This window comes from Pinus tabuliformis, chromosome 1_1 (genome assembly GCF_031772625.1).
Source record: "Pinus tabuliformis cultivar Carrire ecotype Pingquan chromosome 1_1, CPIR1, whole genome shotgun sequence".
NCBI classification, from domain to species: Eukaryota; Viridiplantae; Streptophyta; class Pinopsida; order Pinales; family Pinaceae; genus Pinus; species Pinus tabuliformis.
The window spans coordinates 362,084,306-362,228,484 of NC_142297.1; the positions used below are offsets into that span (position 1 = coordinate 362,084,306).

At 38.2% G+C, this 144,179-nt stretch overlaps 4 protein-coding genes across 5 annotated transcripts; all 4 read left to right on the plus strand.

Annotated features, from left to right (window-relative positions):
- The first annotated feature begins 32,368 nt into the window (after positions 1-32,368).
- On the plus strand, positions 32,369-34,673 carry LOC149213095 (cypmaclein-like). Of its 2 annotated transcripts, none has more exons than XM_089390708.1 (4): positions 32,369-32,461; positions 33,375-33,419; positions 33,539-33,581; positions 34,208-34,673. In XM_089390708.1, the coding sequence occupies exons 1-4, from the start codon at positions 32,402-32,404 to the stop codon at positions 34,387-34,389; spliced, it is 330 nt and encodes a 109-aa protein (XP_089246834.1). In that variant the 5' UTR covers positions 32,369-32,401; the 3' UTR covers positions 34,390-34,673. The 2 variants fall into 2 exon arrangements, with proteins under 2 accessions (XP_089246834.1, XP_089246835.1); XM_089390709.1 differs by having other exon boundaries at positions 33,375-33,413.
- A 17,205-nt stretch (positions 34,674-51,878) lies between these two features.
- On the plus strand, positions 51,879-53,471 carry LOC149213096 (cypmaclein-like). The gene is made up of 4 exons (XM_089390710.1): positions 51,879-52,065; positions 52,231-52,275; positions 52,394-52,436; positions 53,060-53,471. The coding sequence occupies exons 1-4, from the start codon at positions 52,006-52,008 to the stop codon at positions 53,239-53,241; spliced, it is 330 nt and encodes a 109-aa protein (XP_089246836.1). The 5' UTR covers positions 51,879-52,005; the 3' UTR covers positions 53,242-53,471.
- A 13,902-nt stretch (positions 53,472-67,373) lies between these two features.
- LOC149213097 (uncharacterized) lies at positions 67,374-68,135 on the plus strand. Its single transcript, XM_089388921.1, has one exon. The coding sequence runs from the start codon at positions 67,374-67,376 to the stop codon at positions 68,133-68,135; it is 762 nt and encodes a 253-aa protein (XP_089245047.1).
- A 7,007-nt stretch (positions 68,136-75,142) lies between these two features.
- LOC149213098 (U-box domain-containing protein 43-like) lies at positions 75,143-75,595 on the plus strand. Its single transcript, XM_089388922.1, has one exon. The coding sequence runs from the start codon at positions 75,143-75,145 to the stop codon at positions 75,593-75,595; it is 453 nt and encodes a 150-aa protein (XP_089245048.1).
- Positions 75,596-144,179: the final 68,584 nt, after the last annotated feature.

Sequence of the window (144,179 nt, forward strand, 5' to 3'; positions counted from 1 at the left end):
TATCAAGCTATCCATGGGAGAATATGTATTGACTAGCCCAATGCTTTCCATTCCAATGGGAGGTGCTGATGTTGTACTAGGAGTCCAATGGCTACAATCCTTGGGTACAATAGCTTTTAATTTTCAAGAACTTTTCATCAAATTTTCTACGGAAGGAAAGGAAGTTGAATTAAGGGGTATTGCAGGGAAACCAGGAAAGATAATCAGCTCTAATGGCATGACAAAGCTTCTAAAAAAGGAGCAAAGAGGTGTAATTGCACAATTATGTTCGCTAGATGTTTCCACATTGGAATCATCTATTTCTCCAGATCTCCAAAAAGTCCTGGACAATCATTCCAAGGTATTTGAGACTCCCAAAGGTCTCCCACCTATGCGTGATCATGATCATGCTATTCATCTGATTCCAGGAAGTGTTCCTCCAAACATCAGGCCGTACAGATATCCCTATGTCCAAAAAAGTGAAATTGAACGTATGGTTGCAGAAATGCTAGAGGCTGGTATAATTCAACCGAGTCAAAGTTCTTTCTCAGCTCCAGTAGTATTGGTGCACAAGAAGGATGGATCATGGCGCATGTGTCCGGATTATAGGGAGCTCAACAAGCTCACTATTAAAGATAAGTTCCCCATTCCTGTTATTGATGAATTACTGGATGAATTGCATGGATCAATTTACTTCACCAAGTTGGATCTTCGTTCGGATATCATCAAATCAGAATGAAGATTGAAGACATTCCGAAAACAACATTTAGAACTCATGAGGGTCATTATGAATTTTTGGTCATGCCTTTTGGCCTTACCAATGCACCTTCAACATTTCAAGGTTTGATGAATTCAATTTTCAAACCATTCCTTAGAAAATTTGTGTTAGTATTTTTTGATGATATACTAATCTACAGCAAGTCTTGGAAGGATCATGTTGAACATGTTGACAGGGTGCTACAACTATTGGAGGAGAAACAATTATATGCAAAAAGATCCAAATGTTTCTTTGGAGTCCAGGAGGTGGAATATTTGGGTCATATTGTATCTCATGAAGGAGTTAAGGTAGACCCTAGCAAAATTAAAGCCATTAAGGAATGGAAAATCCCCACATCCATAAAGCATCTGCGAGGATTTCTTGGGTTGACAGGGTATTATCGCAAGTTTGTTAAGAATTATGGGAGAATAGCAGCACCTCTAACAACATTATTGAAGAAAGATTCATTTTCATGGACTCCGGAAGCAACAAAGGCCTTTGAACATCTTAAAGAGGCAATGTGCCAAGCACCGGTCTTAGCTACACCGGACTTCACAAAAACCTTTATTGTGGAATGTGATGCTTCAGGAAATGGAATTGGTGCTGTTCTAATGCAAGATGAAAGACCCATTGCTTTTGAAAGTCGTCCAATCAAGGGAAAGTTTTTAAGCAAAGCTATTTATGAGAAGGAAATGTTGGCAATACTCCATGCACTTAAGAAATGGCGACCCTACCTAATGGGAAGACACTTCAAGGTAAAAACGGATCATGATAGCCTTAAATACTTTTTAGAACAAAGATTATCCTCTGAAGAGCAACAAAAGTGGGTCACAAAGATGTTGGGTTATGACTTTGAAATCATCTACAAAAAAGGGAAGCAAAATGTGGTGGCAGATGCACTCTCAAGAAAGGATGAGGATGTGGAAGCATTGTTGTGTGCCATTTCTATTATCCAACCAGATTGGATAAACGAAGCAAGGGAGGAATGGAAGAATGACGAAGAAGTGTGGGCACTTATTCGAAAGCTACAACAAGATTCCAGTACTTCTGATACATTTAGCTGGCAAAATGATTCGTTATGGTACAAAGATCGCTTATACCTCTGTAAGAATTCCCAGCTAAAACAAAAGATTCTTATGGAATTGCACACTTCTCCCTTAGGAGGGCACTCAGGATTTTTAAAAACTTACCACAGGGTTAAGAAGGAATTTTTTTGGGATGGCCTTAAATCAGATATTCAAAAGTTTGTGGCGGAATGTTTGGTTTGCCAGCAAAATAAAGTTGAAACAATTAAGACACCGGGTCTATTACAACCTTTATCCATTCCAAGCCAACGTTGGGAGGAGGTTTCAATGGATTTTATCACAGGTTTACCCAAGTCTGAGGGAAAGAGTGTCATCATGGTGGTAGTTGACAGACTTACCAAGTATGCACACTTTTGTGCATTATCACATCCATTTAAAGCCAGTACAGTTTCTACTGCATTTATGGAAACAGTTCAAAAGCTACATGGAAACCCAAAGATTATTGTAAGTGACAGAGATCCCATTTTCACTGGAAATTTTTGGACAGAATTATTTTCTTGTCTTGGTACTCAGTTAGCTCATAGCTCATCTTATCATCCTCAATCTGATGGGAAAACTGAGATAGTAAACAAATGTTTGGAAGGATATCTTCGTTGCTTTGTATCTGATAAACAGACACAATGGGTCAAATGGTTGCCTCTGGCTGAATGGTGGTATAACACTTCCTTCCATACAGCAACAAAAATGACCCCATTTATGGCACTTTATGGGTATCAACCACCATCCATCACATCATATTTAAGAGAAAATTCTAAGGTTCAGGCAGTGGAACATCACATCGAACATCAACAACAAGTCCTCCAACTCTTAAAGGATAACCTCGTGTTGGCACAAAATAGAATGAAACAACAGGCAGATCAACATCGCAGTGAAAGAAGTTTTGATGTAGGTGATTGGGTATTCCTACGGCTACAACCATATAAGCAAATGTCCCTAAAGCAAGCTAAGAAGGATAATAAATTATCACCAAAGTATTATGGTCCATACAAGGTGTTGCAAAAGATTGGTACTATGGCATACAAATTGGAGCTTCCTGCAGCTTCTCGATTGCACCCAGTTTTCCATGTTTCATGTTTAAAGAAGGTTATAGGTGACAAGCTCCCAATTCAAACAATATTGCCAGAACTTGACGAGGAAGGAAAAATTATATTGGAACCAGAAGCAGTCACAGAAACAAGAACTCGACAGCTACGAAATCGATCAATTTCAGAGTATCTTATCAAGTGGAAGAACTTATCCGCTGAAGATTCCACATGGGAGGATGAGAATTTTATGCAAAAGTATCCAGAACTACTCAAGCGTTGAGGACAACACTTTTTGAAGGAGAGGGGCATGTTGGGTCCCTATAATACTAGTGATTACCCCATTACTATTGTAGTTATACCCCTTATTTATATTGTTGTGCCCCTATTACCCCCATATTGTTATTTCTATGCCCCATAGAATTCCTCTATTGTTATTTTTGTGGCTTTATATTATTATTGTTAGGTCGGCTAGATTATATTGTGACTCCTTAGACTCCTATATATAGAAAGGAGGTTTTGTCATTTGTATCATCCAAGAATTGTTCATTTATGTAATGTAAAGGAGGTTGCCCCCTTGAAGAGGCTGAATTCTAAGGCGTTGATCTATCTTTTCTTGAGCTGGTTTCATAACACTGAGATAGCACAAGCTCCATGCGAAGCTTAGAAAATATAATTTATTCCAATAATAAGTTTAGTACTTGGGGCATATTGTTTCCACTGAAGGAGTGGAAGTGGATCTTGAGAAGATAATGGGCATCATGGAGTTGTCTACTCCCTGAAATGTTATAGAAAGATATTTCATGGGATTGGCAGGATATTACTAGAGGCCCATCTGATATTTTTCAAATATTGGGCATCCAATCACAACACTTCATGTGAAAATACTTAAATTCAAATAGACATTAGAATGCACAACCAATTTTGAATAAATCAAACATCTAATCATGCATGCACCTATATTGAGAATAGATGATTCGAAAAAATATTGCATGGTCAACCCAAATGCTTGTAAGGGAGGGTTTTTTGGAGTCCTAATGCAATATGAACAAGCATTTTTTTATGAATAAAGACAATTAAATCATCATGAGTGAATTATGTCACTCATGAATTGGAGCTTAGAGAAATTGTATATGCATTGAAAGAGTGGAGACATTACTTTCTTCAATTTTTTATTTATTTTTAATGTTAGACCATGGAGGGTTGAGATACCTATTCTAGCAACCGAAGTTAAATGAAATATAGGCTAGATGGCCATCATTTACTCGTGGGTTTGAATATTAAATAAATTACGTTAAGGGAAAAAAGAACAAATTAGTAGATGCACTTAATAGAGGTGTTCAAGTGGCACAGTATGGAAGCCATAAACGCTTGTGAAGTTGATATCAAAGAAATGACAAAATATGCATTACATTAGGATGAGCATTACCAACATGTGAAGGAATGCTTGTAGTAGGATACAGAAGGATCATTAAGAAATAACTACTTACTCACTAATGACAGTATGTTTAAGTATAGGGATAAATGGTATGTACTTTACATGGGTTACTTGAAGAAGCTTATCATAGATGAATTTCACGAAATACCTTATTCAATTCACCCTAGTTATCAAAAAATCATAACAACTATGAATAAAATGTACTGTTTTTTAGGCATGAAAAAGGATTAATTTATTTATAAAATTTCCAAGTGTGTGGAATTACAACATGTTAAACTGTAATGTAGACACCCAAATAGATTATTCTAGTCGATTCCAATTTCCAAGAGGAAGTGGGAAGAAATATCTATATAATTCATCACATGATTTGCAAAACCATCTAGGAAAAAAGATGTGATAATGGTGTTATTGGACAAATTGAGCAAGCTAGCTCACATTATAACTGTCAAGTTCACACACTAGGAAATTGACATCTCTCATGTTTTCATGAATGGGATACTCAACTTGCATGGAATACTCTAGAATATCATTTTGGATTGGGACTTAAGGTTTACTTTAAAGAAAATGAAAGTATTTTTTGTTGATTTTGGAACTCAACAAGCATTTAGCAAAACATATCATCCTCAAACTAATAAACAATATGAGAAAATGAATAGAGTTTTACAAGAGATGTTGATGATGTATCTCATGCATAAGCCAAATAGGTGGAAAGAACTCATATACTTAATTGATTTTTCCTACCAAAATGGGTAGCAATAGTCACTAAACATAACCTCTTTCAAGGCTTTATAGCTAAAATGTAACACTTGCGGATAATCTAGTGAACAGGGTGGTTCTTGGACCTCATATGCTAAAGGAAATGGAGAAGGAGATTTAATGTCAGGAACAAAATGAAGGAAAATAAAGATTTACAAAAGAGTTATGTTAATCAATAGAGAATGCACAAGGAATTTCAAGTGGGAGATCCTATATATCCCCATAGCATACCAAGAAAGAGTTCACTAAGAAAAGGTTCTTATGTTAAGTTGGCACTAAGATCTTTTGGACCATTTTAGATTTTAGAACGAGTGGGGAAAATGGCTTACAGATTGGTGAAAGCGTGTGATAGTTTTAACATTTATTTTCTTAAGAAGTATGTACATGATTCTAATCATATTGTTTATTGGTTTACGATATATATGTAATTCACGAGAGAATTCCAACTAGAAACATAGTCAATTATATACTTGAGGTAGATCACACTACAAAATCAAGTAATAGAGAAGGTGAAGGTGAAAACTTTTAGACCATATGAAGGCACTTTGGAAATTGAAAGTAAAATGAGGGTACAATACCCATTTTTATTTATTTTGTGAGTAAATGTAAGAGTTGTAACTATAAATCTCAGTGGTTGTTTTGTGTTTTATTATAGAACACTAATGATAGTGTTTCTTTAATCGGGTAGGAATTTAACAACCCTTTTTCATGCACCCCATGTAAACGTCAATATGTGAAACTATTATGTAATTTAAGTGAAAACTCAATTAATGATCGATCTTAAGGAGATGACATAGATTTAGAGATATGAGGGGGAGATGTTGCTTGTGATATTAAAAAATCATCCATAACCAACTCATTTTGTCCATTTACCTATAACCCTGAAGAATTAAATGACTGTCACAAATATGTAGTAAAGTTTGTCATGGGAAGCCTAAGTGGAGGAAAATTCCCATACTATCCCCCTCCTTGTGGGATGTGATGGAGAGTGGATGATTGTCAAAATGGGAGGATGTCAACACATAAGAAAATAAAAATATATAGAACACAAAAAAGGAAGGGAAGAAAAAGGACATGAAGAGAATAGACAGAGCTGGGGAGAAATATGAAGAAGGAAAAAATTCAAACAACTGTAGAGGAAGAAGAATAATCCTTGAGATGGTGCTATGTGATTGGGGAAAGTATCCCTTGTAATGTATTTAGGAATAGATTTTGTCACTATGTTTTCTTTTCTAGTGGAAGGCTCCATGTAGGTTTGGATTACCTAGTGCTTGCTAGTTAAGTTGATAAATTACTAAGTGATTGTTTGATAAGCTGATAAATGACTTAGTGTTTCTTGAATGGGCTAATAAACCACTTGGGTGTTTATTGGAAGATTGATAAACAACTAGGAAGGTTATTTAAACCACTATGATACTTACTGAAAAGAGATGATAAACCACTAATTACTTTGTGTGGAAATTTATAAAGCACTTACTTCTTGCTAAGATGATCAACCGCTTGGACAGTGGGTTGTAGAATCTTGTAGTTCTTTCCTTGGAAATATAGATGATTAACCACCTATATATTGTATTTAATCTCTTGGAACTAAGAATTACATCAAATGAGCTTTGGTTGAATCTCTATGATTGATCTCATAGTGACAGAGAGTCATTGGGATGCTTACTTCCAAAGAGTAGTTTCTAAACCACTTGAACAATGAATTCATTATATGGGTTGTTTGACTAAATATTAGTGTAAAATTCCATTGATAATGTAACTGAGGTCATTCATCCAACTCTAGCATGCCTAGCTGCAATAAATATTGAAGTTTAGCTGATATATGGCTAGGGGGAGAGTTGAAATAAATTATTTAGTTTCCATCCATCTCAAGTTGCATTACTAGCTACAAGAAATATTGGAGTTTAGCTACATTATGGTTGGGTGGAGAGTTGAAATCCATTCTTTAGTTTCCATCCATCTCAAGCTAAATCAACAATTATAATTACTTGTTTCCATTGTTACTATGGATGATGAAAATGTATGATATGTGATAGTTAAATGTATGGATGAAAGCTATGTATGGAGGGTTTCTAAGATTACTATAGGTTCATAATCAATGATTTTCTTTATCTACCTTCATGGTTCCGTTGAACTTTCTGATCTATGTGGTTGTTATTAACTTGATGAATTGTGGAATATTTAACATGAATATGTTGGGTTTCCTAAATCCCATAAGTTATCCTATTAATGATTTTTTTTTTATGTATATGATATGTTCTAGAATTTGATGGTTCAATGCCCTATTTAAGAGTGTAATTACCTCACTTGATAGGAAAACAATCCATGTACTATATGTTGAATAAAGATTCACTTCAACACTAATAGTTATTGATTTTCAGATAAATGTTTGAATGTTATGGTTATGCACACTTGTAGGTCATGGTAAAGTCTTTAGCTCACACAATAAGCATGGTTGGTGGTTTTCCTGTTAAATCTAGCATTTAGAGCTATTGCCTCCTTTTCTTGGGATCTTATGTAAGTTAGGTTTGTTAGTACGACTAAGTATTTTATGATCATAGAAAAATCCATTGAAGGTGGATTTTTATAACTTTCATATTATCCCTATAATTTCACATTCTCAACAAATGTTTTTCCTTAAATAATTCTAATAAAATTCATTAAATTTGTTGACAAATTTTTTATATTAGAAATTTGGTCTTTTTATCCATCACTTGATGGTTGCTTGGTAGATTTTTGTTCGAGTTGAATACCTTTTTTATCTCCCAAAGTAGTTTTCATCTGGATATGTCAAGGGGGAGGATTCCAATATAACCTATTGGATGAATTCACTAGTCTGGGTGTCTGGCAAAATAGGCCATGCACCACTTCGAAAAGAACTAGATCACAATCGAACTATATTTCCATAGAAAGTGTAGTTTATATGGGGTCGGCCCCACTTCAGTGAAAATTTTCACAAGGCCATATTTCCCTATAAGTGTGTGTCATAAGTGGAATTTGGTATGTGCAATAGTGTTTGAGCTATGCATATATGCAAAATTGTGGATGGGATCATGACCAAATCTTCTATGGAGGTAGTGTGTTATTTAGAGCTTTGAGGGTTTAGGGATTGTGTCAGTAATTGATAAGGTGTGCACTTAATATTTCCCTCAGAATTGGATATGACAACAATTAGTTGGATAAGAGGAAGGGGACAACTGTAGTGGGACCTACAAGATTTGGACAAGGTGGCAAGTGACATGGAGGCTTGTTAATGGCCATGTGCATGCCACGTTGGGATCATGAGTGAAGTGGGACTACTCGGGGTCACGTGGAAGGGCCAGCTGGGTCACATAAGGATGCTATATGGTGGTCCCTTGCTGATATGGTTAATTTTCCAAGTTTCAAATGGACACAACTTTCAATATCAGAGTCAAATTGAGATAGAATTCATATCGTTAGAAAAATCTTATGAGTTAAATAGGATGGTAGTATTAGCTTTGAATTTTGATGAATTTGGAAGAAGAGTATTTTTATAACCCCTCCTTCATCATAGACCTTGTAGGTTAGATTAAATTTTTAAGTAACACACCACATAACCTAATGGAGTTCAATGAGTTGGTAGAGAGTGTGACCCTCACGAGATGGCCAAGGTTGGAGGAGAGGAGAGACTTTTTTTATATGGGAGTTTAATGATTTTATGTCACTATGAATATTCCATATCGATTTTTACTTATCTATCATTCAAGAAATGGATTCATTTGCTATTTGGTTAAAAGAGACGTTGTCATTGCAAGTGTACCTAGTGAGGGGATCATTAAGACCATAGGAGATTTAGATATTCACCTAAAGTGCAACGTATGATTGTTCATCTTAATGTATCGAATAACGTGTGGACTTGAATGAGTCTGACATGTGAGATTCTCTCTTCCGAGGCTGCAACTACCAACATTGGCTTGTAATCATGGACTCTTCATTGACACAACTGTCAAATGAGGAAAATATTGACACATTTATCAAGACAATCGAGATCATTGTCGGAGGAAAAATTTACGTTGATGAGGAAAATAAATTGTTTGATGCTATGGAGGACTTCATTTTAGCTTACATAATTTTTGTCCTAGAATGATATGCCCAAGAAAACGAGTAGAACCAAGATTGAGTGAGAGGGTACAAGACATAAGTTTGCTTCCCAAGATATATAGAAACCATGTGAATGGAGCTATGTTTGAGCCATGTTATATTTCATAGTGGTTAAGTGTAGAGGTGAAAACATTTTCATCTAGTCGAACAAACATGACCTTATTTTACTTGCTCAAATTATAAATTTGTATGGAATAATTCATTGAAGAAATCAAATATTGTGTATGATGTTGGCTCCAGTCCCTTGACTTGTCCCATTCACAATGTTGTTTTCGATGCAGAAATTGTAGCCCCATTGCATATTGTTACCCCTGTGAGAGATGGATCTTGTAATTTTTCCCATGCAATTCATGTTTCTCATTAAAATTAGTTTTTAAAATTGATTTTGAATCACATTTTAGTGTCGGAGTTTCCTTTAAATTTTGTGAGAAAAGGAATTATGTGTGACAAGAAGCATGTATTAGTGGTTCGGGAGGGATTGTTGAGTGGGATTAAGTTTCTAGGATTAGGAGATAGAGTGTGAGGAGAGGTACGATGATCAAGACATGGAACCCATTACCAAAGATAAGTTTTGTTGCGGCAAGTGAATATTGAGAGTTAATACATTCAACCTACAGGAGAAGAAAATAGTTATGCAATGAGTTATTATGGACACTAATAATAAGTAGTGAAGGTACTTTTGAAGAGTGGATCACTTTAAGGTTTCATATTGATGTAAATTTTTTTATATATACTATTATGGACATCAAAATGTGTTATATTATTGTTAACTAGTTTTTACAATTTTGATCAGTCTTCAATCATCTAACTAAAGATGTAATTGATGAATCCTCCCGTGGGAATAAATGGATAAAATTGATGCTCTAGTAATGTGAAAGTTCATTTTTATGTATTGGAATCATGAGTAAAATCATTGAGCCCATGTAAGTCAATATAGGTATAGCTTTTTTTCCTTATATTTTGCACATCTAAAAAATGACAAGCAAAACTTGGAGATCCAAGACATTCATTGAATGATTATTTCAAAGATGAGGATAAAAATAGTCTTGTTATAAGATACTAAAAGATTAATAGTGTGTTCATGTGATTATGTTAGTATTTATTGTTGATGTATGCAGTAGCGCTACAACGTTTTGTTATGTGGTATCATTCCTAAGTTTTGAAAGTAAGATGTGTTGTAGGTAGAATGGTTTTTTAGCTATGATTTTTTGCTCCATGAACTATTTGGGCAATGGTACATTGTTAGGAGTGATTGGCAGGTGCAAGTAATGTAAGACTGAGATGGATAAATACTGTATCTAGAATACTTACCTTGATAACTGTCAAGTACAGTGGATGTAACCAATGCATCTCAATAGATGAGAATAGGTCCATAAGGTGCCAACTTGATAAGTTTTCAAGGTCGGATTGATGCTAGGACCTAGAGTGCAATAGGTTCTCATTCATCTTGAGGTATCAATGATACTTTAGTTTTCTATTGTTATATGATAGTTTTTCAAGTGACAACAGGAGCATGGACACTTTTTTTATGGAACCAAGTTCCATTGTTCTCACTTAAAGAAACCAAGTTTTGGTTGCAGGTTGAATTTTTCAGAGTGAAATGATGAGTTTATGGTAATGAGGATAGAGAGATCCTCAATGTAGTAAAGAGTTATTTTTTAATTAGTCCAGGGAATGTAGGTCATAGTTCATATGGAAGCACTATTCCAGGAAATGTTATTGGTTGTAATAGTGGCAAAGGTTGAGTGATGATGGACAACAATAAAGGTAAACGTTCTATTTATTTGTTGATTAAAATGAACTGATGACCATGTTGTCATATAAGTCGCACATATTGTGGCAAGTATATGTCATGTTTGGTTTGATGTAATGGTCCTTGAGAATGTATGTATCCAATATGTCCATAAATGGATATTTTCATTGAATGCACTTGAGTCAGACATGATATCATCCTGATGAGCCATGCGTACCCGTATGTAGTAGGTGGTAATCTAAAAACCACTATATAAGTGTAGGTTTGTGCTAAGCCAAAGCCAATTGTGATGTGATGAAGTTTGTGAGATATGTAACTTATAAACAAGGACTCTTGTAGAGTGTTGTATTTTGTTGGAAGTGCAATGCAAGAGCATTGAGAGCATAGTTGAGAATAAACCTACTAAACCAAAAGCTTAGTTTAGAGTAAGATGAAAAAACCCAAAACATGGTTGAACATAAGTTGACAAAACCCAAAGCATGGTTAGGGGTGAGCCAAGGAAGCCTAGGTGATGATGATGAGCTGTATGGGGAATTAGTGGTCCAATTATAGGTACAAGTATGAAGATATGATGGTTGAATGAACCATGTACCTCAAGAGCATTGTAGTAAATCAAAGGTTGTAGTGGTTATCTACCCATGTATTTTGATAGATGGCTGTCTCTTAATATGAAATGACAATATTTTTTGTAATGATTGTTAATGCTAGATTTAACCACAAATAGAGTTTATTAATCAAGATTAACACAAGTAGTATTTAAGGAAGAGTGTTAGAGTGATATATCCTACTTGTTTTAGGTGTGATGCATTAAAAGTAATGGAGTTTGTTTGGACTCTTTAGGAGGTTGTTAGGTATAGTTAGGTTGAGAGATCAACATTGTTTCTCTATATTGAGAAAGAATTCATGTATTTTTATTGTATCATCATTTGATTAATACAAGTGGGCTTATGAAATATTAATTGAAAGCACATTATTAATTCTAAGGTAAATCTCAACCTTTCATCTATGATTACTACTAATAATAATTTAGCATATTTAGTGCAGGTTAAATCCCCACCATCCACCAAAGAAATTTATTAGGTGGATGGAACAAATTTAACCTCTATGAAATATGATAGAAAATTCTTAGTACTAGTCATAGATAAGAGGTTGAGATTTATCTACAAATTACTAAATCCCTTTCTCCCCTTTTAATTAAATTGATTAATTAGATAAAGAAAAAGAAAAATTGGCATACTAACATGTCTCATATGAACATGAGTTATGGTTTGATGGGAATGCATATGAGTAATCCATATTGAGCCATACTTTACAAAACTAGGCCTATTTCCAAGTTAAGGATCACCATGATACAGTGGGGTTGAATATTCATGGTTAAATGTTGATAATATATATATACAACTCCTATAATATTTTTTTATACTTTTTTTTTAAACAAGAGTGAGTATATTATTGATAAAATATGCACCCGTTTGCAACAAACACCCAAGAGTTACACCATAAATTCCACTTCTGGCCAAAGAGAAAGAGCAATACCATCCTTGGACAAATTAAGACTTAGGAGACTAACAATGGGCTATATTATTGTGTACATCAAAAGAGACACCAAGAAACTAGTTGAGGACTCCATTATAGTGAATTACAAAAAGTGAGACTCCAGAACAAGCAGATACAAAAAGAAGCAAGGGACCCCTATGACCATATATTAATCCTTCTCAGTTGGTAGGCAAGTTAGATCAATATCCTTTTTTCCAATATCATCCTGAATCTGGCCAATGCCTGAAGTAGGCACGTTGTTAATTTTCAAATCCATGATTACGTTTTCAAGAGTTCCAAGCTCATCAATAAGTCGAGTAATTTGGTTATGAAGGAATAATATTTTTTTTGTTTAATCCACCTGGTGATGATACATATGACATAATCTCACTTGAAAACCATAATCGACCTTGTGTAGGGCTTCATGAGTTGACAAACAGTGAGAGAAAAGGATATCTGCATAGGATTCATCGGAGGAAGAAAGGGAGTTCATGGGGAAATATAAACCAAAATTTCGATGTAATTTTAAAGTAGAGGGAGATATTATAACTTAACAAGACCAATTCCATTTTACCACGAAGATAATAAGCCAACTTATTTAGTGAGGGGACTAGTATTAACTAAGAGGAATCATACATGAATAAGAAGCATCTAAGTTGATCCAAACATGAGAACGAACAACTGAGGAACCACTGAAATACCAAGAAATCATCCAATGAAACATTAAAAATTCTTAATTGGAGAGAATTTCTATTTAGAGATATGAGAGACCAACGTAGGTTTTTTGGATTTCTAGCCAAATCAAGAGGGTTTCAAAAATTTGAAATGCATACACTAAAAAATATGGTACCTTTGTGAGTAAGAAGTCGAGCTCAACTGTTGTCTCCTAAGAAGAAGCTTCTTGGCACTGGTCAGATGGCTTCCAAACTAGAAATCTTTGTTCTCTAGACTTCCCACGAGTAGAAGTGGCAAATACACCAACATAACCCATTGAGAGTGGGAATAAAAAATCTAGGATGATCTATTCACAGAGCTACTAGGGAGATGACGCCCTTAACGCCAACCTTGAGACAAAAAATTTCTCCAGAGCCAAATTTACAATTTCTACGTTAATGGACTTCACATAGACACACACAAAAGAGTAATTAAAATTTCATCAGTGCTCATCTCAAATTTAGCCTTAATTCGCTTGTCTACTCACATGAATCCTACAAGATTGGCAATAAATTCCTCAATACTTCCTTTATGCAAATCCATCACAATCCTGAGTGCTAAATGGTTCGAGGTATGAGATAGAAGGATTAAATTATCCCAAGCATGTGAAATGAAATACAATAATGATTCAAATATTTTCACTTCAAAGATGCATACAGAATTTCATATAAATGGGCATGTAACCATGAAATCATATCACATAAAAGGAGTGGAAATAAAATTCAACCATGAGAAAAAAAGGAACAAAATAACTTGATAATGGAGCTAAGCCAGTGTGGGTTACACCTCAGGGCCCTTCTCAAAGTGGGGAGGCCTCGTTCATTAATCTTCACCAAAATAAAATTGCATGCATGTACAAAAGATACCTTATACCTCCACTTCTGAGGATGGTCTAAAAATACACATTTCTGTTGAAGAAATGGGATGCACAATTGAATTCCTACCGAAATGTCATGAAAAATGACTTTGAACTCGACTCCCTTTTGACATCGTCAAAATCTAGACCCTCAGGAATGTCAAAGGTTACTGAAAGATTCCTTCTTGTTGGTTGACTAGAATTATTATTCGCAGATGACAGATATGAATTCCCCACTATGCTCCTTGCGAAAAACTGACTAAAAGGAGTATAAAGTCAGTCTGGTTCTGAAACTATCAAAATTTGGCCATTAGGGAATCTTTTAGATTCCTCATGATTCCATAGATATTCTATTCTACAGGTTCACTGAAAATATACTAATCAAATGAGATATATTTCAACTCCATCAAAATCCTAGTGAAATTATGTTTAATTTGAGTATAAACTTGGCATGTTTCTCACATAATGAAAAATTAGCTCCAAGGTAATCTCGAGATTCCCCATAGATTCCTTCAGCTCAAGGTTCCATCCTCCTCGATTTCGTGTCTCTCATTCTATGTCCCCAATCGAATGACAAAAAAAGGGTTTTATATTCATTTTTGGGTGGGCATGTCAAAGTGGTACGCATTGGGCAGAAGGTTGGCAATAAGAGGTTAAGTTGTTGATGACCCGACAGTTATGGGTTCAAATCCCGACCATGGCAACATTTTGTTGGCGTGGTTTTTTTTGGTTTAGAAGTAAGTTTTATAGTTGTCAGTTGTTATGGGGCCCCTCATGGGTAGGCCGACTAGTAGAGACGGCATTTTCGAATCCCGTTAGCCCCCAAATTTATTACATTATATGTATAGTTGTAGGCATGTCATTTTGGCATGATTTGATGTTGGGTGGCAGTTTCATATGGCCGTTGGGGGGCTGCCAACGGACCGGCTGGGTGGGTTCGACTCCTGCCGAACCAAATTTTCTATATATATATATATATATATATATATATATATATATATATATATATATATATATATATATATATATATATATATATATATATATATATATATATCTATATATATATATATATATATATATATATATATATATATATATATATATATATATATATATATATATATAGTGGGGGCTCGGTTGGCCAGGATTTACCGCCGGCCAATCAGCCGAAAAAAATGATTTTATCGATTTAAAAAAATAATAATAATTAAAAAACATTCCGCCAATTTTTAAGAGTCACTGATAATTTTAAGGAGGTGGAAAATTCGCCTATTCTAGCAACCAGAATCTATCACCTATAAGTTTCAAATTGTTTCCTCATTAATTGCTGCTAAATTTAGCAGCTTTTGCCAAATTTATTAAGACCTCCAATTTTAGCAGACCTTCGAATTTATTTAGCGCTCCTACCAAATTTTGGCCAATCGGCCTAGTTTGACCAAAACTTTGACTAGTCATAACTTTTTAATACTAGCTCGAATTGAGGTGTTCTTCGCTCCATTGAAAATTTTCAAGTTACGAGTTATTCGATCTAACCCTAGTTTCATGACAATCCAAGAACTTTTATTTTTTATCCTTTCTTGAGCCCTCTTTGATTTCTTAGCCTCTCTAGAGCCACCTGGATCATTCCTCCCCACTAACGAGCTTTTGGTCCTCCAAAAGCATGAACATAGTATGCAATCTATTTTGTTCCATTGTCTACACAACAAGTGTCCTGACAGACAACACTTCATTCTCCTTTAACCTTGTTCTACGGATCCATAAGTGTTGAACCGACACCTGTATTCTCTACAAATTGTAGTACAATATTTTCAAACTACATGTTCAATTACAAGACCCAAGCATCTCCATGTACTTTCCAAGAGTTTATAGCAAACACTCTTTGGTCATGTGTACATCATAATGGAAACCAATACCTCAGCTATCAACAAAAGGTCAAAAACATCATCGTTACTTTAATAAGCGATGGAAAACACATCATCACTTTTACAATTATATCGAAGCACATGATTTACAAAATTTGGCCATGTCAAGCTACTATAGCTAGCAAAACCATTTCTTACTTAATAAAGTGAATGTGTCATCTTCCTGTGGCAGATTCGGTTGTTGAACATCTTCACCAACTGGTTCCTTCATATTTGTTGTTTGGGCATGGATTATTTCACATGTGGCTCTGGAGTGTCCATCTTTGTTGTGGTGACTTGAAGGGTTCTTCCTCCTCCAAACTCTTTGGTCCTTATTTGAATACTTGTCCTTGATGAGTTCCCGATGAGGATAACTTCCTGTGTAATTATCACTGTCACTGGAATGTGATGAGGTGCTCCCATCATTCATTGTTGGTTGGTCACTGGTTGTCTTTGAGCATTCTTCAACCTCTTTTCTGACATACCCAAGTCCTGCATAACGATGCAATTCCTCCACTTTTATGGGACTCACAATGCATTTATCATTAGTGTCAAGGCTCTTTCTTTGATATCCCATCTTCTTCAACAATTTTTACCCAATTCCTATAGTATGTTTCTCAAAATCAACGAAAACATCATCATAAAAAGAGCATGAAATTGAAGAATCACTTTTTACATTAGGCTTTTTATACTACAACTTTTCCAAGGCCTCCTCCTTGGCTTGTAATCGACGCTACAACCTTTTTTCTCCTCCTCTTATTTTTGTAGAAGTCTCCTTCGTTCCATATTCTACGCCTGAATTATTTGGTTAATCTCTTCAATTTATTGGAGTCATGCGACATTTGGTTTCCTCCTCATTTTTGGCACAACATCCGTTCAAATATTTGTCTCATCGCCCAAATTATAACCTATGTCAATAGGTCCATCTTATACAATCCCAAGTGCTCCAATATTCATATCATTACCTGAGTCTAATCCCAGGTCAATTTGTCCAACACCTGTAAATATTGCAGTTGTGATCTTCTCGTCATCCTCTCATTCAGACTCTTGGTCTTGTTGCACAGTTGAAACTGTCATTTTCTTCTTCTTTTTGTAGTTCCTCTTAGGCTTCAATTCTAGATTCAATTTCCACCAATGATCCTCATCATACCCTTATTTCTCACAATGGGTACAAGAGGGATTTTCTTCTCTTCTCTTAGTTGTTGCTTTCCTCTTTCGGTGGTCATCTTTCTCATGCTCCCCCATGCATTCAAGATGTACAACCTTCACACTAGCTTCATCAAGAGATTTAGGTTCAAAATGATAGCAATGAATGACACAAATAACCATGCAAAAAGCCAATATATTTCATCAACATCTTAGGAGTGTCTAATGGAACATTCAATGCTAATGCTTGTTTCTTAAACTCCTCTATAAAATTATAAACATTTTGACCTTTACTTTGTTTGAAATGTTACCAATCCATCATGGTCTTCTGTCTGTAGCCGAATAGGTAACATTGTCCTATAAAAGCATAAATGAACTCAGATGAAGATGAAATAAGTTTATGACTATTCTTACCACCTTTTTGGAGCTTTCCTTCCTGTTAGCTCTGCTACATATTGCTAATACTCGAGGAGCGGAAGTAAGCTTGGTCCTTGGTTTTGCTCAAAGGAGGCCTATACCGGTCATTCCCACCCTCCCCTTCACCTCCCTCATCCTCCTTTCGCCTCCATTTTCCAGGCTTGTTGTTAAAAATCATATAAAAAAAAAAAATTCTCTCAAGCCTGAGTGCTAAAACCTAAACCCCCATACAATCATGTTCACATGACCTCGCGCTCCGTAACCCATTGTCGCCTTTTATTGTGGTCGTCGATCGCCACACCCTAATCTAGCGGTTCCCCGTCACATTTGACGAAAAACCTGCTCGATTGATTCCCTACTGTCCGATCACCCCCCATCACGATCGGACGGCATCCGCTCTCCCCGTGACCACAAAGTGTTGGGGCGTTAACACACGATGGAAGGGTGGTTTTCCCTCTCCTCCGTCGCCACGCGTCACGCATCGAGTGGGATCGCCCTCCATTGTAGCTTTACCGCCCAACGATCAACGGTGGTGTGGACAATACCACTTACCACTCGTCCTTCGTCCCCGCCCATTAACTTCCATGTGTCTCCTCTGCCACACTGCAGGAAAAGGTCACATTCATCCACCACAGCAAGCAAATGAACTTAGAAGCTCCATCTGGTAGTTAAAGCGGTTGGTGGTCAATTATGACCCCTCCATACTTAGAATGGCCGAGTGCCTTTGTATTCGAACTCTATATATACCCACAAACAAGATGTAATCAGGGTTGATGGTTGATGTTTTGATGTAAGGTTCAACTTCTAGAGACTATAACTGCTTTGATACTTGCAGCGTCTCGTCTTCATTTTCAGTTAATACAAGCTTCTTTTGTTGTTAATTGCTCACTTTCCATTTCTAGTCTATTACAGGCTATGCATGATATGTTGTTTTCCTGAACTCTTGATGTTTGGCATTAGAGGAGCTGTCATCCTATCTCTATGTTAAAGTCTTGCATGTATAAGTGAATGAGTTATTCGGGTTTCTTTTCACCTAGTGACTGAGAGCTATCATCCTGTCTGTACATTAGGGAATTAGATTTGCAGACCTCTTTACTGGTTGCAGCTGACCATCACAAGGTCTTGTGCATCTGCTGGTGTGGGTAGTATTCTCCATATTCACCCAATTCTTAAACTGTGAGTAATTGGTGGTCTAAAGCCTTGTAGTCTAGGAGTGTTCACGCATGTCTGGGGGTAAGCAAGGTAGAAGTGGTTATCTGGCTTGAACAAGCATCATTCCTTCCATTCATCCGTTTACAACATTAAGTTGAATTTTTATGTTCCCGAGCATCTCCGAGCTACAACCTAGGAGACTTTCTTGGGGTGATAACATTAATTGGCACCGTTGCAGGGAGAGGAGATTGAAGCTCAGCTTCCTTAGAAGAACGAAACAGTTCCAGCTTTGATGATAGACAAAGTCTGGACACATTTTTGGTTGTAATCATCTATCTGGTGACTCTACTGGAAGACCAACCTTTGGAGACTCCACATTACAGTCCTCGCTCAGTTTGTGAGGCATACTCAAAGAAATCCATAGAAATCACCAACTGATCCAGTGCCTGACCCTGAGAAGATTGTTAAGTAGAGGAAAACATCACAAAAAGGAGCATCAGAATCAGGTAAGCCCAAAAAATCTGATGTGTCTCTGCAAGAGAAGATTATAGCTGAGAATTTACAGTTTGAAGATCTAGAGCCTAGCATTGTTAGTGAAGAAATACCTATAGACATTCATAAAGCTCCTTGTGCATTTAGTTCCCCTTTGGATCTCAGTCCAAGGAAAGCCTCCCATATAGTCCATCATTTTCCTTCATTTCTGTCGTCTATTTCATTGCTTCCTACCATTCAATCTGCCAGTATCCTTCCACCTACCCCAGCCATGGCAGGCCAACAAGCACCCACAAAGATGGAAAGAATTATGGTTGCTAGGTATGACCCCTGGTCTTGCCTGTTACATTGAATGCCATGCCCGCAGGAGAGTATCAGAAATATATGCCTAAGTTTACTGGTACAGAGGGAGTAACAGTTGAAGAACGTTTACTGGTATAGAGGGAGTAACAGTTGAATAACACCTTGAGTCTTTTTATAGTTATGCTGATAACCTAGATATCAGTAAAGATGATGTGTGGATGAGAATATTTGTCCAGAGAAGCTAGAAAGTGGTTCAGAGAATTGACCCCAAGGTCTACAGCAGACATTGAAGCCTTAGATGATGTATTTTTGAAGCATTGGGGAAATAAAAAAGACCTGATGTATTACCATACCGAGTTTGGAAACCTCAAGAGGGAGAATGGGGAATCATTGCTTGAGTTTAATAAAAGATTTAATCATATGTATAGTAAGATACCAGCTGAGGTAAAGCCTACCCCCACCTCTGCCAAACTCACCCATGCCAATGCTTTTGACTCTAATTTTTGCCTGCTATTGAGAGAAAGAAGATGTGCCACTCTAGCTGAAATGCAAGATGCAACCCTAGAGGTGGAATCTAATATCATGGCTGCAGAAAAGCTCAAAAGTCATGCTAATAGAAGAAGATAGAGAGGTGAGGCTTCTTCTTCCTTTGTTTCATCTTCAGAGCCTAAGTTAGACAAAATGACTAAAATGATAGAGTCATTGGCTGCTGAGATATATAAGCTGAAGGTCGAGTAGAGCTTTGGGAAGACAAGGCTTCAAAACACATTTTCTCCAAGAAATCCAAATCCGTTCAGAAGAGCAAATGATCAATTGCAAATCATTCAGAGGGGCAAAGAAGCAAATGAAGAACAAAAGGTTAAATCCCCTTTCCAAAACGTAGTCATGGAGGAGGAGCAGTTTGAAGAAGAGGATGAAATTCATTGCATGGAAGATAAAGGCAGTCCTACCTTTTTGACATTGGTTACCTATGAAGAATCATTACTACAGGACCAAACTAGTCAAAAGTGGGACAGAGAAGCTGTTCTACAGACTGATTAACAGCAAAGATATAATATGAGGTCAAGAGAAAACAATATCAAGGAGAATCCTTCCCCAAGAGCTGTTGTCACGACAGAGCAATAGAACCTCAGACAGAAAATACCAACAACTGATCCAGTCATCCTCAAAGCACCAGATCAAGAGGTAAGAGGTCCTGACAAGTCCCCTTCCCCTTTCAGCTTTGAGTCAGAAGTCCAGAAGTTAAAAATATTTGTACCTCTGATAGAACTTGTAAAGAGTGAAGTGTTTAGAAAGCTTATCCTTGATGCTCTTGAGCTAAAAGCCAGATAAACCGCCACCAACTATGTCAATTTGGAAGATGATAAGCCTACAGTTGTGCTTAGCCCAATGAATAAACCTGCTGATGATAATTCCCCATCATTTTATGTCTCCTTGACCATTCATGAAAAAATCCTCCACAACTGCGTACTAGACACAAGGGACAGCCACAATTTAATTCCCAAAGCTATCATGGAAAAGTGGGCCTTGATATTACCAGACCGTATCATGATCTATTTTCCTTCGATTCAAGAAAGTTCAAATGTTTGGGATTGATCAAAGATTTAGCCATTTCCCTAACTCAATTGCCCATGAAAAGCATGATGATGGACATTGTGGTGGCAGATGTCCCCCCTAAGTTTGGCATGCTGCTGTCGAGAGGGTGGATTAAGAGACTAGGTGGGACATTACAGAATGATTTATCTTATGCCATTGTCCCAGTTTTTGGAGGGGAAAGCAGGAGATTGTACAGAGAAGCACAGCTAGCATACATCATCAGCGATGAAAAGAATCCTTCCAATCATCCTATGTGCGTTGTGGACACTGACTTTGGAGCATGTATACTCCAAATAAAAGAATCTCAGGAGGCCTCAATGCAGATCAAGAAATCAATGAATTAGGCCGAGGGAGAGCAAGGAAGTCAGGTTTGGGAAATGTTATTTGATGGAGCATGTTCAAGAGAGACTGCAGGAGAAGGGGTGGTGTTGATATCTCCAAAACAAGAAAGCACAAATCTGTCTTTTAAGCTGGCTTTCCAAGTCACCAACAATATAGCAGAGTATGAGGCTCTGATATTGGGCCTTAACACAGCTAAAGATAGAGAAATCAAAAGCATAAAGGTGTTTGGAGATGCTGATCTTATCATTCAGCAAGTGAACAAAAATTTTCAAGCAAAGCACCCAAGGATGAAAGCATATAGACATGAGGTATGGAGACTTAAGGATTCTTTTCACAATTTTTGCATCTCATACATCCCTAGAGTGAAAAATCAGCTTGTTGATTCCCTTGCTGTGACTGCTAGCATGTTCACCCCTCCCACGCCTCCCAGACTAGTTTATGAAGTTCAAATGAAATATAGACCATCCTTGCCCGATAATGTCCAGCATTGGAAAGTTTTTGAAGATGATGATGAAGTGAATAGGTTTCTGCAAGTCATTGATGAATTCTCTGAAATGCAAATTGATCAAGAAAATGAAGCCTTAGAAGAAAATCCCTAGTCCCAACTTAGAAACAAAATTGGTAAAAATAGCATTTTCCAACTACCCAGTAACCATATACCTAAAGGCCTAGTTCCTTTAGAAAAGTTGTTTGACCAAAATTATGTGCCTTATAAGGCTGCCCAAAAAGAGGATCAATCTGCAGTCTATAAGCATAATATGGGGAGTCCAGAGCATGCAAGACATATAAATCTATCCACCCATCTATCTATTGCCCAAAGTTCTGAGTACTGCAATTTAATGAGGTAATTTGCTGATGTTTTTTCCTGGGAATATAGCGACCTGAAAACATATGGTAAAAAGATCATCCAGCATAAAATCCGTTTAGAGAAAGACACCATTCCTTTTAAGTAGAAGCTGAGACCAATAAATCCTTTGGTCCTCCCACTGATTGAAAAGGAAATCAAGAAGTTGTTGGCTGCCAAAATCATAGTCCCTCTCAGATATCCAAAATTGGTAGCCAATTTGGTAGTGGTAAGGAAGAAAAGTGGAGAAATCAGGCTCTGTGTCAATTTCAGAAACTTAAACAAATGCTCTAAGAAAGACAATTATCCCTTGCCCAAGATGGAGCATTTGCTGCAGAAGGTCTCAGGAGCCAAAGTGATGTCTTTCCTGGATGGATTTTCAGGGTATAACCAGGTTTTTGTACATCCAGATGACCAAGAGAAGACTGCATTCACCACTCCTTGGAGCACTTTTATGTATTCCAAGATGCCTTTTGGACTGATGAATGCTGGAGCCACCTTTCAGAGAGCTATGGATATAGCATTTGTAGGAGAGAAGGATAAGTTTGTCCTTATCTACCTAGATGATATAACAGTGTACTCCAACAACCATCAAGACCATTTGCAGCATTTGAAGAAAGTGTTCCTGAAGTGCAGAAGGTTTGGGATTTCAGTCAATCCTAAAAAATCATAGTTTGCTTTACAAGAAGGCAAGTTGTTAGGACATGTTATTTCTACTGCAGGTGTTAGAATCGACACAAAAAGAGTGAGAGCAATACAGACCTTGTTTGTCTCGAGATCAAAGAAGGATATCTAGTCCTTTCTGGGCAAGATAAATTTTTTAAGGAGGTTTATCCCAAATTTCACAGAAATTGTAAAACACATTACCTCCATGTTGAAAAAGGGGTCAAAAATCAAATGGGCCAATGCAGCAAGAAGATCCTTTGAATCCATTAAGAAAGCTATTGTGGAAGCTCCTACTTTAATCAACCCAGATTACAGCAAGGAGTCCCATATATTTTTCCTCTAATGACACCCTTGTAGCAGTTTTGATGCAAGCAGATGAGGAAGGCTCAAAGCATCCAGTGGCATTTTTCAGCAAAATTTTAAGGGATGTTGAGATGAGGTATGATATCATTGAGAAACAAGCATATGCTCTTATCAAGTCTTTGAAATCTTTCCGAGTTTACATCCTGCACTCCAAGATTACTGCATATGTACCCTCTGCTTCAATAAAAGATGTCCTAACGCAGCCTGATGCTGATGGAAGAAGGGCTAAATGTATTTCAAAGCTTATTGAATTTAACATAGAATTGAAGACCACTAAGCTTGTTAGAGGTCAAGGCCTTGCCAGATTAATGGCTGAAGAAAATTGTAGAATGCTGGACATAAATCTCATAAACACAATTTCAGAGAATGGTCAGACAGGAGAAGAAACAAATGAACCAGGGAAAACGCAGTCATTGGCAGAGAAGCTAGCTTATTGTGATTGGTACTTTGCAATAGCTCAATTCTTGCTGAAGCTGAAAATTCCTCCAGGCCTTAGTTCAAGCCAAGCCAGAACTACTAAGCTCAGGGCAGCCAAATTTTGCATTCATGAAAATCTGCTCTACTGGAGGGACCCCTCTGGAATTTTGTTGAGATGTATGGATAAAGAACAATCCATGGAGGTTATATAGCAGTTTCATTCCAGCATGTGTGGAGGACATCATTATTGGAAAAGTACAGCTCATAAAATCCTCAGAGCTGGGTACTATTGGCCCACCTTATTTTCTGATGTCTTTTCATTTGTTAAATCTTGTGATAGGTGCCAAAGATTTGAAGGAAAGCAGCAATTGAAATCCCTACCCTTAAAACCCATACATGCTAGTGGCCCTTTCTGGCAGTGGGGCTTGGATTTTATTGGAGAAATCAATCCACATTCTAGTTGCCAGCATAGATGGATCTTAGTAGCCATAGACTACTTCACTAAGTGGATTGAAGCAATCCCTACCAGGTAGGCTGATCATCATGTGGTCATGAGGTTCTTGACAGAGAATATCTTCACCAGATTTTGTTGTCCACATAAATTGGTTACAGACAATTCAGTAGCCTTCAGGGCAAAAGAGTTGGTGGATATGTGTGACTTAATGGGCATTAAGCTAGTTCATTCCACCTCATACTATCCCTAAGGCAATGGTCTAGCAGAATCTTCCAACAAGAGCCTGATAAGGATAATTAAAAAACTGTTGGAAGAAAAAAAAAAGAATTGGGATTCTAAGCTCAAGTATGCACTATGGGCTGACAGAGTGACCACCAAAAGGTCTATAGGGAATTCTCCATTCAAGCTAGTGTATGGCATGAAGCTGTATTCCCAATACAGTTGACCCTCCCTGTGGCAAAGTTCTTGCAGATAGAGCAAAATGATGAGGAAGACATGGCAAAGAGGATCATTGATTTAGTAGAGGTACATCAAATCAGAGAACAGCTGGTTGAAAGGTTTGCAGCACATCAGAAGAAGATCAAGGAAGCTTTTGACTGGAGGACAAAAATAGGTAATTTTCAGATTGGGGACTTGGTTCTTAAGTGGGATGCACTGAAAGAGAAGAAAGGCAACCATGGGAAGTTTGATGCCTTATGGATAGGGCCCTTTATCATTTCTCAGATCCAAGGAAACAATACTTTCATGCTGCAAAGCATGAAGGGAGAGGTAGTTTTTGATGGCCCAGTTAATGGGCGTTTTCTAAAAATTTATGTTATTTAAGGTCTTTTGGCCTTAAAGTTGTAAATATGTTGTTTTATTAGTTTATGTGTAAGTTTAATTAGACTCCATGCCCAATGGAACACTAGGAAATTTTGCTCATTTGGTTTTGACGGGCAAGGCATTGGTCTGCAGTTCTTGAGACCTCACAGGGAGGATCTCATCCCCAAAAGGAGTCAGTGTTAGCTCTGCTACATATTACTAATACTCGAGGAGCGGAAGTAAGCTCGGTTCTTGGTTTTGCTCAAAGGAGGCCTATATCGGTCATTCTCACCCTCCCCTTCACCTCACTCATCCTCCTTTCACCTCCATTTCCCGGGCTTCTTGTTAAAAGTCATATAAAAAAACATTTTGCTCTCAAGCCTGAGCGCTAAAACCTAAACCCCCATACAATCATGTTCACATGACCTTGTGCTCCATAACCCATCGTCGCCTTTTATTGTGGCCGTCGATCACTACACCCCAATCCATCGGTTCCCCATCACATCCGACAAAAAACCTGCTCGATTGATTCCCTACCTTCTAATCACCCCCCATCACGATTGGACAGTGTCCGCTCTCCCTGCGACCACAAAGTGTTGGGGTGTTAACACGCGATGGAAGGGTGGTTTTCCCTCTCCTCTGCCGCCACGCATCACGCACCGAGTGGGATCGCCCTCCATTATACCTTTACCACCCAACGATCAATGGTGGTGCAGGCAATACCACTTACCGTCCATCCTCCGTCCCCGCCCGTTAACTCCAGCGCATCTCTTCCGTCTGATAGCCATTGGATCTGTCCGCCTAAGATCCAATGGCCCACGCTCGCGCCGCTTCCATATCTCCTGATGCCCTCAGCCAAGTAATCCCCGTCGTCTATCCCCTTAATCCGAAGACCAGTCTCGCTCTACCATCCGACTATTCCACCCACTGTGCAGTCCACGTACCTTAACCATTCCATGCTCCCGAAAGGACGAAGGTGACCAGTTTTCAGTACCAGGTGCATTTCTTCCTCAACAACTGCCTTCAACAGACAGTATGGCTGAGAAAGAAAAGGACAGAGCTTGAATAGGTGAATGCATTAAATAGTTATGGAATTTCATTTTGCACGACACTCCACCCACCCGAGAGGACAGTAGAGCGCAGGATGTTGTAGATCTGATCCGGAATATTATAGATCTGATATGAAAATATACGATAATGCAATTAAACCTAGAAATAATATGAAATGATTCTTTATTGATATCAAACCCTTAAGGTAGGGGAACACCATACATTCACTCCTTAAGGAAGGAGAACACTCCACAAGCCATATGCCTGTTCATACAAGAATATTTCTCTTCATATCTCTCCATGTGGAGTCTCTAGCCTCTATATAGGCCTCATACATACAATACCATGCATCATTACCATGGTTTCCTCATACCATCAACTAATACCATGGGCCCATTACATTATTATTAACTACTTGTGGTCCCTTACATGACATGGGTTAACCACCTTATTTATTACTATGGCCCATACCATTATTACATTATTACCTTGGGTACCTCCCTTGGTACCCCCTATTATCCCCCCTAGGTATATAACATTCCACCCCCCTAAGCATGTTTCGTCCTCGAAACATGGGAAGAACATAAATAATAAGATCTACTCAAAAGAGTAGTCCACTGATACCATGCACGTGCATCTAGCTATCCAAGAGAAAGGTGAACCCTCGATCTCGCTGGTGCCTCGCTCGCTTGAGATGGAAGTTGACTGTGGTAGTTCTTCTGTGTGGATGTGTAGTAGGTGGATCTTCGCTCCTCTCGATCTGTTATGCAGGGGTTGTTGCCCATGTGGCTAATTGGTTGCCATCTTGATGGTTGTCTTGCGGGGTGATGTGGGTGATGATATGTTGAAGTTTTAACCCACTACGGCTTTTTCTTTACTTCACCCTGCTGTGGTGCCTGTTGTGGTGTCTTCTTTTTCAATATGACTTCAACCACTGAGCCCTCCTCTGATGTATCATCACGTGTAACCTTTTCTTCTGCAGCCTCTGTTTGTGTTTGATTGTCGATCATCAAAGGCTCATCATCTGATATGTCAGTCCCTTGAACATCTTCTGCTTCAGCCTCCATGTGCTCTACCTGTTTATGGATGGAAATATCCTGTAATGTAATTTTCTTCTTTTTATACCATAGCTTCAGGAATTTCTTCTGCACATTAATATTGATAGTACCCACGGATTCCATCCAAGGATATCCCAAAACAACATCCATATTATCCATCTTTGAAGCATAAAAATCACCATGCAACGCATATTTATCCATAAAAATCTTCAAATCCTTGTACACTTGAACATCCTTATCATCAACCTGTGTATGTTCAATTTGTTTTGCTGGGAGTTGCAATTTTTTTGCCAAATTAACACTGATAAAATTATGTTTACAACTAGGATTGATAGAAACAATGATCTTCTCTTTCTGAATCAATCCATGAATCTGCAATAAGGATATACCAGTAGGAATTAACCCTTTATGTGTCTCATTCTCCTTTTTCCTAGCCCGAGACCATTTGTCCAAAAGGACTTTTTCAAATTCTTCATCTGAAATTTTGTTCAACCACTCGTTGCTAAGTAATAAATTCCATTTTTGAGCCTCACCTCTCATATTAAACAGCATTTGAAACTTCCAAAATATCCCATATGTGGACTTGGATCTTTGTATGCATTCTTCAATAGTAGGACCATCATCTTTTCCTGTAAAATATAGAGTCGCCATGAAGAAAAAATTCACTTACTTGGAGAAAATTTGTAATTGTCACAGTTTCGTCAATATTGCTCAGAATCTCTATTATAACCTGTTTTTGGAAATGGAACAAGCATTCTGCATCTGCCCATGTGATAGAAATCCTGATTCAGACACTGGAATTTCCGATCTGCGCTGCTACTCTCCCGCCGTCACCCAAAATTTCTGAAAAAAGAGCTGATTTTAAATCAGCGATATCTCCCTCATCCAGACACCAATTCGACTGATTTTTTTTTTGAAATCAGGTGTTTTCTCTCAAAGATTCCATATCTACAATTGGATTTTGCAGATCTGGTGCCAAGATGTCTAGATCTGCGCCGCAAATTCGCTGCCCCGAAAAATTGTCTGCAACCCTACTGATTTTTAAATTAGCGATATCTTCTTCATCCGGACTCCGATTCAACCGATTTCTTTTTTGAAATAAGCTATTTTTGCACCAGGAATACAGATCTGCAATTAGATTTTGCAGATCTTGCACCAAAACGTACATATCTGATCTGCAATTTCGCCACCCAAAAATCCCTGCAAAAATAAAAAAAAAATTCTCCACGGTTTGCCCAAGAAAGTGCTTTGATACCAATTGTTGTAGATGTGATCTGGAATATTATAGATCTGATATGAAAATATAAGATAATGCAATTAAACTTAGAAATAATATGAAATGATTCTTTATTGATATCAAACCCTTAAGGTAGGGCAACACCATACATTCACTCCTTAAGGAAGGAGAACACTCCACAAGCCATATGCCTGTTCATACAAGAATACTTCTCTTCATATCTCTCCATGTGCAGTCTCTAGCCTCTATATAGGCCTCATACATACAATACCATGCATCATTACCATGGTTTCCTCATACCATCAACTAATACCATGGGCCCATTACATTATTATTAACTACTTGTGGTCCCTTACATGACATGGGTTAACCACCTTATTTATTACTATGGCCCATAACATTATTACATTATTACCTTGGGTACCTCCCTTGGTACCCCCTATTATCCCCCCTAGGTATATAACACAGGAAAAGATCACATTCATCCACCACAACAAGCAAACGCACTCAGAAGCTCCATCTGGTAGTTAAAGCGGTTGGCGGTCAATTATGACCCCTCCATACTTAAAATGGCTGAGTGCCTTTGTATTCGAACTCTATATATACCCACAAACAAGATGTAATCAAGGTTGATGGTTGATGTAAGGTTCAACTTTTGGAGACTGTAACTGCTTTGATACTTGCAGCGTCTTGTTTTTATTTTTAGCTAATACAAGTTTCTTTTGCTGTTAATTGCTCACTTTCGATTTCTAGTCTGTTCCAGGCTATGCCTGATATGCTGTTTTCCTGAACTCTTGATATTTGGCATTAGAGGAGTTGTTGTCATCCTCTCTCTATGTTAAAGTCTTGTATGTATCAGTGAATGAGCTATTCAGGTTTCTTTTCACCTAGTGACAAAGAGTTGTCATCCTATCTGTACATTAGGTAATTAGATTTGCAGATCTCTTTACTGGTTGCAGCCGGCCATCACAAGGTCTTATGCATCTGCTGGTGTGGGCAGTATTCTCCATATTCACCCAATCCTTAAACTGTGAGTAATTGGTGGTCTAAAGCCTTGTAGTCTGGGGGTGTTCATGCATGTCTGGCGGTAAGCAAGCTAGAAGTGGTTATCTGGCTTGAACAAGCATCATTCCTTCCATTCATCCATTTGCAACTTTAAGTTGAATTTTTATGTTCCCGAGCATCTCCGAGCTACAACCTAGGAGAGTTTCTTGGGGTGATAACACTTCCCACCAAACAAGAGAAGTGCCACTCGATCGAAGGGTTGCTAGTTGGATCTTGGCTTCATCCTCTTTGATTCGTTGTATGCCCAATATACTTCAACCTCCCTAATCCAGTTATCTATCTTTTTTGCATTAGATCCTCTACCAAACATAGGAAAATCAAACTCGACATCCAACTTAAAAAATGGGATTTTAGATGCATTCCTATGATGCCTGTTAGAATTATGAGAAGAGGAAGAAGAAGAACTTTCACTGTTGGAAGGAGAGGGAGGGGGCTCTTCTCATACACCTTCATGATTTACCAAGGCATGATCATCTGGTTGTTTCTTCTCTTGCTTCATTTTCCTCATATTTTGCAAATGATTTGTCCACTTTTTCTACCATGGCATAGAAGGCTTTGTGATAATTTCTCTCTTCCTCTAACTGATCATCTTCATCTCTTGTTTTCCTTTTTCATGTTGTGTGCCTCACTTTTAGATCAAATGACTTAAGTTTTCCGTCACCTCTTTAGAGATTTCCCATGGTTATCGTACACTTGTAATTCACATCAATAGAAGACCTTCTCAGATACCAAACTTGATCTAGATCTTTTGACTTCAAAGATGCATACATAATTGTATGTAAAAGAACATGTAACCATGAAAGCATATCACATAAAAGGAGCAGAAATAAAATGCAACCATGAGAAAACAAAGGAACAAAACAATTTGATAATGGAGTTCACCCAATGTGGGTTACATTTCCGGGCCATGCTTAAAGTGGGGAGGTCTCGTTCATTAATCTTCAACAAAATAAAATTACATGCATTTACAAAAGACACCTTATACCTCCACATCTGCTGAAGAAATAGTTTGCACCATTAAAATCTGGATCCTTAGGAATCTCAAAGATTCTCCAAATATTCCTTCTCACTCGTTGACTAAAATTTTACTAATCAAATGAAAAATCAACCTAGTTTTGAAATTGTCAAAATTTGGCCATTTGAAAATCTTTTAGATTCCTCATGATCCCATAAAAATTTTTTTTATACAGATTGACAAAAAAATCCCATAATTATATAAGAAATCCATTGCCATTAATTTCTGATTAACTTGAGTATAAACTAGAAATGTTTATGGCACAATGAAAAATCAACTTCAAAAAAATCTCAAGATTCCCCATAAATTTCTTGAGCGGAAGGTTCCATCCTCCTCGATCTGTGTTCCACTCTTTCTTTGTCCCCCAGTCGAATGGAAAAACTTAGGTTTTATATTCATTTTTTGGCGGAAATGTAAATAATTCCATTAAAAACCATGAATACTGTTATTTTATTATACAATGTTTATAACACGTTATATGAGTTGGGAGCTAGTCCGATAATATTGCGGTGGTATAATATAACATAATCAGCGACATCATTGATCTTGTCAGTAATTTTATGATGAATTTTATGAAAAATAAAAATAAATTTATTAAAATTAGTAAATATAACTTTTTATTAAAATGTGTCACTAATTTTTTTTATTATAAAACGTTTAAAATACGTTATTTAAGTTGTAAGCTTCCTCGACAGTATTGCAGCAAATGTAATTTACTGTGAGGATAGCTGGCATGTGGAAAGCTCCAACATGTAAACCAATTTTTTAAATCATAGCATATCATATCAAGAACAACTTTCAAAAAATCTGATCAATTGTCACAGGTTCATTTGAGAGATTAGAAAAATGTATGTAATTTATTTATTTAAAAAAAATCCTGTTATTTGGAGTCATATCATTTTTAATAAGTTATACAATTTTAGTTTTATAATTTTTAATTGTTTTAAATGTATTTTTAATGAATTGAAAGAATAAAATAATTACATCAAACTTGTAACATTAACTAATTTTCCTCAATATATATTATATAAAACAAAAAAATAAAATGAAATAAAAATACTCTAGAAAGAGTGAGAACAGTAATCTATTACTAGCTACCAATCTAGTACAAAAATAACATCGGGTAACAACATTTACCTGCTATTCTGAAGTCACTCGAGATAATCAAATTGCATAATTTTCACTGATACATTCGATTGGTATAAAAGTTTGACTATTATAAAAGCATTGTAATATTGGAAATTTCCGGCACAAGTTTCTTCATAAAATACATTAACTTTTGGTGCAGTAAGAGAACGCTAAAACATTCTGTTATCAAAAAACATTATGCTACTGGATATTTCCGGCTGAAGTTTCTTGGATGACTTCATAGGCTAAATTTATATTTTGGTGCAGTCAAAGCACCCTCATGCATTCAGTTATTAAAAAAACCATTAGTCTGCTGGATATTTCCGGCTGAAGTTTCTTCATTAACTTCATAAACCACATTAATATTTTGGTGCGTTCAGAGAAGATGCCCAAGGTTGGAGTGCCTGGTAGACAGCCCAGATGGCAATTGTCTAAATCCAAGTTACAGCGAATAACATAGGCCCAGTTCGCAATGGCCTAGATTCATCTTACAGTGCAGAGCGCAACTTACAATACCTAACAGATAGCAAACTCGAGATTGGTGAATAGAAACGATGCAAGCTGTATTCAGGTTGGCCCAAACGTGTCGGATTCGTATACACAACTAAACTAGCGAATTTAAAAATGTATTAAAATTATGATAGAGTTCCAGTTTACTGTTCCCTAATCTTGCTTTTCTCCACTTTAGGGAATTGATTATGGTCAATCAACCAATAGTACGCAGCACACAATGGGATCAAGTGATGACAAGGATGACACTCACAGCCACCTTGATATTTTAAGGAAAGCGCCCAGAAGGAGGAAGATGGTAGGAAGACAGATTTGCCGATCTCTTCTGCTCCCTATAAATTGAGAGCATCCTGCACCTCATTGTATCATAGAGTGAGAAGAAGATAAGTAATTGATATCTGAGTTTCAATTATACCTGCTCTCATGGCTTCTACACGCTGTTTGTCTGTTATGTATCTTCTGATGATAGTACTGGCTGTTCCGGTAAGAAGCTACTTGCATCTACCTGCTTATCAATACAACTCTTTCTTCTCTGAAGGGATGTTGTCCTGTGATACTTATTTTCAGTTCTGTTACCTGGAAATTTTGTTAAAAATATCTGATTGGCCTTGAAGACTATGTTACCAGAAACGAGAAACGAAACGAGAAACGAAAACGGTACGAGAAACGGAGTTTGGAGGTTTCACACTCAAGAAACGAGGGGAGAGAAAATGAAAATAAAAATAAAAAATACAGCATTAGTTTCAATTTTCAATATAGTTTCAACTAAATTTCCAGCCCAAATTTTATTAAAAACCTAAATAATTTAAATAAGAAACTGATGCTTAGCAAATTGACTATTAAATATATACATTCTTATGCCTCCTAATCAATTAAGTGTATACATTTTTATGCATTTTGCGCCTTCAGCTAATTATTGTTTCCTTAAAAAAAAATTCAAATAATTATATATATATATATATATATATATATAAAAACAATAAATAGAATTTGCAATTAAATGTGAATTTCTTGAGCTACATATAAAATAGTGTTTAAACTATGAATTTTAACAATATATATGTTAAAGGAAAACAAATCAACTAAAAAAGGGACAATAGTACAGAAATAATCAACTTTCTATATACTTTGCATAAGCCTCTAGGTTATTGAATGAATACATGAATGAAATCTACAATAAAGAGTGAAAACACAGAGTTGAGAATGACATGCAAAAGAGCGAACTACCACCTTCCCATAAAACATATGCACCCGTTAGCTAAAATAACCGTAGAAAACAGCGTTTAGGTCTGGTTTCAGTTTCTTACACGTTTTTTACGGTCAACGGTGGCAACCGTCCCGTTTCTGGTAACATAGCTTGAAGATAACTCATAGCTGATAATTATTGTGTCTGCAGATGTATGCCGAAGCTATTGATATTGGAGCTTTAACAGAAGTTGGGGTGATTATATCTCAACCTCTATTTGAGTTTTATTACATCCGTATAATTCATTCATAGATGTACTTAGGAGGCCCGGCTTTTACACATATATAACAATCTCCTTTTTTTCCCGATTCCAGCTGCAAACACATGCAATGAATAGGAGGCTTCTGCAGACCATAGGTAGATGCTCCGAAAGGCACACATGATATTATATTTTCTATAATTGTTGAATCAACTGCTAGAACTGTTTCTTGTGAATTCGAAGCTTAGCTTAGGCATCAATTTATTGTTATCGCGGCTAATGCTGCTTCAACATTTTCTACCTATATTGCTGATGATTTAAGTTTTCTTGTGGATTCACGACTTGTCTTTTAGGTTATTTATTGTTTCTATTGCTTCTGTTACTAAGGTGGTTTTTGAAATTCAATGCTCATAGCCATTGCTTATCTCTGATATCCTCTGTACTGGTTACTTCGGTTGTTTTCAACTCCTCTGGTGAACTCGAAAGCTCGTTTTAGGCCTTTGTTATTTGTTGTTGATGCTGTTATTGCTCTGTACATTCTCTAGTGAAGTCAAGGCTCATCTTAGGCGTTTGTTGTCGTTACTTTTACTTGTGAATCACAAGTCCATCTTCAGTGTTTAATCTCGCTGTTATTGTTCTGGATGTTTTAGCTATTTGGTGTGAATTCCACGCACATCTTTAGTTTATGGGTGGTGTTATGGTTTGTTTCTTGTTTTAGATTTTTCTTATGAATTTAACGTTCATCCTTCGCATCACTAACTGTTTCCTGGATCGGTCAACCCAGATTGTAATGCCGCCTGCGGAGAAAGATGCAAAGAAGCATCCCGCCAGAATGTATGTTTAAGAGCTTGTGGTACATGCTGTGCCAAATGCAACTGTGTTCCTCCTGGTACATATGGAAACCAGGATCTCTGCGCATGTTATGCCAGCATGAAGACACATGACAACAAACCTAAGTGCCCTTGAGTATGCTATATCCAGTACTGTAATTTTGAGGTTGTCAGGAGTTCAGACATATATAGTTTACCAAGCATGTATATATAGCTAAATAATATGCAGTTGCAATGGATCCTTAGAAAGCTTATTATCAATGTGTCTACAGTTGTATACAGAATATTTCATGAATAACCGCTTAACAATGTTGGTTAGGTTACTACAACTTCAGTCAAGTTCAGCCAAGGCTTGTATCTGGAAAGATATATTTAAGTGTGGTTAACATCATTAATGTCATAACATTATTTGTATTGTGAAAAGCAATGTTGGTTAAATGTTATTGGATGAGAATGCCTTGATATGTATAATCACCTGTAAAATTCCAACACTATTTATGATCTTGTCGGCTGTCTATATATGATCTTGTGGGCAGTTTATATGCTCTATATATGTTCTATGGTTGGGGAGAGTTTAGAGTGTTTAACGTTGCATATGTTTTTCCGTATAATTACCTCACTCGACTACCTTTTCAGCATTAATGTCCCCAATGTAACTTGTACAATTCTTTACATCTTAGCACATGTAATCTTTACATCTTAGCACATCATTTACATGGGATCTTCATAAGAATTTGTTTGCACTAGTATAAAAAATATCATTTTACCTATTTATAATAATAGGTAAAATACATTTGAAATATGAAACATATATTTTGGAGCAAGAGTTTTTAAAAAAATTAATATTTAAAAATAATATTACTGAAAATATATTTTGGATATAAAATTTATGGCATTTAAAAAAGTGTTGAAAGCATGATCAAAGTGTTATGTGGTAGGTAGAAAATCATCCATGTAGTGAGAGTTGTAAAATGATTTCTTAAATAAACTAGAATTCTATTGCTTCTCTAAATTTATTTATATATTCACCTTTATAAACAAATATGTTTATCTTTACAAACAAATTACTTATAAATCTACATACTTTTATAAAATGAGCGTAAATTACTTTATAAATTAAATTAAAATTGCATGAAAAATGGTAACATAAAAAGGGAACATTAAATTTGTTTTACAGTAATTCAAATTTATAACTTGATTGAAATGCATTCCCAATGACATGAAGTTTCCAAACTCTAACTTGAGAAAAAGGGGGACTTGAACTTGAAGCCTTTGATAAATAAAATAACTCTCAACCAAGTTAGGTACTAATAAATTGATAGCAAATTAGCTAGAGTGGGAAGTTTTGAAGTGTTTACTTATAGCCAAAATTATTTCCCCTGCATGTGAAAAGGATGTGACCTGTTTGTATATAAAAACAATTGAAATTTCTAAACCAAAATCCTGAAAACTCAACAACAATGGGGTTAAATTTTTGCCAGGTTACCTAGAAAATGAAAACTTTATCTCTATTTCTAAGTTGTTGAGATTTCATAAAACATACAATGAATACATTACACTAAATAGAGAACAAGTTTTGGTTTTTTGTCCTAATTTTTTAATATTGCGTATCACACATAAAAACAACACATGTATTTTGGTATTGAGTATAACACATAAAAGCAACACATGTAGACAAGAAAAAATAGGAAAATTGGAATGAAATAGAAAATTAAAATGTCAACTCTAAAAAAAAATTAACTTTTATAGTCTATAACTCTAGATATAACAAATAATGTTCCATTTTGAGAAAAAGAAACATTTTAATGAAAGCATTTCTAATTGAAAATATCATTTCAAATGCAATGGAATAGTATACTTGAACAAAATGTATTTAATTGACAGAGCCAAGAAATGTAGTAGTAGACGTTTTAAGATATAAATCAACAATCCGGACAAATCTTCAAATGAGACTTGATACCATGTTCATAAAAATTGAGTATTTCACAGTGCACAAGCACCTTAAGTGACCACTAAAAAATCCATATCAAGAATCATAGTGCTAGTGCTTGTACTTTATTAAAACCCTCCACCTTAAGTAACCACTAAAAAATCCATATCAAATATCATAGTGCTAGTGCTTATACATGATTAAAACCCTCAACCAGTGAAATAATCCATAGCACAAACCAACATAGCAACATAGTGAAATTTATTAATGCAAAATAAAAGAAATTACATAAAAAAAATTTAATAATTAATTCTAAGAAAATGATCATCCATACTCTTTAACTAAAAATAATGAAGTAATCTAATATTAATCCATAGTAGTGATTATCACTTTTGAGAAAAAAATAAGTCACTGGTTATTCTATGTATAAAACATATTGTGACTATGGACTTTCATAACTACATTTGCATACTAAAAAACAAACTAATAAACACACTTTCGCCTAAACTTGGATTTAATCTGGTTATTCTATGTATAAAACGTATTGTGACTATGGACTTTCATAACTACATTTGCATACTAAAAAACAAACTAATAAACACACTTTCGCCTAAACTTGGATTTAATCGAATTAATTTTAAATAACTCTTAAAGAGCTAAATATCTTAATTTTTGAAATACTGAGTAATTTGTAAATATGTTATTTTGAGCCATAGATGCATTGAGAGATTTGTTGAGAGATTTGTGGAGTGTTTAATGAAATTGTGAAATGATTTTTGTGAAGTGATTTATGAAAATGATTGAGAGACTATATTTTGAGCCATAGATGCATTGAGAGATTTGTGGAGTGTTTAATGAAATTGTGGAATGATTTTTGTGAAGTGATTTATGAAAATGATTGAGAGACTATAAGATATAACAGAGTCAAATTATTTTGCTCTCACATTTGTTTATTGCTGGTGTGTTTTCTTTCATTTGGTATTATAGAAATTGTTCAAAACCAAGCATCAGAACGTTTGTCATCTCTGTGAGAACCTGCGCCTAACGTTGTTCTTGGGGTTGCGTGCACTGATCTTGTAGCCAGTAAGCATTGGACGCCACATTGGAGCTAGAATGAAGTTTTTTTTGGTGGATGCTGTGTGTGGAGCAGGAAACCAAAAGTCATCAGTGTGGAGTAGGAGCAGAGCTTAATGCTTAGAGCTTTCCTACATTGCCTATGAGACCATCATGTGAATGGCTGTGTGTGCAATATTTGACCATGAGAAACATCTTCGTGTGGAGCCTTGCCTCGAGACTTGTGCAATGTCTTTAACAATGTTCAGACCTGCGTTGAAGTAATAATGTTCAGAGTGCTTTGGAGTCTTCAACCTGCATATATGCATTTTTTATTCATTCAGTTGAGCATGCTTGTCCGATTATATTCATTGTATTTGATTTGGCGTACAACATGCAAACACGTGAATTAAGATGTTCCTTATATATTTTTCGTAGATGTGAAAGTTGAAAACAGGAGGCGTAAATGGTATGCATATTGCTTTTTTATGCATTAAATAATACATATGAAAAGGAGAAATAGATTAAAGTTTCACGTGGAGTTCTTAAAGCCATCCTTTACATTAAAGGAAGCTTAGGAGAGAGAATTAGTGGAGAAGAGGCTTCGGAGAGAGAATTAGTGGACTCTTCTCTTTTAGTGGACTCTTCTCTTTAGGCACATTTTAATGAGAGGAATTTTTTAAATGAATTTTAATTTTTAATTTTTTTATTTTGGTAAAATGTGGGAAACATTTTTTAAAGACATTTTATTTATTTTTCTTTACAAGTGGTGTAAAGAAAGTTATATTACTTTTTTTCTAAAAGATATTGTATTTATTGAGAAAATATATTAAGAGAGAGTTTTGAAGGAATTTCGTTTAAGCTTCGATAGAATTGAGCTTCTTAGCTGTGTGTTGTACTCAAACATTAATAAAATACATATTTTGTGGTTTTTAAACATTAATAAAATAAATATTTTGTGCTGGTGGTTTAGTTTCATTTTTTGGGATGCGTTGTGTTTTTTTGTGCATTTTATCTTTCTTTCTCTCTCTTTTACTCTTCTAATAGGGGCAAGCAATATTATATTGCCTAAACGTGTTAGCATAAACTACTTTTATTGGAGCAAACACTTGCAACCTATATTCATCGCTAAAGATTTACGGGAACTTGTAACTTATAGATATACTACGCTTTCACTTGATGAATTCAAAGAAATAAGTGATAATGATAAGACATATCTTAAGAAATAAGTGATAATGATAAGACATATCTTAAGGAAATTGAAGAATCACTTTTTACATTAGGCTTTTTATACTACAACTTTTTCAAGACCTCCTCCTTGGCTTGTAACTGACGCTACAACCTTTTTTTCTCCTCCTCTTATTTTTGTAGGAGTCTTCTTCATTCCATATTCTACACCTGAATTATTTGGTTAATCTCTTCAATCTATTGGAGTCATGTGACATTTGGTTTCCTCCTCATTTTTGGCACAACATTTGTTGAAATATTTGTCTCATCGCCCAAATTAGAACCTATGTCAATAGGTCCATCTTATACAATCCCAAGCGCTTCAATATTCATATCATTATCTAAGTCTAATCCCAGGTGAATTGGTCCAACACCCTGTAAATCTTGTAGCTATGATCTTCTTGTCATCCTCTCATTCAGACTCTTGGTCTTGTTGCATAGTTGAAACTGTCATTTTCTTCTTCCTTTTGTAGTTCCTCTTAGGCTTCAATTTTGGATTCAATTTCCACCAATGATCCTCATCATACCCTTATTTCTCACAATGGATATAAGAGGGATTTTCTTCTCTTCTCTTAGCTGCTTCTTTCCTCTCTCGGTGGTCATCTTTCTCATGCTCCCCCATACATTCAATATGTACAACCTTCACACTAGCTTCATCAAGAGATTTAGGTTCAAAATGATAGCAATGAATGACACAAATAACCATGCAAAAAGCCAATATATTTCATCAACATCTTAGGAGTGTCTAATGGAACACTCAATGCTAATGCTTGTTTCTTAAAATCCTCTATAAAATTATAAACATTTTGACCTTTACTTTGTTTGAAATGTTACCAATCCATCATGGTCTTCTATCTGTAGCCAAATAGGTAACATTGTCCTATAAAAGCATAAACGAACTCAGACGAAGATGAAATAAGTTTATGACTACTCTTACCACCTTTTTGGAGTTTTCCTTCCTGTTAGCTCTGCTACATATTACTAATAATCGAGGAGCGGAAGTAAGCTAGATCCTTGGTTTTGCTCAAAGGAGGCCTATACCGATCATTCTCTCCCTCCCCTTCACCTCACTCATCCTCCTTTCACCTCCATTTCTCGGGCTTGTTGTTAAAAATCATATAAAAAAACTTTTTTCTCTCAAGCCTGAGCACTAAAACCTAAACTCCCATACAATCATGTTCACATGACCTCGCGCTCTGTAACCCATCGTTGCCTTTTATTGTGGTCGTCGATCTCCGCACCTCGATCCAGTGGTTCCCCATCACATCCGATGAAAAACCTACTCGATTGATTCCCTACCGTCTGATCACCCCCCATCCCGATCGGACAGTGTCCACTCTCCCCATGACCACAAAGTGTTGGGGCATTAACACACGATGGAAGGGTGGTTTTTCCTCTCCTCCACTGCCACGGTCACGCGCCAAGTGGGATTGCCCTCCATTGTACCTTTACTGCCCAACAATCAACGGTCGTGTGGGTAATACCACTTACCACCCATCCTTTGTCCCCACTCATTAACTCCAGCGTGTCTCCTCTATCTGATAGCCATGGATTTGTCTGCTCAAGATCTAACGGCCCACGCTCGCCTCGCTCCCATATCTCTTGATGCTCTCAGCCAAGCAATCCCCCCTGTCTATCCCCTTAATCTGACGGCTAGTCTCGCTCCACCATCCGACTATTCCACCCACTGTGTAGTCCACGTACCTTAACCATTCCATGCTCTTGAAAGGACGAAGGTGACCAATTTTCAGTACCAAGTGCATTTCCTCCTCAACAATCGCCTTCAATAGACAGTATGGCTGATAAAGAAAAGGACAGAGCCCGAGCAGGTGAATGCATTAAATAGTTATGGAATTTCATTCTGCACGACACTCCACCTGCCTGAGAGGACAACAGAGCGCAGGAAAAGATCACATTCATCCACCACAGCAAGAAAATGCACTCAAAAGCTCCATCCGGTAGGTAAAGTGGTTGGTGGTCAATTATGACCCCTCCATACTTAGAATGGCTGAGTGCCTTTGTATTCGAACTCTATATATACCCACAAACAAGATGTAATCAGGGTTGATGGTTGATATTTTGATGTAAGGTTCAACTTTTGGAGATTGTAACTGCTTTGATACTTGCAGCGTCTTGTTTTTATTTTTAGCTAATACAAGTTTCTTTTGCTGTTAATTGCTCACTTTCCATTTCTAATCTGTTCCAGGCTGTGCCTGATATGTTGTTTTCCTGAACTCTTGATATTTGGCATTAGAGGAGTTGTTGTCATCCTCTCTCTATGTTAAAGTCTTGTATGTATCAGTGAATGAGCTATTTGGGTTTCTTTTCAGCTAGTGACAGAGAGTTGTCATCCTGTCTGTACATTAGGGAATTAGATTTGCAGACCTCTTTACTGGTTGCAGCCAGCCACCACAAGGTCTTGTGCATCTGCTAGTGTGGGCAGTATTCTCCAAATTCACCCAATTCTTAAACTGTGAGTAATTGGTGGTCTAAAGGCTTGTAATCTGGAGGTGTTCACGCATGTATGGGGTAAGCAAGGTATAAGTGGTTATCTGGCTTGAACAAACATCATTCCTTCCATTCATCCATTTGCAACATTAAGTTGAATTTTTATGTTCCCGAGCATCTCCGAGCTACAACCTAGGAGAGTTTCTTGGGGTGATAACATTAATTGGAGTCGTTGCCGGGGAGAGGAGATTGAAGCTCAGCTTCCCTGGGAGAACGGCACAGTTCCAAATTTGATGATAGACAAAGTCTGGACACATTTCTGGTTGTAATCATTTATTTGGTGACTCTACTAGAAGACCAACTTTTGGCGAATCCACATTACAGTCTTGGCTCAATTTGTGAGGCATACTCGAAGAAGTCCACAGAAATCACCAGCTGATCCAGTGCCTAACCCTGAGAATATTGTTAAGTAGAGGAAAACATCACAAAAAGGAGCATCAGGATCAGGTAAGCCCAAAAAATCTGATGTATCTCTGCAAGAGAAGATTATAGCTGATAATTTACAGTTTGAAGATCTAGAGCTTAGCATTATTAGTGAAGAAATACCTATAGAGATTCATAAAGCTCCTTGTGCTTTTAGTTCCCCTTTGGATCTCAGTCCAAAGAAAGCCTCCCATACAGTCCATCATTTTCCTTCATTTTTGTCACCTATTTCATTGATTCCTACCATTCAATCTACCAGTATCCTTCCACCTACCCCAGCCATGGCAGGCCAACAAGCACCCACAAATATGGAAAGAATTATAGCTGCTAGCCCCTGGTCTTTCCTGTTCCTTTGAATGCCATGCCCGCAGGAGAGTATCACAAATATATGCCTAAGTTTACTGGTACAGAGGAAGTAACGGCTGAAGAACACCTTGAGTCTTTTTATAGTTATGTTGATAACCTAGATAGCAGTGAAGATGATGTGTGGATGAGAGTATTTATCCAGAGCCCTGATGGCGAAGCTAGAAAGTGGTTCAGAGAATTGACCCCAAGGTCTATAGCAAACATTGAAACCTTAGATGATGTATTTTTGAAGCATTGGGGAAATAAAAAAGACATTCTATATTACCGTACCGAGTTTGGAAACCTCAAGAGGGAGAATGGGGAATCATTGCTTGAGTTTAATAAAAGATTTAATCGTATGTATAGTAAGATACCAGCTGAAGTAAAGCCTACCCCCACCTCTGCCAAACTCATCTATGCCAATACTTTTGACTCTGATTTTTGTCTGCTATTGAGAGAAAGAAGATGTGCCACTCTAGCTGAAATGCAAGATGCAACCTGAGACGTGGAATATAATAGCATGGCTACAGAAAAGCTCAAAAGTCATGTTGATAGAAGAAGACAGAAAGGTGAGGCTTCTTCTTCCTCTGTTTTATCTTCAGAGCCTAAGTTATACAAAATGACTAAAGTGATAGAGTAATTGGCTGTTGAGGTATTTAAGTTGAAGGTCGAGGAGAGCTCTGGGAGGACAAGGCTTCAAAACACATTTGCTCCAAGAAATACAAATTCGTTTAGCAGAGAAAATGATCAATTGCAGATCATTCAGAGTGGAAACGAAGCAAATGAAGAAAAAAAGGTTAAAGCCCCTTTCCAAAACGTAGTCATGGAGGAGGAGCACTTTGAAGAAGATGATGAAATCCATTGCATGGAAGATAAAGGCAGTGCTGCCTTTTTGACATTGGTTGCCTATGAAGAATCATTACTACAGGACCAAACCAGTCAAAAGTGGGACAGAGAGGTTGTTCTCTAGACTTATTAACAACAAAGATATAATCTGAGGTCAAGAGCAAACAATATCAAGGAGAATCCAGCCCCAAGAGCTGTTGTCCCGGCAGAGCATCAGAACCTCAGACAGAAAAGACCAGCAGCTGATCCAATCATCCTCAAAGCACCAACTCAAGAGTTAAGAGGTCCTGAAAGGTCCCCTTCCCCTTTCAGCTTTGACTCAGAAGTCCAGAAGTTAAAAATATCTATACCTCTGATAGAACTTCTAAAGAGTGAAGTGGTTAGAAAGCCTATCCTTGATGCTCTTGAGCTAAAAGCCACACGAACCTCCACCGACTATGTAAATTTGGAAGATGATAAGCATATAGTTGTACTTAGCCCAATGACTAAACATGCTGATGATAATTCACCATCATTTTATGTCTCCTTGACCATTCATGACAAAATCCTCCACAACTGCCTGTTAGACACAGGGGCCAGCCACAATTTAATGCCCAAAGATGTCATGGAAGAGTTAGGCCTCGATATTACCAGACCGTATCATGATCTATTTTCCTTCGATTCAAGAAAGGTCAAATGTCTAGGATTGATCAAAGATTTAGTCATTTTCCTGACTCACTTGCCCATGAAAATCATGATGATGGACATTCTGGTAGCAGATGTCCCCCCTAAGTTTGGCATGGTGTTGTCCAGAGGGTGGATTAAGAGACTAGGTGGGACTTTACAGAATGATTTATCTTATGCCACTATCCCAGTTTTTGGAGGGGAAAGCAGGAGATTGTACAGAGAATCATAGCTAGCATATATCACCAGTGATGAAAAGAATCCTTCCAATCATCCTATCTATGCTGTGGACGCTGACTTTGGAGCATGTATACTCCAAATAGAAGAATCTCGGGAGGCCTCAATGCAGATCAAGAAATCAGTGAATCAGGCCGAGGGAGAGCAAGGAAGTCAAGTTTGGGAAATGTTCTTTGATGGAACATGTTTAAGAGAGACTGCAGGAGTAAGGGTGGTGCTGATATCTCCAAAAAAAGAAAGCACAAATCTGTCTTTTAAGCTGGCTTTCCAAGTCACCAACAATATAGCAGAGTATGAGGCTCTGATATTGGGCCTTAATGCAACTAAAGATAGAGAAATCAGAAGCATAAAGGTGTTTGGAGATGTTGGTCGTATCATTCAGCAAGTGAACAAAACTTTTCAAGCAAAGCACCCAAGGCTGAAAGCATATAGAGATGAGGTATGGAGACATAAGGATTCTTTTGATAATTTTTGTATCTCATACACCCTTAGAGTAAAAAAAAAGCTTGTTGATTCCCTTGCTGTGTCTGCTAGCATGTTCACCCCTCCCATGCCTCCCAGACTAGTTTATGAACTTCAAATGAAATATAGACCATCCTTGCCCAATAATGTCCAGCATTGAAAAGTTTTTGAAGATGATGATGAAGTGAATAGGTTTCTGCAAGTCATTGACAAATTTTGTGAAATGCAAATTGATCAAGAAAATGAAGCCTTAGAAGAAAATCCCCAGTCCCAGCTTAGAAACAAAATTGGTAAAAATAGCATTTTCCAACTACCCAGTAACCATATACCTAAAGGCCTAGTTCATTTAGAAAAGTTGTTTGACCAAAATGATGTGCCTTATAAGGCTGCCCAAAAAGAGGATCAATCTGCAGTCTATAAGCATAATATAGGGAGTCTAGAGCATCCAAGACTTATAAATCTGTCCACCCTTCTATCTGTTTCCCAAAGTTCTGAGTACTGCAATTTAATGAGGAAATTTGCTAATGTTTTTTCCTGAGAATATAGTGACCTGAAAACATATGATAAAAAGATCATCCAACATAAAATCCCTTTAGAGAAAGACACCATCCCTTTTAAGCAGAAGCGGAGACCAATAAATCCTTTGCTCCTCCCGCTGATTGAAAAGGAAATCAAGAAGTTGTTGGCTACCAAAATCATAGTCCCTCTCAGATATCCAAAATGGGTAGCCAATTTGGAAGTGGTAAGGAAGAAAATTGGAGAAATCAGGCTCTGTGTCGATTTGAGAAACTTAAACAAATGCTATAAGAAAGACAATTATCCCTTGCCCAAGATGGAGCTTCTGCTGCAGAAGGTCTCAGGAGCCAAAGTGATGTCTTTCCTAGATGGATTTTCAAGGTATAACCAGGTTGTTGTACATCCAGATGACCAAGAGACGACTGCATTCACCACTCCTTGGGGTACTTTTATGTATTCCAAGATGCCTTTTGGACTGATGAATGCTGGAGCCACCTTTTAAGGAGCTATGGATATAGCATTTGTAGGAGAGAAGGATAAGTTTGCCTTTATCTACCTTGATGATATAACAGTGTACTCTAGCAGCCATCAAGACCATTTGCAGCGTTTGAAGAAAGTGTTCCTGAAGTGCAGAAGGTTTGGGATTTCAGTCAATCCTAAAAAGTCACACTTTGTTTTATAAGAAGGCAAGTTGTTAGGACATGTTGTTTCCGCTGTAGGTGTTAGAATCGACCCAGAAAGAGTGAGAGCAATACAGACCTTGTTTTTCCCGAGATCAAAGAAGGATATCCAGTCCTTTCTGGGCAAGATAAATTTTGTAAATAGGTTTATCCCAAATTTTGCATAACTTGAAAAACACATTACCTCCATGTTGAGAAAGGGGTCAGAAATCAAATGGACTAATGCAGCAAGAAGATCCTTTGAATCCATTAAGAAAGCTATTGTGGAAGCTCCTACTTTAATCAGCCCAGATTACAGCAAGGAGTTCCATGTATTTTCATTTGTCTCTAATGACACCCTTGCAGTAGTTTTGATGCAAGCAGATGAGGAAGGCTTAGAGCATCCAATGGCATTTTTCAACAAGACTTTAAGGGATGTTGAGCTGAGGTATGATATCATTGAGAAACAAGCATATGCTCTTATCAAGTCTTTGAAAGCTTTCCGAGTTTACATCCTGAACTCCAAGATAACTGCATATGTACCCTCTGCTTCAATAAAAGATGTCCTAACACAGCCTGATTCTGATGGAAAAAAGGCTAAATGGATTGCAAAGCTTATTGAATTTAACATAGAACTGAAGCCCACCAAGCTTGTCAGAGGTCAGGGCCTTACCAGATTAATGGCTGAAGAAAATTGTAGAACGTTGGACATAAATCTCATAAACACAATTTCAGAGAATGGTTAGACAGGAGAAGAAACAACTGAACTAGGGAAAAAGCAGTCACTGGCAGAGAATCTAGCTTCTTGTGATTGGTACTCTGCAATAGCTCAATTCTTGCTGAAGCTGGAAATTCCTCCAGGCCTTAGTTCAAGCCAACCTAGAACTATTAAGCTTAAGGTAGCCAAATATTGCGTTCATGAAAATCTGCTCTACTTGAGGGACTCCTCTGGAATTTTGTTGAGATGTCTGGACAAAGAACAATCCATGGAGGTTATACAGTAGTTTCATTCCAACATGTGTGGAGGACATCATTATTGGAAAAGTACAGCTCGTAAAATCCTCAGAGTTGGGTACTATTGCCCACCTTATTTTCTGATGTCTTTTCATTTGTTAAATCTTGTAACTGGTGCCAAAGATTTGAAGGAAAGCAGCAATTGAGATCCCTGCCCTTAAAACCCATACGTGCTAGTGGCATTTTTTGACAGTGGGGCTTGGATTTTATTGGAGAAATCAATCCACATTCCAGTGGCCAGCACAGATGGATCTTAGTAGCCACAGACAACTTCGCTATGTGGATTGAAGCATTCCTTACCAGAAAGGCTAATCATCATGTGGTCATGAGGTTCTTGACAGAGAATATCTTCACCAGATTTGGTTGTCCACATAAATTGGTTACAGACAATGCAGTAGCCTTCAGGGCAAAAGAGATGGTGGATATGTGTGACTTAATGGGCATTAAGCTAGTTCTTTCCACCTCATACTACCCCTAAGGCAATGGTCTAGCAGAATCTTCCAATAAGAGCATGATAAGGATAATTGAAAATCTGTTGGAAGACAACAAAAAGAATTGGAATTCTAAGCTCAAGTATGCACTGTGGGCTGACAGAGTGACCACCAAGAGATCCACAGGGAATTCTCCATTCAAGCTAGTGTATGGCACTGAAGCTGTATTCCCATTACAGTTGACCCTACCTGTGGCAAAGTTCTTGCAGATAGAGCAAAATGATGAGGAAGACATGGCAAAGGGGATCACTGATTTAGCAGAGATACATCAAATCAGAAAACAACTGCTTGAAAGGTCTGTAGCACATCAAAAGAAGATCAAGAAAGCTTTTGACAAGAGGACAAAAATAGCTAATTTTCAGATTGGGGACTTGGTTCTTAAGTGGGATGCACTGAAAGAGAAGAAAGGCAACCATGGGAAGTTTGATGCCTTATGGACAAGGTCCTTTCATTTCTCAGATCCAAGGGAACAATACTTTCATGCTACAAAGCATGAAGGAAGAGACAGTTTTTGATGCCCCAGTTAATGGGCATTTTCTAAAAATTTATGTTATTTAAGGTTTTTTGGCCTTAAAGTTGTAAATATGTTGTTTTATTAGTTTAGGTGTAAGCTTAATTAGACTCCATGCCCAATGGAACACTAGGAAATTATGCTCATTTGGTTTTGACAGACAAGGCGTTGGTTTGCAGTTCTTGAGACCTCACAGGGAGGATCTCATCCCCAAAAGGAGCCAATGTTAGCTTTGCTACATATTGCTAATACTCGAGGAGCGGAAGTAAGCTCCGTCCTTGGCTTTTCTCAAAGGAGGTCTATATCGGTCATTCTCACCCTCCCCTTCACCTCACTCATCCTCCTTTCACCTCCATTTTCTGGGCTTCTTGTTAAAAATCATATAAAAAAACTTTTTGCTCTCAAGCCTCAGCGCTAAAACCTAAACCCCCATACAATCATGTTCACATGACCTCACGCTCCGTAACCCATCGTCCCCTTTTATTGTGGTCGTCAATCGCCGCACCTCGATCCAGCGGTTCCCCGTCACATCCAACGAAAAACCTGCTCGATTGATTCCCTACCGTCCGATCACCCCCCATCACGATCAGATGACATCCGCTCTCCCCGCGACCATAAAGTGTTGGGGCATTAACACACAATGGAAGGGTGGTTTTCCCTCTCCTCCATCGCCACACGTCACGCACCGAGTGGGATTGCCCTCCATTGTACCTTTACCGCCTAACGATCAACGATGGTGCGGGCAATACCACTTACCGTCCATCCTCCATCCTCGCCCGTTAGCTCCTGCGCGTCTCGTCCATCCGATAGCCATTGGATCTGTCTGCTCGAGATCCAATGGCCCACACTCGCCCCGCTCCCATATCTCCTGATGCCCTCAGCCAAGTAATCCCTGCCATCCATCCCCTTAATCCGATGACCAGTCGCGCTTCGCCATCCGACTATTCCACCCATTGTGTAGTCCACGTACCTTAACCATTCCATGCTTCCGAAAGGACGAAGGTGACTAGTTTTGAGTACTAGATGCATTTCCTCCTCAACAACCACCATCAATAGACAATATGGCTGAGAAAGAAAGGGATAGAGCCCGAGCAGGTGAATGCATTAAATAGTTATGGAATTTCATTTTGCACGACACTACACCCGCTTGAGAGGACATCAGAGCGCAGGAAAAGATCACATTCATCCACCACAGCAAGCAAACGCACTCAGAAGCTCCATCCGGTAGTTAAAGTGGTTGGTGGTCAATTATGACCCCTCCATACTTAGAATGGCTGAGTGCCTTTGTATTTGAACTCTATATATACCCACAAACAAGATGTAATCAGGGTTGATGGTTGATGTTTTGATGTAAGGTTCAACTTCTGGAGACTGTAACTGCTTTGGTACTTGCAGCGTTTCGTCTTCATTTTCAGCTAATACAAGATTCTTTTGCTGTTAATTGCTCACTTTCCATTTCTAGTCTGTTCCAGGCTATCCCTGATATGTTGTTTTCCTGAACTCTTGATGTTTGGCATTAGAGGAGCTATCATCCTATCTCTATGTTAAAGTCTTGTATGTATCAGTGAATGAGTTATTCGGGTTTTTTTTCACCTAGTGACAGAGAGCTGTCATCCTGTCTGTACATTAGGGAATTAGATTTGCAGACCTCTTTACTGGTTGCAACCGGCCATCACAAGGTCTTATGCATCTACTAATGTGAGCAGTATTCTCCATATTCACCCAATTCTTAAACTGTGAGTAATTGGTGGTCTAAAGCCTTGTAGTCTAGGGGTGTTCACGCATGTCTGGGGGTAAGCAAGATAGAAGTGGTTATCTAACTTGAACAAGCATCATTCTTTCCATTAATTCATCTGCAACATGAATTTGAATTTTATGTTCCCGAGCACCTCCAAGTTACAACCTAGGAGAGTTTCTTGGGGTGATAACACTTCCCACCAAACAAGAGAAGTGCCACTCGATCGAAGGGTTGCTAGTTGGATCTTGGCTTCATCCTCTTTGATTCATTGTATGCCCAATATAATTCAACCTACCTAATCCTGTTATCTATGTTTTTTGCATTAGATCCTCCACTAAACACAAGAAAATCAAACTCGACATCCAACTTAAAAAATGGGATTTTAGATGCATTCCTATGATGCCTGTTAGAATTATGAGAAGAGGAAGAAGAAGAACTTTCACTGTTGGAAGGAAAGGGAGGGGGCTCTTCTCCTCCACCTTCATGATTTACCAAGTCATGATCATCTAGTTGTTTCTTCTCTTGCTTCATTTTCCTCATATTTTGCAAATGATTTATCTACTTTTTCTACCATGGCATAGAAGGCTTTGTGATAATTTCTCTCTTCCTCTAACCGATCATTTTGATCTCTCGTTTTCTTTTTTCATGTTGTGTGCCCCACTTCTAAATCAAACGACTTAAGTTTTCCTTCACCTCTTTAGAGATTTCCCATGGTTATCATACACTTGCAATTCACATCGATAGAAGACCTTCTCAGATACCAAACTTGATCTAGATCTTTTCACTTCAAAGATGCATACATAATTGTATGTAAGAGTGCATGTAACCATGAAAGCATATCACATAAAAAGAGCGGAAATGAAATGCAACCATAAGAAAACAAAGGAACAAAACAACTTGATAATGGAGTTCACCCAATGTGGGTTACATTTCCGGACCATGCTTAAAGTGGGGAGGTGTCGTTCATTAATCTTCAACAAAATAAAATTATATGCATTTACAAAAGACACCTTATACCTCCACATCCGCTGAAGAAATGGTTTGCAACATTAAAATCTGGATCATTGGGAATCTCAAAGATTCCCCAAATATTCTTTCTCACTCGTTGACTGAAATTTTACTAATCAGATGACAAATCAACCTAGTTTTGAAATTGTCAAAATTTGACCATTTGAGAATCTTTTAGATTCCTCATGATCCCATAAAAGTTTTGTTATAATCTGATAATTATATAAGAAATCCATTGCCATTATCAGACTCGCGATAAATTTCTGATTAATTTGAGTATGAACTAGAGAGGTTTATAACACAATGAAAAATCAACTCCAAAAAAATCTCAAGATTCCTCATAAATTTCTTCAACCAAAGGTTCCATCCTCGATCTGTGTTCCACTCATTCTTTGAAATTTAGGTTTTATATTCATTTTTGGGCGGAAATGTAAATAATTCCATTAAAAACCATGAATACTGTTATTTTATTATACAATGTTTATAACACGTTATATGAGTTGGGAGCTAGTCCGATAATATTGCGGTGGTATAATATAACATAATCAGCCACATCACATCAATGGTCTTATTAGTAATTTTATGAAAAATATAAATAAATTTATTAAAATTAGTAAATATAACATTTTATTAAAATTTGTCAATAATTTTTTTTATTATAAAAAGTTTAAAATACGTTATTTAAGTTGTAAGCTTGCTCGACAGTATTACAGCAAATGTAATTTACTGTGAGGATAGCTGGCATGTGAAATGCTCCAACTTTCCAACATGTAAACCAATTTTTTAAATCATAGCATATCATATCAAGAACAACTTTCAAAAAATCTGTTCAATTGTCACAAGTTCATTTGAGAGATTAGAAAAATGTATGTAATTTATTTATTTAAAAAAAATTCCTATTATTTTGAGTGGTTTTCTTATATATTCATGAGTTTAGCTAGGAGTATATAATTGTTCAGTCATATTTGCAGTCATACCATTTTTAATAAGTTATACTATTTTAGTTTTATAATTTTTAATTGTTTTAAATGTATATTTAATGAATTGAAAGAATAAAATAATCACATCAAACTTGTAACATTAACTAATTTTCCTCAATATATATTATATAAAACAAATATATAAAATGAAATAAATATACTCTAGAAAGAGAGAGAACAGTAATCTATTACTAGCTACCAATCTAGTACAAAAATAACATCGGGTAACAACATTTACCTGCTATCCTGAAGTCACTCGAGATAATCAAATTGCATAATTTTCACTGATACATTGAACTGGTATAAAAGTTTGACTATTATAAAAGCATTATAATATTGGAAATTTCCGGCACAAGTTTCTTCATAAAATATGGTGCAGTAAGAGCACGCTAAAACATTCTGTTATTAAAAAACATTATGCTACTGGATATTTCCGGCTGAAGTTTCTTGGATGACTTCATAGGCTAAATTTATATTTTGATGCTGTCAAAGCACGCTCATGGATTCAGTTATTAAAAAAAACAGTAGTCTGCTGGATATTTCCGGCTGAAGTTTCTTCAATAACTTCAAAAACCACATTAATATTTTGGTGCGTTCAGAGAAGGTGCCCCAGGTTAGAGTGCCCGGTAGACACCCCCAGCTGGCAATTGTCTAAATCCAACTTACTGCGAATAAGATAGGCCCAGTTCGCAATGGCCTAGATTCATCTTACAGTGCAGAGCGCAACTTACAATGCATAACAGATAGCATACTCGAGATTGGTGAGCAGAAACGATGCAAGTTGTATTCAGGTTGGCCCAAACGTGTTGGATTCGTATACACAACCAAACTCGCGAATTTAAAAAGTAAAATCTTGCTTTTCTCCACTTTAGGGAATTGATTATGGTCAATCAACCAATAGTACGCAGTACACAATGGGATCAAGTGATGACAAGGATGACAGTCACAGCCACCTTGATATTTTGAGGAAAGCGCCCAGAAGGAGGAAGATGGTAGGAAGACAGATTTGCCGATCTCTTCTGCTCCCTATAAATTGAGAGCATCCTGCACCTCATTGTATCATAGAGTGAGAAGAAGATAAGTAATTGATATCTGAGTTTTCATCTTCATTTATATCTGAGTTTCAATTATACCTGCTCTCATGGCTTCTACACGCTGTTTGTCTGTTATATATCTTCTGATGATAGTACTGGCTGTTCCGGTAAGAAGCTACTTGCATCTACCTGCTTATCAATACAACTCTTTCTTCTCTGAAGGGATGTTGTCCCATGATACTTATTTTCACATCTGTTACTTGGAAATTTTGTTAAAAATATCTGATTGGCCTTGAAGATGAACTCATAGCTGATAATTATTGTGTCTGCAGATGTATACCGAAGCTATTGATATTGGAGCTTTAACAGAAGTTGGGGTGATTATATCTCAACCTCTATTTGAGTTTTATTACATCCGTATAATTCATTCATAGATGTAGTTAGGAGGCCCGGCTTTTACACATATATAACAATCTTCTTTTTTTCCGATTCCAGCTGCAAACACATGCAATGAATAGGAGGCTTCTGCAGACCATAGGTAAATGCTCCGAAAGGCACACATGATATTATATTTTCTATAGTTGTTGAATCAACTGCTAGAACTGTTTCTTGTGAATTCGAAGCGTAGCTTAGGCATCAATTTATTGTTCCCGCTAATGCTGCTTCAAAATTTTCTAACTATATTGCTGATGATTTATGTTTTCTTGTGGATTCACGACTTGTCTTTTAGGTTATTTGTTGTTTCTATTGCTTCTGTTACTAAGATGGTTTTTCAGATTCAATGCTCATAGCCATTGCTTATGTTTGATATCCTCTGTACTTGTTGCCTCGGTTGTTTTCAACTCCTCTGGTGAACTCAAAAGCTCGTTTTAGGCCTTTGTTATTTTTTGTTGATGCTGTTATTGCTTTGTACATTCTCTAGTGAAGTCAAGGCTCATCTTAGGCGTTTGTTGTCGTTACTTTTGCTTGTGAATCACAAGTCCATCTTCAGTGTTTAATCTCGCTGTTATTGTTCTTGATGTTTTAGCTATTTGGTGTGGATTCCAGGCACATCTTTAGTTTATTGTTGGTGTTATGGTTTGTTTCTTGTTTTAGTTTCTTCTTATGAATTCAACGCTCATCCTTCGCATGACTAACTGTTTCCTGAATCGGTCAACCCAGATTGTAATGCCGCCTGCGGAGAAAGATGCAAAGAAGCATCCCGCCAGAATGTATGTTTAAGAGCTTGTGGTACATGCTGTGCCAAATGCAACTGTGTTCCTCCTGGTACATATGGAAACCAGGATCTCTGCGCATGTTATGCCAGCATGAAGACACATGACAACAAACCTAAGTGCCCTTGAGTATGCTATATCCAGTACTGTAATTTTGAGCTTGTCAGGAGTTCAGACATATATAGTTTACCAAGCATGTATATATAGCTAAATAATATGCAGTTGCAATGGATCCTTAGAAAGCTTATTATCAATGTGTCTACAGTTGTATACAGAATATTTCATGAATAACCGCTTAACAATGTTGGTTAGGTTACTACAAGTTCAGCCAAGGCTTGTATCTGGAAAGATATATTTAAGTGTGGTTAACATCATTAATGTTGGTTAAATGTTATTGGAAGACAATGCCTTGATATGTATAATCACCTGTAAAATTCCAACACTATTTATCATCTTGTCGGCCGTCTATATATGATCTTGTGGGCAGTTTATATGCTCTGTATATGTTCTATGGTTCGAGAGAGTTTAGAATGTTTATGGTTGCATGTGTTTTTTTCTATAATTACCTCACTCGACTATCTTTTCAGCATTAATGTCCCCAATGTAACTTGTACGATTCTTTACATCTTAGCCCATGTAATCTTTACATCTTACCATTTACATCTTACCACATCATTTATATGAGATCTTCAAAAGAATTTGTTTGCACTAGTATAAAAAATATCATTTTAAGTATTTATAATGAACTATTTAGGTAAAATACATTTGAAATATAAAAATAATTTTAAGTATTTATAATAAACTATGTAGGTAAAATACATTTGAAATATGAAACATATATTTGGAGAGAGAGTTTTCAAAAAAATTAATACTTAAAAATAATAATACTGAAATAGATTAAAGTTTCACGTGGAGTTTTTAAAGCCATCCTTTACATTAAAGGAAGCTTAGGAGAGAGAATGAGTGGACTCTTCTTTTCAGGCACATTTTAATGAGAGGAATTTTTTAAATGAATTTTAATTTTCTTATGTTGGTAAAATGTGGGAAACATTTCTTCAAGATATTTTACTTATTTTTCTTTACTAGTGCTGTAAAGAAAGTTATATTATTTTTTTTAAAGATATTGTATTCATTGAGAAAATATATTAAGAGAGAGCTTTGAAGGAGTTTTGTTTAAGCTTTGATAGAATTGAGCTTCTTAGTTTTTCGTTGTACTCAAACATTAATAAAACATATATTTTGTGGTACTCAAACATTAATAAAATAAATATTTTGTGGTGGTGGTTGAGTCTCATTTTTTGGCGATGCGTTGTGTTTTTTTGTGCATTTTATCTCTCTTTCTCTCTCTTTTACTCTGCTCATAGCAGCAAGCAATATTGTACTACCTAAACTTGTTAGCATAAACTACTTTTATTGGAGCAAACACATGCAACCTATATTCATCGCTAAAGATTTACGGGAACTTGTAACTTATAGATATACTTACGGGAACTTGTAACTTATAGATATACTATGCCTTCACTTGATGAATTCAAAGAAATAAGTGATAATGATAAGACATCTCTTAAGGAACTTATTAAGAAGGATAATGAAGCACTTTTAATTATAGGAAGTGTTGTTGAAGAATCTATAGTTCCAAGAATCAATGGTGTAGTATCATTCAAGTAAGCATGGCATATTTTAAAGAATACATATGAAGGTGTGGTTGTAGCTAAATTGAAAACATTAAGGAGGAATTTTGAAAATAACCGTATGCAAATTAATGAATCCATTCATGAATACATCACAAAAATGTAAGATATTGTTAATCAAATGAGGTCATTAGGTGAAGGTGTTCTAGACAGATGACTAATTGAGAATATTTTAAGAAGTGTTCTTCCTACGTTTCAGATGGCTATCACCATTATTATGGTATCCAATGAGTTAAATACAATGAAAATTGATGAATGAAGTGGAATTTTGTTAATTATTGAAGGAAATCGACCATCTAAGCAAGCGAAAGATGCCTTTTTTGCAAATCATAGAGGAAAAGGAAGGAGAAGTGGTGAATATCACAATCAAAATCAAAATACGAATCAGTAGAGTTCACAAGGAAATGTGTCTTACTTGAGAGGCAGGGGAAGGAATCCCAGTCAGTTTAGAGGAAGAGGCAGAGATGGATCTCGCGGAAGAGGACAATGAAGAGATGGAGTAGAAATGGAGGAAGAGGTGGAGGACCACTCTATTAATATTGCTAAAAATTTGGTCATCTTGAAAGATATTGTTATGCAAAAATGCGAGATTTGGATCATACGTGTGACAATACAGTCGTTGAAGAAACTAGAAATGAAAAATTATTCATCTCAAGTTTCACGACACATAGTGAAGAAAGTGAAGCATGGTAGTGATTCAGGATGTTTAATCAAAAGCTCAAAATTTGCCAAAAATTCAAAGTTGTCAAAATGGTGTGGAACCTAACTAACCAAGTAGATCTCATTGTCCTGACTCCAGCGCATCTAGTTTCATGGAAAACTGATATCATATGCTCAAGATATTGTGTTCTCACTGTTTTTCCAAACAAGTGAATTCAAAAAAAAGAAAAAAGGACAGCCCATTCAATAGTCCGTACTGTTCATGTGGTACTAACTAGGTAGATGGTGTGGCAGTTGACTTGGGCAAAGTTCCCTTGGTGAATTGGGTGGTTCCAAGTGGCACCTTGTCAGTGGTTCAAGTGGTAAGTTAATAGTGGTCCAAGTGTTTTTGTGGTGGCCAACCATGGGCTGACACGTGGCCCAGCCGTAAGCTCATTGCAGGCCACCACGTGGCAGCTCAGGAGGCCACAAAACGTTTGTTATCAACTGGGAAGAGGCAATGGGGGTCGAACCCACGACCTCCCAAAACACAACAAGATTCATTACCATTGCACCACACAAGCAGTTCTTAACCTTATAGTTTGCGCACTGGATTTAAATTATGGTGGGCACAGAGTTCGGAGAACGGGCTATCCACGTGGGCCAGCCCACAAGCTAACCACCCATGTGAATGTAGGCATGACCGTCATCTTAACCACAGCCGTCGACCAACATTATCTAACCGCCAAACGTCTAACTGTTGATGTCTCTGTCACATGTGAATGCCTCCACACGGTTATGTAACCACCGACAATGTGATCTCTTTAAGCACTATTGTTTTATGTTACCACCGTAGGTAAGGGGCCAATGCTGGTGGCTATCCCCAAGGTGCATGGCCTGCCCATATGACCAATCTTTTGGTTTTTAGGCCTTAGCGGTTAAATTAACTGTCTGACATATCCGCCCGGTTTACGACAGATTTGGTGGCCTATTAGCAAAAAATGCGGCGAAGTTGTAGGATGATGCTGGATTTTTTGCAATTTGTAGATAAAATAGTGGAGAAACTAAGAGAGGTCGTAACTTCTCTAGTTTTCAACCAAATTGGGTGCAAAAAGAGGCTAGGTAGCCATTTTTGGACATTCTGGTCTCATTGGAGCAGATCTTAGAATCAAATCACTTCTAGATATGCTTTTTGCAAATTGAATTCTATGGGTGCCATGGTCACTTAGAGAGTTGAATCAATTTATGGAGGAGTTTGAAGATGGAGATGAAATTGCAGGGTTTTTCTAGCCTCCATGTGCTTTTTACAATAGCTATTACATCAGTGTTGTAGATTTTATTCCTCTTTTCTCTATGTGTTTTGGAGGAGAGAGTTGCTTATGTAATTCAAGTGAATTTTGGTATTGTTGATGCTCTTTGAAGTTGGAGTATGGGGTCTTGGTGCAAGATGCCTCTTTTTGCTAAAAATTTACATGTTTGATTGTGGGTTAACATGTATATGGAGTGATAAATCTTGCAGAAGTTTGTTTCTTTGAAGGAGAAACTAACCATTCCATTGCTCAACAATCTATATACTCTTCTTCTTCTAAACATTGAACATAATGAGAAGGGGTCATGCCATTAGAGCTGATCCAAGGAGATGTAGCCCAGGAGGGGTGAACTCCTTTAATAATGGTTGGTGTATTACTCATTGATGCATGCTTCCATTCAATGTTTTGAATTCATGTTTAAAGTTTTCATGAAATTAACATAATAAAACACACATAAAAAATCATGCTTTTACTTGAGATTTTGGTGTACAAACCTCAAGCACATTTTTATATTCTGATGAGGATCTTTGCATAACAAACTAATATTCCACATTCAGATCAAGTTGGTATCAAAGCACTGGTTTGCTTTGTGCAAGGAGGAAATGAATGTTGTTTGCAAGTGAATGTTTTTTGAAGCTCAAGTGAGGAGAAGGTTTTGGAAGGAAGAGTAAGATTTTTACAATCTCTACCACCAGTTCTACCTCAAGTTACAGTTGAAGCTTCAAGCAAAGCATGTCCCAAGGAGAAGATCTTGCAAGAATGTCAAAGGATGTGAAGGATTTTATAAAGGCTTTCTTAGACATTGAAGAAATGGTGAAATTCCTCTATGAAGAGAGGAATACCAAATTGCAAGGTGAAAGATCTACAGCTCCAAGAGGAGAATGTTCTCTAAGGGAAGAAGTTAATAAGAATGGCTATAAGCCACCATATTCTCCACAATATTCATGTTTTTCTACAACTCTTATGCAAGATGCTAGTGTAGAAAGTCCCTGAGAGAAGGAATATGGACAAGTTTGTACCTTTTGTCCACATGATGTGGAGGATGAGGTTCTATCCGCACCCAAATTTAAGGAGCTGAAAGAAGATAACCAAAGAGTCCAAGAGCACACATCCAGAATCCAAAGAGAGTTTGAAAACATCTTTGTACCTCAATCAAAAGATGAGGCAAATGGTAAGCATTCACATGCTTCTTCTTTACATGAAAGTGTTGATGTAAATTCATTTACAGCCTTTAAAAAACACAGTAAAGGTATTGGATCCAAGATCTTGACCAAGATGGGTTACAAGGAAGGATGCCTTTGAGTGAATCATCAAGGCATTAAAAATCCAATTGAGGCAAAGGAAAGGCATAGAAATGAAGGCTTAGGCTATGTTGCAAAAGAAGAATGGTCTTCTAGTGAAAAATCTATTGATTTGTGGTAGCATCGGATGTGCTCTAGCCATGAAAATTGGTGTAGAGGCTAAGGCACATAAAATATCCAAGACCCAGAAATGGTTTGGGGAAATTCCACCCGATTGAAGAGATATTAAAATAATTAATATTTTTAATGGGGTTCCTAAGTCTAAACTTAGGAAAATTAAAATATTAATGGGTATTAATATAAAATTGGGTGAGAATGTTCTAAATGACACGGATCAAGCCAAATCTAATATTAGCTGTTGATTAGAGACTTAATCTTGGTCATTGAAGACTCAACGAGAAAATTATAAGAGGAGGCGTAAGGGTCAGTTGGAGATACAACAAGATTAATCAGTTAGTTTGATTTTCTAGAGCGGGGCTTTCTGAGAAAATTTGAGCAAGTGATCTGTTATAGTGGGGGGCAGTGAGTATATAGTAGAGAGGCAGGGATAGTGCCTGATGGTCAGCACAGTGTTTGAAGAGGCTGAAGCAGAGGCAACTAGAGCTACGCAGAAGTAGCAGAAGCTACTTAGAGGTAGCTAGAGACTGCGCAAAGGCTTTGGGGCCTACGTGAGTGAACCAGGAGGCCAGAGAGCTGACACAGAGGCCTAGAATGGTGACACAAAGGGTTAGATGACTGATGCAGATGCTTCGGGGGATGATCTGAAGCTAGCAGGGCTGACGCAAAGCCAAGAGGTAGCGCCAAAAGGATTTTCATGGGGCAGACTAGAGCTGAGAAGCTGAATATCTATCTCCGAGAAGAGGTATTACTATCCTGTTACAATATTTGTTGGGTGAGCCATTTTGGTGCACTAGTTGTACTCAAGAAATATGCATAATAATAAAACCCTTACAACTGTTGCACCGGTTTTCCCGCATTGGGTTTTTCTACAGACAATTGTCCAAAAATAATGGTGTCTCTTCGGTGTTTGTTTCAGTATTTCAGTTGATGATATGTATATGATTTAAGGATGAATTTGTGTTTATTTCAGTATTTATATTTATAAATAACTTGTTAATGGAATAAACAAGTAGGAGAAATAAACCAGATAATGCAGTAGGGGTTTTTAACGTGTCAAACTTAGAAATTTCAACAAACTCATGGTATCATGTTCCTTTTGCCATAAGAGAGGACATGAGGAGGAAAGATGTTGGGATTTGCATCCAGAATTGGTACCCTCTTAGTTCCTCAAGTATAAGAAGGACTTGAACTGCAAAACATCTCCAAAGAGAGATGAAAAAGTTGAAGAAGAAATGAATCCAAGTTCTTCTTGCGATGCAAGTTACTCACGTGAGAAGCGTAAGCTAAAGGAAAACAAAAAGAGTTATAATCATCTGGTTAATTCAAATGTTTTTCACAATGGAAAACAACATGCTAATTGGAATAACATGTTGAGGGATGTGTTTCCATGCACCTTTTTCCTTTCATCTAACCATTGTGTAGATAAGTAATATAAAAGGAAAGAAATCGTCAAGAAGATGTTTATGTCTAATGGAATTGAGACTGAAAAGAGAAAATATCATCAAAGGTTAAATACATGTGAGCCAAGAGAAGCTCAAAAAAAAAAATCATCACTGCAATATCAGTGGACATTGGGTCAAGAAGTGTTGGAAATTGTTTCCACAACTTCATCCTGGCAAGAGAAAGAAAATTATGCAAGCACCAGAAGAGGAAGAGACAAAAGAAAAAGTGGCGCAAGATGCGACCATCCCTAAAGCAGCTCCAGAAGGAGAAAAAGTTCAAATAGAGGGTTCATTTACCTGGTTGGGTAAGAAATGGGCAGACTATTTGTCCAACTAAAGTTTGTAAATCTTTGTTTTTCACTAGTTGCATATCCCCATAGTTGGGAAATTTGTAAAAGTGATGTTCATAAACAAACCACTTATATGCAACAGTGTTTTCTTTGGCATTGTTATGCTAGTTTGGCTTGTTGATAGTCAATTTGAATGGAAAATTTGGGAGTCAAGTTTATTCCATCTTGTAAAATGCATTTCTATTTGTAGATTAAGAAAGCATTTTAAAATTGTAGTATGAGTAGTTGCAGCACATTGATTATATTACAAATGTGTTAAGCACTCATTTATACAAGTATTCACTATGTCAAACTTGTTTGGTTGATTTGTCAGAGTCTTTTTGGGATCTTATCCTTGATAAGGATTTTTCAGAAAATCGCCACGGGAATTCTTCTTGGGAAGGATGTTGCTTTGGATGGTCATAGCGACATGGACAAGCCATGAAGAACATTGAACTTGAATTCTTTGGCTGGGTTATATTTCAAGTTCAGTTTGAAAAAGAGCCAAGAAAAGTACAAGTCAAGGCACTACAATCATCAATTGGATCAAGTTTGGAAAAATGAAGTAACTGTACCTTCAAATGTTGAACAATTGAAAGTGAATTTTTGGGGTCGAAAAGTTTCTAGTGGGGAAGAGTGATCAAGAGCTAATAATTTTCCAAAAATTGAAAGTTGTTAGAATGGTGTGGAAATGGAATGACCACGTAGATCTCGTTGTCCTGATTCTAACATAACTCATTTCATGAAAATCCAATATCATATACTCAATATATTGTGTTCTCATCATTTTTCTAGACAGGTGAATTTAAAAAACAAATAAAGGATAGCCCAGTTAGTAGTGTGTATTGTTGACATGGCACTCACTGGGAAGATGATGTGGCAGTTGAATTGTTCAAAGTTCCCTCGGTAAATTGGGTGGTTCCAAGTGGCACCTTGTTAGTGGTTCAAGTGGAAAGTTAATAGTGGTCCACGCGTTTTTGTGGTGGCCAACCATGGGATGACATGTGGCCCAACTGAAGGCTGCCACATGGCATCCCGAGTGGCCACCAAAAGTTTGTTATCGACCAAGCAGAGGCAACAAAGATCAAACACGTGACCTCCCAAAACACAACAAGAGTCGTTAACATTACACCACAAAAGCAGTTCTTACCCCTATAGTTTGTGTGATGTATCTAGAATATGGTTGGCGTGAAGTTCAGAGAACGGGCTAGTCACATGGGGCTAGCCCACAGTCTAGCTGCCCATGTGAACAATGGTGTGGTTGCAAGCTTAGCCGCCTCCAGCGACCGTTGTCATCTGACCACTAACATCTAACCGCCGAGGTCTCTGTCACATGTGAACACCTTCGCACAGTTTATGTGACTGCCAACTTCGACTGCCACCACCAACCATCATCACCTGACCACGAGCTCCTGACCACAAGGTGTGATAAGCCCCAAAAATGGACAATTATTAGGGCTCATTCAACCTCCTAATTTGACTTAATCCACCATTCTCATTGGTTTATTGCATGTTTTTGATTATTTTTATGCTAATAGAGTGAACTTGGTTAGTCATTATGCCAACAAGTCTAATGGGTGCTTTGTGTAGCCTTTTTGGTCAATTTGGAGACAAAATTGAAGGTCTTAATGAGCACTTGGCAGCCAAATTCGTGGGAAGACAAGCTAGAGGATTTGTAGGAAGGTGTCCCCTTCATTTATGGGCCCTTGCCTCGAATTCTCCACCATTAGCTCGAAGTTCAAGGGCCACTGAATCAATCAACACAAGGGCAGCCAAGCAAGTCAAGTAGGACTGTTGTTAACTCCAAGTTTTGGGCAGCCGAGTCCCTAAATTTTAGGAGGACTGTTGGGTCCTAAAATTGTATAAATAAGAAGGCTTAGGGCCTCATTTGGTTAGCCAGTGTAGCCAGTGGATGTTAGCTAGTTAGCCAGTAGATAGTAGCTAGTAGTTAGTCATTTCGTAGCCTTGTTGTGGTCATTTTGTAATTCGATTTGTAGGCAATAGATTAGCTTTGCTTTCAGCTCATTCTCAAGCTCTCCTTGTGGAAAGTTTTGATGTAACTCTTCATTCTTGATTAATAAAGATGAATCCAGCTTTGCACCAGCTCTAAATCCCTCTTGGGAGGCTGTAGCTCTTGGGGTTGGGCCCATCTCAAGCGCCCAGTACCTCCCTTGTTTATCTTTATGTGTGTTCGCTGCATTCTTAAAATAAAATCTGCTCTTTAGATTTAATTCGTGCTTTGTTACTTAGGTTGCTTCTGATGGTTGAAGTAGCTTTTTATGTTTAGGATGGATTGGTAGGAGTTAGTCATGCGTTTATATCTCTTTGATAATGTTTTGTTCACATGCTGTACGTGATTCTTGTCATGAATAAGGTTGCTGTTCACTGATTTCATTAAACTGTTAGATAAATCATCTGATATTTTGCTTGTATGCAAGACGTAGTTGGTTTGATCAGGTAAACACTATGCAAGGCACCTTCATCACCTCCTCGTTCATCTGAGCCTCGTCCAGATCAGCTCCTCCATCACCAAGTCTGTTTCCTCATCTCCCATCTGCTCTTTTGCCAAGTAACCCTACCTTCTTGCTTTTCCATTGCCTAAACCTTCTTTGATGCAAGCTAGACTTCCACACCCTCTCATCACCTCATCCCTCAGTCATTGGGTCATTCCAGGCCCCTACCCTACCTCCCTACCCATTCATGCATTCTCTCCCACTCACCTATCATCCAAAATCCCATTTCGAAACATCCTGTAGAAGAATTACAGAACATCCTGTAGAAACCCCTGCAGACTTCCTGTAGAAGTTCATAAACACGGTTGCGTGGCATCCATACTTTGTGAGAATCTCTGGAAGGGTGTTAGGGACCCCTTAGACCCTCTATGAACCTTCCCAACCTTTCCCAAGCATTTCTCCTCCTTGATCCACCTCTGCATAGTCAAAAATCGTTAGAAGCACATGCATGATAATTCCAACAACTTAAACAAAAATACAAAAAGATGTTTTCTTCAGATAGAGGTAGTCTAGACACATGTATTTTACCTTCATAGAAGTAATGGCATCTCTTTTAGTAGTTTTCATGCTCTCCTTTGCGTCAGTGGGACTAGCTGGTAGAATTAGGGTTTGCTAGGGTTTGGGTTTCTTTTTGGCTTTCAGTTTCTTTTTGCAATTAGATTAGCTTCCTTTGAGTTAGCTTTCATCCATCAATTAAAAAGCTTCTTCTAAGAGCTCATAGAAGTTGGCTTAAGCTCCTAGTGGACTTGTGCTAGCTGACCAAGTGACAGTTGCGGCAAGAGCTAGTACTTGTGCATACAGCACCGTCGCTTCCAAGTTTGTTACGAACTACCGGGTTGATAAAATTAAAGAAGGGAGTTCCAGGAGTTGTAGCATTATTGCTACAATACTGGAGCCCACCATCTTTTTGGCGCCGTTGCCGGGGAAGCGGCAGAGTATTGGTGATTGTTGCTATTCTTCTATTTTCTACTACAACCTTCTGCTAAGTAGTTTATTTCATTTCCATTATGCAATTTCATTTATGCAAAAGTAGATTAGCATTTCTTGCTTTCATAGATTAGCATTTCAATTCCGCAATTTCATTTCTGCAAGCGTAGATTAGCATTTCAATTCCGCAATTTCATTTCTGCAAGCATAGATTAGCATTTCAATTTCGCAAGCGTAGCCTAGCATTTCATTCTTGAAATTTCATTTGAGCAAAATAGATTAGTCCTTTCCTGCTTTCATTTCAATTCCGCATTTTCATTTCAGCAAGATAGTTAGTTGTAGTTCAATCTATTTTAGTTTTGCAGGTACCAGAAAAAAAAAAAAAAACAAAAGCAATCAAAAGTCTTTCCATTTCATGCCTTGTAGGAGTAGAGATGAGTTAGAAAAATGATTGCACAACACCCCCACTGCTTCACACAGCCAACCTTCTCTCTTCTTCGATGGCTGTGAGAGAAGAACCCCTAAGTGGCCAAAAAGACATACTTAAAGAACCTCTAGGGGAGAAGAAGAAGAAACCATTCCTCTGGAGCAAATGGCTACAAGCAGAAATGTTGGGAGCAGTCCCTTGTCCAAAGATGAATTTGAAGATCAGATAGAAGGTTTCAAGAGTGATATGAGGCAGTTTCTTGCGATGCAATTGGATACCCTGTGGATCCAAAAGAAGCAAGAGGAAGCCAAGAGGGCTTTGGTCATCTTTTGTCCCAGGTGCTCTAGAAAGCATCCTTGGAACGAATGTCCAATGCACTCCCCAGAAGTGCGTTTCATCTGTGAAGAATACCATCCTATAGATCAGTGCCCTTCCTTACCCGGAATTAAAGTTGCATATCAGAGAGTTAAAGGAGCCACTGAACCACTCTATTACTAGCAGGAACTGCAAGGGACACCTGAGATCTATTATGACCCCTATCAAGCCACTTTCATGCCTTCTTGGGGCCCCCTGCTCATCCTTCCTGGTTCACACCTCCTCCTTGTTCCTTCACAGATCCATATTATGCCCAACCAACTGCTCATTCGTTTCACTCTTATGCTCAGCCACAGCCTCAGTGGAATGCCCCTTATCAGGGGTGGAGGCCCCAGTACAACTCTCATCCCGCTCATTTTCCTCCACCACCTGCTCATCCACAACCATCGCCTCCTCCTCCAACAAGGCAACCCCAAATGCCTACCCAACCACAATGCCATCCATCTCCATCTCGATTTCACACCTCCACTAACCTACCCGTACCATTTCCAAAGCCACACAATGGAGCAGCTCAACCCCATTGCAAATCTGAGGCACAACATATCCAAACAACTCCTCTTGAGCCCAATGATCTTCACCAAAGCTCAGGAAGAGTGTTGCAAAGCAGATATTATATTGACAACATTGAAGGACCAAAAGAAAAAGAAGATTCCAAAGAGGAGATCAAAGAACCATGGGCTGCACTTGATGAAGAGAAGAGATCAGAATCAGAGATCGAGAGAGTTCCCTCATGGTTACCATCAAATCTTCCACGTATTCAAGAGAAAGATCAACAAAAAGAGGAAGATCAGAAGGTCATGATAGAAGGTGACATGAAGAATGATCCAGATCAGCAAAAGAACCAAGGATATCAAAGCTATATTGAGATATGGTTTCAGAAGGTCACTAAGTTGCAGCAGTACTTTCTTCCTCAGCTTTGTTTGATCCCTTCAACGCCAGATCATTTGGTCTCTGAGATCTGGATACTTGTCCAAGCATGCATTTCGAGCCTTCACATCATTTTTTCTCTAATCTCGATGTGCACATGGCTCCATTGGAAGTATTCTTATACTTGAAAATGATTTTGTTTTTCAAGTAGGGTAGGGTAGAAAAAAAAAAAAAAAAAAAGAGAAAAAATGAAAATAAGAGAAAAATAAAAATCTAAGGTGAAAACCTCCTTGGAGGCGCCTTAGATTGGATCATTGATTGAAAACCTCCATGAGAATGGGTTGGAAAAAAGAGAAAATAAAAATGGAATAAGATCCCTGGGTGAAAACCTTCCTTGGAGGCGCCCAGGGCAGGCAATTAGGGTGAAAACCTCCATGAGGCGCCCTAGTTGTTTAAAAAAAAAAAAAAGAGAAAAAGAAAAGAAAAATAAAACTAATCTCCATTGGCTAATTGCAGGTTGCAAGAAGGACGTTTCAAGACAGGAGGAGCACTCAAATCAAGGTCAAAGGAATTTTCTTGTGCCTTCTACAGGAAGCTCTGTATTTCTACAGGAAACATCCTGTAGAACCTTTGGACGAACCAAATTCAAGTTTAAAATGGAATCTGATGGTGGGAATCTGTTGATTAGGCCTACAAGCACTTGTGTGTCCACCCCTTGCCTTTCTCCATCATTTTTTCCGCCTCATTGTGCTTCTCATTGTGCTTCTACAGGAACTTCCTGTAGAAATTGTGGGAAACTAGACATGGATTTCAAAAAGTGGTTTGGTGAACATGGTAGCTTCCTCGAGGGTTCAGAAGTCCTCATGCAATCTTCCAACTCCTCCTCCATCATCTCCATCCCTGCATCACAGCCCAAGCTCAGTTTTTCCTTCCATGCAACCACTTGCAAAAAGCCTTGAAGCAAAAAGACATAGAACAAAATTTGTTTTTGCCATAACTTGAGAACCATGCATCCATTTGACAAACCGTTTTATGGGGAATTGTACAAGGTTGATGGAAACATTCCTGAGCAGTTCCATGCAATTCCGGTGCACGGTTTCCAAGAAATCAGCCTCCATCACCATCAACCATTTTTGCATTTTCTCCATATCCGTGCATCCGTTTCAAAACCTGTTTCATGGGGATATGCATGTGAGTGATGGTAACCAACCCAAGCAGTTTAAGCCGATTCCGATGCACGGTTTCCGAGAAATCGAGCTTTAAAATCTTCAGCCATTTTCCATTTTTCTCGAAATCCGTGCATCCATTGATCACGATTTTTCAATGGGAGATGCATAATGATGATAGGAACATGTTCACCGAGTTTCAGATCAATCTGGTTTACCGTTTGAGAGCAATGGCGAAAACAAGTTCTAGTTTTGTGACCATGCAGCAGCAGCAGCTTGAAGGTGCAGATCTGAACGTGGAAACAATTGCATGCAGCTCAGATCCGGCCAGAGGACACCCGCAAAAGGAAAAGCAATCAAAGATCATCAACCAAACCCTCATGCAATCAAAGGATCCAAGCATGCAGCAGCAGAATCAGAGCATGCAGCAGCAAAAAGCTTCACAAGCAGCCGTTTGACTTCAGGTACGTGACTAAACCTTGTTCATCTATTGCATGAATCTAGTCTAAGCATTGCATGAACGAATGGAATGGTGAAATTAAGCCATGAATGTAGCAAGACACCCAGTTCTCTAGCACTCACGAGAAAGTCACGCAGCATGCATGGGTCAGTCATGCACGTGAAATTTAAAAAACACGGATAGTGTGGGTAGTCTAAACTCTAGTGCAACTGATGGATGAGATTACAGGCAGAGAACACACAGTTAACCACTGCAGTTCATGATAGCACAACAGTTGCATGGGACAGCACACGTCTTTGCCACCTCACTCCAAAACAATCATGCAGAAATTAATGAGCGCTCAACTGAAATTCATAAACTGTTAGTCAACTTGCACTTGCATCATGTTAAAGTGAAGTATACATCCTTTGCTTCCACAATCAGCTTAACCTATCATCCTTCGCTGATTTTTTTTGGCCTGTTCAAAATTCTTCCGCATACCAAGATCGTGCAGAGGCGCAGAGACATCCTATGGCATCCGGCTAGCTGTCTACAGGAAGACGTTTTACAGGAAAATACAGCAGAGTCTTCCAGAGCAGAGAAGCCTGAGTTTTTCTTCCTCAAGTTTGGAGCTTGAAGAAAGGTGAAAATAGCTGAGGTGGATCATGCTATTGATTTTATTGTTCGTTCACTTGCACGTGATATTGCAGAGGGTATGAAAGCCGTGGAATTGCTTTTAGAGCTTTCAAAGGATATGGCTGTGTGTGAACAGATTGGCAAGGTACATGGTTGTATCCTCCTCCTTTTAACAATGTCAAATAGTGACAATCCTAAAGCTGCTAAGGATGCAAACGAAGTTCTGGAGAATCTCCCATACAGTGAGCATAATGTAGTGCAAATGGCACAGGCGAACTATTTCAAGCCTTTGATACAGAACCTGAGAGAAGGGTCTGACACAATGAAAATTGTTATGGCAAGTAAGTTGTCAGAGATAGGTTTAACAGATCAAAACAACGCTGCACTGCTCAAAGAGGGAGTTGTATTTCCACTTCTTGAAATGATTTCAAATGCTAATTTGAAGTCAAAATTAGCAGCCATTGGGGCACTTCAGAATCTTTCAAGTTTACCTGAGAATGCTTTACAAATGATCAAAGATGGGGTGGTCCAACCCATCTTGGACCTTCTATGCACACCACTGTCAACTGTATTGGCTTTGAGAGAAAAAGCTGCTAATACCTATGCAAACCTTGCTATGTCTACAACATTGCCCCAAAGAACAAATGACACAACAACTGCATTATTGGAATCTGATGAGATCATATACCAGCTATTATCTTTAATAAATTTGACACCACCTTCAATACATGGAAGCATTGTTCGAGCATTCCATGCCATTTGTTGTGTACCAGCGGCTGTTGAGGCAAGGACAAATTTAAGAGAGGGAGGAGCAATTCAAGTATTGCTTCCCTTTTTGTGAAGCTACATACTCTGAAATGCGAGCTTATGCTGTGAAACTGTTGTTTATCTTGTCTCAAGATGGAGATAAAAGAAAATTAGCAGAACATCTTGGAGAAAAATATATGAAATGTTTAGCAAAACTTATTTCAACATCTTCAAATGACGAAGAGAAAGCTGCCACAGTCGGAAAGTATTTTCATGTTAGGAACAGAAATTTGAATTAAAGTTAACTAATGGAAAAACATTGATTTTGCATGAAGTGAATCTACCATGAAACAAACTAGAAAGTTCTGGTGTTGTTCTGGTTAGATTTGTTTATTTCAATACTTTCCAAGGGGTTCACAAGGTCTTTTGCAATAGCCAGATTATTCCATGTGAAAGAATTCTTAAAAGTGTGATTCGGTATGAAGTTTTGCTCTACTCCTGGTTATACAGCATCTTGAAACAAAACTTGGGAATTCTCATTTTTGGCCTGTTTTGAAGCAATTTCAGATTGAAGGGAAATGTTGATTCATAGCAGTGATATGTGAGCAAGTCATATTTTCTCTACCCTTGATCTATCTTATGTTCTGTTCTGCTTCTGTTATCAATTCTTAGCAGAGTTCAAATCCAAGATTAAGAATGCCATTTGATTCAGTTAAAGGCCTGGAAACACTTTTTCCCATCCAGCTTTGGCATGCAATATCTATTCTCGGGCAGTTCATTGTACTTGTGTGCTTTTATAATACATTAGACTTGCCATTTGTGTTGGATTCGTCAGCTTTCAGGCAGCAGCACAGTTCAAGGAGAAGGCACCCCCAGCCAAGCAAGCAAAGTCAGAGAAAATTGGTTCTACAGGAAGTTAGCAGACTGTTTCTACAGGAAGACAGAGGACTGTTTCTACAGGAAGCCAGCGAACTGTTTCTACAGGAAGTTTGAAAAGAGGGAAGCCAAAGGAGAAATCGGCCGAGATTTTAGCCAAGGAGGCCACCAGGGCCATCAAAGATGAGGAGAGAGATTGGTTTCTCAGAGGATGAGCAACACTTTCAGTAGGGAGGTGATGATGAGCCCCAAAAATGGACAATTATTTGGGCTCATTCAACCTCCTAATTTGATTTAATCCACCATTCTCATTGGTTTATTGCATGTTTTTGATTATTTTTATGCTAATAGAGTGAATTTGGTTAGTCATTATGCCAACAAGTCTAATGGGTGCTTTGTGTAGCATTTTTGGTCAATTTGGAGACAAAATTGAAGGTCTTAATGAGCACTTGGCAGCCAAATTCGTGGGAAGACAAGCTAGAGGATTTGTAGGAAGGTGTCCCCTTCATTTATGGGCCCTTGCCTCGAATTCTCCACCATTAGCTCGGAGTTCAAGGGCCACCGAATCAATCAACACAAGGGCAGCCAAGCAAGTCAAGTAGGACTGTTGTTAACTCCAAGTTTTGGGCAGCCGAGTCCCTAAATTTTAGGAGGACTGTTGGGTCCTAAAATTGTATAAATAAGAAGGCTTAGGGCCTCATTTTGGTTAGCCAGTGTAGCCAGTGGATGTTAGCTAGTTAGCCAGTAGATAGTAGCTAGTAGTTAGTCATTTCGTAGCCTTGTTGTGGTCATTTTGTAATTCGATTTGTAGGCAATAGATTAGCTTTGCTTTCAGCTCATTCTCAAGCTCTCCTTGTGGAAAGTTTTGATGTAACTCTTCATTCTTGATTAATAAAGATGAATCCAGCTTTGCACCAGCTCTAAATCCCTCTTGGGAGGCTGTAGCTCTTGGGGTTGGGCCCATCTCAAGCGCCCAGTACCTCCCTTGTTTATCTTTATGTGTGTTCGCTGCATTCTTAAAATAAAATCTGCTCTTTAGATTTAATTCGTGCTTTGTTACTTAGGTTGCTTTTGATGGTTGAAGTAGCTTTTTATGTTTAGGATGGATTGGTAGGAGTTAGTCATGCGTTTATATCTCTTTGATAATGTTTTGTTCACATGCTGTACGTGATTCTTGTCATGAATAAGGTTGTTGTTCACTGATTTCATTAAACTGTTAGATAAATCATGTGATATTTTGCTTGTATGCAAGACGTAGTTGGTTTGATCAGGTAAACACTATGCAAGGCACCTTCATCACCTCCTCGTTCATCTGAGCCTCGTCCAGATCAGCTCCTCCATCACCAAGTCTGTTTCCTCATCTCCCATCTGCTCTTTTGCCAAGTAACCCTACCTTCTTGCTTTTCCATTGCCTAAACCTTCTTTGATGCAAGCTAGACTTCCACACCCTCTCATCACCTCATCCCTCAGTCATTGGGTCATTCCAGGCCCCTACCCTACCTCCCTACCCATTCATGCATTCTCTCCCACTCACCTATCATCCAAAATCCCATTTCGAAACATCCTGTAGAAGAATTACAGAACATCCTGTAGAAACCCCTGCAGACTTCCTGTAGAAGTTCATAAACACGGTTGCATGGGATCCAGACTTTGTGAGACTCTCTGGAAGGGTGTTAGGGACCCCTTAGACCCTCTATGAACCTTCCCAACCTTTCCCAAGCATTTCTCCTCCTTGATCCACCTCTGCACAGTCAAAAATCGTTAGAAGCACATGCATGATAATTCCAACAACTTAAACAAAAATACAAAAAGATGTTTTCTTCAGATAGAGGTAGTCTAGACACATGTATTTTACCTTCATAGAAGTAATGGCATCTCTTTTAGTAGTTTTCATGCTCTCCTTTGCGTCAGTGGGACTAGCTGGTAGAATTAGGGTTTGCTAGGGTTTGCGTTTCTTTTTGGCTTTCAGTTTCTTTTTGCAATTAGATTAGCTTCCTTCGAGTTAGCTTTCATCCATCAATTAAAAAGCTTCTTCTAAGAGCTCATAGAAGTTGGCTTAAGATCCTAGTGGACTTGTGCCAGCTGACCAAGTGACAGCTGCGGCAAGAGCTAGTACTTGTGCATACAGCACCGTCGCTTCCAAGTTTGTTACGAACTACCGGGTTGATAAAATTAAAGAAGGGAGTTCCAGGAGTTGTAGCATTATTGCTACAATACTGGAGCCCACCATCTTTTTGGCGCCGTTGCCGGGGAAGCGGCAGAGTATTGGTGATTGTTGCTATTCTTCTATTTTCTACTACAACCTTCTGCTAAGTAGTTTATTTCATTTCCATTATGCAATTTCATTTATGCAAAAGTAGATTAGCATTTCTTTCTTTCATAGATTAGCATTTCAATTCCGCAATTTCATTTCTGCAAGCGTAGATTAGCATTTCAATTCCGCAATTTCATTTCTGCAAGCGTAGATTAGCATTTCAATTTCGCAAGCGTAGCCTAGCATTTCATTCTTGCAATTTCATTTGAGCAAAATAGATTAGTCCTTTCCTGCTTTCATTTCGATTCCGCATTTTCATTTCAGCAAGATAGTTAGTTGTAGTTCAATCTATTTTAGTTTTGCAGGTACCAGAAAAAAAAAACAAAAGCAATCAAAAGTCTTTCCATTTCATGCCTTGTAGGAGTAGAGATGAGTTAGAAAAATGATTGCACAACACCCCCACTGCTTCACACAGCCAACCTTCTCTCTTCTTCGATGGCTGTGAGAGAAGAACCCCTAAGTGGCCAAAAAGACATACTTAAAGAACCTCTAGGGGAGAAGAAGAAGAAACCATTCCTCTGGAGCAAATGGCTACAAGCAGAAATGTTGGGAGCAGTCCCTTGTCCAAAGATGAATTTGAAGATCAGATAGAAGGTTTCAAGAGTGATATGAGGCAGTTTCTTGCCATGCAATTGGATACCCTGTGGATCTGAAAGAAGCAAGAGGAAGCCAAGAGGGCTTTGGTCATCTTTTGTCCCAGGTGCTCTAGAAAGCATCCTTGGAACGAATGTCCAATGCACTCCCCAGAAGTGTGTTTCATCTGTGAAGAATACCATCCTATAGATCAGTGCCCTTCCTTACCCGGAATTAAAGTTGCATATCAGAGAGTTAAAGGAGCCACTGAACCACTCTATTACTAGCAGGAACTGCAAGGGACACCTGAGATCTATTATGACCCCTATCAAGCCACTTTCATGCCTTCTTGGGGCCCCCCTGCTCATCCTTCCTGGTTCACACCTCCTCCTTGTTCCTTCACAGATCCATATTATGCCCAACCAACTGCTCATTCGTTTCACTCTTATGCTCAGCCACAACCTCAGTGGAATGCCCCTTATCAGGGGTGGAGGCCCCAGTACAACTCTCATCCCGCTCATTTTCCTCCACCACCTGCTCATCCACAACCATCGCCTCCTCCTCCACCAAGGCAACCCCAAATGCCTACCCAACCACAATGCCATCCATCTCCATTTCAATTTCACACCTCCACTAACCTACCCGTACCATTTCCAAAGCCACACAATGGAGCAGCTCAACCCCATTGCAAATTTGAGGCACAACATATCCAAACAACTCCTCTTGAGCCCAATGATCTTCACCAAAGCTCAGGAAGAGTGTTGCAAAGCAGAGATTATATTGACAACATTGAAGGACCAAAAGCAAAAGAAGATTCCAAAGAGGAGATCAAAGAACCATGGGCTGCACTTGATGAAGAGAAGAGATCAGAATCAGAGATCGAGAGAGTTCCCTCATGGTTACCATCAAATCTTCCATGTATTCAAGAGAAAGATCAACAAAAAGAGGAAGATCAGAAGGTCATGATAGAAGGTGACATGAAGAATGATCCAGATCAGCAAAAGAACCAAGGATATCAAAGCTATATTGAGATATGGTTTCAGAAGGTCACTAAGTTGCAGCAGTACTTTCTTCCTCAGCTTTGTTTGATCCCTTCAACGCCAGATCATTTGGTCTCTGAGATCTGGATACTTGTCCAAGCATGCATTTCGAGCCTTCACATCATTTTTTCTCTAATCTCGATGTGCACATGGCTCCATTGGAAGTATTCTTATACTTGAAAATGATTTTGTATTTCAAGTAGGGTAGGGTAAGAAAAAAAAAAAAGAAAAAAAGAGAAAAAATGAAAATAAGAGAAAAATAAAAATCTAAGGTGAAAACCTCCTTGGAGGCGCCTTAGATTGGCTCATTGATTGAAAACCTCCATGAGGCGGTCAATGGGTTGGAAAAAGGAGAAAATAAAAATGGAATAAGATCCCTGGGTGAAAACCTTCCTTGGAGGCGCCCAGGGAAGGCAATTAGGGTGAAAACCTCCATGAGGCGCCCTAGTTGTTTTTCAAAAAAAAAAGAGAAAAAGAAAAGAAAAATAAAACTAATCTCCATTGGCTAATTGTAGGTTGCAAGAAGGACGTTTCATGACAGGAGGAGCACTCAAATCAAGGTGAAAGGAATTTTCTTGTGCCTTCTACAGGAAGCTCTGTATTTCTACAGGAAACATCTTGTAGAACCTTTGGACGAACCAAATTCAAGTTTAAAATGGAATTTGATGGTGGGAATCTGTTGATTAGGCCTACAAGCACTTGTGTGTCCATCCCTTGCCTTTCTCCATCATTTTTTCCACCTCATTGTGCTTCTCATTGTGCTTCTACAGGAACTTCCTGTAGAAATTGTGGGAAACTAGACATGGATTTCAAAAAGTGGTTTGGCGAACATGGTAGCTTCCTCGAGGGTTCAGAAGTCCTCATGCAATCTTCCAACTCCTCCTCCATCATCTCCATACCTGCATCACAGCCCAAGCTCAGTTTTTCCTTCCATGCAACCACTTGCAAAAAGGCTTGAAGCAAAAAGACATAGAACAAAATTTGTTTGTGCCATAACTTGAGAACCATGCATCCATTTGAAAAACCGTTTTATGGGGAATTGTACAAGGTTGATGGCAACACTCCTGAGCAATTCCATGCAATTCCAGTGCACGATTTCCAAGAAATCAGCCTCCATCACCATCAGCCATTTTTGCATTTTCTCCATATCCGTGCATCCATTTCAAAACTTGTTTCATGGGGATATGCATGTGGCTGTTGGTAACCTACCCAAGCAGTTTCAGCCGATTCCGATGCACGGTTTTCGAGAAATCGAGCTCTAAAATCTTCATCCATTTTCCATTTTTCTCGAAATCCGTGCATCCATTGATCACGATTTTTCAATGGGAGATGCATAATGATGATAGGAACATGCTCACCAAGTTTCAGATCAATCCGGTTTACCGTTTGAGAGCAATGGCGAAAACAAGTTCTGGTTTTGTGACCATGCAGCAGCAGCAGCTTGAAGGTGCAGATCTGAACGTGGAAACAATTGCATGCAGCTCAGATCTGGCCAGAGGACACCCGCAAAAGGAAAAGCAATCAAAAATCATCAGCCAAGCCCTCATGCAATCAAAGGATCCAAGCATGCAGCAGCAAAAAGCTTCACAAGCAGCCGTTTGACTTCAGGTACGTGACTAAACCTTGTTCATCTATTGCATGAATCTAGTCTAAGCATTGCATGAACGAATGGAATGGTGAAATTAAGCCATGAATGTAGCAAGACACCCAGTTCTCTAGCACTCACGAGAAAGTCACGCAGCATGCATGGGTCAGTCATGCACGTGAAATCTAAAAAACACGGATAGTGTGGGTAGTCTAAACTCCAGTGCAACTGATGGATGAGATTACAGGCAGAGAACACACAGTTAACCACTGTAGTTCATGATAGCACAACAGTTGCATGGGCCAGCACACGTCTTTGCCACCTCACTCCAAAACAATCATGCAGAAATTAATGAGCGCTCAGCTGAAATTCATAAACTGTTAGTCAACTTGCACTTGCATCATGTTAAAGTGAAGTATACATCCTCTGCTTCCACAATCATCTTAACCTATCATCCTTCGCTGATTTTTTTTGGCCTGTTCAAAATTCTTCCGCATACCAAGATCGTGCAGAGGCGCAGAGACATCCTATGGCATCCGGCTAGCTGTCTACAGGAAGACGTTTTACAGGAAAATACAGCAGAGTCTTCCAGAGCAGAGAAGCCTGAGTTTTTCTTCCTCGAGTTTGGAGCTTGAAGAAAGGTGAAAATAGCTGAGGTGGATCATGCTATTGATTTTATTGTTCGTTCACTTGCACGTGATATTGCAGAGGGTATGAAAGCCGTGGAATTTCTTTTAGAGCTTTCAAAGGATATGGCTGTGTGTGAACAGATTGGCAAGGTACAAGGTTGTATCCTCCTCCTTGTAACAATGTCAAATAGTGACAATCCTAAAGCTGCTAAGGATGCAAACGAAGTTCTGGAGAATCTCCCATATAGTGAGCATAATGTAGTGCAAATGGCACAGGCGAACTATTTCAAGCCTTTGATACAGAACCTGAGAGAAGGGTCTGACACAATGAAAATTGTTATGGCAAGTAAGTTGTCAGAGATAGGTTTAACAGATCAAAACAACGCTGCATTGCTCAAAGAGGGAGTTGTATTTCCACTTCTTGAAATGATTTCAAATGCTAATTTGAAGTCAAAATTAGCAGCCATTGGGGCACTTCAGAATCTTTCAAGTTTACCTGAGAATGCTTTACAAATGATCAAAGATGGGGTGGTCTGACCCATCTTGGACCTTCTATGCACACCACTGTCAACTGTATTGGCTTTGAGAGAAAAAGCTGCTAATACCTATGCAAACCATGCTATGTCTACAGCATTGCCCCAAAGAACAAATGACACAACAACTGCATTATTGGAATCTGATGAGATCATATACCAGCTATTATCTTTAATAAATTTGACACCACCTTCAATACATGGAAGCATTGTTCGAGCATTCCATGCCATTTGTTGTGTACCAGCGGCTGTTGAGGCAAGGACAAATTTAAGAGAGGGAGGAGCAATTCAAGTATTGCTTCCCTTTTTTTGAAGCTACATACTCTGAAATGCGAGATTATGCTATGAAACTGTTGTTTATCTTGTCTCAAGATGGAGATAAAAGAAAATTAGCAGAACATCTTGGAGAAAAATATATGAAATATTTAGCAAAACTTATTTCAACATCTTCCAATGAAGAAGAGAAAGCTGCCACAGTCGGAAAGTATTGTCATGTTAGGAACAAAAATTTGAATTAAAGTTAACTAATGGAAAAACAATGATTTTGCATGAAGTGAATCTACCATGAAACAAACTGGAAAGTTTTGGTGTTGTTCTGGTTAGATTTGTTTATTTCAATACTTTCCAAGGGGTTCACAAGGTCTTTTGCAATAGCCAGATTATTCCATGTGAAAGAATTCTTAAAAGTGTGATTCGGTATGAAGTTTTGGTCTACTCCTGGTTATACAGCAGCTTGAAACAAAACTTGGGAATTCTCATTTTTGGCCTGTTTTGAAGCAATTTCAGATTGAAGGGAAATGCTGATTCATAGCAGTGATATGTGAGCAAGTCATATTTTCTCTACCCTTGATCTATCTTATGTTCTGTTCTGCTTCTGTTATCAATTCTTAGCAGAGTTCAAATCCAAGATTAAGAATGCCATTTGATTCAGTTAAAGGCCTGGAAACACTTTTTCCCATCCAGCTTTGGCATGCAATATCTATTCTCGGGCAGTTCATTGTACTTGTGTGCTTTTATAATACATTAGACTTGCCATTTGTGTTGGATTCATCAGCTTTCAGGCAGCAGCACAGTTCAAGGAGAAGGCACCCCCAGCCAAGCAAGCAAAGTCAGAGAAAATTGGTTCTACAGGAAGTTAGCAGACTGTTTCTACAGGAAGACAGAGGATTGTTTCTACAGGAAGCCAGCGAACTGTTTCTACAGGAAGTTTGAAAAGAGGGAAGCCAAAGGAGAAATCGGCCGATATTTTAGCCAAGGAGGCCACCAGGGCCATCAAAGATGAGGAGAGAGATTGGTTTCTCAGAGGATGAGCAACACTTTCAATAGGGGGGTGATGATGAGCCCCAAAAATGGACAATTATTTGGGCTCATTCAACCTCCTAATTTGACTTAATCCACCATTCTCATTGGTTTATTGCATGTTTTTGATTATTTTTATGCTAATAGAGTGAATTTGGTTAGTCATTATGCCAACAAGTCTAATGGGTGCTTTGTGTAGCCTTTTTGGTCAATTTGGAGACAAAATTGAAGGTCTTAATGAGCACTTGGCAGCCAAATTCGTGGGAAGACAAGCTAGAGGATTTGTAGGAAGGTGTCCCCTTCATTTATGGGCCCTTGCCTCGAATTCTCCACCATTAGCTCGGAGTTCAAGGGCCACCGAATCAATCAACACAAGGGTAGCCAAGCAAGTCAAGTAGGACTGTTGTTAACTCCAAGTTTTGGGCAGCCGAGTCCCTAAATTTTAGGAGGACTGTTGCGTCCTAAAATTGTATAAATAAGAAGGCTTAGGGCCTCATTTTGGTTAGCCAGTGTAGCCAGTGGATGTTAGCTAGTTAGCCAGTAGATAGTAGCTAGTAGTTAGTCATTTCGTAGCCTTGTTGTGGTCATTTTGTAATTCGATTTGTAGGCAATAGATTAGCTTTGCTTTCAGCTCATTCTCAAGCTCTCCTTGTGGAAAGTTTCGATGTAACTCTTCATTCTTGATTAATAAAGATGAATCCAGCTTTGCACCAGCTCTAAATCCCTCTTGGGAGGCTGTAGCTCTTGGGGTTGGGCCCATCTCAAGCGCCCAGTACCTCCCTTGTTTATCTTTATGTGTGTTCGCTGCATTCTTAAAATAAAATCTGCTCTTTAGATTTAATTCGTGCTTTGTTACTTAGGTTGCTTTTGATGGTTGAAGTAGCTTTTTATGTTTAGGATGGATTGGTAGGAGTTAGTCATGCGTTTATATCTCTTTGATAATGTTTTGTTCACATGCTGTACGTGATTCTTGTCATGAATAAGGTTGTTGTTCACTGATTTCATTAAACTGTTAGATAAATCATCTGATATTTTGCTTGTATGCAAGACATAGTTGGTTTGATCAGGTAAACACTCTGCAAGGCACCTTCATCACCTCCTCGTTCATCTGAGCCTCGTCTAGATTAGCTCCTCCATCACCAAGTCTGTTTCCTCATCTCCCATCTGCTCTTTTGCCAAGTAACCCTACCTTCTTGCTTTTCCATTGCCTAAACCTTCTTTGATGCAAGATAGACTTCCACACCCTCTCATCACCTCATCCCTCAGTCATTGGGTCATTCCAGGCCCCTACCCTACCTCCCTACCCATTCATGCATTCTCTCCCACTCACCTATCATCCAAAATCCCATTTCGAAACATCCTGTAGAAGAATTACAGAACATCCTGTAGAAACCCCTGCAGACTTCCTGTAGAAGTTCATAAACACGGTTGCATGGCATCCAGACTTTGTGAGACTCTCTGGAAGGGTGTTAGGGACCCCTTAGACCCTCTATGAACCTTCCCAACATTTCCCAAGCATTTCTCCTCCTTGATCCACCTCTGCACAGTCAAAAATCGTTAGAAGCACATGCATGATAATTCCAACAACTTAAACAAAAATACAAAAAGATGTTTTCTTCAGATAGAGGTAGTCTAGACACATGTATTTTACCTTCATAGAAGTAATGGCATCTCTTTTAGTAGTTTTCATGCTCTCCTTTGCGTCAGTGGGACTAGCTGGTAGAATTAGGGTTTGCTAGGGTTTGCGTTTCTTTTTGGCTTTCAGTTTCTTTTTGCAATTAGATTAGCTTCCTTCGAGTTAGCTTTCATCCATCAATTAAAAATCTTCTTCTAAGAGCTCATAGAAGTTGGCTTAAGCTCCTAGTGGACTTCTGCCAGCTGACCAAGTGACAGCTGCGGCAAGAGCTAGTACTTGTGCATACAGCACCGTCGCTTCCAAGTTTGTTACGAACTACCGGGTTGATAAAATTAAAGAAGGGAGTTCCAGGAGTTGTAGCATTATTGCTACAATACTGGAGCCCACCAAGGTGTATGCGATGTGAACACTCCAAATGTTAAACCATCATCATCTATACCTTGAACCACAGTGGGAAACCGCCAGGCCATGCGATTACGTAACCACCTGCAATGTGATTGCCTTAAGTCTAAACAACTAGAATTTTATGTGACCACCGGAGGTAAGGGGCCAGTGCTGGGGGCTAAACCCCCCATTTGAAAAATATTTTTATTTTTAGGCCTTGGCAGCTAAATTAACCATTCGACAAATCTGCCCAGATTTTTGGTGGATTTGGTGGCCTGTTAGTGGAAAATGGGGCGAAATTGTAGGATGCTGCCAGATTTTGTGCAATTTATAGAACAAATAGTGAAGAAACTAGGAGAGGTCATAACGTCTCTAGTTTTTTACCAAATTGGGTGCAAAAAGAGACTACGTAGCCATTTTTGGGGATTTAGGACTCAGTGGAGTAGGTCTCCAAATTAAAGGAGCACTTTTAGATAAGATTTTTGCAGGTTGAAATCTATGGGTGCCATGGTCAACTAGAGAGTTGAATCAGTTTATGGAGGAGTTTGAAGATGGAGATGACATTGTAGGGTTTTTCCAGCCTCCATGTGCTTTCTGTAACAACTATTACATCAATGTTGTATGTTTTATTCCTGTTTTCTCTATTTGTTTTGGAGGAGAGACTTGTTTATGTACTTCAAGTGGTTTGTGGTATTGTTGATGCTCTTTGAAGTTGTAGTATGGAATCTTGGTTCAATATGCCTTTGTTTGCTGAAATTTTACATGTTTGACTATAGGTCAACATGTATATGGAGTGATAACTCTTGCAAAAGTTTGCTTCTTTAAAGCAGAAACTATCCATTACATTGCTCAAAACTTTATGTACTCTTCTTCTTCTAAACATTGAGCATAATGAGAAGTGGCCATGCCATTAGAGATGATCCAAGGAGATGTAGCCTAGGAGGGGTGAACGCCTTTAACAATAGCTAGTTATTACTGATTGATGCATGCTTCCATTCAGTGTTTTACTTGCTATTTTGGAGTACAAACCTCAAACAGATTTTTATATTTTGATGAGGATCTTCGCATAGAAAACTAATATTCCACATTCAAATCAATGTTCAACTCATATGACATCTCAAGAGGATTGTTTTACCAAAATTAATGGAAATTATTCTGGTGAAGTCATATTTGGTTATGATAGTGTTTCTGAACTGAAAGGGAAAGGAGAAATTGCAATCCTAGCATTGCATGGTAAGAATAAGTTAATTGAGTGCACTTTGTTCACACCAACATTTAAGAAGAAACTACTTTCTATAGGATAGATGATGGAGAAACACTATAAGTTATTGTTTGATAATAAAGAGTGCTTAATCATGGATAATTTGAATCAAAATATAGTTGTAGCAAGAGGCAAAATGACCCAAGACATCATTTTCATGCTCTCGTTTGATTCACGCAATTAAAAGGTTCAAAGAACTTGAAAGGAAAAAATGAAGTAGTTGTAGAGGCTAAAACCACCCTCAAAAATTTTGCCTTAGCTTCATTTTGGAGCCTCCCTACCAACCTTTCACAACAGCATGTCTTGCTTCCTCAAGTACACAAGCTTCAGTGATGTTCTTGTAGAAAGACAACCTGTATATCAAAGCTTACTGCACTCCCCTCACAATTTGTTCTCCCGAACTTGGTACAGTTGTAGGCTGAGCAACTCCCTTAAGAAATTGTGCAATTCTGGAGGGCAACCAACCTTCCCTCCAGAAATTGCACAATTCTATCTGGCAACTTGCCAAGCTCGAGAATTCCGCAAATCTATGATTTAACCTTCACATTCAAAATTGCAGAATTTTCCCTAGTAGGGTTGCTCAGCCCAGAATTTGCGCAATCTTGAGCAACAGTCAACTGCCCTACCTAGAAATTGGGTAAATCCTCTGGGCAGCCAGCCCAACTCCCATCCAGAGATGTGCATTTTCTCCCAGCAATTGAGAAGCCTCTTGCATGTGTAGTTGGGTTGATTAGTTCCACTCGGGACTAAGGAAGCTTGACTTGCATGCACAACTTGCTTTTTCCTGGAATAGAAAAGGAAACATGAAAAAAGCATCCCATGATTCAGGGAGATATTTTTAACATCTGAAGGTTACATGTAAGATCATTTTAGAATCTTTCCTCCAAGTGTCGCTTTTTCCTATATTTGTGGCATGTGCGTCATGAGCTTCAAACTTATTTATTCGACGCTTTAGAGCTCATTCCTTCACATAAATATTGGAGATATAACATCCCACGACACATCCATGACTCTTCGACACATCTGGCTCAGCTATTCACGGGTAAGTTGTCTCAACTTGTCTTTTTCAGTATTTCTATTGCTTTTCGTATTTTCGCTTGTGTGAGTGTTGTTTGCTTGATTTATTTGAATGCTTGCCATCGTTTACATGCATACTAGCTTCTTATACCACCGTTTTAGTTTTCATTTCCATCTCACTATTGTCACATGCATGAAAATGTTTTTCACGAATGGTCGCTAATTCGGCAACTCGCTTCCCCCTCATGCATGTTGTTCCATTTTCTAAATCTTTCATCCAATGTTTGCATGCATGATTAATCATTAATCCTTTCACTCACTATCGCCATGCATTCACTTTCACATTATCTTTCAGTTTCACATTATCTTTCAGTTTCCCATTAGTGAGTTTGGGGAGCATTTCCCTGGACTCTGCCTGACTAAGACAACCTTGAACAATCCGGTGAAGGAAGGTTATGTCTTCCTCTCGAGAAATGCGCATTTGTGCCCAACAGATGTCCCCCAGGCCTGCTTTGCACAATCCTTAGGGATAGTGACTGCTGGCCCAGAAAATTGTGCAATTCAGTAAGTGAGTCTACAGTCACCGCTAGCTGGAATTGCTCAATGCATAATTCCAGCAGTCAACAGTAAGCCTAGATTGTACATTGCGTAATTCCAACAATCTGTCATGCCTGCCAGATAGCCCAGACTGCCTTTTGCATAGTTTTAACAGCCAGTCACCCAGCCTCCCAGAATAAAATGCGTAATCCTTGCCAGTCTTTCCCCAAGTATGTGTTATGTTGTTCCCCTAATTTTCTTTCATTTTTGCTGACAGATTTCTTGCCATGCATGTCACTTTGTCTCCAGATATTTTAGGTGTTCATTTTCCCCTTAGCAGTACATGATCAATGGCCTCCAAGAGAGTAGGATCAAAGGACACTTACGAAAGTTCCATTGGAGCAGTAGTTGAGTGAGCATTTGCATGTCTACCGATCTATAAAGATACCAAGTTGTTTCTAGACAAGGACATCAAGATGAAATGACAAGATGTCAATGATGAATTTCCAGGCACATTTGGGGAAGACCTCGAAGACCACTAGGTGTATGTGAACATTCAAAAGTATGGCTTGTATCGGATTTCATGTAGATACCCTGTGTTCCCATGCATGGACATGATACACTATATCATCTCACACAAATCCTAAGATAATGACATTGAGTAGTGTTAGCGGGATGAAGATTGAAACCTTCAGTGCACAGGATTGTGATGATATGTATCAGATGTTGGAGTGCCTAGTCATCATGAAGACTCCCTTCAGCATACAAAGCAGTAATGCCAACTCCAGAGAGTTGGCTCAATCCAGGATGACACACAACTAGATCTACAAGATGAAGTTACTATGGAAGGCATATCAATACATGGTCATCTTTGCGTGTCAAGTGTATGGCTAAGAAAGCATGGAAACCTTCCCACAGAGTTGGGTAATCGTGCTGGACCAAATCTCCAGACAAGGAAAACCATGTAACTAATCTGGCATGTTCTCTCATGAGCTGAAAGAACATGTAATGAGGGCTCGATAGTCGCCCGAAGGTATGCAAGTAGAGATCTACATGCCAGCCTACATCTTAGATGTAATCTGTGCCCAACAGGAGTTCACTGGCTTGAAGTGGTCATGGTCACCAGTGAAGACTGCCATGAACACTTATTTTAAGTTGTTGTCTGAATGCAGATTCAAGGGAGTTATCACACGGATGTTTGACCATTTTGTCACCTGAGTTTACAAGATGATATTCGAACAAGATCCACTCTGCATGTCGAAGGATAAAATGGAGGGACTGATGGACATAGATGATTGGTATGCCTCACCATACGACACCTTCATATGAATGTACAACATAGAGAAACCTCCGCATGTTCTACCAAAGTTTTCCTTAGATGTAGTTGTCATGCAGGAAGTAGCATATCACGTTTCAGTAGGATTGACAACTAGGTTATATTAGAAGAAGAAGGCACCTTGCCTACTCTTCCGCTGCACATTGGCTTATACGATACACGGAGTTCCAAGCATGTGGATGGTGAAGTAGAACAGTTGAAGATGTATCCTTTCAACCTCCGAAGTTACAAGCCGTATGACCGCCATTACCTTGTGAAATATCACTGCGCGAGAGCACAGTTCAACTGGATCTACGGGGCATTTCATTGGGCAAAGGAGGACCCATTGAGATATTGCTACAGTTTCTCTAGATCCAATGAACAGGTCAGCTTCATTGTGCAGTGGTTACCGAAGAAAAATGAAGTAGCATCCCAGACAACACCAGAAGCAGCAACAACATCATCACTAGAGGAAAGCATACCAGCGCGTGATAAGGGTAAGAGGAAGATTGTCAATTGCATGGAGGAAGAGAAAAGTTACAAGTTCTGAGCATATCCAATTGTGGAGAAAGAAGCTATGGCTATACAGGCAAAGAGGCAACAATGCGACAAGCAAATAACGCAAAGGAAAAGAGACAAGCAGATAATGGAGGAAACAGAGAAGGGGTTGCATGAATTTAAGGAGCAACTCTGGAAGGAACAAGAGCTACACAAATAGGAGAGGGAAGCACAATTGCAATAGGTATAGGAGGGGGTGCAACATGTGAAAATGGATGAAATAGTTCCCCTAAAGGTAGTGGACTCATCAGAATAGCTCGCATCAAGTAGATAGGGTGAACCATTGTAGGAGTAGGACTTCGGTTATGAGATAGAGCAAGCACTTCAACAATTGGATATGGATATGGAGAAATAGGAATTGGAACAAGACATCGACCTCATGCCTCATCACCAAATGGTTGACTTACCCACTTCACCACATTGAGAAGATGAGCAAGTCTTAAGCGACTAGGAGGTAGTGAGATCCTTGGAGGTCAGCTGGAAGGAGAGATGCATAACATATCAGTCAACAAGTCTGAACATAGAGTTGTGTAGTCTCGCAAAGTGTTGACTCTGGATGATCAAACATATCCTATGCAAGTTGAAGAATGAGTGATCATGTCTGATGTGTGCAAACATACAACAACCTTGGCCGATGCTACCAAAGCATATGCCAAAGCCACTAACTCAAGTGTTTAGTTGTTGATAGCTGAGAATGAGTGAATGGCTAAGGAGCTTCAGATGGCCAAGAAAGGAGGAGAGTTGGTTACAACATCTGCCCAAGATGAAATGAAGAAGGAAATACTAGATGAAGTATTGTCCCTTGACCCAGTTAAGTGGGCATTGTATTCCAAGTTTGGTACCATGCATAAGGCATTCGTCCATCTCAATGGATTGCAGTAGCAATGTGCTAGAAGAGCACGTATCTTGTCGAACGTGCATGTTCTTTTTTATTACATGAAAACATGGATGATGAGATACAAGGGAGCCCGACTTCACTTAATGATCCAAAATGGATCTAGTAATAGACTTCCATGTCTAAAAATATTCCTCATAGAGGAAAATGAAAGTTAAGGGATGCTTTTGGGAATAGTCTCATTGCATAGATCTCTTCATTCTAAATCTAACGCAATTTGAATGGGCTAAAATGTACTCGAGATGGAGTTATTGTGAAAAGAAATTTGCCAAATATCCTTAGAAAAGGAGGACTTTTCTCATTAAAGTGGACTTAAGGGTAAATATGTTTTAACGTAAGTACCTTAAATATTATCGCATCAGCAACCTTTCATGGGATTGAAAATATGTATTATAGTGGAGCAATGGATATATCGCATCGCAATTATCCAAAGGGTAAGACTTAGTTGAACCATAAAGGTTTTGCTATAAGCGATCAGCGATTGCATGTGGAACGATGGATTTGGTGCGCTGATCAACGGTCAGGATATGATCGATTATCGACGATCGGAGAAGGTTGAGGACCATGACCCATGGCATTGCGACTTGCGACCATGTGATAACACCGATCGGCGATCGGTGAATCACATCACAAATAATATAAAGGCAAATTCACATGTGACCTGCGAATAAAGTGATGGGATGATTGCAATGAGAGCTTATAGCCATCGGATGGATAAAAGTGATCAATCGTTGTGATTGGATCAGTGATCGGATCGTACAATACAAAGGGGCCGTTTGGGTATGTGACATATGATAAAGGCCGGACCCGATAGGGATTATGAACACGATTTAAATATATTTGAAGTCTGTTTTTTGCGGATTTCTTTGTATTTCCCCGTGTATTGATGTTTGGCCACATACAATGCGATATTGCGATAGAATGGTGGACTCGAAAGGCTTATAAATACGGCATTATGTTATTTGAGTTCCATGGGAAATGGTATTTCGGGTGCACTTCAGGCGGTAAGTGGTATTGGAGAGGCTACACCTGATCCCATACACTAGCCGACACGTAGCACACCACAAGAGAGAGAAAATTGCTTTTCTGGGTGGGTAATCTTCATGCACGTAGGCCACCCAAAATGGTTGTCAGCTGTTGGATTGGGAGATCGTGGATTAATGGTGGAGATCGAGCAGACTACTTGATGTTTTGGGTTGGATACAAACTGTCGGATTGAAGGCAGATCAACGGTGGGATTGCGATATGTGATCAGAGCCCGAACCTGAGAGGATTGTAGGGGTGATTATATATTATTTGAGTTCTGGAAAAATTCCACATGATCAGTTTTCGTCAGTGTTCTTGTGTATTTCCATGACGTGTTGGAATTCTGGTTCCTTTCAAATTATAAACTGCTTCTTGTAAGAAAACAGTCGGGCTTGTATGTGTTAGGCGACTGTAATTGAAGTGTTGCGAAGGCATGGAGAACATAGTTGACAGCAATTCGATGGGGGAACACTCAAAGGGAGCTTCGAGAAGCTCAAGAAGCCCAGGGATGCTCAGTGAATACTCAAGAAGAGTAAGAGAATGCAGAGTGATGCGCAGAGGCAGTCTGCGCGGTGAGGAAAGCGCGGTGCAGCGTAGGAGTTGATCAGAGCCAAACAAAGAGCCCAAGAGCGTAGAGCCAGAGCGCTTAACAAAAAGAGCCACCAAAGGTTGGAGGCTTGACAAAGACATAGCAACTAGAGGTTGGAGGAAGAATCTCAGAGCCAGAGAGCTCAAAGAATACTTCTAAGAGCCATGATGCTCTAGTGAAGTTGCAGAACAAAAAAGAGATCAAATGATCAAGTTCTTGCTGGTGTCTGATGTGTGCTGAAGATAGAAGAAGGAATTCCAGAGACAATAAAAGAATTCTGAGGGAGTTGGTGCAAGCCAGGAGCTCAAGATAGCCTAGAGCGCTGATTGAAGGAATCTAGTCCAGAGAAGACTAGATTTGTCTACAGAGTATGGACAACCAGCGAGATAAGATGGCATTTTAAGCGCATAGGTTTAGTTGTAAACCAATGGAGTTGAGTGTGAAACTTGTAAATAATTGAAGGAATAATCCCAAAGAGTCTAATCGAGTTTATTAGAGCTGAAGGAGACATAGCCCAAGATATCCAATTGAACTCCATATTAAACTTGTTGTCTGTGTGGTTTTCTTATTTGCTGCATCTTGCTATTATGTGTATGATTCTTATTTGTTGCATTGTTTACTATTGTGAGTTTTATTTCAGAATAAGAAAATGTACATAATTAACTTGAACAGTTTAAAAACAAACGCAAGCATACACCTATTTCAAGTACTTAATTACGCAAATTCTCAATTCTAATCATAGATCTTGGGAATATATAAGCTTTGGAGAGGGAGAGGTCCTTGTAAGCGGACAAGAAGCCTTTAGGTGCCCCATTTTATATCATGTGGTATCAGAGCCATATATCAGAGCATCAGGTTGATTAACCCCACCTTCAAAGAAGGTGATATCAAAGCAAAGTTATACCAGATCAAGTTATATTAGAGCAGGTGGTATCAGGAAGTAGATGGTATCATGATGCAAGTGGTATCAGATTAGAATTCTTGATTGACAAAGAAATTGATTTGCTTGCTTGTCTGAAAGGTGTTTAACAGTCGAATCCTTGACTAATTGACTGTATGCTTGTTTGTAAACTAACTATTGTGTGAATTTTCATAGGTGAAAGTTGTTGATAGCTAAGTCCAAGAGAGGACAAGAAGGAAGAAGGGCCGAAGGCATTCTTCTTATCCCAAAGGACCTCAAGGCAATCCTTGAAGCACAAGAGGTTTTTTGCAAAAGATTGCTTAAATAATCTCTTTGTTAATCTTGTTTGAAGTTCTTTTGTTCATTTGCATAATGACAAATTCTACAAGTGAATCCTCAAAATCCTCCTTCATCACAAGATTCTTTGAAGCAATACTTTTTCATCATGATGGAAATCGTGATAGAAATGTATGAGGATGAAAGGAAGAGCATCATACTACAAGAGAAATTGAATTCCATGAAGGAAGAGAAGCAGTTGCTTTCTGACAAATTACATGAAATGGAGAGACAATATCATATTGAAAATATGAACCTCGAAAGGGTGCATGAGTTGGAGACACAACTCTTTGTTGCCAAGGAAGCTTTGGTTAAGTATGAGCTTGAAGAAGTGGTAAACAATTCCAGTTTGTCTTCGAATTCCTCGAAGAATGATTAACTTGGTTCTTTTGAAAAACATACCAGAGGAATAGGTTCCAAGTTAATGTCCAAGATGGGCTATGAAGGAAAAGGCTTGGGCAAACATGCTCAAGGTATTGTTGAGCCAATAATGGTTGAGGAAAGGCCTAAGTATTTGGATCTTAGCTATCCACAATCTTATGGAGAAAGTTACAAAGCGCCATGAAGAAAATTGCAACAGTTCCAAGAAGGAGTTTCATTTCAGGTCTTCTACCTCAAGAGTGTGAACATTGTATTTGTTAGAGTCGGTCTGGTCATCCCTCCGTCAGAGATCAAAACTCTTTTTTGCATTTCATGTTTAGGTGTCCCATCAGTTTCGATCAGTTGCATTTCGTTAGGAGCATGTCATAAATCTGACGGAAGGGCTTGTGTCACTCATTCCCCTTATGCTTGGCACTGCTGGCTCAGGTCTGTTCATAAAAATCAAGTCTTGAAAAGTTTGTTTGTAGTCCTGTTTCAATTTCTAGGTCATAACAGTTATTTTAGTCATTAGGTCTAGGGTTAGTCAATTTGGTCTTTGACAAAGTCTAATAAAGCCAGCAGGCCAGAGGGAGGTCCTTGATAAGTTGTTATCTCAAATATTTTTATCGTCAGATGGATAGATTATGACTTCTCTTCAAAACTTTGTTTTGAAGATAAGTCGACATTTCATTTTTGTAATAATTTTTCAAAAATTTCAGTTCTTGAATTGTCCAGGTGCAGCCCTGGTCTCCTTTGCCAGATCATATCTCAGCTATCCCTGCAAAAAATTGTCAAATAAATTCATTATTTCAACCGAATTTAAGGAGAAAACAAAAAGGTCAAAATGTTATTAATCCTGAAAAAGTGTCAATTGCAAAACATAACAAATTGGGTTATTGAAGAGGCAAAAATCAAATTGGTGTCTATATAAAGGTTTTTCAATGAATATCCAAGCCATTGTACATGCCAAGGGTGGAGAAAGGTGTTTCAAGTTGAATTTGTGCGTTTTGGAGGAGATCGGCTTACATTTCACCTGCGCGGCGCATATAACAGGCAGCGCGGCGCATATACCTTGCGCGGCGCACACAGAACTTCCAGCCAGTGTAAAACTGAACCAGCGCGGCGCATATACCTTGTGCGGTGCACTGGGTAATGAGCGCGGCGCTTACAGATTTGAGCCCGAAATTTGTTGCAAACTCATCAAATCGCCCGAACTTCGCATCAATCTGCCAGGTAGGGTCTCATTCACTGCGATTTCTTTGTGTTTGATGGTCAATGTGATTGGTTCATGCATAATGGCTGTGGAAACAATACTTTGAAAACCTCCCTTTGCAAACAAGGAAACTTGCTGTAGGGTTTGAACACTGTTTTGTCACCAAGGTTTTTTTCTTTCCCCATTTCCCTTTGTCCCTCATTTCCCAAACCTTACTCATCAATCCTACACTACAATCCTTAAATTCTTAATCCCTTATCCCTATAAAAAACTCCTTAACCCTATTCAATATCCCAAACCCTAAAACCCTATTCCCACATATACATTTCCCTTCCTCTCCCTAATTACATTTTATTTTAAAAGTCCCTAATTCCCTGATATTTTCCCCTTCCTAATATTCCCTTGTTACATTTTGTTTTCCCCTTGGTCACAACATTGTTTAGATGAAAAGAGCAGTTCACATTCAGTTGTATACAACAGTTTCACATATCAGCATCATTTAAGGAAATTTGAATATCAGCAGTGATGTCATCCGGTCACTCATCTGAATATGAGGCAGAGACCCAAAGTGATTCTCCTTTGGGAGAACAGGAACCCCGGAGGCCTCATAAAAGTGGCAAACATGTCAGGGAAGAACCAATCAACCTTACAGAATTGCATGCCTGTCCTCTAAATATGCAGTGTTTTGAGCATCAGTCATGCTATGAGTTTTGTCAAAAGGTGGCCGAGGTCCAATTTCATTATGAGTTGGCTTGTATTTTTGTCTTTCATTTGCATGGGGATCAAGCTACCTTGGCTGGTGTCACCTTTAAACTTACACCAGAAACTGTTTTGTTAGCAATAGGTATACCAAATATTGGTGAACTATGGCACAAAAAACAAAAGATTGATCGGCAGCATTATGAGCCATACATCAAAACCAATTTCTTGAGGTAGCTCAAAAGAGTGTTCCCGTTCCGGTACCTGAAAGATGAATATGCTCCACTCATGAGATTGATCATGAAATATTTCAGCTGTGAGGGACGGTTCTCTCGTCTTTATGCTTATCACATCAGGTTACTCATGCATTTCACCAGGGTGCGGATGATGAACATTCCGTATTTCATCTGCCGGAATATAGAGAGGATGACCACCTTTATACAACATAGAACCCCTCAGCAGCAACTTAACAGTGTCTATCATTTTGCTCTTATAAAGATTTTGGTGGTTCATCAGCTTGGTTTGCAGGGCATCACTTGGGATGACTTCATCTCACGTGATTTCTTCAGAGCTTCACGAAGAGTATCAGAGGTGAAACACAAGGGTGAACCTTCTCAGCAGTATGAGCGTCATGAGACTAGGCCTATTTTCATTACATATCAGAGAGGCTATCCGAAAGGTACCAAACCTTTGTTTGCAGCAGCAAAGCGAGTGTTATCTCCACCTGGCATGGAAGGGGCCTCGCTTCCGACATCAGCACCACAGGCATAGGTACAGGACAAGGGTAAGAAGCCCATGCATGAGAAGGGGCCTTCAGGTGAGCCATCAGGTTTCGTTCTCATTCCCGATGATGAGACAACTACGGATTCAGAGAAGTCTAGATATAGAAGGATTATCAAGGAACAAGAAACAGACATTCAAGCCTTGGAAATCCAGTTGGAGATGGACAAATGGAACATTAGGTATCTGGAACAGAGAAATAAGCAGCTTGAATACCAGCATGTGATCATGGAGCTACAGAACATCCGTGAGAATCGCCAAGTTGCTCGACATAGGAGGATTTAGTTCACTTCTCTAGAGCGACAGGTCAATGAGGATCGACAATCTAATCTCGAGAGGGTCAACATTTACTTGGAGAAGCGGCTGAACAAGGCCAATAGAGATAGTGCATTGTTGAGACACATGGCTGTCCACTACAGGGCACGGAACAAGGTTTGGAAGGTTCGGATAAGGAATCTAAAGGGAGCAAAGGGAGCTCGATCGTCTTCAGATTTTGGCCGAGGCCTCTTTAGCCCATCATCACACTTGATAAGGAAAATCCAGCCCAAATTTCAAGAGATTTGGGGCATTTTTGGTCATTTTGGAATTTTTTGTGTAAAAAACAAGTTTTTTCCCTATTCTTAGGATTGGGAGCTCCAAATCACAAATGGCTTGCAGTTTTGGATTTTTCATGAGAAACCATGAATTTTGGTACTTGGACAAGAAATTTGGGTGAGTTATGGGTCCCCAAAAGGTCAAAAAACATGCAAAAAATGACCTCACAGCCCCTATTTTGACACACAGGAAGCAGCCTTGGGAGAATGCATTTTTGGAGGGGAAAATAAACACCAATTTGGAAAATTCCACTTGGGTTGGAAAGTAGACAGGTAGGGCTTTCCAACAAGCCAACCTGAGCTCAATTTTAACTCGTACAAGTGCCTCAAAATCAGCAGCAAAGTAGCAGAGAGCATATAGAAATCAGCGCGGCTCATATAGATTTTTTGCCCAATTTTTCATCTTTCAACTCAGAAATTCGGCTAGTTTGAATAGTTTTGCTTTGTGATGTAATTTTTGAATTATCTTGATGTAATTGATTGAACATGATGTAATTTTGACACTTAGTTAATTTTTCTAGAAGATTCATTCACCAAAGAGTGAAAATTTAATGAATGAATCAGTTTCCTACCTTATAGAGGCAAGTTGTTTTGACTGCCTAGATTGTAGTGCTTTGTTTAGAATTGGTTGAAACAGCTCCTGGAATGATGAGCTCGACCCCTAGAGGCAAGAGAAGAGGTTGGCTTGCCTATATTACGTAATTTCTAAGTCATTTTCAGGGTTGGACTCTTGGGAAAATCTTGACAGTCCATTGTACATTCACTTCTGCATTTTTGGCAAAGGAAAGACCAGGGTTTTGGAGCACTGTTTTGGATCCATGTGGCTTTATGTGTTGATGGTGTGCTTATTTCAGTATTTTTAGGTTGTTATGTGTATCATATTCCTTCTCTCATCTTCTGCAATTGAACAAATGAAGTGTTAAGGTAGAATCCATAGATTGTTATGTTCTGCCTTTAAATTTGTTTAATTTTTCATGTTTTCCTCTGTTTAAGGAGAATCCTTGAAAGCTTCTTGCTCTCCTTAGCTTATCACCAATCAGATCTAGCCATTAATTTTCTTTAAAATCATCAAGAAAATCGCCTACCTTGCCCCAAGTAGACCTCTGCAAAAACTGTGTCTCATCCCCGCACCCAAAATTGCCTTTTCCTTTGATTCAACAAAAACCTCAAAAATCAACCTCAAACTCCTTGTACTTCATGCCTAGCCCAAGATCAATTACCAATTTAGTCATCTCAAGCCTCATTGATCACCTTTTGCCGAGATTGACTCGGAGAGAGCCCTCTCCTGTCCTCGTAGGGCTAGCTATGAGGCTGAGCGTGGTTTGATGTGGACCTAGAACCTTGTCTTTTCAGCCTGAGACAAATCTAGGCTCTAACATAGTGGCAACTATACTGGGGAACGAAAATGGTTTTCTTGTTGATGTCATGTTTTTTATAAGCTACAGAGGGAGCATGAAGATTAGTCAGGTAGCCTTCGAAACACTTTTGCTTTGCATTAGCACAAGTAGATAAACATTGCTTCAGTCAATCTCCGGTCTAGCTTGTAATCGTGACACTTGAAACACCCTAGTACATCTGCAAATTCTAAGGTTTTGGATGATAAGTTTAGTGTTTGACAGGCTAAAAAAGTTGTTTATGTTCCTTTGATTTCTTGAAAATAACATGCTGGCTTCAAAGAGATATACCAGAGCTAATCCAGATCCTAATCCTCCTCCTGTTTACGAAAATCCCAATTTGATTCCGACACTCCTTCGTCAAGAGAGCTCTGTGACTCCCGTGTTTAAATCTCATTCATGTCCTGCAATTTTTACGTATCTTGAAGAACTTGATTTTGACGACAAGTTTGAATTGTCGCTGTTTGAAACCAAATCTGAAAGTGCACTTGATTCTCTAGTTTCAAATCCTGACTTTGCTGCAACCCTTGAAGTTGAAAGAAACAATAAGTTGACTGAAAATTTTATCTTGCGGCACCTTCAGAGAGACATTCAGTTTTCAAATCTTGTTGATTTCCTAGAAGCTGCATCTGCTAACATTGGATCTTCTATCACAGCTTCTGCCTAAAAAATTCCCACCGAACCACCATTCATTCCCACTATTCCCCTGCAACCTATAATCACATATCAAAAGTCTAGAGCAAATTCCCCTTCTTCATCCCACATTGCTTCTCCTACGCATACACCTCCTCATACTCCTCATACTTCAGCTACACAAACTCCTCCAACAAACCCCAAACCAAATCCTCCAAGAGCAATGGCTTCCCGGTTTGCACCTCTCGCTCTGCCTCAAGGTTTGAATGACATGTCGCCAGATTATCAAAGTAAAATTCCTTTGTTCGATGGTACACCTCAGAGTATCATTGCTCAACAACATGTCGACAAAATGGTGGATTTCTTCGATCTCCATGAGATTGATGAAGAGAATGTGACTATGAGGCTATTCGTGCAGACCTTTGGTGGAGAGGTCAGGAAATGGTTCAGAGCTTTGCCGGCCAGAAGTGTTCCTACATTAGAAGATCTTAAGAGACAGTTTTTAGAACGTTGGGAAGTAAAGAAAGATCCGCTGCAAATCAAATCTGAATATACTAAGATCAAACAAAATGCTGGAGAGTCCGTTCAAGACTATTGCATTAGATTCAATGCAGTATATAATGCAATTCCAGATGATTTAAAACCAACTAGAAAATCAGCGTTGCTTAAGTTCCCGGATGGTTTTGATTTGGACATGGCTTATCAATTAAGGGAGAGAGATCCAGCTACCTTAGAAGAAATGCAGAAAATTACTGTTAGTGTTGAGGCAAATTTGAATGATAAGAGAGCTAGAATGAAAGACGAGAAGAAAGTCTCAATAAAAGAAGAGGCCTCTACATCAGACCAATTTCTCTGCAAGGTAGAAACGATGATTGAAAGGTTAGCTCTTGATAAGCCTAAACCGCAGATTCGGAATCCTAATTTTCATGGCCAGCAACAGCCATAATTTAGGATCAAACAGCGTGAGCAGCGAGAACAAGACACGGCATCACAACAACAGCAAGTAAAGACACCTCTTCAGTAGAATTTTGTTGGTCCCAAGTCAGATGATGAAGATAATGTAGTTGGAGAAGAAAATCACTTCTTTACTCCTGATGATATGCCCACATTTATCACTGAAGATGATGAAAAGACAACGAGTTCAACAGTACAACATGATGCAGATTTTATCTTGGCAAACAATATTGCTCTGGAGGAAGAGTCGGATGAGTATCAGAGAGGTTATATGCATGCTTTGTCCACCTAGCAACGTCAGTATTCACTTAGAAGCAGAAATGTTCCCATCAATCCAGTCCAGAAAAGAAAGGAAATTCCAGCATCTAAAGATGAAACACAGGCTGCACCAAAGAAAGGAAAAGAGAGTACTGACCCTATGACTAGCAAGCCTCCACCAGCAAATGAAAAGGTAAATTAACCCATTGTATCAAAGGATAAACCTGAAAAGAAAGATGTTCCAGCCAAAGAGGTGGATAAGACTTCTACCTTTAGTTTAGAGAATGAAATTTCTAAATTGAAGGTATCCATTCCTTTGACGGAGCTCATGAAGAACAACAGCTATAGAGGTCAAGCCTCCAAAATTTTGAATTTTGACCCATTGTCGGATATGGTGAGTGTGGAGGATGATCAACCGGAATTGATATTTGGACCAACATTGAGTGGTGAGTCTGAGGTACCTCCTTTTTATATCAGTTTGAGAGTGCATGAGTTTGTGTTGCATAATGCTATGTTTGATACCGACACCTTCCACAATCTTATGCCGAAAGCTATCATGGAGAAGTTGGGTTTGGACATCACCATGAAATATCATGATCTTTATTCATTTGATTCTAGCAGGGTGAGATGTATAGGGCTAATTAAAGACTTGGTTGTAAGTTTGGATCAGATCCCCGCAAAGAATGTCTTGATGGATGTTGTCGTGGCTGACATTCCTCCCCGCTTTGGTATGCTCCTTTCCAGATCTTGGGGAGCAAAATTGCAAGGAACAATACAACTTGATTTCTCCTATGCAACGATTCCCGTGTTTGGCCAAATGAGAAAGTTGTACCGGGAACAGAAAATGAAATACATGATCACCAGCAAGGAGAAACCAATTAATCATCCGATCAATTATGTACATACAGATCTAGAGTCTTTTGTTTTGTATTTAGATAGCTTTAATGATATTGATAGTCAGTTAATTGTAGTAGATGATATTACAGAAATAGCAGAGAATTTCAGAGAAGTTTTGGAGAAAGAACGACAAGAACAACAAAACATCATTGAGCAATCAGCTAGAGGTAATGGATAGCAAGAAGAAAAATCACAGCAAACAACTTTTCAGCATTTGGTATAAGAGGAAGATGGTTTGTGGACCATGGATTTTGATGGAGCAATGGGCGATGATGGTGCTGGGATTGGTATTTGGGTACGTAGTCCTTTTTCTGCTTCAGACAAAGTGCCTAGTAATGTGCGGGTATGTTCTTACATGCTTGCTTTTGATTGTTCGAACAATGAAGCTGAATTCGAAGCTTTGATCGCTGGCCTGAAAATTATAAGAAAGCTAAATGCTAAGAGGATTGCAGTATATGGAGACTCTCAATTGGTGATCAAGAAAGTTAAAGGTGACTATCAAACGAAACATCCTCGGATGCAGGCATACCGAAATGTTGTTTTAGATATCTTGAAAGTGTTTTCAGATTATACATTGACGTGTGTGCCTCGTATTCAAAATAGCATTGCAGATGCACTTGCTAAGGCAGCCAGCAATTTGAAGATTCCTATGAACTCAAGCAATAAATTTGAAATCCATGTGAAGCACTGTCCGACTGTTCCGGACAATCAAAGACATTGGCAAGTTTTCCAAGATGATGAGGAGATTAATGATTTTCTGCAAAACAAAGGTAAGTTCAAGGATACTTCAATGGATGTAGAACATGATGATGGTAGAGATGATGTGCAAATAAATCAAATGGAAGTGTTGCAACTCAAGGATAATGTGATTCCTAAAGGCTTGATACCTTTAGAGGAGCTCTTTGATCATGATGACGTAGCCCGCAAACCGACATTGCAGCCAACAGAAAAGGGAGTTGAAGATGTGAATCTTGGAACAGATGAGCATCCGAAGATGGTAAAGCTCTCTAAAACATTGCCACCGAAGGTAAAAGCCAAATATATCAATTTGTTGTCATCTTTTGCCAATGTGTTTGCTTGGGACTATTCTGATTTGAAGACATATGATACAAATATAATTCAGCATACCATTCCTATTAAGCCTAATCAAAAACCTTTCAGACAGAAGTTAAGAAGGCTTAATCCAAAATTGCTACCATCAATTGAGAAAGAGATAAATAGGTTGTACAAATCAAGAATCATTGTTCCCATCCGCTTTTCTGATTGGATATCTAATTTGGTGTCCGTGCGTAAAAAGACCGGTGAGATTCGTTTGTGCATTGATTTCCGAAATCTCAACAAAGTTTTATTGAAGGATAATTATCCGCTGCCCAAAATGGATCACATACTACAACGAGTAGTTGGAGCATCCTGCATGTCACTACTCGATGGTTATTCCGGGTATAACCAAATTTTAGTCCATGAAGATGACCGAGACAAAACATCATTCACCACTCCATGGGGAACCTTTCATTATGCGAAAATGCCTTTCGGTTTGAAGAATGCGGGTGCTACTTTTCAGCGGGCAATGGACTTGGCTTTCGCTAATGAGAAATATGTTTTCTTAGTGGTGTACCTTGATGATTTGACCGTGTTCTCTAAATCAGATGATGAACACTTGCTTCATTTGAAAATTGTCTTTGAAAAGTGTAGAAAATATGGTGTGTCGCTGAATCCTAAGAAGAGTTTGTTTGCCATGGATGAAGGCAAACTACTTGGGCACATTATCTTAAAGGATGGCATTCGTATCGACCCAACATGTGTGGAAGCAATTCAAAAAATTGACTTGCCTAGGAATAAGAAGGAGATTCAATCATTCAATGGTAAGATGAATTTTTTGCGCCGTTTTGTTCCTAATCTTGCTGGGCATCTTAGGGAGATTACAAACATGCTTAAGAAGGACAGCCAAGTGTCATGGACGGAAGAGGATGTGAAATATTTTAATTTAGTTAAATTGGTTCTTTCTTCAGCTCCGGTTCTAATAAGTCCGGATTATACTCAGGATTTTATATTGTTTTCTTTTGCTTCGGAGCATACCATGGCAGCTATGTTAATGCAGAAAAAAGATGAGCATGAAAGACCCATTGCTTTCTTCAGCCGGACCATAAGAGATGCTGCTTTGAAATACAACATTATCGAGAAACAAGCTCTTGCACTTGTAAAAGCACTGAAAGATTTCCGTGTATACATACTGCATTATCATATTTTAGCTTATGTTCCTAATGCTGCTGTCAAAGATGTTTTGGTTCAGACCGACCCAGAGGGAAGGCGTGGCAAATGGATAGCAGCTTTGCTGGAGTATGATGTGGAGATAAGGCCCACAAAGCTTGTTAAAGGTCAGGGATTGGCGAAATTGATGGCTGAATCAAATCTACACGTCTTAGACATAAATCTGATCGCTGCCTTGTCTGATGAAAATGAGGAAAGTTCTTCACTTCAGGTATCAGAAATGTTTACTCTTTCTCCATGGTATTCGGATATCATATATGTACTTAAAAATTTGTCTGCACCACCTGGTATGGCTAGAAACAAAGCAAGAACTCTTAAGTTGAAGGCTACTAAATTTTGTGTTTTGAATTCTGCACTTTATTGGAAAGATCCTGGTGGTGTTTTGTTAAATTGTTTGGTCAAAGAAGAAGCGAAGCAAGTCATAGAAGATTTCCATAAAGGGGATTGTGGCGGTCACCTTTTTTGGAAAACAACAGCAAATAAAATTTTGAGGGCTGGATACTATTGGCCAACATTGTTTGCTGATGTGTTTAAGGCTGTCAAGAGCTGTCATAATTGCCAGGTTTTTGAAGGGAAACAAAAACTACAGCCTTTGCTGCTTAGGCCCATTGAGGTGAGTGCTCCTTTTCAACAGTGGGGGTTGGATTTTATTGGTGAAATTCATCCTTCTTCTTCAGGTCAGCATAGATGTATCCTCACGGGAACAGATTATTTCACAAAATGGATCGAAGCAATTCCCACCAGGCAAGCTATAGATGTGGTAATAGTTTCATTCCTTGAGAATAATATTTTGTCTCGTTTTGGTTGCCCGAATAAGTTAATCACTGATAATGCAGCAGCTTTGAAGTCAAAAAGGATGGTTGAATTTTGTAGTAAATATCATATTACTTTGGGACACTCAACTGCCTATCATCTGCAAGGTAATGGATTGGCGGAGTCTTCCAATAAATCTTTGGTTAATATCATTAAGAAAATGCTGGAAATGAACAAGAAAAGTTGGCATAAGAAGTTGGTTCATGCACTTTGGGCAGATTGAGTGAGTCAAAAGAAATCCATTGGCATGTCCCCCTTTGAGCTAGTTTATGGAGTTGATACAGTGTTCCCTACCTCTCTTGCAGCTCCGGTAGTCAAACTTCTTCAAGCAGCTGGTAGTGAAGAGGACCCAATGCAGAGAAGGCTAAATCAAATGATCCACTTGCAGCAGACATGGGAAGATGTTTTTCACAACACATTTAAATTACAGGAGCGAATTAAAAGGATTTTTGACAGAAAAGCAAAGGTGGATACATTTCAGTTGGATGATGTGGTATTAAGGTGGGATGCAAGAAATTAAGAAAAGGGCAAACACGGCAAGTTTGAAAATCTCTAGAAAGGTCCTTTTAAGATTGCATCATTTCGGGGTCAGAATGCCTTCTTCTTAAGGAGATGAACGGGGAAGATTGTCCAGGAGGGCCGGTCAATGGTCGGCTGCTCAAGCGGTACATTTTCTGAATTTTTCTACTATTCTATTAGCATTGTAAATACCATTTTATTTCAGTTTCGCTACAAGTGTGTGTTGTGATCTTTTCTTCAGTCTGGGCCCGAAGTGAAGGCTATAATTTTGAAGAAAGATTTAAGTTTGAATTCAGTTTGTTAGTCATATTATCGAGTCGTTTTCAAGTTAATTTTCAGTCAAATAAATTGAGTCAACATCTTGGTTTGTTTGTCGAAATAATGACTCCATAGCCCAATGGATGAAGGCACTGTCCAGCTCTTACAGAGATCTGCTGTTCTTGGCACCTCCAAGGAGCTACTATCCCCATTGGAGCCAATGTTAGGGTTGGTCTGGCAATCCCTCCGTCAGAGATCAAAACTCTTTTTTGCATTTCATGTTTAGGTGTCCCATCAGTTTCGATCAGTTGCATTTTGTTAGGAGCATGTCATAAATCTGATGGAAGGGCTTGTGTCACTCATTCCCCTTATGCTTGGCACTGCTGGCTCAGGTCTGTTCATAAAAATCAAGTCTTGAAAAGTTTGTTTGCAGTCCTGTTTCAATTTCTAGGTCATAACAGTTATTTTAGTCATTAGGTCTAGGGTTAGTCAATTTGGTTTTTGACAAAGTCTAATAAAGCTAGCAGGCCAGAGGGAGGTCCTTGATAAGTTGTTATCTCAAAGATTTTTATCGTCAGATGGATAGATTATGAATTCTCTTCAAAACTTTGTTTTGAAGATAAGTCGACATTTCATTTTTGTAATAATTTTTCAAAAATTTCAGTTCTTGAATTGTCTAGGCACATCCCTGGTCTCCTTTGCCAGATCATATCTCAGCTATCCCTGCAAAAAATTGTCAAAGAAATTCATTATTTCAACCGAATTTAAGGAGAAAACAAAAAGGTCAAAATGCTATTAATCCTGAAAAAGTGTCAATTGAAAAACATAACAAATTGGGTTATTGAAGAGGCAAAAATCAAATTGGTGTCTATATAAAGGTTTTTCAATGAATATCCAAGCCATTGTACATGCCAAGGGTGGAGAAAGGCGTTTCAAGTTGAATTTGTGCGTTTTGGAGGAGATCGGCTTACATTTCACCTGCGCGGCGCATATAACAGGCAGCGTGGTGCATATACCTTGCGCGACGTACACAGAACTTCCAGCCAGTGTAAAACTGAACCAGCACGGTGCATGTACCTTGCGCGGCGCTTACAGATTTGAGCCCGAAATTTGTTGCAAACTCATCAAATCGCCCGAACTTCGTATCAATCTGCCAGGTAGGGTCTCATTCACTGCGATTGATTTTTATTTGATGGTGAATGTGATTGGTTCATGCATAATGGCTGTGGAAACAATACTTTGAAAACCTCCCTTTGCAAACAAGGAAACTTGCTCTAGGGTTTGAACACTGTTTTGTCACCAAGGTTTTTTTTTCCTTTCCCCATTTCCCTTTGTCCCTCATTTCCCAAACCTTACTCATCAATCCTACACTACAATCCTTAAATTCTTAATCCCTTATCCCTATAAAAAAACTCCTTAACCCTATTCAATATCCCAAACCCTAAAACCCTATTCCCACATATGCATTTCCCTTCCTCTCCCTAATTACATTTTATTTTAGAAGTCCCTAATTCCCTGATATTTTCCCCTTCCTAGTATTCCCTTGTTACATTTTGTTTTCCCCTTGGTCACAGCATTGTTTAGATCAAAGAGCAGTTCACATTGGATTGTATACAACAGTTTTACATATCAGCATCATTCAAGGCAATTTGCATATCAGCAATGATGTCATCCGGTCACTCATTTGAATATGAGGCAGAGACCCAAAGTGATTCTCCTTTGGGAGAATAGGAACCGCGGAGGCCTCGTAAAAGTGGCAAACATGTCAGGGAAGAACTAATCAACCTTACAGAATTGCATGCCTATCATCTTGCTATGCAGTCTTCTGAGCATCAGTCATGCTATGAGTTTTGTCAAAAGGTGGCTGAGGTCCAATTTCATTATGAGTTGGCTCGTCTTTTTGTCTTGCATTTGCACAGGGATCAAGCTACCTTGGCTGGTGTCACCTTTACACTTACACCAGAAACTATTTTGTTAGCAACAGGTATACCAAATATTAGTGAACTATGGCACAAAAAACAACAGATTGATCCGCAACATTATGAGCCATACATCAAAACCAATTTCTTGAGGCAACTCAAAAGAGTGTTCCCATTCCGGTACCTGAAAGATGAATATCCTCCACTCATGAGATTGATCATGAAATATTTCAGCTGTGAGGGATGGTTCTCTCGTCTTTATGCTTATCACATTAGGTTACTCATGCATTTCACCACGGTGCGGATGATGAACATTCCGTATTTCATCTGCCGGAATATAGAGAGGATGACCACCTTTATACAGCGTAGAACCCCTCAGCAGCAACTTAACAGTGTCTATCATTTTTCTCTTATAAAGATTTTGGTGGTTCATCAGCTTGGTTTGTAGGGCATCACTTGGGATGACTTCATCTCACGTGATTTCTTCAGAGCTTCACGAAGAGTATTAGAGGTGAAACACGAGGGTGAACCTTCTCATAAGTATGAGCGTCATGAGACCAGGCCTATTTTCATTACATATCAGAGAGGCTATCCGAAAGGCACCAGACCTTTGTTTGCAGCAACAAAGCGAGTGTTATCTCCACCTGGCGTGGAAGGGGCCTCACTTCTGACATCAGCACCACAGGCACAGGTACAGGACAAGGGTAAGAAGTCCAAGCATGATAAGGGGCCTTCAGGTGAGCCATCAGGTTTTGTTCTCATTCCCGATGATGAGACAACTACGGATTCAGAGAAGTCTAGATATAGAAGGATTATCAAGGAACAAGAAACAGACATTCAAGCCTTGGAAATCCAGTTGGAGATGGCCAAATGGAACATCAGGTATCTGGAATAGAGAAATAAGCAGCTTGAAGACCAGCATGCGATCATGGAGCTACAGAACATCCGTGAGAATCGCCAAGCTGCCCGACATAGGAGGATTGAGTTCACTTCTCTAGAGCGACAGGTCAATGAGGATCGAGAATCTAATCTCGAGAGGGTCAACATTTACTTGGAGAAGTGGCTGAACAAGGCCAATAGAGATAATGCATTGTTGAGACACATGGCTGTCCACTACAGGGCAGAAAACCAAGTTTGCAAGGTTCGGATAAGGAATCTAAAGGCGAAATTGAAGAAGGAAATCAGTAAGCAAAAGAAGAAAAGGGAGCTCGATCGTCTTCAGATTTTGGCCGAGGCCTCTTTAGCCCATCATCGCACTTGATAAGGAAACTCCAGCCCAAATTTCAAGAGATTTGGGGCATTTTTGGTCATTTTGGAATTTTTTGTGTAAAAAACAAGTTTTTTCCCTATATGCGCCGCGCACCTTGCGCGACGCTTAGGATTGGGAGCTCCAAATTACAAATGGCTTGCAGTTTTGGATTTTTCATGAGAAATCATGAATTATGGTACTTGGCCAAGAAATTTGGGTGAGTTATGGGTCCCCAAATGGTCAAAAAACATGCAAAAAATGACCTCACTGCCCCTATTTTGACACACAGGAAGCAGCCTTGGGAGAATGCATTTTTGGAGGAGCAAATGGACACCAATTTGGAAAATTCCACTTGGGTTGGAAAGTAGACAGGCAGGGATTTCCAACAAGACAACCTAAGCTCAATTTGGACTCTTGAAAGTGCCTCAAAATCAGCAGAAAAGTAGCCCGGCGCATATAGATTTTTTGCCCAATTTTTCATCTTTCAGCTCAGAAATTCGGCCAGTTTGACTAGTTTTACTTTGTGATGTAATTTTTGACTTCTCTTGATTTAATTGATTGAACATGATGTAATTTTGACACTTAGTTACTTTTTCTAGAAGATTCATTCACCAAGGAGTGAAAATTTAATGAATGAACCAGTTTCCTACCTTATAGAGGCAAGTTGTTTTGACTGCCTAGATTGTAGTACTTTGTTTAGAATTTGTTGAAACAGCTCCTAGAATGATGAGCTCGACCCCTAGAAGCAAGGGAAGAGGTTGGCTTGCCTATATGATGTAATTTATAAGTTATTTTCAGGGTTGGAATCTTGGGAAAAGCTTAACACTCTATTGTATATTCACTTCTGCATTTTTGGCAAAGGAAAGACCAGGATTTTGCAGCACTGTTTGGGATCCATGTGGCTTTATGTGTTGATGGTGTGCTTCTTTCAGTACTTGTAAGTTGTTATGTGTATCATCTTCCTTCTCTCATCTTTTGCAATTGAAAAAATGAAGTGTTAAGGTAGAATCCATAGATTGTTATGCTCTGCCTTTAAATTTGTTTAATTTTTCATGTTTTCAGCTGTTTAAGGAGAATCCTTGAAAGCTTCTTTCTCTCCTTAGCTTCTCATCAGTGTCTCATCCCTGCACCCAAAATTTCCTTTTCCTTTGATTAAAAAAAAACCTCAAAAATCAACCTCAAACCCCTTGTACTTCATACCTAGCCTAAGATCAATTACCAATTTAGTCATCTCGAGCCTCATTGATCACCTTTTGCCGAGATTGACCCGGAGAGAGCCCTCTCCTGTCCTCGTAGGGCTAGCTACGAGGCTGAGCGTGGTTTGATGTGGACCTAGGACCTTGTCTTTTCAGCCTGAGACAAATCTAGGCTCTAACAGTATTCATGGGGAATGCTATAGATTGAAACATCATTTCTAGGAAGAAGGTGTTCATAAGCATACACTTGAACCAGAGAGTTGTGGAAACTCTGAAACCATTGAAGAGGTTGATGGTGTTCCAAAGGGAGCCACTTCTTCATTTGATTCGCCTCCTAATGAAGGTAATAAAAGTGAAAAAGAAAGGTATCAATCTTGTTCTAATATTATTTCTTTTGATTATGTTAAGCATGATAAATTTCCATATAAGCATTGGAAAATAATTTCTTGTTCCCTTTGTGGTTTGGATAACGATAATGTTTCCAGATGTTGGAAGATAATTGCCACATGCAAGAAACTTTTGAAGGAAAAGAAGCAAGAATCCAAAGGTCCACTGGACAAGGCAAATCATGCTGTCAAGAAGGTTCACATGCATTGCACTTACTGCCATAAGCACGGACATGTTGCTGCAAAATGTTGTACTCTGAATCCAACAATGCTTCCACAATAGTTGAAGAAGGCGGAAAGAGAAAATGGCAGAAATGGAAAGGAAGAATCCATGATTGATGTGTTTTAGGATGATTCACATGTTGATGCTGATGTGCAGACAAAGGAAGGACCTTTGAAATGGATTGGTAAGAAATGGTTAGAATTCTTATTTAATTAAGATTGCATGTCTATTGACATAATGCATCTATTTGCATTTCTTTGTTAATGGAATGAAAGTTGCAGGGTTTTACCAAGAAGGTGAATGGAAAAGTTGAGTAGGAGACTCACTTTATTGTTGAAACATTATATTCATTTCAGCTTCGAAAGTACAATGTGCTTAAGCAAAAGTTGAAGGATGAAATGCATGCATAAGCATGATATGCATGAACACAGGGATGTTGATGATTTCCTTGTATTTGAACATGTATGTGTGATTAACTTGAAGGGTTGATTACTTTGTTGTAAACATGGATGTAATATTGACTTGGGAAAAGTTGATTTGGTCTCAAAGATGGAGATGATGATGAAGTGTTTCATCTTTGAAAAAGAACTTTAAAATTCTTTTTCTACATGCTTGAGTTGAAGGGTCAATTGTTTTAAAGGCATGTTTTGTTGGCTTGTTATCTAGTCAATCATTTGTATGCAGATGTAAAGACATGGAGGTGTTCAAAAGATGTGAAATATTTTTCTTTTGTTGAATCAGGAGTTTAGGCCATTCAGTTGTTGTCTGTAATCCTGTTGTTGTTAACAGTTGTTGTTGATAGTATGTCAAAGAGGTACAAATGAAAATTTTGTGAAGCAGATGTAACTTCACATTGGTTTGAGCCACCTTGGATCAATGATCAGGGCAGAGAAGTTCAAACTACCTTTTGTGACCTTCTCAACAGGAGTTCTACAGGAAGTCAAGGAGGAAGAAATTTCTTCCCAGGAGGACAAGCACATCCAGGAAGGGAGTGTTCAAAGGCTTTGGTTCAGAGACACTATGCGAGGCAAGTGTATGGAGGTTGAAAGAAGAGGGTGATGTACTCTCATTTACTGTTCAGATTAGTATATAAGTCTTTTGGAGTCCAAAATATTTTTAGTGGGAAGGTGTGATCCAAAATGGATCTAGTAATAGACTTCCAAGTCTAAAAATATTCCTCGTAGAGGAAAACGAAAGTCAAGGGATGTTCTTGGGAATAGTCTCATTGCATAGATCTCTTCATTCCGAATCTAATGTAATTTGGATGGGCTAAAATCGACTCTAGATGAAGGACTTATTGGAAAAAGAAATTTGCCCAATATCCTTAGAAAAGGAGGACTTTTCTCATTAAAGTGGACTTAAGGGTAAACATGTTTTAATGGAAGTCCATTAAATATTATCACATCGGCAACCTTTCATCGGATCGCAAATATGTATTATATCGGAGAAATGGATATATCACATTGCAATTATCCAAAGGGGAAGACTTAGTCGAGGAATAAAGGTTTTGCGATAAGAAATCAGCGATTTCATGTGGACCATTTGATCGGGTGCCCAAATCGACTGTCAGAATATGATCGCTGATCGGCGATCGAAGAAGGTTGAGGACCATGACCCATAGCATTGCGATTTGTGACCATGAGAGTGTGCGATATGCGATAACGTCGATTGGCGATCGGTGAATCACATCGCAAACAGTACAAAGTCCAATGCACATGCGACCTATGGATAAAGAGATGGGCCGATTGTGACGAGAGCTTATAACCGTCGAATGAATAAAAGGGATCAACGGTTGTGATTGGATCGGCAATCGGATCGCACAATATAAAGGGGCCATTTGGGTATGCGACATGTGATAGAGGCTAGACCCAATAGGGATTATGGCTGCAATTTATATATATTTGATGTCTGGTTTTTGTGGATTTCTTTGTATTTCCCCGTGTATTAATGTTTGGCCACATACAATGTGATATTGTGATATTGCGATAGAATGGCGGACTTGAAAGGTTTATAAATATGACTTTATATAATTTTAGTTCTGTGGTAAACAATATTTCGGGTGGACTTTAGGTAGTAAGTGGCATTGGAGAGGCTTTTCCCAATCCCATACACTGGCCAACACATAGCACATCGTATGAGAGAGAAAACTGCTTTTTTGGGTGGGTAATCTCCATCCACGTAGGCCACTCAAAATGTCTGTCAGCTGTTGGATGGGAGATCGTGGATCAACAGTGGAGATCAAGATGACTACTTGATGTTCAGGTTGGATACGAACCGTCGGATTGAAGGAAGAACAGTGGTGGGATTGCAATATGCGATTAGAGCCCAGACCCAAAAATATTATAGGGGCGATTCTATATTATTTAAGTTCCGATAAAATGCCCCATGATGGGTTTTCATCAGTTTTCCTGTGTATTGCCATGACGTGTTGGAATTCAGGATGATTGCAGGAGGAAGGCTAATGATCGGGTTCTCGTGCCCATCGACTCCATTCCAATTGTAAACTTCTTCCTATAAGAAAATAGTCGGGCTTCCATGCATTAGGAAACTATAGTTGAAGTGTTACAAAGGCACAAAGAACACAGTTGACAAGGATTCGATAGGGGAAGGCTCAGAGGGAGCTCTGAGAAGCTCCAAAAGCCCAGGGATTCTTAGTGAATACTCAGGAAGAGCAAGAGAATGTTGAGTGATGTGTAGAGGCAGTCTGTAAAGTGATGAAGGCTCGGTGCAGCGTAGGAGTTGATCAGAGCCAAATAGAGAGCCCGAGAGCCAAAGAGCCAAAGCGCTTAACAAAAAGAGCGACCGGAGGTTGGGGGCTTGATAGAGGCATAGCCACCAAGGGTTGGAGTTAGAGCCTCCGAGCTAGAGAGATCAAAGTGGACTTCTAAGAGACATGATGCTATAGTGAATTTGTAGAACAATAAAGAGATCAAATGATCAAGCTGTTGCTAGTCTTTGATGTGTGCTGAAGATAGAAGAAGGAATTCTAGAGACAGTAAAATAATTCTGAGGGAGTTTGTGCAATCCAGGAGCTCAAGATAGCTTGAAGTGCTGATTGAAGGAATCTAGTCCAGAGAGGCCTAGATCTGTTTGTAGAGTATGGACAACCAGTAGGATAAGATGGCATTCTGAGCCCATAGGTTCAGTTGTAAACCAATGGATTTGAGTGTGGAAGTTGTAAAAGAATTGAAGCCATAATCCCAAAGAGCTTAATCGAGTTGATTAGAGCTCAAGGAGACGTGGCCCAAGATATCTAGGTGAACTCCATATTAAACTTATTGTCTATGTGGTTTGCTTATTTGCTACATCTTTCTATTATGTATATGATGCTTATTTGTTGCATTGTTTACTATAGTGGGTTTTATTTGAGCATAAGCAAATGTACATAATTAACTTGAACAATTTAAAAACAAACACAAGCATACACCTATTTCAAGTACTTAATTCCGCAAATTATCAATCATAAGCATAGATCTTGGGAATATATAAGCTTTACAGTGGGAGAAGTTCTTGTAAGCTAACAAGAAGCCTTTAGGTGCCCCATTTCAGATCACTTGCCTAAGATGATGAAGCCCAGAGAAGCTATGCTGAAGGCACGTATTCAGAGTCATATCCAGAACTATGAAGAGCTCTCACAACTCATCACTAGGCTATACACTTCCCATGCATGTGTATTCAAGAGTATGGATGTTGTGGTGCATGCACATGCGATCCCATCCATTGGGACTCTCACCCAGGCGAAGACAAAGGCACAAGTCCGACTAGAGCTTGAATCATACTTTGACGAGTTGATGCGCATAGAGACCAACCCAGTCTTTCCAATCAGTGCAGACATCATGCAAAATTATGTTTTTGGTCCGGCTGCCTTGAAGACAATGATGCACATGCTTTTAGATGAGTTGGACAGAGGAGCCTGAGCAGTGTACCCAGATGTTGTGGAGGAAAGATTTAGGTTTCAGAAGGATGTCACCTTGGAACACATAGACACCATCACAGAATACCAATCTTGGCATTAGTTAGCTTCTATCAACGACAAGGAAGATGTTGAAGAGTTGTTGTTCCATGGCTGTCCGAGTCCCAATGATGTCTAGCATGGATTGCTCAAGCCATTTTGTCTCACATGGGTACATGTGCATTGTAATGTAACACCATGTCAACTGTAAGTCAAGTGTAGATAGTTGGATGTAACATTCATAGATTATATGAAGAGTCATGAATGTAGATGAATTGTCAGAAAGGGGAATGTCAAGGGTCACACCACCCTTTTCTATAAATAGTCCCTCATAGCTCATTATAAAGGATTTTGGTTAGCTAAGCTTCCTATAATACTATATTGGAGAGAGCTTCGACAATATTGTAATGAGCCTTGGCTTCTTCACTACACAGATCTAGTACATCTCTTTAGAGGAGCAGGAGGTTGTGGCTATAACATTCCACTATCAGAACTAGTGGTTGGACATGGATGTATTGTATGACTGGAAGCTACACTTACTTATATAATAAGAGCCATCACGTTTCATGCATATGTTGTATTGTATTTCAACTATCTAGTTTACTCTAAATGATATATGTATCTATTTGATTACGCATGCATGTATAGCTATCTGTGTATGTATGTATGAATCTTTCTGAAATGTGTTGTTGGTTTAACCATCAATTTGGACTACTAGCTCACTTCCCTTCCATGTTGTGATGCATCTTTGCTCATGTGTTCCCTTCTTAACTCCGTGTTATCCCAGGTTTCCAAGGGGCGCACTCATCTCAACCCCTATGTGTTAGAACCTCTCAGGCAACTTCCTTGGCTCACTGCAACCATCACACCCTTCCTACCAATAGATTTATCTTACTTTCCTCTGTGTGAAATTGCGATCACGGCATTACCCTACAACTCACTGTTGAGACTCCTACACCAAATGGTATGAGGTCTAATTGGGACTTCTTACTGGGGAGATCCACTGACATGTTGGCAGGACTAGCACCGTCAAAATTTTTGGCATTAGAAGGACGGCAAGATGACAAGCTGTGTTCTCTCATCCTGTTTTGAACCTTTGCACATCTATCACGGATTCTTGTACTCTCCTCCCTCAATTTTTTTTGAATGGAAAAGATTTCACCATCATGAGGGAGTTTTTCGATCTCTTGTCAACTTACATATATGATGGTGAAGGAAAAGTGGCCTGGCCTAAGTTCTTACATGACTTTCTCTCCATGCTTCATGCAGAAGACTGATGTTCTGACGAACAGGCCAGTTTGTTGCTTTCATACACACTTCGTGAATCTCCACATTAGTGGCTGTGCAGCCTACTAGCTGGTAGCGTGCACTCACTTGAGCACTTTTGTGATCTCATTGAAGACTCTTTCCATCAGTTTGATCCAGAGCATCTTGACCAAAAACTATTACAACAGTGGAAGGCTCAAGATGAATCGAATATGGATTTTTTGGTAGTGCTTCTGTGACTTGCAGTTCAAGCTTCGAATAACCAGATGAAAATTTTCTATCTTTGGGACTGATTCGAGTATTTTGTTAAGATATCTCCTAGTCCCAAGAAGATGTTTGAAATCAAGCCTTGCTCAACATTCTTTAGTGATGGAGCTGCGCAATCTTATACGGAGATGGTCACTGTCGTAAGTGATTTTCTGCCATCCCCTCATCAAACATCTCCACCACTGCAGAGTGATATTGAGGATCATGTTCACACACCAGTTTAGCTGTCAAATCCTCCCAATATCACTTTGCTTAATTTTCGTGTAGATTTGGCTGTGCGTCCATCAAGTTGCCATATGAATTTTGTTCCACAACCTCCTTCTTCGTACTTGGCTAATCCTCTAGATGATACTGTCTCGTGTTCTTCCATTCTGGACTCTACACTTGTTGCAAATGAGGATCTGGCCACTAACAGAGTTGGTGCTACACAACCAACATGCGCTATCAGTCATGACGAGTATGAGCGGGAGCTTGAGAATCAACACTTGGTGAAGGATTACTCCCTTTTGTCTGAGCCCCCTCTGTTCCTTCCTGACATCTTTGATAAACCTTTAATCCATGAGTTTGTATGTGTATCTTCATTTACCGATGCACCCATTCTTGATCACTCGGAGGACACACTGGATGCCAGTCCATCATCCGACGATGGAGAGGATAAGTTATTCATTGAAAATCCACTTGATCTTTCATCTTCCTTTTCCGGAAACACAGAGGATGAATTTGTTTTCTTTTCATCCACCCCTCTATTTTATTCATCAGATCAGGAGGATGGCAGTGAAATCATTGATTTTTTTTATCGTGGATATCATGAACCATTTACTCCCATTTTCAATCACGACCATGATTCTATCACAATTGATTTTTCGAAGACACCGTTCTATGATGATCTATCTGACGATGAAGCTGAAACACCTCAGACTATCGAGGCACTTCAGCCCAAGCTAATGGTTATGTTAGGCCCTCGCTCTCCAGAAGTTGGTTTCACTTCCGATCGGGAAATTGTTCAATCACCTGAGGCTCCTCATAACTCATCTTTATGCATTAGAGATCAATATCACACATAGTTCATGCTTCCTCCACTCGAACTACACTATCCTATCGCTCATGCATTAGAGGAATATTACATTGCAAGCACACGTGCATGATGCAATTTGTCTTTATTTCTTTCGTTTGCTTGCATGTCATAGTCAAGAATGTGCATATGCTTCACAACTGCACGTAGTGTCACACAACACCATGATATGTCCACAGACTACTGATCATATACTTTCACTCACTTATGTCCTCTGCGCACTTTGAAACATGAAGTGTGTTTGTCTTCATTGTTATACCTTTCATGTTTGTTGGTTCACACAACTATGTTGCTGGCGGACCAAGCCTTCACCAACATGGGTCAACCAATGCGTTGGTAGCTACATTGGAAATATCACTTCACATGATAAGGCTTATGCACCGTTAGCTTAGGAGTAGGAGTAGTGTTTTCTTTCATCTCGTTTGCTCACATGCTTGTTTGCTTACTTGCTTTGTTTGTTTTTTTTCTTCTTGCTTGTTTGTTTATTTGCTTTTCTTTTGCTTTTAGTTCTGCTTCTTCTTTGCTTTGTTGTTTGTTTGCTCTTTTATTTTTGTTCATAGGTTAGTTTCTCATGAAACCGTGTATGACTCTTCAAACAAGCTAGGTAAAGTCCAAGAGGCCTTGTACAGCTATTACTACTTGGTTATATGTCATGTTGTCTCTGTATGAAGAACCTGTTACTTTTAGTCCATGATACGTCAATAGAAAATATGTACTGTTCGAAGTGAACCTTGGTGAAAACACAACGCTTGCATGCTAACTAGTGTCACCTACTCTAGTCGGTTGTTTTTGGGTTAACCCTTGTTAGCTCAGTCAAGTAGAGTAAGGTGAGGGGGAAAACCTTAACAGGTACTTCAGAGGTATAACAAACTACTTCTCTGCAGGAACAACCTCTTCTGCTCTAACTAATTCGGGATCCCTCTTCCGCCTCTAAAATGAATAATTGCTATGCAGAGTTATGAAAAAATGAAAAGTGAAAAAATTCAAAATGAAAAATGAATAAGGCAAAAGAAGAGAAAGGCTTCCTATGCAGAGAGGTGATGCAAGTAACTCTGCTGGGGTACTGACCAGGCTCGCTGGTAGTGGAGCCATGCTTGTGTTCCTATGTGACCCTACCAGGGTACTATTCAGGCCTACTGGCAACGAAGCAACACCAGAGATGAAACTAGTACTCTGACAACTATACTTCTTGTGCACCGGTATACCCCTCAACCCCAATCGAAACAACTCTGTCGCCTTGGCTTGGAATGTGTGTCAATCGACCAAGAGCTTGGAAGATGCTACATCTTACAATAAAGCTAGTATAGACTCCAAGAAGAGTTGAGGACTAAACATTACCTCCGGTGGTGTTAGACTCACCTTTCACGAGCAAGGTCCACTCAGAGAGTTGGAGTTCTACCAGTGTGTCGCCAAGTGTTGTAGAAGCTACAACCACCCTCCAAATTTTTTCCTTAGCTTCATTTTTGAGCCTCCCTACAAACCTTTCATTGCAGCATGTCTTGCTTCATCAAGTACACAAGTTTCAGTGATTTTCTTGCAGAAAGATAACCTCTCTATAAAAGCATGATGCACTCTCCTCACAGGCTATTCACCTAGACTTGGTCCAGCTGTAGGCTGAGTAGCTCCCTCAAGAAATTGAGAAATTCTGGAGGGAAACTAGCCTTCCCTCCAAAAATTGCACAGTTCTATCTAGCAGCCTACTGGGCTCTAGAATTACACAAATCTTCTAGTCAACCCTCACATTGAAAATTGTGCAGTTTTCCCCAATAGGGCTGCCCAACTGAGAATTTGCACAATCCTAGGAAGCAGTCAGTTGCTCTACCTAAAAATTGGGCAAATCCTCTAGCTAGCCAGCCCAACTCTCATCCAGAAATGTGCATTTTCTCCAAGCAGTTGAGCAACCTCTTGCATGTGCAGTTGGATTGCCTAGTTCCACTCGGGACCAAGGAAACTTGACTTACATGCATGACTTTATTTTTCCTGGAATAGAAAAAATAAACATGCAAAAGATATCCCATGATTTAGGGACCTATTTTTAGAGCTAGAGGTTATATGCAAGATCATTTTAGAATCTTTCGTCCAAGTGTCACTATTTCCTAGATTTTTGGCATGCGCATCTTGAGCTTCAAAATTATTTATGCAGCACTTCAAAGCTCATTCATTCATATCGATCTCGGAGCTATGACATCCCACATCACATCCAGTGTTAGAAAATTATATATTACAGAGAAATGGAACGCATAAAATATTGCAGAAATATAAACACAAAAAACGCATAAAACAAGAGAGACACAGATATACGTGGTTCACCTAGTTTGGGCTACGTCCACGGAGAAAAAAACAGTCCTTCTTTTATTATATTATCCAGCAAACTGAAGAGATACAACCTATAGTAGATCTGCTATAACACCCTCTTCGCTCTCAATCTCCTCTCTCTTCCTGACTCAGAATACATATATACATAAACGCAATACAATTCCCTCATATATATTGGCGGTTTGCCTTCTAGGGAAAAAACCCTAAATTAAACATAACTTCTACCGTCAGATCATTCGCCTAATGAACGGCCCAGATTGACTAGAAATTACTATACTTTTACAAGGCAATTTTACATCTATTTTTAGATTTGGGGGCGCTGTCCCCGAACCCCTACCGGGGGACCGCTGGCTCGTGAACACCCTAGCCGAGGGGGATTTTCCCGCTCGGACCCCCATGGGGGGGACAAGTCACCCCCGCAACCCACTGCGTGGAGGGGTGTACAACCTTCCTGGGGTATACATTTGGTTGAAACCTTTGAATACAGAAGATAATCAATCTCCACACCTAACATCAAGAACTCTTATACACATCCATCTCAACTATTCATGGGTAAGTGGTCTTAACTTATCTTTTCAGCATTTCTGACGCTCTTTTTGTTTTATCTTCTATGAGTGTTGTTTTCTTGATTTCTTTGAGTTCTTGTTGTTATTTACATACATACTAGCTTGTAATAACACTGTCTCATTTTTCGTTTCCATCTCATTGTTGTCACATGCATCAAACTGTTTTGCACAAATGGTCACCGATTCAATGAATCGCTTCACCCAGATGCATGTTGTTCCATTTTTTGAATATTTCCTCTAGTGTTTGCATGCACGATCAATCATGTATGCTTTCACTCAATATCACCATGCATTCACTTTCGCATTTGCTTTCAGTTTCTAATCGGAGGGCCTGGCCAGCCTTGGCCTGGACTCTACCTCACCAAGATGGCATTGCGTAATCCGATGAAGGAAGGCTCTGTCTTCCTCTCTAGAAATGCACATTTCAGCCAAGCCTCTATCTCCCAAGCCTACTTGATGCAGTCCTGAGGTATAGTGACTGCTGGACCAGAAAATTGCACAATGTAGTTACTGAGCCGACAACCATTTCCAACTAAAATTGCACATTGCGTAATTCTAGCAGTCAATACTCAGCCTGGATTGTGCATTGCGCAAGTCTAGTAGCCTGTCATGCCTCCTAGACAACCCATAATTCCTTTGTGTAGTTCTGGCAGCTAGTCACCCAACCTTCCAGAAGAAATTATGTTATCCTTGCGAGTCGTTCCCCAGGTATGTGTTATATTATTCCCCGAATTTTCTTTGGTTTTCGCTAACATATTTCTTGCCATGCATGTCACTTGTCTCCAGATATTTTAGGTGTTCATCCACCTCTTATCAGTACAGGATCAATGGAATCCAAGAGACCAGGATCAAAGGACACTGATAAAATTTCCACTGGAGAAGAAGTTGAGCGACTGTCTACATGTCTACCGGTCTATGAAGATACCAAGTTGTTTCTAGAAAAGGACAACAAGCTGAAATGGCAGGAGGTCAATGATGCATTTGTAGGCACATTTGAGGAAGAAATTGAAGACCTCCAGTTTTATGTGAACATTCACAAGTCCATCTTGTACCAGATTTCATGCAGATACCTCACATTCCCATGTGTAGACATGATACACTGGATCGTATCGTACACAGATCCCGATAAAATGACATTGAGTAGTGTCAGTGGGATGAAGATTCAAACCTTCAGCACACATGATTATGATGAGATGTATCAGATGTCAGAGCCCGTGGTCATCATGAAGACTCCCATTAGCATACTTAGCAGCAATGCCAACTACATAGACCTTCTGAAGAACTGGGTGAAGGAGTCGGCTAGATTCAGGATGACACCCAACCCGATCTACAAGACAAAATACTATAGAAGGTGTATCAATACTTGTTGATCTTTTCATGTCGACTGTATGGCCAAAAATTGTTTTAGAATCTTTCCTCTAAGTGTCACTATTTCCTAGATTTGTGACATGCGCATATTGAGCTTCAAAATTATTTATGCTGCACTTCAGAGCTCATTCATTCATATCGATCTTGGAGCTATGACATCCCACATCACATCCAGTGTTAGAAAATTATATATTACCGAGCAATGGAACACATAAAATATTGCAGAAATATAAACAAAGAAAACACATAAAACAAGAGAGACATAGATATATGTGGTTCACCCAGTTTGGGCTACGTCCATGGAGAAACAACCAGCCCTTCTTTTATTATATTATCCAGCAAACTAAAGAGATACAACCTATAGTAGATCCACTAAAACACCCTCTTCACTCTCAATCTCCTCTCTCTTCCTCACTCAGAATACAGATATACATAGACGCAATACAATTCCCTCATATATAGTGAAGGGTTGCCTTCTAAGGCAAAAAACCCTAAATTAAACATAACTTATACCGTTAGATCATCTGCCTATTAAATGGCCTAGATTCACTAGAAATTACTAGACTTTTAAAAGGCAATTTTACATCTATTTTTAGCTTCGGGGGCGCTACCCCCGAACACCCCAGCCGGGGGTGATTTGCTCCCTTGGACCCCCGTGGGGGGGACAAGCCCCCCCGCAACCCCCCGCGTGGAGGGGTGTATAGTCTTCCTGGGGTATACATTCGGTTGAAACCTTTGAATACAGAAGATAATCAGGTTCCACACCTAACATCAAGAACTCTTCGACACATCCGGCTCAACTATTCATGGGTAAGTGGTCTCAACTTATCTTTTTCAGCATTTCTGTCGCTCTTTTTGTTTTATCTTGTGTGAGTGTTGTTTTCTTTATTTCTTTGAATGCTTGTTGTCATTTACATACATACAAGCTTGTAATAACACCGTCTCATTTTTCATTTCCATCTCACTATTGTCACATGCATCAAACTGTTTTTCACAAACGGTCACCAATTCCGTGACTTGCTTCACCAAGATGCGTGTTGTTCCATTTTTTGAATATTTCTTCCAATGTTTGCATGCACGATCAATCATTTATGCTTTCCCTCAGTATCACCATGCATTCACTTTCACATTTTCTTTCAGTTTCTGATCGGTGGGTCTGGGCAGCCTTGCCCTGAACTCTACCTCACCAAGATAGCATTGCGTAATCCAGTGAAGGAAGGCTCTATCTTCCTCTCTAGAAATGCACATTTCAGCCAAGCCTCTATCTCCCAAGTCTGCTTGACACAGTCCTGAGGTACAATGACTGCTGGCCCAGAAAATTGCACAATGCAGTTACTGAGCCTACAGTCATTTCCAACTAGAATTGCACATTGCACAATTCCAGCAGTCAATAGTCAACCTGGATTGTGCATTGCACAAAGTCTAGCATCCTGTCATGCCTCCTAGACAACTGATAATTCCTTTTGTGTAGTTCTCGTAGCTAGTCACCCAACCTTCCAGAAGAAATTATGTTATCCTTGCTAGTCTTTCCCTAGGTATGTGTTATGTTGTTCCCCGAATTTGCTTTGGTTTTCGCTAACATATTTCTTGCCATGCATGTTGCTTTGTCTCCAGATATTTCAGGTGTTCATCCACCTCTTATCAATACAGGATCAATGGAATCCAAGAGACTAGGATCAAAGGACACTGATAAAATTTCCACTGGAGAAGAAGTTGAGCGACTGTCTACATGTCTACCGGTCTATGAAGATACCAAGTTGTTTCTAGACAAGGGCAACAAGCTCAAATGGTAGGAGGTCAATGATGCATTTGCAGGCACATTTATGGAAGACATCAAAGACTTCTAGTTGTATGTGAACATTCACAAGTCCATATTGTACTGGATTTCATGCAGATACCTCGCGTTGCCATGTGCAGACATGATACACTGGATCATATTGCACACAAATCATGAGAAAATGACATTGAGTAGTGTCAGTGGGATGAAGATTGAAACCTTGAGTACACATGATTATGATGAGATGTATTAGATGTCAGAGCTCGTGGTCATCCTGAAGACTCCTTTTAGCATACCTAGCAACAATGCCAAATACATAGACCTTCTGAAGAACTGGGTGAAGGAGTCGGCTAGATTCAGGATGACACCCAACCGGATCTACAAGACAAAATACTGTAGAAGGCGTATCAATACTTGTTCATATTTTCATGTCGGCTGTATGGCCAAGAAATCACATACGCCTTCGCACAGAGTTGGGTGATCGTGCTGGACCAACTAGCTAGAGAAGGAAAGCCATGTAACTAGTCCTGCATGTTCGCTCATTAGTTGAAGGAATAGGTACCGGGGGCTCGATAGTCACCTAAAGGTATCCAGGAAGAGATCTACATGTCCACCTAGATATTAGATGAAATATGTGCCCAACATGATTTTTTGAGCTTGAAAGGGGCATGGTCACCGACGGAGACTGCTATGAACACTTATTCTAAGTTGTTGTTTGAATGCAGCTTTAGAGGAGTTATCACATAGCAGTCCAACCATTTTGACACCCCAGTTTACAAGATGATATCCAAACAGAATCCACCATGCATGTCGATGGCAGCGATGGAGGCACTGATGGACATAGTTGATAGGTATGCCTCACTGCCAAGCACCTTCATACGAATGTAGAGTGCGGATAAGCCTCCGCATGTTCTACCGAAGTTTTCCTTGGACATATTCATCATGAAGGAAGTATCATATCACATCTCGGCAGGATTGAAAGCTAGGTTACACCAAAAGAAGAAGGAACCTTGGCTCGCTCTTCCCCTACGCATAGGGTTATATGAGATATGAAGTTCCAAACATGTGGATGTCGTAGCAGAACATATGAAGAACTATCTATTCGACGTCCAGAGTTACAATCTGTATGACCCTCATTGTCTTGGGAAAGATCATTGTGCGAGAGTACAGTTCACCTGGATCGACGACGAATTTCATTGGGCGAAGGAGGACCTATGGAGATATTCCTACAATTTCTCTAGACCCAATGAATAGGTCAACTTCACTGTGGAGTGGTTAGCGAACAAACATGAAGCAACATCCCGGAGAGCAACAGAGGTAGAAAGAACAACAACAGTAGAGGAAATCATACCAGTTCTCAACAACGGCAAGAGGAATATTTTCAATCGCATGGAGGAAGAGAAAAGCTGCAAGTTTTGACTAGATCCACTTGTGGAGAAAGAAGCTATTGTTATATAGGAAAAGACGCAACAACGCGACATGTGAATCACACAAAGGTAGTGAGACAAGAAGAGAATGGAGGAAACAAAGGAGTTGCATGAGTTGAAGGAGAAACTCCAGAAAGAACAAGAGCTGTGCAAATAGGAAAGGGAAGCACAAAAGAAAAAGGTACAAGGGGCACAACATGTGAAAATGGATGAAACAATGCCCGTATAGGTAGTGGACTCATCAGAACAACTGGCATCATGCAGATAGGGTTAACCATCACAAGAACAAGACTTCACTCATGAGATAAAGAAATCACTTCAACAGTTAGATACAGATATGGAGCAATAGGAATTGGAACAAGACATTGACCTCATGCCTGATACCAAGAGGTCAACTTACCTGCTTCACCACTTCTAGAAGATGAGCAAGTCTCAAGCAACCAAGGAGGAATAGAGACCCTTGGAGGTTACCTAGAAGGGGAGATGCACAACATTTTAATCGACAAGCCTCCACATATAGTTGTGCAGTCTCACAGAGTGTCAACTCCGGATGATCAAACATCTCCTGCAAAAGTTGAAGAATGATTGATCATGTATGACGTGCACAAACATCCAGCAGCCTTGGTCTATGGTACTAGAGCATATGCCAAAGCCACTAGCTCAAGTGTTCACTTTTTGATAGCTGAGAATAAGTGAATGCCTAAGGAGCTTCAAATGGCCAAACAAGGAGGAGAGTTGGTTACAGCATCACCCAAGCTGAACTGAAGAAGGAAATACTAGATGAAGTATTGTCCCTTGGCACATTTATGCGGGCGTTGTATTCCAAGCTTGCTACCATGCATAAGTTAGTCGTCCATCTCAACAAATGGCATCAATGACATGCTAGAAGAGCATGCATCTTGTCAAACATGCATGATGTTTTTGATTACATATAAACATGGACAATGAGATATAACGAACCCTTGCTTCAATTACCTAAGATGATGAAGCCCAAAGCAGTCAAGTTGAAGGCATGTATCCGGTGTCAGATCTAGAACTATGAAGAGCTCCTGCAACTCATCACTAGTCCACAGGCTTCCCATGCACATGTATTCAAGAGTATGGATGTTATGGTGTGTGCGCATGCAAACCCATCCATTAGGACTCTCACCCAGGTGAAGACAAAGGCAAAGGTTTGACTAGATATTGACTCATACTTCGATGAGTTGATGCACATAGCCACCATCCCAGACTTTCCAATTAGTGAAGACATCATGCAGAAGAATGATGCTGGCCTGGCTGCATTGAAGACAATGATGCACTTGCTTTCAGTCAAGCTAGACAGAGGAGCCCGAGCAGTGTACCTTGATGCTATGGAGGCAAGAGTCATGTTTCAGAAGGACGTCACCTTGGAGCACACGGGCACCATCATAGACTACCGATCTTGTCATTAGTTCGCTACTGTCGGCCACAAGGAATATGTTGAAAAGTTGGTGTTCCATTGTTGTCCGAGTCCTAGTTATGTATATCATGGCTTGCTCAAGCCATTTTGTTTCACATGGGTACATGTGCATTTTAGTGTAACATCATGTCAAGTGTAAGTCAAGTGGAGATATTTAGACCTAACAGTCATAGAGTAGATGAAGAGTGATGAGGGTAGATGAACTTTCACAAAGGGGAATGTCAAGGGCCACCCCACACTTTGCTATAAATAGTCCCTCATAAATCATTGTAAAGGATTTTTGTCAGCCAACATTCCGATAAGACTATCTTAGAGAGTGCTTGTATAGTATTTTAACAAGCCTTGGCCACTCCACTACATAGAGCTAGTACATCTCTTTCAAGGAGTAGAGGGTTGTGGTTGTAATGTTCCACTGTCGGAACTAGTGGTTGGGCATGGATGTATTCTATGACTGCAACATTCACTTATTTATATAATAAGAGACAAAACGTTTCATGCATATGTTGTATTGTATTTCAGCCACAAGGTCAACAACCCCTACACAACAGATAGAGAAGTGAGAAGATCCAACCAGAGCACATCAACACAGAGGAATCGCCAGGATCAACTTCCATATCAAGCGAGCGAGGCACCAGCTACATCGAGTCTCTTCGATGGCTAGATACACATGCATGGTACCAATGGACTACTATTTTGAGTAGATCTTATTTGTGTTCTTGTTATGTTTCAGGGACAAAACATGTTTAAGGGGGGTGGAATGTATTATACCTAGGGAGGATAGTATGGGGTATAGAGGGAGGTACCCAAGGGAATAATGTAATAATGGGATGGGCCATAGTTAATAAATAAAGTGGTTAACCCACACCATGTAAGGGACCATTAGTAGTTAGCAATAATGTGATAAGCCCATGGTATTAGATATATGGTATTGAGAGACCCATGGTAATGAGACATGGTACTGTATGTGTGAAGACTATATAGATGTTAGAGACTCCCCATTGAGAGATGTCAAGGAATATTGTATTGACAAGCATATGGCTTGTGGAGTGTTCTCCTTCCTTAAGGAGTGATTGTAAGGTGTTACCCTACCTTAAGGGTTTTTATCAATAAAAAATCATTCTATATTTTGTGTTCGTAATTCTCTTGAGATTATTTATAGTTATTAGGTATAGTTGCATCATTTCATACATCTGCAGGACATATATATTACAAGTGTCCATGCCCAACCCAAGCCTAGGAACTTCTAACAGGCATAGGTCGCATCAATTATGTAAGCGGACATGTATATCTTCGCTTGCTGACCCTTGGGAAGATGTTGGGCTTCTGTTACCTATTCCTTCAACCTAAGAGCCAACATGTCGGACCATTTGCAAGGTCTTCCTTTCCTACCCGGTTGATCCAATAGAGTCACCCAACTCTGCAGGAAGGTCTCTGTGCTTTCTTGGCCATATAAGAGGCATGCAAAGATGACCAAGAGTTGGTATGCATTCTGTAGTAGCTTCATCTTGTAAACCTGGCTGGGTGTTCTCCTCTACTTGGTTGGCTTTTTAACCCAACTCTTCAAGATATTGCGGGAGTTTGTACCGTTGCTCGATTTGCTAAGAGTGTATCCAATGTGATCACAGGATGTGGCAAGTGATACATCTCATGAAAATATTTCACCCTGAAGGTAGAAAGTTGTGTTCCAATGAAACTTCTCAACATCAATTTCTTTGGATCAGTATGCAAGACAATCCAGTCTAACATGTCCGCACGTGGAAACACAAGATACTTGCATGAAATTGGATACAAGCCAGACTTGTGAATGTTCACATAGACCCTGTGGTCTTCCATATCTCCCTCAAATGTGCTCAAGAAGGTGTCATTGATGTCCTGCCATTTCAACTTGATATTCTTGTCTATGAAGAGCTTTGTGTCTTCATAGATGGGAAAGCTCGTACACACTTTCTCAACTTCATCTCCAGTTACACTCTCATCATTGTTCTTTGACCCTGCTCGCTTGGAAGCCATTGTACCTATAATGCTAAGAGACAGATGAATGTTTACGATGCCTAGAGACATAGCGACACTCATGGAAAGCAATCTATTAGATGAAAACCAAAAAAAATTAAGGTCTGACATGCAACATACCTGGGTGACTGACTGGGAAGATTGTGCAATTTTCACCGGGAGGCATGGAGACTGATTGCCAAAACTTCACAAAGCATAGTTCGGGATATTAGGAGGCTAACTAACTACTGGAACTATTCAATTCATAGTCCAGCCTAGCGTGTTGAGGACAAAAATTGTACAATGCGTTGTTTCAGTTGGCAAGGACATCCAAAGCAGAAACTGCATTTGTGCAATTTCTGGGGCCACCATGGCACTACCTCTCAGAATTATGTAGAGCAATCCTGGAGGCCATTGTTGGGCCAACTTTGTGCAATTTATAGGAGGAAGGCATATCCTTCACTCTCAAAAATGCGCATTGCTAGCTGGGCAAAGCATGGTCTGAGCGAAGGTAGCCCAGACCCCCGACGGGCGACTCAAAACACGAAAAGTCTGAATGCATGGAAAATATGAGTGAAAACAAGAGTGAATGATCATGCATGCAAAGAGTGAGTGAAAGATTCAGAAAAAAGGAAAATAAGCATGTGTGAAGTGAGTCGCTGCAACGATGACCGTCAATGTAGAAAGAACGTCATGCATGGGAGAATAATGACATGCAATGAAAAAGTGAAATAGTGCTTCTACAAGATAAAATGCATCAAAACAACCACATGCGCTAAATGAAACCGAGAAAAAAACATTCACAGAAAGAGAAGTACAGAAAATGACATAAAAGTAGCAAAAGACATGTAAAGCAGACTTATCTGAAAAACACTAAGCTGAATGTGCTGAAGACTCCTAGATGTGATGTGGAATGTTAAAGATCCAAGATCGATGTGAGGAATGAGCTCTGCAATGCCGAATAAATAACTTTTTGATAAGGATGAGGATCATGACGTGCATGCAACAAATATAGGAAGAAGCGAGACTTGGTGGTAGGTTTCTAAAATGACTTTTGCATGTAATCTCTAGCTGCTAAAAATGGAACCCTAAAATCAAGGGATGCTTTTTTCTTTTTCCCTTTTTTATTTTTCGGGAAAATTAGCCCATTCATGAAAATTGATATTTCTCAGTCCTGGTGGGAATCGGTCAACCTGGGATCACATGCAACAGTCTACAAGCCTAGGAATGACATTTGCCTCATTTTTGGGCTGAGAAAGTCTGATTGTCCCTCTTGAATTAAGAAATTTCTAGACTAAAGCCTTTGGCTGTCAGTCAGAATTGCACATTTTCTAAGGTGAAGCCCAGTGTTGGGATGAATTGCACATTTTTCACAGGGAAGGATGGCTAAACGATTGTGCATTTCTAGAGCCTAGTAAGAAACCTAGATGAATTGTGTAATTTCTAGAGCGAAGCTTGTTTCCCCTCCAGAATTGCGCAATTTGCTAGGTGATCATCACAACCAGGAACTGACCAAGTCCTAGGATGTCAACCAGCTTGTGACAGGCAAACAAGCTGACAACCATAGTCTGGTAAGACACTGAAACTCAGTTGAAGCATATGTACTTGCATAGTGCAATACATGCTGCTAAGGATGGTTGGTAGGAAGCTAAGGCAAAATTTTGGAGGGTCATTGTAGATGCTGCAACACATCCCATGCTTCTTTATGTACTATATCTTGGAGAGTAGTTGTTGGAGATTTGTTGAGAACATAAACTACTATCAAAACAACTTCAACCCAATAGTCATTTGACAACTTCTTCTCATGAAGTATACATCTGACCATGTTCATGTTCGACTGATTTTTCCTTTCTGCTACTCCATTATGTTGTGTATCATGTCTTGTTGTGTGTTTCATGATGATTTATTATTGTTGAAAAAAATATTTTAATTCAATGGAGTTGTGTTCTCATCTTATATCGGATCGTAGTACTTTCAAAGGCTTTCCACCCTACTTTTCTTCTTCTTCTTTGGACACTTTATATATTGAGAAAATAACTGATTTATTTTTGAGAAAATACAAACATATTTTCCTGCTATTATCATAAATGAATGTCAGAAAATGAAGACTACCACCAATGGATTGTGTCTACATTGGGCCACATATATCTGTATGGACTATCTCTAAAAACTCTTTTTTTCTAGAAGAAGATGTGGGAAATCTATCTCTTTTATGCTTGGATAGAATACAAATTTCACAATTACAATTTTTTTCATTCGTAGCAGGGAGACCAATGATGATTGAATGTTTGTAAAGCGTACTTCGACTCTTGAGTGAGATGTGGCCATACCTATAATTACATATATGAGACTCATATATTATTGACACATTGTGGACTAGAGACTGTGAGAAATTTCGACTTCTAAGAGTCAATGGAAACATCTTATTCTTGGTTTTCTCAAACCTTTACTACTAGTCTTCTATTGGGAGCTTTGTCATCAATATAACATGTGTTCCCTTGAAATATTACACAATAACCTTCTGCCATCAATTTTCCTACACTAATAAGGTTATGCTTCAAATGTGCAACATAATAAAGATCAAGTATGTATTTGTGATGATTTTGTTTAAAAGTAACAGGGAGCATAATTTTCCCTTAAACTTTAATGCAAGAGAAATCTCCAAGAGTTATTTTTAATGTCATGGAAGCATCAAGATAAGAAATAATATTTTTGTTACCTTTCATATGTTTTTCGCATCCACTGTCTAGCAACCAAAGGTCCTCTTTTCTATTTTGATTGTTTGCTTCTGAATTCATGTTCATAATGCCCAAATTTCTTACAGTAATAGCATTGGACATTAGATTTTATCCTTGTTGTGCTTCTCTATGTTTGATTTTGTGGAGGTCTCCACTGCTCTACTGCATGTTGATGTTATGATCTGCCTCTGCCTTACTTGTTCTCTGCTTTATATCATCTTCCTTTGCCTTGGAAAAGACAGAGATCTTATTTGAAATCTTGTTCCATGGAATCTTATGCCAAGTTGAGTCTTGTTTTGTGTGCCATAAGTGATCCAGTTAGTTGTTCTATCGAGAATGTTTTAAAACCTTTGGATTCAAGAATGGTTGTTACAATCATGTCATACTTCTTGGGTAGGATTCGAAGGAATTTTTCAACAATCTTCTTATATGTAATAGTTTCACCAATGAGTTTGATCTGATTGACTATTCCCATGACTCTATTCATGAACTAATCCACATTCTCTATATGGGTCATCTTTAGGGTTTTGAATTGTGCTCTCAATGTCTGTAATTTAACGGTCTTCATAGTATCATTGCCTTGATGCAAAACATTCAAGATATCCCAATCTTATTTTTTTGTGGGTGCAACAATTATCTTGTCAAGATAAAGTCATCAACTAAGTTTTGTATCCAACATTTCACTTTGTTCTCTTTCTTTCTGAGTTCAATAGTTGCATTCATCTAACTATTGGTCATGGTTTTCCATGCTTCTTAGTTGACTCTACATATGAGTTCTAAAGTGTATCCCAATGCTCTTCGGCTTGCAAAAATATCTTCATTCAAAAAGGCCAACGCTCATAATTTTTTGCCAAACAGAGTCGGGGTATGGGACAATGAGCTGGAGGAAGTCATTTCTTCAAATGTGGATATGCACACATTTTTACATTTTTTTTTAATCCTCTTTTTTAATCCTTAAAATCCAATTGAATATGATTCCTTTTCTTTAAAAAACCTTACAAAAAAAAATAAATTAATTCTTCCTTCACTCCTTTAAAGAGTCAATCCCTTCTTTTAAAAAAGGTATTACATATTTTTTTTAATTAAAATTAAAATTAAAATTTGTAATAAGGGCTTTAAAATCTCTTAATTAATTTTTAAAAGGAGGCTTCACGCACAAAAAAATGAATTACCATTTAAAATGAAGGTTGAAGAAAGTAGTGGTATTGAAAATAGTTAAATAAAATAGATAGAAAACATCAACAATAATTGGCTACAGTGAAATTCGATTAAATTGAAGTAAAACCGAACTGTCTATAACACCTAGCATACAACATAATCAAATGTGATGATAGCGAGCAAAGAGTGAGATTAATTTCTCAATAGAGACATGTATACAAAAGATAAATAATGACTAATTGTGATGCTGGCTAATAAAATTCATGACCAATTTGCTAAAATCTTTGTACTATATTATTTAATGAATAAGAGCTTAACAATATTGGGTAGTAGAACAATGAGAATCTCAGCCAGAGAAGCTTAGAAAGATCAACGTGAAAGGCACCAACCATGGAGGTGTGGACTTTTATTTCTTCAGTGATAGTAAGTGAGGTTACGAAATAGAAATATTTACCTTCAACTTTGAAGGGATGTACATTGTGTATAGCTTGAAAGACATATTTAAAGTTGGTTAACATTATTAATATTATGATAAATGATTAATACGCCCATAGAGTAGGAAGATACAAGCAATATGAAAGTAGGGCCCATCACCAATTCTAGCCTCTGGAGTTTTGGTGTTTAGAATTGATTTGCAAATAGTTTCATCCATGTTAAAATCTCTGGAAGCATCACCAATATGCCTGTAGTGTAAAAGGATACAACCAATATGAAAGCAAGTCCCATCACTAACTTTGGTATTTTGATGTTTAGAATCGATTTGCTAGTCCCACTTATGTATTGCTAAATTCCAAATTTCTCAAATGTTCTTTGTGAAGAATGCCTTCATTAGTATGATCACATAAAAAATTTATATTCAGCATGGTATCAATTTTATTTATTCTCATGTGTATTGTGAATATGTTCTGTGGTTGGGAGACTTTACACAACTTGATATTCTTAGAATGCCACTATGGAAAGAATTTAGAATGTTTCAGATGAATTATAACAATCTTTCATAATAAATGATTTTCATATGAAAAGTTATAGGCATAAATTTCATAATAACTGATTTTCATATGAAAAGTTACAGGCTTAAAAGATCTTTTGATTTGTAAAATGACGTACTAAAAACAAGAAATTTTTTAAAATAAAAAATTATCAAATCATTACTGAATAAAACTAACAAAATTAAGATTTTATTTTAAATTATCTTAGCTAACAAACTTGTAATTTTATTTTAAATTATTATTATATTTGATTTTTTCATAGTATAATTTTATTTTAAACTTTCATTTTTAAATTCATGTTAAATTATCTTATTTATTATATCTTCATTTGGCAATGTATATTGTAATCAATGTTTTAAATCTTAATTTATTTCCAAATTTTGTGAACTATTTCTAAAATTTATTAATGTTTTGATAAACATATATATATATTAAAATTGAAAATTATTTTTAAATTTCAAAAAAATTGAATTTATAATAATATATATATATATTTTAAAATTGAAAAATATATTTAAATTTCAAAAAATTTGAATTTGTAATTTTTTATTAGTAAATTATTAATTTTATATAGTTTAAAATTAAATTTTCAGAATTAAAAATTATTTTAAAAAGTTAAAAAAATGTGCTCTCATAAATTAATTGTCCAAAACAAATTTCAAATATATGGATTTTTCATCTATATATATATATATATATATATCCAAAATTAAAGTTTTATTTCCATTCATTATCATATTTATTTTTAACAATAAATATTTATTGAACTTGTAAGTCCTACTAGCACAATGGTTGAGGAAGGGCCTCGTTTTCAAGGCTACTGAGGATCGAACTTCACAGGGGGGTAGTTATGACGTGTGCTAGGGGAAGAGACGTGCTAAATAATCGAGTCATTCATTGGGTGGGATCCTTGGTTGCTTTCACAGATTGCATGCCCCTTTGATGTAGGAGCATCCAACTAAGGGCACCATGACCAGGTGTTTGGTCTCAGCTAAGGAGGAGAGGTTCATCATCATTTGATGTCGTTTATGTTTGTTGATTAAAATAGTGTTAGAAACTTGTTTTATTTCATTATTAGTTAATGGATATTTAGGGATAGTACAGTTAGGTGAAGGTGGTTACAGCGACACTGTTGGTTTTTCCTTTAATTATTTTATTACTGTTTTCATTAAAAAAAATACAAAAAATATGTATCATCTATGTATTCCACAGAATGAGCAAACTCAAATAGCAAAATGGTTATCAACCATGTAATTGAAGAAACAACTATAAAGAGTTTGAGTAACTATATCATAACAATACAAAAGCAAATGTACCACATTGTGGAAAAGGTTCGATATACCAGCACAAGAAAAGTAATACAAAGAGAGACACTTTCATTTTGAATCCATCTATCCGAGACTTGTTTTTTTCCCTCTAGTTATTGTCATCTGTAACAAATAGACAAACTGTATATTTTGTTCTACCTGAAATCCTTCCAGACAAGCAGTGACGTAGTTCTAGAAATTGAATGACAAGTAGAGACGTAGTTACAGAAATCGAATGATAGGCAGAGACACCATATTAATGCGAGACTGAGCAGGCAGTTCCAGCCACATCAACAATTCTAGAAATACAAGAACAAGCAACAACCATAGCAGCTAACTAAATAAATACAGTCATAGTGAGATGCATTCACAAGAAAGGTAATCCTGTACCTTGAAACTTCCTTTTCTTTTGTCTTTAAAAACATTTCAGCGTCAAGACTGGCATATAGAATATACAAATACAAAGTTCTAAAGTCCAACAAATCATAAGGCCGAACAAACCCTCCTCCAGGAGAGAGACAGTTAACGAGGGTTAGGGTTATAACCCTGAACAGTTACAGTCCGTCGAAAAAAAAATGAGATTATATACAACTGGGCCCGAAGGCCATTTGACATCAACCAATAGATGGAGACAACAGAGTCTCAGTTCCTAGCCTATCGACCAACTACACCAAAGAAGAAACCGACTTGGGAAACCCTCAAACAAAACAAATTGTAACAGGGAACGACCCTACCGGTTCCATTTGGAAGGAGGTCTGAGTAACAGTCCAACTAGAAGCCATTCCCAACCTGCACAGAGACCACATCAAAATATTAGTGTTGTCATACTGAAGATTAAAGGAATGAATGACAAACAGAGAGGAAGAAGAAACCACAAGTGAACTTACCAGGGTATTAGTTAGTGTTCGATGAATGAACCCACATTTGGGTCGCAGCCATTGAATGGATGACTGCTCATGAGGAGCCACAATTGTTAGTTTTTAAGAAAAATTGAGAAAATCAATTTTAGCAAGGAAAGAGCAGTTTACCTTGCCAGAGCCGAACAACACTGAGGAAAGGGTCCTTCATGGCCACGAACTGCATTTACAAAAAAATTGCAGACAAGTCAAATAGAGAATATAATCATACAGGCAGCCAAAAAATACCACTAAAGCATCCCAGCAGAACACGTTAAGGAATGGCAGGAGAAACAATGACCACCATAAGAGCACCAGACCCCATAGACAACAGAGTAACCCTTTTGTAAAAAAATCAACGAAGCCAACGCCATAGCAATAGAATCAGACTGACCAGATAGCCAAAAACAAATACTGAGCAGAGTTATCCAACCATCTAATGGAGAAACCCATAGCCGGGTGTGGATGGATCATTGAGCTCAAACTCGTTACAGTCACTAGCATAACGATGGAAGGAGCTCTCACCACTGAACAAGGAAAAGTGAAAATGTAGGAGTGAATGAAGTGAGGGTTAGGGTTTAGTCCAAGAGCAGGAAGGAAACCTGAGACGAGGACAGTTGTCCTCTCACCTACTAACGTACCAATAATCAATACAACCATCAATACAAACAAATATTTGTGCTAAGCTTTTCATTACTAGTTAATCAAATTATGTTGATTAAATCATTTGCATTAATCAATGTTGTTACATTTGCATTAATCATTGTTGTTAAGTGCTAAAACTTAAGTCACACGCTAGTCCCATCATATTGTGGTATTAGAGAAGGATTTGGAGTTTTCCTAAGAAATGCAGGTTGGAAGACGAGGTCGTGGAAGAGGTGCACAGAGACCAGTAGAGGAAGGATTGTAGGAGGAAATCAGGATCGTTACTATCTATTTGGAGGCAGTTGAAGCAGGAAGGAGAAGGGATCCAGAGGTAGGAGATGATAGCGAAGAAGAAGCCATAGTTACAACAGATGGATTGGATGAAGAAGGGCCAGAAATGAGATTGTTGAGGTTAGTCCTATTCGCTAGTAGCAAGCCTAAGCCAGAGATTCCAAATTATGACGACGGCTTTTCCACAAAAGTTCTATTGGACTGGATTAGCGAATTGTTCAAAAATTTCGAGTGTGAAGAGGTCAGTGAAGATTAGAAAGTTAAGTTCACTACAAAAAAGCTGAAGGGACACACAGCCCTATGGTGGGACAATGTCCAGGCAGGAAGAAGAAGGATGAACAAGTTGCCAATAAAGAAATGACCAAGAATGATGGCCAAGTTGAAGGGCAGATTTCTGCCCAAAGACTACTAGATTACACTGCATTGGAAAGTGTAGAACTAAAGGCAAAAAGGGATGACAGTGAGAGAATATACTAAAAAATTCTATAGGATAAATTTAAGATCTAGTTACATGGAGGACACCCTAGAAAAGACAACAAGGTATGTAAATGGTCTGAGATTGTAAATATTGGATAAAATTGGTATTCTTTCCCCGAAAAATATAGAGGAAGCCTACCAGAGTGCCATGAAGGTAGAGGAGAAGATCACCAGAAAACAAAATGCTAGGAGAGGATGGGGAACTAGCAGAGGAAGGGGACATTCCTATGGCAAAGGACGAACTGCCAGCAATAGTGAAGGGAGCAGCAGTTCCAAGACTTCTGGGACAGCAGAAAAAGCAGTCAACAATAGAGGTGGAAGGTCATATCAAAGAGGAAGAGGAAATACATGAGGCACAAGAGCTACCCATCAGTGCTACAGGTGCCACAAGCAGGGGCACAGGTCAATCGAGTGTCCTAAAGCGGAACAATCTGGTCAAAGAGGAGTGTTTGTTGCACAACAAAGGAAGCAGAGGCACCACCCCATGAAGCAAAAGATATGTTGGAAGCAGGGGAAGCCTTAGTTTTGAATAAAGTGCTGTTAAAACCAGCCAAGGAGACAGCTGAACAAACTCAAAGGAAATCATTATTCCAGACAGTTTGTAAGTCACACGAAAAATTCTGCATGTTGATTATTGACAGTAGTAGCATGGATAATCTGGTTGCCATAGAGATGCGAGAAAAGTTGGGTTTGAAGCGGCTGAAGCACCCCACTCCTTATAAGGTATCATGGCTGCAGAAAGGCCATCAACTGTTGGTTGACGAACAGTGTGAATTTAAGTCCCATAGTGGCAGGTATAAAGACAAGGTTATTTGTGATATTATGCCAATGGATATATGTCATATACTACTAGGAAGGGCGTGGCAGTATGACCAGAAGGTAGTGTATGATGGGAACACAAACTGTTATAAGTTTGTCAAAGACGGGATCAAGCAAACACTTGTGCCCATTAGGGAGGAAGAGACAACAGAAACAAGCGGGAAGAAAGTGTTACTAATGGGTGGAAAATAGTTGTTGAAGTAGATTGAAGATAGTGAAGTGAACTATGCTATTGTGAGAAGGGAAAAAATAGTTTTGTTACACACAGAAGTGTTTGATTTGCCTGCAGAAATTCAGAAAATGTTACAGGAATTTAGCGATATTGTACTGGATGATTTACCATATAAATTACCTCCTAAGAGAAGTATAAGTCATCATATTGACTTTATACCTGGATCAAGCCTACTGAACAAGGCAGCATACCGGATGAGCCCCAAAGACAATGAGGAAATCAAAAAACAGGTGAAGGAATTGCTAGATAAAGGGCTGATAAGGGAGAGTTTGAGCCCTTTTGCAATTCCAACAGTTCTCGCTCACAAGAAAGGAGGATAATGGTGAATGTGCACAGATTCGAGGGCCATCAATAAGATTACAATCAGGTACAGATTTCCACTGCCACGAATGGATGATATGATGGTCTACCTAAGAGGAGCAACATACTTCTCGAAGATGGATCTCAAGAGTGCTTATCATCAGATTCGAATCAGGGAAGGTGATGAGTGGAAGACAACCTTCAAGACCAATGAAGGGTTGTATGAGTGGCTAGTAATGCCATTCAGGTTAAGTAATTCCCCTCGTACCTTTATGCGATTGATGAATGAAATGTTGAAAGAGTTCATTGGAAAGTTTGTGATAGTGTATCTTGATGATATATTAATTTTCAACAAGACTAAGGAGGAACACTTTTGACATGTTCGAAGTGTGCTAGAAAAATTGCAAAAAAATAAGCTGCTCATAAATTAGAAAAAATGTACTTTTCTTCAAAGAGAACTGGTTTATCTGGGTTTTGTGATTGCAAAGAACGAGTTGAAGATGGACCTAGAAAAGATTGTAGCAATCATTAGTTGGCCATCCTCAAAAGGTCTCTTTGAGGTACATAGTTTTCATGGGCTGGCAAGTTTTCACCATAAATTTATAAGGAATTTAAGTGAGATCTGTGCACCTCTGTTGGACACTATAAAAAAGGCAAGTCAACCTTTTCATTGGACCGAGGCAATAGAGAAAAGCTTTCAGCCACTGAAGAAGAAAATCATAGAAAGACCTATCCTGAGATTGCTAGATTTAAAAAAAGCTTTTTTAGGTTCACTGTGATGCAAGCGGTATGGCCATTGGAGCTGTACTTAGCCAAGAAGACAAACATTTTGCATTTTTCAGTGAGAAGTTGAATGAGAGCAGGCAAAAATATTCATCTTATGACAAAGAATTCTATGTTGTCATCCAAGCACTGAAGCATTGGAGACACTATCTGCTGGGGAGTGAGTTTGTTTTATTTTCTGATAATTCTGCGCTGCAATACGTAATGCAACAGCATAAGCTGAATCACAAGCATGCTAAGTGGGTCGAATATTTACAGAGTTTCACCTTTGTGTTGAAACACATTAGCAGGCAGGCCAACAAGGTGGCAGATGCATTGAGCAGAAGAGCCTTGCTCTTGCAGGAGAGTATGATACAAGTGCTAGGCTTTGAGCATTTGAAAGACTTATATCAGATAGACGCAGATTTCAAAGAGGCTTATGACGCCTGTCAGAATCCTTTGCTGAGAAACAATAGTCCATGGTTAGACTATAATTTGCAGGAGAAGCTATTGTTTAAGAGGGGAGAGTTATGCATTCCCGATTGTTCGATGAGAGAGAATATCATTCGAGAGAAGCACAGTGGAGGTCTAGCCGAGCATTTCGGCATAGACAAAACAATAGATCGTCTCAACCATTTTTATTATTGGCCAAGAATGTGAAGGGATGTGCGGAGATTTGTGACCAGATGCAAAGTGTGTAAATTGGTGAAAGGAAACTGTCAGAATATGGGACTCTACACTCCATTTCCCATTCCGAGTTGAGCATGGGTCTCATTCGGTTTGGACTTTGTCTTGGGTCTACCAAGGACTCAGCGGGGTTATGATTTGGTGATGGTAGTAGTAGACCGATTCTCAAAAATGGCACATTTCATCCCATGTAAAAAAACCAGTGATGCCACTCACGTGGCCCACTTATTTTTCACAGAGATTGTCAGGTTACATGGCCTACCTAAGTCCATTCTTTCTGACAGGGATGTGAAATTTACAGGGCATTTTTGGCACACCTTGTGGAAAAAGATGGACACATAGTTAAGTTTTAGCTTTGCTTATCACCCGCAGACTGACGGGCAAATAGAGGTGGTAAACAGGAGCTTGGGGAACCTGCTATGAAGTTTGATCGAGGAAAATTAACGAATGTGGGATCGTGTACTTGCCCAGGCAGAGTTCGCTTACAACGACTCACCCAATCACATCATGGGTTACAATCCTTTTCAAATCTTATATGGCATGCATCCTCGCGAAGTGCATGAGTTACGAGATCTAGGATAGCAGGAAAGATAGAGTGCTGATGGGGAAGATTTCTTCAAAGCAATGAATGATCTACAAGAGCAGGTGAAGATGGAGTTGCAGGACAACAATCAAAAGTATAGGTAGCGGGCAGATCTGAAATGGTGAGAGGTATAGTTTAATGTGGGGAATGAAGTCCTCGTGCATTTGCGCAAGGAATGTTTTCCTAGGGGTGCATACAACAAACTGAAATGCAACAAGATAGGCCCTTGGAAAATTCTTTGAAAATTTTTAGCCAATGCTTATGAATTACAGCTACCACTAGGAATAGGCATCTCACCCATCTTCAACGTGGCAGAGTTGTTTCCATATACTTCTAGTCATAAGGAAGACAATACAGCATGGCCTACACAGGACACACAGGAAGGGAGTGAGACTTGGATGGGACAAATTCCTTCAGCTCAGCCCCTTGAGATCGAGAGAATCCTCGACACTCCGGTGACCAAGCAAACTTGGCGGAAGGAATACCTACAGTAACTGGTCAAGTGGAAGAACCATCCCATTGAGGACAGTACATGGCTTAACGCTAGATAGATACAAGAAGCTGGCTATTCAGTCGAGAAGCTCAGGGACAGGAGTCATCAAGCTTTCTTAACCTGGGAGCCTGATGCAGGAGCATCCAGCTAAGGGCACCATGACCATGTATTTGGTCTCAGCTAAGGAGGAGAGGTTGATCATCATTTAATTTCATTTATGTTTGTTGATTAAAATAATGTTAGGAACTTGTTTTATTTCATTATTAGTTAATGGATATCTAGTGACAACACAGTTAGGTGAAGGTGGTTACAACTGCACTGTTGGTTTTTCTTTTATTTATTTTATAGCTGTTTTCTTAAAAAAAAAAAAAAACAAAAAAATATGTATCATCTATGTATTCCACAGAATGAACAAACTCAAACATCAAAATGGTTATCAATCGTGTAATTGAAGAAACAACTGTAAACAGTTTGAGTAATTGTATTGTAACAATACAAAAGCAAATGTACCACATTGTGGAAAAGGTTCGATATACCAACACATGAAAAGTAATACAAAGAGAGGCACTTTCATTTTGAATCCATCTCTCTAAGACTTGGCTTTTTTCCCTATAATTATTATCATCTGTAACAAATAGACAAACTGTATACTTTTTTCTACCTGAAATCCTTCCAGACAAGTAGTGATGTAGTTCCAAAAATCGAATGACAAGAAAAGACGTAGTTACATAAATCAAATGACAGGAAGAGACACCATATTAATGTGAGATTGAGCAGGCGGTTCTAGCCACATTAACAATTCTAGAAATACAAGAATAAGCAACAACTGTAACAAATAACTAAATAAATACATTCACAGTGAGATGCATTCACAAGAAAGGTAATCTTGTACATTGAAACTTCCTTTTCTTTCATCTTTAAAAACATTTCAGCGTCAAGACTGGCATATAGAATATACAAATACAAAGTTCTAAAGTCTAACAAACCAGAAGGCCAAAAAAACCCTCCTTCGGGAGAGAGATAGTTAACGAGGGTTAGGGTTGTAACCCTGAACAGTTACAGTCTGTCGAAAAAAAACGAGATTATATACAATTCGGCTCGAAGGCCATTTGACATCAACCAATAGATGGAGACAACAGAGTCTCAGTGCCTAGCCTATCGATCAACTACACCAAAGAAGAAACTGACTTGGGAAACCCTCAAACAAAACAAATATTAACAACGAACGACCCTACTGGCTCCGTTTGGAAGGAGGTCCAAGTGGCAGTCCAACTAGAAGCCATTCCCAACCTGCACAGAGACCACAACAAAATATTAGTGTTGTCATATTGAAGATTAAAGCAATGAACGATGAATAGAGAGGAAGAAGAAACCCCAAGTGAACTTACCAGGGTATTAGTTAGCGCTGGATGAATGAACCCACATTTGGGTCGCAGCCACTGAAGGGAAGCCTGCTCACGAGGAGACACAGTTGTTAGTTTTTAAGAAAAACTGAGAAAATCAATTTTAGCAAGGAAAGAGCAGTTTACCTTGCCAGAGCCAAACGACACTGAGGAAAGGGTCCTTCGTGGCCACGACCTGCGTTTACAAACAAATTGCAGACAAGTCAAACAGAGAATATAATCATACAGGCAGCCATAAAATACCATTGAAGCATCCTAGTAGAACGTGTTAAGGAATGGAAGGAGAAACAATGACCACCAGAAGAGCACTAGACCACATAGACAACAGAGTAACCCTTTCGTAAAATAAATCAACGAAGCCAACGACATAGCAACAGAACCAGACTAACCAGATAGCCGAAGACAAATACTGAGCAGAGTTATCCAACCATCCAACGGAGAAACCCATAGCTAGGTGTGGACGAAGCATCGAGCTCAAACTCATTACAGTCACCAGCAAAACGGCAGAAGGAGCCCTCACCACTGAACAAGGCAAAGTGAAAATGCAGGAGTGAATGAAGTGAGGGTTAGGGTTTAGTCCAAGAGTGGGAAGGAAACCCGAGACCAGGATAGTTGTCCTCTCACCTACCAATGTACCAATAATCAATACAGCCATCAATACAAACAAATATATGCGCTAACCTTTTGATTACCGGTTAATCAAACTACATTGATTAAATCATTTGTGTTAATCATTATTGTTAAGTGTTAAACCTTAAGTCATGCGCTGGTCCCATCACCCTGGGTTGGGTCATGGCTTCTCAAGCCACACATTAAGCTTGGAAGATCACGGATAATTTGACAAAAAAAAAATATTGCACCTAGAGACGCTTTAGAACCTAGTATGGAAGAGAGGTGTAGGCATTAGGTGTAATGTAAAAAAGACTGTATGTGGACATGTTTTAAATATTTTATTTTAATTTGATTTTATAACATTTTCTAACTTAAATCTAAACAAAAAGGTATGAGGAAATGTAATGGTAAAATAATAATTTTGTAACCACATATAAATTTAGCTAAGAAACACATAAAAAATTAATACTTGTAATAAAATTACAATATAATAAGATTCTTAATCGCTAATTCATCCTCATTTTACTTTATATTAATTTATAATTAAAAAATATCAAACAAATATAATAAATTGGAAAAATATAAAATACAAAACGCTTGGCTCTAATAAAACCATGAGAAATCACTAATAGATTAAATAAATATAAATTAAAAAATCATCTGTTACAAACCAACCATGGGCTATAACACTTTTCTCGAAAGATGCTTTAACAAAATTAAATTCAAGGACTAAAAATGAATAGTTTAGCAAGTTATAGAGTCAAGTGATATTTATATACAATATTTAATTTAAGGTGTAGTCTAGCTTATAAAAGACATAATTTTTTTCACATGAATTCACCAAAATCGGGCAATACAATCTCAATTTTTTGTTGTTGTTTAAAATATATTTTTGAATGCATAAATGGACTCAGTGCCTTGAAAACCCCCTAGGACACTCAAATTATGCAAATTAAACAATTTAAACTCAAGTTTCTAAAAACTTTGGATATTGATTAAAAGTAACCAGAAAAAATGTCATGAAAAACAACACCTGTAATTAATAAAAAATTTAAAAATTCATAATTCAATAATATTTTAAAAATCAATTAAGATTAATAAAAAAAATAATATTAGTGTCGAGTAGTTATATTTAAAAAAAATATGTGTTTGTCAATTATACTAATTAATGTTATATATATATATATATATATATATATATATATATATATATATATATATATATATATATATATATATATATATATATATAAACCAACATAGATAACTTTGGATCTACCAAGCAGCGAGGAATCAAATTTCTTTTCACTCTACAAGAATCTTTCATATCAAGAGATTTGATCCCTCTTTGCGCCTTGTAGATCCGAAGCTAAGACGGATCTATGTGAGTTTTTAATTTTTTAAATATAATTTATAGATAAACAAAAACACAAAAACTATATAGAAAAGGAAGTATCTATGCTGGTTTTTAATTTTTAATATGTAATAATTTAAAGGTAAACACAAACATAAAAACTATATAAAAAATAAAGCAATAAAGCATATTTTATTGGAATGTTCTTTGCAAGATCTTGTTTGACTCTAGTTGAATCTCAATTCAAGAGTATTCTCTAAGTATATTTACATTGGAAAAGTACTTTTGTCATTTTCAACACGATAAGGAAAAAATATTATTAATTAAAATGTCAAACTATGTAATAAATACCAGGAAATGTCTATACAAAAAAATGTTGGAAAGATAAAAAAAAAACAATTATATAATATTTTAAGAGTAAACATAAACAAACCTTTATGAAATGGTTTCATATGAAACTATGCAAAAGATAAAGTACAACTAAACTAAATTTCATAGCATAAAATCTTGCTTCCCATTATCCATTAAGTTTATAATACTATTAATTAAAAATGTCAAATTATGTAAAAAATGCGTGGAAATGCCTTTATGAGATATCAAACTATCAAAACTAAATTCTTAATATATATTTCAATATATATATATATAATTTAAAGGTAAACAAAAACAGAAACAAAGACTATTTAAAAAATTATAATTTAAATGTAAACAAAAACAAAAACAAAGACTATTTAAAAAATTGTTGGAAAGATCAAAAGCCTATATATATATATATATATATATATAATAATAATTTGAAGGCAAACAAAAACAAAACTTAGTGAAAGGGTATCGTTTTAATATGAAAATATACAAAAAAATCGAGTACAAATAAACTAAATTTCATAAAATAAAATCTTGCTGCCCATTATTGAGACACAAAAATATGACAATAGTTTTGTGAAAGTATATTTGAATGGAACAAAAATCTACTTGATATTTGGTCAAAGAAAAGTTTCCAAATTCGAATATTTTTTTAACTTTGAATATAATAAATCAAGAAGATAAAATGGAAATGCCTCTACACTACCCATTAGCCTTCACTGTACCAATGTTCGGAATATTTCAATAAAATTACAATCAATTTTATCTTATCGAGTTTATAAAATAAGCACAAACAAATTTTTATAACAATATGAGCAATATCATTCTTGCAAGTTGATATAAAACATAATAATTATGTAAAAAATTGCTAGAATATGCCTTTATAAGAACTTAAACTTTTAAACTAAAATATTAATGAAATTATTAATTTAAGATGTAAATTTATGTAAAAAACACATGGGAATGACTTTATGAGATCTCAAAAAAATTAAAGAAAAACATAAAATCAAACAAATTACAAGTAAACTACCTAAAAAAATGAGGCTTTGGAGTCTCCACATATAAACTAGGTTCATAATAACTCAATTCTGATCAAATTTATAACATTATTAATTTAATACATCAAACTATATATAAAATATAGTTAGAAAACTCAAAACAAAAAATTATATGTGTGTGTGTGAGAAAATAAAAATACTCAGTGACAGAATGCTAATTTAATATGAAACTATACAAAAGATAAAGTACAGGTAAACTAAATTTCATACATAATAATACAAAATTATTTACAATTTTTTTTCCATATCTCTAAGACAATCCTTTGAAAGGAGGAGAGATTAAATGACCAACATGGCAACTAAGTTGTCCAAAGAAGAGAGAGGCCAAATTCATTCAAGGAGGTCACATTACTATTTTTGTTGATCATGGATTTAGATTGAGAAAACATGTAATGGATCTTAGTGGAATCGGGTGAAGGTAAAAATAAGAAGTGAGAGAGACCAAAGCCATTCAAGACAAGTCACATTACTGTTTTTATGGATCATGGACTTAGATTGAGAAAACATGTAATGTATCTCAGTGGAATGGGGTGAAGGTAAAAACAAATCAGAGGTGTATTGGAAATCCATGATAGAAGATAAAAATAAAAACAAAAATTTATGGTTTCAAATTTCATATTTACATAAGGGATAATTAATTATTCATTGTTAAAGAAAAATGTATTTCAGAAAATATGATTTAGAAGTATGACAAGTGAAGGTCATAATCGTGAGTCGCTTTATGAATCTTTGTGAATTGTCTGTGTTTTGTTTCAGTAAGAAAAAAATGTTTAGATTTGTATTATAAAACAAAAATTAGTACATTCCATAAGATGTCATTTCGTTTGTATCCACCATAATTTTGTCATGAAAACCAAACCACACATATATAGCTCTCAGAAAAAATGATTCAACTCTCTTTGTGTGTAAAATTGATAGGAATTTTATGCTTTTAGATAGGCTACTTTAGAAAATAGTACCATGTGTAAAAACCATGAGTTGTGAAAGCTTGGAGTCAAAACATTTACATAATACAAAAGTTGCAATGGTAAATTAAACTAGTTCTTTAATCTCAATTTTATTTTATTTTGACCTAGTTAAAATGTTAAATATTACATTACAACATCCCTATCATATTAGGGTGGAGAGTCTATTTGGACAATTAAACTAACTATTTTACTCCAATTTTATTTTTATTTTTATTTTACTATTTTATTTCGACCTAGTCAAAATGTTAAACATTACATTAGAACAATGCTACCATATGTGAGAGGCTCTCGCCGCAATTAATAATATTTTATGTTGACCACGTCAAAATGTTAAACATTACATTACAACATCGCTACCATTTGGAGAGCGATGAGATATTTTAACAATAATTATAGTAATATATATTAAAGTACCTTAGGTGTTTTTTAGGGTGCATAATCAGTTATGCATTCATAAGTGTATTTTAAACCACAAGATGTCACAATCTTGCTAAAAAATGTATTGTTAGATTCCAGCCAAAAAAACATTTCCTCTATTAGTTAGACTATACTAAATTAAATTTAAGATAGTAATTAATTTAGATTAACTTACAAGTTTAAATTACAATAATTAATAATTAATAATTTAAAAAATAATAAATAAATATTTATTATATTATAATTTATGCAGCTAGGGTAGAATTACACAATGGAAAACTCATATGATAGAGATGATGTTTCCATTGAATTCCTCTTTTCAATAGGACCAAAATCGACCTAAAGATCAGCTCATCTGGAAAAAAAAATTTCATTTGTGAATTTATGAACCCTCATATGTACATTCAAATAGGTTGGCCTCACACATATGTACAATTGGACATGTCAGACTCCACATGAATTGGACCCTCATGGAAGCCTATAAATAAAAGAGAGCTCAAGTTCATTTGTACATCATGATCAAACATTCTCTTCTCCTCTTCTATTGTTTGCTTCACACAGGTTTGATGGAGGAAGTTCACACAAGGTTTGAAATTACCAGTATGAGGCTCACACATGTTTAGGGTTTCTGTTTTTCAGTCACATGCTTGTTCACGGGACAAATTTAACTATAGTCGCTCACTTTTCATGGTCCATAGAGTGACTGGGAAGCCGCAGTCGCCTACATAACAACCTGAAGGGATCTACCATGGTTTTGAGACAATTATAGGAGGATTAGACCCTAGCCGCTCACTTGTCATGCTTTAGGAAACAACTAGAAAATTCATAACCTATCACATACAATTCCTTAGAAAGCGACTGAGAAGTCACAGTGAGTCATAGAATATCTTGATGAGTGCGACTAGGGTTCTGAGCTATGATTTGATAGTTGATTGTAGTTGACCACAAATGTTTGAAGGCTGGAAGGCTCCTCTCTATTGTACAATAATTTTGGAAGTCTACTTTTGATTTGTATTGGGTAAATATTTATGGATGATTATGTATTGGGTTCCTTGTAGTCTTTATTGAAACATTTTATGTCAATATAATAAGAATACTATTTTGAAGGTTTTCTCCATAGTGGGTTTTTCCGTGGTCTTTGACCAATCTAGTGTCTCTTGTGGTTGTGCTATTTTTTCCTTTTTCATTACATATAGTGTTCTACCTTCAATTATTGTTTATGTTTGGAAACATTGTTAATAATTGGATGTATTGCTAAATGAAGTATTGATTTCGACTGAAGTAATTGGAACAACATATAACAATATGGAAAATTAACATTGTTTCAGAGCTAACATGAAGTACAAAGCCCAAAAGGAGACAAGCATTGAAGCCATCATCTTTGGAAAGGATCTTATTTAGTCAAAATACAGATGTCTTCCTCTACCTTCAAGGAGCATGAGAATTTGGGTGACTCATCAATCTTTGTTGCATCGAGAGTCAGGTTGGAGAGCATAGCTAAAGAAAATGATGTGATGGAATACACTAAAGGAAGAAAGCCTAAGCCTATAGAAAATGATTCTTCTTCCATCAAAAATAGGTACAAAAAAGGGACTCGAAAGAAAGGAAAAATAGTGGATGGGTTACAAGATCATTTAATTGCATATGTTGGCAATTTCAGGAAGTACAAAGGCATGTATCATAAGATAGTTGACATGTATGAAATCAACAAATTGAATGAGATCATATCTTTGAAATATCAACTCAAAGACACCAATATGAACAAAGGAGAAGTTTTACAATCCTATATCATGAGGATATCTCACCTTAGAGATCAATTGCAGAGAGTTGAAGAGTCTGTGCCTCACAGAGAATTAGTGGTTGTGACTCATAGAGGTCTCCCTCCTATTTGGGAAACCTTCATTACTATCATAAGAAACAACAATACCCTCCCTTCATTTGATGAAATTCTTGGAAATCTTACTAAAGAAGAATCAAGCATGATATCAAGAGGAAGAATTCAAAAGCATGTATAGAGAGAGCCCGCTACATATATCACTCATGAAAAAAAGAAGAAGAAAGGAAAATGACGTCCATAAAGAAAGCGTCCTCCTCAAAATGGAAAAATAAGGAATGATAGAAAATCATCTTACAATCAATGCTATAATTGTCACAAGAAGGGTAGTTATGCTTGGTATTATCCAGAGAAGAACAAAGGACCATGTTACAACACTAGAAGAAACAAAAACAAAAAAAATAATCAAATAAGAAAATATGATTGGAGAAATGACCGAAATAAAAGATATGAAGGAAGAAGAAGAGATACCTCAAGAGATCGTGAAGAAGGTCGTCCTCCTAAAAAATAATTCAAGATTTTCTAGGCATGAAAGTAATGTTGCAAATCAATCTAAATATATTCCTATTTATGCCCTTACTAGTTCTTCTACTTCGGTTTCATGGGATAGTTGGTTGGTTGATGGTGGGGCCACTCATCATTTCTCTAGATATAGAGAAGTTCTCTCTAATCTAGTAGAGATGGAAACTGAGCTGAAGATTATTCTTGGAGACAACTACCCTCATTTATAAAAGTTTTTGGATCCATTAAATTTCATTTGAATTCTGTGAAATCGATTTTGTTGCATGATGTTATGTATGTGCCAGGATTATTGAACAATTTGGTATCTATATCCACTTTGGAAGAAAAATGGATGAGAATTTCCTTCATCAAGGGAAAATTTCAGATTTGGTCCATTGGTTCACCTATGAGAGATGAATTCCCATTAGGATCGATATTTGAAGGACTCTATATAGTGACTAGAAGACTACTTCTAGCATTGGTTCATAATATTAATCATCTAAGCATGTTATGGCATCAAAGATTTGCTCATCTACGTTATGATGTTATATCGAAATTGAAGAAATGAATCTCTAGTATTCCTAATGTTCAATGCCGTCATGATGGAGTATGTCCACATTGTGCAAGTGGAAAGAAGACAAGGGGACCATTCCACCCTAGTAGGAACAAGACAAATGAGATCCCCCATCTCATTCATTTTAATATATGTAGTCCCATGCGTCTGTAGTATATTGGTGGCCATCTTTACTATATCACGTTCATTGATGACTTCTCTAGAAAGACATGCATACACTATTTGAAGCACAAGGATGAAGCCTTCAAAACGTTAAAGGAGTTCAAAGCTTTGATCGAAAACCAAACAGGGAAGAGAATCAAATTTTTCATGTCCAACAATGGTGGGGAACACATGTCAAATTAGTTCATAACATTTTGCAAGAAATAAGGAATAAAAAAGGAAACAATTATTCCATATACACCTGAAAAAAATGGATTAGCAGAAAGGAAGAATAAGTCTATATTAGAATCTTCAGGTGCTGTGCTCCATGATCAAAATTTGCCAAAGTTTCTTTTCAGAGAAGCAACACATGTTGTTGTATATGTCGAAACAAGGTGCCTCATCAAGAATTGGAAAATAATACCCTCGAAGAAGTGTTCACAAGTGTCAAGCTTGACATTAGCCATATTTGTATATTTGGATGCCCTGTATATTTCCATGTACCAAAAGATAATAGGAACAAGTTATAAGATATAGAAAGAAAAGTTATGTTTTTGGGTTATTGTGAAAATTCTAAATCTTATAGAATATATATTCTTTTTCAAAGGAAGTTTTAAATTAAATGGGATGTAACATTCGATGAAGATGCTACTCTTGGAAAATCAAAAGACCTTCCTCCACCTCCTCCTCCCGAGAAGATGAATGATGACAACAATATTCTATATTGTCCTTCCATGCCCAAATCTGAGACTTATATTGTTGATGATCCCATGGAGCCTATGGCTCCCTTAGATCCTCCTCCAATTGATCCTCATACTAGGAAGAGCCCACTTTGGCTCTGTGACACTCTACAAGATACTAAGAGACATGTTCTCTTTCGAAGATCATTTAGAGAAAGGAAGCACCCATGTAGCTACAAGGGATATGTTGTAGCCACAAGAACTATGATTCAATTTGAACCTTCCACATTCGAAGAATTTGTAAGAGAAAATGTTTGGAAATATGTTATGGTTGAGGAATATGAATTGATTATGAACAATGATGTATGGGATGTTTTTCAAAGACCGAAGGGGAAATCTATAGTGGCTTCAAAGTCGCTATTCACTTTCAAGCATGGAATTTATGGTAGAATTGAGAAATACAAGGCAAGGGTCATGGGTAGAGGATTCTGATAGAAAT

Coding starts and splice junctions, on each gene's coding strand:
- LOC149213095 (XM_089390708.1), top strand. CDS start 32,402: ATGGCTTCTACACGCTGTTTGTCTGTTATGTATCTTCTGATGATAGTA. Junction 32,462..33,374: donor TGATAGTACTGGCTGTTCCG/GTAAGAAGCTAC, acceptor TTGTGTCTGCAG/ATGTATGCCGAAGCTATTGA. Junction 33,582..34,207: donor GAGGCTTCTGCAGACCATAG/GTAGATGCTCCG, acceptor CGGTCAACCCAG/ATTGTAATGCCGCCTGCGGA.
- LOC149213096 (XM_089390710.1), top strand. CDS start 52,006: ATGGCTTCTACACGCTGTTTGTCTGTTATATATCTTCTGATGATAGTA. Junction 52,066..52,230: donor TGATAGTACTGGCTGTTCCG/GTAAGAAGCTAC, acceptor TTGTGTCTGCAG/ATGTATACCGAAGCTATTGA. Junction 52,437..53,059: donor GAGGCTTCTGCAGACCATAG/GTAAATGCTCCG, acceptor CGGTCAACCCAG/ATTGTAATGCCGCCTGCGGA.
- LOC149213097 (XM_089388921.1), top strand. CDS start 67,374: ATGAAAGCCGTGGAATTGCTTTTAGAGCTTTCAAAGGATATGGCTGTG.
- LOC149213098 (XM_089388922.1), top strand. CDS start 75,143: ATGAAAGCCGTGGAATTTCTTTTAGAGCTTTCAAAGGATATGGCTGTG.